Source organism: Erythrolamprus reginae, chromosome 1 (genome assembly GCF_031021105.1).
Source record: "Erythrolamprus reginae isolate rEryReg1 chromosome 1, rEryReg1.hap1, whole genome shotgun sequence".
NCBI classification, from domain to species: Eukaryota; Metazoa; Chordata; class Lepidosauria; order Squamata; family Dipsadidae; genus Erythrolamprus; species Erythrolamprus reginae.
In genome coordinates this window covers 90,402,520-90,517,804 of record NC_091950.1, presented here as the reverse complement: position 1 = coordinate 90,517,804, position 115,285 = coordinate 90,402,520, and the positions used below count along the sequence as shown (strand labels likewise).

The 115,285-nt window shown below is 39.1% G+C and overlaps 1 protein-coding gene across 3 annotated transcripts; it reads left to right on the top strand.

Moving 5' to 3' along the window:
• Positions 1–26,567: 26,567 nt before the first annotated feature.
• SMOC1 (SPARC related modular calcium binding 1) lies at positions 26,568–114,884 on the top strand. Of its 3 annotated transcripts, none has more exons than XM_070758603.1 (13): positions 26,568–26,938; positions 65,619–65,790; positions 66,667–66,779; positions 70,882–70,981; positions 73,105–73,152; positions 89,597–89,653; positions 90,315–90,395; positions 98,955–99,147; positions 102,963–103,045; positions 104,404–104,509; positions 108,132–108,379; positions 110,430–110,480; positions 113,308–114,884. In XM_070758603.1, the coding sequence occupies exons 1-13, from the start codon at positions 26,831–26,833 to the stop codon at positions 113,322–113,324; spliced, it is 1,377 nt and encodes a 458-aa protein (XP_070614704.1). In that variant the 5' UTR covers positions 26,568–26,830; the 3' UTR covers positions 113,325–114,884. The 3 variants fall into 3 exon arrangements, with proteins under 3 accessions (XP_070614704.1, XP_070614694.1, XP_070614685.1); XM_070758593.1 differs by having other exon boundaries at positions 26,584–26,938; positions 89,564–89,653; positions 110,434–110,480; XM_070758584.1 differs by having other exon boundaries at positions 26,584–26,938; positions 89,564–89,653.
• The last annotated feature ends 401 nt before the right edge of the window (positions 114,885–115,285 follow it).

Below are 115,285 nucleotides of genomic sequence, written 5' to 3'. Positions count from 1 at the left end.
CAACGCGCTGCTGTCGCTGCCGCCTGAGGCGGCGGCACTCGAATCTGGCGTGGTGGAAAATCTTTGCCTGCCTCCAGATTTTCCACCACGCCAGATTCGAGTGCCGCCGCCTCAGGCGGCAGCGACAGCAGCAACAGCAGCGCTTTTTCCTTTCGGCGCCATAGCCACCCGCAGTCCCCGGAGCCGAAAGTGAGTGCGGGTCCGCTCCCCCCCCCCAATCCCGCTCCCGGCCTCCTCCCGCCCGCGGCTGTGGAATGGGCGCAGTATCTGGCCTATAAGACGACCCCCCACTTTGGAAAAGATTTTCAGGGGTTAAAAAGTCGTCTTATACGCCGGAAAATACGGTAATTATTTACACTAAAACAGATACAGGACAAATACAATGCAGAGAAAAGAAAACAATACAACAATACACACAATTCACAAAAAAGAAAGAATTTAAAAAATAAATGAAATTAAAATAAATTAAATAAAATAAATAATTAAATTAAAAATAAATCAAACAAAACATATATATATATATATATATATATATGTATATATGTATATATGTATATATATATATATGTATTTATGCATGTATTTATGTATTTATGTATTTATGTATTAATTAATTAATTAATTAATTAATTAATTAATTAATTAATTAATTAATTAATTAGATTTGTATGCCACCCCTCTCGGTCGACATATTTGCCAGCCTGCATTGTTACTACAGTTTTCACTATTGTGTACTATATTCATATTTTTACAAGAATCTTGGTCAGGTATACAGTATTTCACTCTTGCATCCAATATTTTATGATAAAGGAATAACGAAGGGTAACAAGATTGCTAGGAAACAATATATTTGACTACATTGTAATTGTTTAAAGTTTTAACTATTTTTTTTGTTCAACCTAGTTATACCATATTTTCTACGTCTGGTAGAATTCTGTATTATTATTTTTTTCACTTCTAACTATTCATTGAAGTCTATGTCTGTCTTGCTTGGTTGCAGTGCCAAACCAGACAGTTATAGAGGTGCAGATGACAGACTCAATAATTCCTCTGTAGAATCCATAGCCACACACACACACACACACACACACACAATTTCTCTCTCTCACTCTTCCTCCCTCCCTCCCTCATTTCAAATGAGAGAAAACAGGTTCCAAATTGTTAAACAACTTGAGTTGTCAAAATAAACCAAAGCTAATGTAAACTACCCCGTGTCTCAGTTCTCAGCCCCTACAGCTGTGTTCTTATCAGAAACTTGTCCTACAGATGTGAGCAAATGCTTATTTTACTTATGTCAAAAGCTTCACATCAGGTTACTGTTAAAGCCAGCAGCAGACCCGTTTATTTTTTCCATTCCTGAAATTGGACTCAGTGCCATGCCTGACACTGTTTAGTTCTGTGTGATGTTTTCACTGATGGAATTTATCAGGCAGCCTGTGTTATAATGGCTTATATAAACTGGGAAAAAATTCTTGCTATTTGACTCCTTTCATATATACTTTATAATAGCATATAAGATTCAGAGATGGGGCAGTGAATAAGAGAAACCCAGCATCTTGGGGATAAAGACCATTTTCAGAAAGAGAAATCAGATTTGAGACTTTGGGCCTTCAGTCTTAAGAAAGATTGCTGGCAGCCTCTTTTTTGGAATTGGTTCCATCTGCATCACTTTATATTGGGTGGTATTTAAATGCCAACGCATTTGGCATACAATTGTTTTTTCAGAAATTACCAGTCTGTTCTCATAGCCACAACTTTTACATGTGCGAGGTGTTTATTTTCAACAAGATAGGTTAAAAAAAGGAGCAAAGCTTTTATCCTAGCCATTTTAAGATGATAGAGAAATTTATGATGCCTTGTGTGTGAGAGCTAAATTGTTGTATAAGGGAATAATAAGATAATAGTAAGAGCCGGGGTGGCACAGCAGGTAGAGTGCTATACTGCAGGCCACTGAAGCTGACTGTAGATCTGTAGGTCAGAGGTTCAAATCTCATCACTGGCTCAAGGTTGACTCAGCCTTCCATCCTTCCGAGGTGGGTAAAATGAGAACCTGGATTGTGGGGGCAATATGCTGGCTCTGTTAAAAAGTGCTATTGCTAACATGTTGTAAACCACCCTCAATCTAAGGAGAATGGCGGCAGAAAAAAAGATCAAATGAATGAATGAATGAACGAACAAACAAACAAACAAACAAACACATGAATGTATTCTGCCGGACTCTCTGGTAGGAGCCTCCCAAAAATTCAAAGGTACAAATTTCAGACACACACACGTTTGAAAATTCAAAACAATGTTCTTTATCACAAAATTCAAAATAAACTAAGCACTCTGTTTGTATTGCAAAGAGCACTCATCCCAAAACAACCTGGTAGTTTGTACAAGTCCCTTATCAGTTCGTAAGTACTTAGCTTGCAGCTGTGAAGAAAGTCACAGCCCTTCTTCTTCCACGAAGTGAAACACACTTTGCTCTGCTTTGGTTTCAAAGTGGTGAAAAGTCAACAAACAAAGTCCGGAGTCAGCAAGACATTCATGAAACACAATGATCAGATAATTCTCCACAGCGGCCAAACCCACACGCTGCTATTTATAGCAGCAGCACTAATTACAGCAGCCCCACCCAACCACAGGTGGCCTCATTTTCTCTTGTAATAATCCTTTAGTTGTTGCTTCCTATGCATCACTCTACGCATGCGTGGATGTGTCATTAATTCTTGTTCAGAATCCAGAGATGATACAGATGATTGATCTCCTCCTGGGCTGTCTGCCAAACTCTCCTCCTCCCTGTCACTCAGGCCTCCTTGGTCAGAGGAGACTTCGTCGGCAGATTCCACTGGGAGCAAAACAGGCCTGCAGCATGTGGATGTCTCCCCCACATCCACCTGCACATTCCTTGGGGAAGGAGCTGGGCCAGAACTAACCACAACATGAATGAATGAATGAATAAAGTTGTACATTAGTTTGGTGGGAGATTGCATGTTGGAGACAGCTGCCCTCAGGAGTCACTAAAGAAAAGATGACAAGGAAAAGAGAAAAAACAAAATAATAATAATAATAATAATAATAATAATAATAATAATAATAATAATGGAGCTATTGTTTCAGAGTGGGAAAATTCCCCGGGGCAAGGATTATGTTATGATCCCCAATCATGCTGTGTTATTTCCTTAACCATATTTTCCAAGTAAGTCACAAATGGCTGGGCTTTTCTTAAGCTAGACCAAGCTGTGTGATCTTTTTAAATATAGTGACTCTGGAAGGTGTACAAAAATTACTACAACAGGATATATAACCCGTGATGCCTTGGCCAAAACAATAACAACAACAATAACACACAAACACACACCAGCAGTGTTCACCTAAACTCTGAGACCAAATCCCGTGGAAATGGAGTTTTATGAAAAGATAATAAGGTTAGATTGTCCATTCAACCAGGTGTGGGTTCCTACTGAGGCGCTAAAATGCACTGTTCTGGTAGTAACCTGCTGATTGTGCAATACGCGCACGACCGCTCTGGTGCCATCTTCGACAGTCTCTTGGGCGGCACTTTTTTGCTTCCTGAGCATATGCGTGGGTGTGAGATTTCGGTGATTTTTTGCTTCTACCACACATTTGTTAATTGAATGTTAACTGTGCAAAGCCAAAATCCCTCAATTTGAGACAATATAAAAAGGTATGCTAAATTGTCCCAGTGCGTACATGTCTTCTAGGTGACAGCACCTGGATGACTTTGCCCTGAAAACTAAGGATTGACCTAACTGATCCTTCAGTGGGAAAACATCAGCAATTTTCATGGTCATTGATTAGAGTTACCATCATACCATCATACAGTAAAGTATAGCAAATCATTTCCATATTGTTGAAGAAGGTCATTTCTTTGAAGGTCCCAGGAATTAAGGTCAATCCAAAGAAGGTTGGATGCTTTAGTCCACAACAGGGGTGGGTTCCTCCTGTTTCGGACTAGATTGCCCGAACCGCTGGTGATGTAATTTTGGCGTCACTGATCTGGTTCTGTCTGTGCTGGTATATGGTCGTTGCCCTATTTTCTTTTACATTTTTGGTCCATTTTACTTAGTTTGGATGGGTTTTCCTCATTCTGTCTCTGAAAAAAATCCTGCCTGCTCGCTCCTTGTTCTGGTCTGGCTAGGCTGCTCCAAGAATACTCTCTTTACAAGCTTGTATTTTCAAAAGAACAGTTCTTTATTTACTTTCTTCCACATTGGAATTCGTCACAGTACATTTTCGGCATGCAAATTGTATTCCAAACTCACAGACTAAACTACAGAGTCATAAATTCTTTATGAATGAGCAGGCTGTCCACTTCAAATATCTCCTTATCTCTGGGTCAGGTTCACGCTACTTCCAAACAATTTTATCATGCAATATAAAAACTCATTTCTCCGGAGAAACGGCAGAAAGCATGCATCTTGACTTTTTCACTTTGCAGAAAAGCATCCATCATTTCCGGTCAACTGCGGATGTGAGGTAATTAATTAATTTACACACTCTGAATAGCATTTTCAAAACCTCTTTCTCCCAAGTTCGTCTTTCCTCTTCTCTGACCTCCTAAATTTGGCACTTAACCAAGGACTATTCTCCACAACCTTATTATCTGAAGAAGTATTACTATCCATACTAATATCCGCTGGATTTTCTATTAAATTCTCATCACCACTATCCTCCTCCACATCTCTTAAATCAGGGTAATTGATAGCTTCTACGTCATCTTCCTCTTCTGAATCTGACATTTCCAAAGGCTGACAGGGAACACTCACAACACTCATGGGTTAAATCTGACCTTTATTTCTTTGCCTGAAGCACAGCTGGTCAGTTCCTCAGCTGTGTTTTGGGCTAAATCCAAGCTCACACAGAAGTGAAATTGCATGAGAGGATGCGCACAAAATGTCATGATGCAAACCGGTGGCAAAGGTAAGTGGAACTCACCCAGGCAGAGGGTCCTACTTACCGCCACTACCAGTGCATTCCGTGTGCAATTCCGGGTGTGATGCCTGCGCACATCCGCCGGTCACCCAGAGCTGCACGTACGGCTCTATTTTCGCTACTGGAGCTATGGTGTGGCCTGTACTAGTATCACCCTGCTACTGAACCCACCCCTGGTCCACACAGATAAAATAGTCAGGACGCCTCCTTGGGGAAAACCTCAATGACTTCAGAAATACAGTGATCCCTCACCACTTCGCGGTTCACCTTTCACGGGTTCAATGCATCGTGGGTTGCTGAAAAACCCAGAAGTGAGTGCGGGTGGCGGCAGTTTTGCCTGAGTCGGACCTTCTTCCTTAACTTGAGCAGTAACAAATGGAGGGTAGGATGCTTTAAAGGCTTGCAGCTGAGTTAGCTGGTCCTGGTGGCAGCGGGGGAGGGGCTGGAGCTAAGTGGCGTGCCTGCCTTGTCCCTTGCAAAGTGATGCTTTTGCTGCTGGATGTGGAATGGAGCCTCTGGGAGCCCCTTGCGAGAATTCAGAGAGAGAGAGAGAGAGAGCATTTTAATAGATACAGAGAGAGAGAGAGAGAGAATGCTTTTTAATAGATATATAGATATATATAGATATATAGAGAATGCTTTTTAATAGATACAGAGAGAGAGAGAGAGAGAGAGAGAGAGAGAGAGAGAGAGAGAGAGAAAGGTAAAGAGGGGGAGGAAAGTGAGTGACAATGTGTGTGGGGGGAGAGAGAAAATCCTACTTCGCGGATTTTCATTTATTGTGGGTGGTCCTGGAACGGAACCTCCGTGATAAACGAGGGATCACTGTATTGGTAATGCAAATTTCAGCTGCCTACAGTTTTCTCCCAAAAAGATTAAAAAAAAAATACATGGTTGCTCTAAGTTTTTTTCGAGTGATATTTTCTCACTTATTAGAGAGAAAATATCCCCTTTAAAGAATTTCAGTGGATGACTGCACTAAATGAAATAAATTCTGATTATTTGGCGATACGTATAGTTCTTTATTCATTTCAATCCACCTGAATGCGGAAAAACCAATGTCTTGACGAACAGGGCACAGCTATCTCTTGTTGTGATAATGTTTATGTCTTCCAAGTGTGAAAAGTATCTTATCTATTTGTTTCACAAATTTGTTTTTTAGGAAAGCATCCATTGCAAACCCTGGATCAAAATGATTACCTCTGATTAGTTTTTGTCAGACTCATTTAAACCAAATGTCAATCTTCAAGGGCTGGAACTCATCAGCCAACAGATGGCAGTGCAAGACTATTTTTCCTTGGTTTTCAAGCACTCAAAGTGTAAATATTCTTGTTTGTCCTTCTGCCAACCAAATGTTTCATGGTAGCATTGACATTTGAATTATGCAGTTTCTACTTCATAACTCACCCTCTTGGATAGCACATAAGCCAGCTTGCTAACAATTTCGATCAATCCCACCCATTCATTTGCCTAGTATAATTTTGAACAATGGCAGTAATGTCACATCAAAAATTTTTCTCCAACCAAACCAGGATTGGGGCCTAACGTACCTTGTTACCGGTTCGCTTCCTCACGCGCCTCATGGGTATGTGCATAGTCAGTGCCAAAAATTCTTAGATAGATAGATAGATAGATAGATAGATAGATAGATAGATAGATAGATAGATAGATAGATACCTGGAAACAAGATGGCGACTGCATGAACAGTGCTGGAAACTCAGTTTCTGCGCATGCTCAGAAGAAAATATATATATTTTTTTTTAAAAGATGGCAGCGCCTATGGACCCCTGACCATAAAGGTCTTGCACATTTAACCCGGGTTTTTTCAAACTTGACAGCTTTAAGACTAGTGGACTTCAACTCCCAGAATTCCTCCTCCAGTCATGTTAAATGGGGTAATTAGAAGGCAAAAAACCACACCCATTTTTGCAAAGCTGAAAAGCTGGTTGAGGGCCCCTGGGAATTGAAGTCCACAGGTCTCAAATTGTCCTATGGTTGGAGACCCCTGCCCCAGAGCATCCTTCCCCACCTTTACCCCAATAGATAGAGTGAAACACAGTGCTGTGGGTTGCATCAAGTTTGTGGCACCAGGAATCTTTGTTTTTGTTCTGCTTTTATCTTTTTAAGTGCTACTTGGTTTATATAATCTTTGTGAGCAGCCCAGAGTTATGATTCTAAGATGAGAGACCACACAAGCCTACATAAATAAATAATAAAATGTAAAATGATATAAAATATAAAATGATATAAAATATAAAATGATGTAAAACAATAAAATAACATAATAAAATAAAGCAAGCAAGCAAACTCCCCTAATTTCATTCCCGGACACTTATTTAAGCCATTTAAGCAAATTTACTGAGACCTGAGTTTGAAGGTGGCTAGCATAAGGATGCTTTTGAACTGGGTTTTAGTCCTGCTGATTACTTATATATCACCATAGCAACAATATGGAAGGAATTTGCCAAAAGTGGGGATTGACTATTCTCCAAAGCCCATGAGGGCAGGACAAGAACTAACAGATGGAAACATATCAATGAGATATCCTATCTAGAATTAAAGAGAAATATCCTGTCAGTGAGAACCATCAATGGAACAGCTTGCCTCTAGAAGTTGTGGATGCTCCATTACTTGAGGTTTTAAAGATTAGGCAGCTTTTTGACTGAAATGATATAGGGTTTCCTGCTTAACCAGGGGTTTGGACTAGAACAGTGATGGTGAACCTATGGCACAGGTGCCACAGGTGGCATGCTGAGCCATATCCTCTGGCACGCGAGCCATTGGCGTAGCTCAGCTCCAGCGTGTGTATGTTTAGTGGTTAGTTGATTTTTGGCTCACACAGAGGCTCTGGGAAGGTGTTTTTGGCTTCCAGAGAGCCTCTGGGGAGATGGGGAAGGTCATTTTTACCCTCTCCTGGCTCCAGGGAAGCCTTTGGAGCCTGGGGAGGGCAAAACACGATCCTACTGGGCCCACCAGAAGTTGGGAAACAGGCCATTTCCAGATTCCAGAGGGTCTCTGGGGAGATGGGGGGAGCTGTTTTCGCCCTCCCCAGGAATTGAATTATGGATGTGGGCACTCACACATGTGCAATAGTGCGTGTGCATGCTCTTTTGGTACCCGAAGGGAAAAAGGTTTGCCATCACTGGACTAGAAGATGTCCACGATCCCTTCTGTTCTGTCGGGGTCTCTGGTAGACTCCTCCCAAAAATTCACAGGTACAAATTTATAATGAAAATTCACTTAACCTAAGCCCTTTTTTGGTATAGCAAAGAGCACTGGTCTCCAAACAAACTGATAATTTGTACAAGTCCCTTATCAGTTTTGTGATACTTAGCTTGCAGCTGTGAGGTAATTCACAGTCCTTCTTCTTTCACAAAGTGAAACACACTTTGCTCTGGTTTAGTTTCAAAGCAGGGAAAAATCAGCACACAAAAGGTCAAAGTCAGGAAAGCAGTCACGAAACACAACGATCAGATAATCCTCCACAATGGCCCCACCCAACCACAGGTGGCCTCATTTTCTTTGATAATAATCTCTCAGTTGTTGTTGCCTATGCATCGCTCTCCGCATGCGTGGCTGTATCATTAACTCTTATTCTGAATCCAAGGAGGAGCTAGATAATTGATCTCCTTCTGAGCTGTCTGCCACACTCTCCTCCTCCCTGTCACTCATGTCTTCTTGGTCAGAGGAGCCTTCATCAGCAGATTCCACCGGGGGGGGGGGCAAAACAGGCCTGCAGCATGTGGATGTCTCCCCCACATCCTTGGGGCAGGAGCTGGGCCAGAGCTAACCACAACACCTTCCATCTTTGTTATTCTGTGTTCTATTTTTTTTTCAACTTCCAAGTCTAGCATACAGCTCAAGAGTTCTTTAGCAATATCAGCCAGGCCCAACTATGGTTAGACAAGATTGGCTGAGTACTGCTTTCTGCTGAGACCTGCTAAAATGCTTACATTACATTCAAAGCAAGCTCAGAAAGCAGGGATAGTTCCACCAGTATGAAGAAAATGGTATCCACACATGCAGAAATTAGTGAATGGACCAAAACTTTAACCAATGAATTCTCTGGTGAAGAGAAGAAGTTGGTTTTCTGGTGCAGAGATTAGTTTTAATGATTACTGTTTATAGAACGAGTGCTGTTGTGACTTTTAATAAAAGCAGAACAGTGATTCCTACTGGCATGGGAACAGGGTAGAAGATAAGAGTCTCTCATCTTAAACTTTATTGTTAACAGAAAAATCCCAGATGGATCTGAAGCCAAAAGAACTTGGCTTTAAATCAGAATCTATAATTCAGTTTGTAGTAACAAAAGAGTAATTATAGCAGATGCCGGTGGCAGCTTTTTTGCAGTTTATTTTTCCATTATGCCCAAGGACACTTGCTGAAATCACACATGCCTCCAAGCCATAATGTGATTCATTTGATTTTCAATTAGTAGGTTATGTGGCTCCAATCCCTATAGTTTGTAAAATTAGAGTTTACAGCTGGCTGCTGCGCAAACTCAGCCAATTGGGGTTTATTCAGCAAGCAATTTATTAATGCAAGGTGTGGATTTAAGGAGCAAGTTCACCTTTGAGACAGAGTTTGTTGAGGTAAAACCAGTGATTAAGATTTGTTATTTATATGACTTTCATATCAACTGATAGCTGAACAGGTGAGCTTCCTGGGGCTACCTGGAAGGTGGATGGGGAACAAGTGTTTTGTAAGGGGCGTGCATAAGTGCACCAGTGTGCCTTCTGTCCCCTGTCCAATTGTCTCTCCTTATCTCATTTATCTTTTCTTCCTTTCAAATTTGTTCACCTATACTTTTATATCTTTTCTTCTATTCGTTTCTTTAGTTATATTACTACATATCTATTCTCTTCAATGTGTATTATGTATTGGACTAAATAAATAAAATAAAATAAAATAAATAAAATAAAATAAAATAATAAAATATAATAAAATAATAAAATAAAATAATAAAATAAAATAAAATGAAATAATAAATAAAATAAAATAAAATAAAATAAAATAAAATAAAATAAAATAAAATAAACCTTTTCCAAGATAGGGATTGCACTTAGTCCAGGGGAATTATGCTCCAAGAATACTGTGTGGTTAGGAGAAAAAGTAAACAGGGAATACTTTTAAATTGAATTAAAATTAAGTGCAGTCCATTTGAATATGTTCCAATCATGTGTGCACTAATTTCTATCTATTGTCACATTAAAAACAACAATTAATGGTAATTTTTAGAGAGGGCTTTCGTGAGTTACAATTGGCCTTAGGCTTCAGGTTATAAAACTTGGCAGTAAACTTAATTCAAGAGAGATCGAAAGAGAGATATGCTGCCTTGGAATAGAAACTGTACAGGAATTTGAGGAAAATTCAACCTAGGCGTTCCATTCTTCTGAGTGGCTGTCACTTGGTGGGGAGGGGGATTGACTTGTTTTAATTACACTTAAAGGCCACCATCATTAGAAACAAAAAGAGTTTATTGTTTGATACCCATCTGTTCATTCTGACAGCAAGAAGGGGTGACAAAGGAAGTCATTATTTGTTCAAAGGAGTCTTTGGGGAAATGTTATTGTAAACAGAACTAACAAGATTAGTACAAATTGGGGTAAGCATATTCTGCCCACCACAGGAATAAAAAGTCTTTTAAACAGTTAGAAATTAGAGTGGCATTATGGAGAATGTATACTTACTGTTCTGCCGGGCTCTATGATAGGAGCCTCCCGAAAATTCAAGAGTACAAATTTCAGACACACACACATTTGAAAATTCAAAACTGATTCAAAACCTTTTCTGTGGCAGCTCCGGCCTTATGGAATCAACTGCCCCCAGAAATTCACACTATCTCCTCCATACTGGTTTTCTGGAAAGACCAGGCCTTTTCTGGAAAGGCCTGGAACTAGATTGACTGTAGTGTAGAAACATACCTGAAGGCACACATTTCCAAATACATTTGATAATATCCCATATACCGTATTTTTCGGAGTATAAGACACATCGTTTTACCCTCCAAAAGAGAGTGAAAACATGGGTGGGTCTTATACTCTGAATTTAGCCTCACCCAGCCACCCCCACCCTTTGGCCTTTGCCTCCCAGCATTTTACCTCCTTGCAGCAAACAGAACAGAGCCTGTTAAGCCAAGCAATTCATTATCAGCTTCCTGACCCTCAGCTGATTTGAGGCTGTAGACAGACTGGCCAGTGCTAAACTGAAACTGAAACTAGCTGCAAGTAGGCAAATTGCTGGAAGGGAGAGGTAGATTTTTATTTTCTTCTGAATTGGATGCAAGGAGGTAAGTCAATAACTATAAATGTCTGTAGAATGTTCAAACATTAGACTTATTTTTAAAAGACTGCTTTATTGTTGTTCTAGACAACAAAATGAAGAACTTTTAAAAAAATAAATGCTTGATCTGAAGTGGTATTGTTTCTTCTTTTAAATAGAAGAGAATAATGTATACTTTCAGAAAGCCACACCAATTTTAACAGAATCTGTACAAGTGTAGTCTGAAATGTAACAGGGTCTAGTTTTAATATTAAGATAAGGCACCTGAGTTAAACCTTGATTTAGTCATGTTTGGAGTAGATCTATTTAAATCATTGGGAGGAATTAGTGTGACTACATTTAAGAAAACTTTCTGGCATTAATATACTACCATAATGTACATTTCTCCAATTCTTTGCTATTTCTATGGGTCAGGCACACATGCACAGAAATACACAGCAAACAGTGTATATCATCTGCACTGTTTGCGGTTTACTGAGAGGAAAATTACTGGGAGGCAGAATTTTTTCCCCTTGTTTTGCTCCCCCAAAACTAAGGTGCTTCTTATACTCTGGTGTGTCTTATACTCCGAAAGAATATGATATATAATATCCTGTATATTCAGGAGGGAATACAGATCAGTAATATCTGCATCACTTGTCTAAATAAAATCTCTATTAACCTTTTTTACAGGAAAGGGGCAGGTGGGAAATGAGCCTTGCATCCAGTACAGATGACTGTTAATAAAATCATAATATATTATTTATTTATTCATTCATTCATTCATTCATTCATTCATTCATTCATTTATTTATTTATTTATTTATTTATTTTGTCCAATACAGAATGAGGGTTTTAGTGGGTATATATCTGTTGTGATTCAGCCTGAGGCTCCTCAGGGACCGGCTGGAGCTCTGCCGGATCCATGCCCAGAGGAGGAGGACAGTGAACAGGAGGGGGAGGACCAGGCAGACAGGGGAGAGGAACGTCAGGAAGAGGAGGAGGGAGAGCAGCCTGAGACCCCCGGGGGGGGCCTCTCCCCAGCTAGTAGCCTGGATTCATTGGATGAAGACGCACAGGCTATAATAGACATGAGGCAGCGACGTGCAGCTCAAAGACGGGGCCAATTAGAAAGGTATTTCCATCCCTGAATTGGCAACAGCTGGGTTTGGGTGTGGTTCTCCTCAGCAGGGTTGAAAAGGCAGGCCCGCCCTTACAGTCTTGTGGAGAGTTATCAACTGGGAGTCCTGTGACCTTGCTTCGATTCTTGGTGTCTCTGATCTTGGCTTGTGGCCTAGAAGTCTGGAAGACTTGGGGAAGGCATGGGTTTTATTATCTCCAGCGTCGTTTTTGCCAGCAAGAATCCTGTTTTATTGCCTGGCCTTCGTGAAACCTCTGTGAAGCTTCATAGTGTTCCTGTCTGTAAGAACAGTTTTTGTTACCTGTGTTTGCTTTCAATTATATAAACTGCTTTTGCTTTTTACCAGTGTGTCTGGCTACTCTTTTTGGTTGGTGTTGGTGTCTGGGGGGGACCCAGACAGTACAATATCTATATACACATAGTAAAATACATGATGAAGGTTATAGAGGAGATACTCATAGTAAAATATATCTAAGAAATAATAGAAAAGAAGATAAAATAATAGAACATATCAATGAAAGAATAGAAGAAGAGATATAGGAATAGAAGAAAGGTATAGGAGATATAGGAGAGCAATAGGACAGGGGACGGAAGGCACTCTAGTTTCTATAATACTAATTTAGTGTCAGGATTGATGTGAGGTGTGTACGTAACTCACAGTGCTATGAGCAGATGTTCACATGCTTCTGAGTCTCTATAGCTCCCAGAAAATCAACAGCCAATCAGCACTTCCATTTTTTAACCAATCCCTGAGCACAAGAACGATAAGCCAATCAGTGCTTACATGATACCCAGTTACTAAGTGCCACATCTTTTTATTGTTCACCTAAAGTCACACTTCCTTTTCCCCAAAAATGAAAGAGAAAGAAAGAAAGGAGAGAGAGAGAAAGAGAAAGAGAAAGAAAGAAAAAGATGTGGAAAAACCTCTTTTGCTGTTCAAGCTGCCTTTTGTGATTCAACAGCTACTCTTTATTTGGATCCCACACCATTTATGCCACCCCAGCAGGATTACAGGAACTGGGAGCCTAGCCAAGCAAAACATGCTTTCTGGTGACAGGGCTGCCACTGATGGTACACAGGGCAGGCCCTCCTTGAAAATGAAAATAAGGCAGTGATCCCAATGCTGCTTCTCTGGTGATAGGCACTGCTTAAAAAATATTCTTCTGCTTTTAAAAATGCAAGCTCTGGGCACATAAATTATTAAGTTATCATTAGTCTTTTTTTTTTTTTTTTTGCAAAGGAACTATTCCGTTTGCCTCTAGTTATTTTAACAGAAAAAAGAAAGATGAATGCTAAACAATATCAATTTCCATGTAAAAGGTGTGTAATTCAAAAGAATACGGATGTTCAAAAACATTAAACCCTGTGCAGAAGTTAAATTAATACGTTTAATTACTTCTCGGAATATAAATTTAGGAAATTATGACATTTAAAAAAAAATAAAAAAATCCTCCTCACTCCAAAGTGAGATTGTGCCTTTCTCGATCTCAGATCCTCTACTGAACAATAGTATCTTAATTTTTGCTAGCACTGCACTCTTCTGGACAGAGAGCTTTCACGTGGATCTATGTAAGCCACTCTCCCAGTTTAGGAGTCACAGCCTTGAGTGCTCCTATCACTGGGACTGTTTTGGCCTTTACTTTTGGCAAGCTCTTTAGTTTCTCCTTCAGTTCCTGGCACTTCTCCAGTTCCTCATATTATTGCTTCTTCCTGATGATGCTGTCACTGTTAAGGAGTATGCAGAGTGATCCCTGAGTTATCAAGGATGCTCATGCGCAAAGGAAAACGTGGAATTCTAGCAATATTCAGTAGATCAGGGGTCCCCAAACTTGGCAAGTTTAAGACTTGTGGACTTCAACTCCCAGAATTCTCTAGCCAGCTATACTGGCTGGAGAATTCTGGGAGTTGAAGTCCACAAGTCTTAAAATTGCCACGTTTGAAGACCTCTGCAGTAGGTGGTCAGGAGATATGAGTCAATCATACAAACCAGATACATTAAAGCGTACAAAATAATATTTTACTTGTTGTGTGCCGCCCTGAGCCGAGTCTCAGGAGAAGGGCAGGATAGAAATCAAATATATTCATATATATATGCAATCAAATAACACATCCTAGATATGAATAAATGAACTATTCTCATTGAATACCTTGTTCTGTACAAAGTTGAATGTGCACAACAGCATGTGAAATTGATTGTAAATCAGTGTTGCTAAGTGGACAGTTTGATTTCACAGAAGTTTGATTTACTTGGAGTTATATTCTGTTATTTAAGTGTTCCTTTTGGGTTTTTTGAGCAGTGTATACACACAAACACACGCACACACACACATCAAATATCGTAGTCAAGTTAAATAGTCCAGTCATACACAGTCAAATCAGTCAATAACTCTCAATATATTAACAATACTTGTACAGCTTACAAATACATAAGCCAGCATCAAACACACAGTTCTTACAATAGCAGTCAGCAATACCTAAGAGAGAAATAACAGAGACAGAGACAGAATCATGCTTATTGTTCCTTCTTAGGGCAATCTCCAACACTAATTCTTAAAGCTATAGTGCTTCAGTACATGTAAGCATTCATTTTTATATACTGTACTGCCAAACCCAAACTGTTATGTACATAGTACTTGGCACTGCTACATCTATCACCATCCACTGTATCATGGTCCTTGTCTACTACCTCAATATCTGGCTGATTTGCCAGTACAGTGGTACCTCTACCTAAGAATGCCTCTACTTAAGAACTTTTCTAGGTAAGAACCAGGTGTTCAAGATTTTTTTTGCCTCTTCTCAAGAACCATTTTCTACTTAAGAACCTGAGCCCAGAAAAATTCCCCAGGAAATTTGAGAGTGGCATGAAGGCCTGGCCAGTTTCCTGCCATTCCCTCTTTAATCGCGGCCATCTCGGGCTTTTCTGGGCTGCCAGAGAAGCCTTTTGGTGGTGCTTAAGGAGGCTTTGGCAGTCCAGAGTGAATTAAGCATTTTCCTTTCTCTGAGCACTTGGAGAGGGAATAAACCTCTGCCAGTGCCCAGAGAAAAGAAACACTCCCTTTGCTCTGGGCAGCTCAGAGCGAACTGAGAGTTTTCCTTTCTCTGGGCCCTTGGAAAGGGAATAAACCACTTTGCGGTGGTGACTCCCTCGTGCTGCCTCCCATACACTTGGCATGAGGTTGCCTCCTGGAGCGTCTGGGTGTGAAAAGGCAAAAGGGGGCGCTTCGCCCCAGACGGATCAACTCGACTTCAGCCAAACTGGGGAGTCACCACAGTGAAGGAAAGGCGCTGGCTTCAAAGCGAGCGAGCGAGAGGAGAGGGGAGCCTTCAGCATGGGAAGGAAGAGGAAGCAGATAGCAGCAGCAGTCGCTGCCTTTCAGTCAAAGGAGCAGGAAGTTCCTCCCTCTTGCCCGCCTGGGTTTTTCTCCTTGGTGCAGTGTATGGGAGGCAGCCTCGCACCAGCTGTATGGGAGGTGCGTGCTCCTCCTCGCCACCTCAAAGTCCTTCTTTTTTCTTTTAAGCCTTAAAGTTTTGGACTTTTTTGATTCCCCTCACCTCATCTTCTTCCTTCTGCAGCGACTGTCCTCCTCCTCCTCTTCCTCCTCCTCCTCCCACCCAAATTCCGAGCTTTTATTTCTTTCCTAATGGTTTTGCATGCATTATTTGCTTTTACATTGATTCCTATGGGAAAAATTGCTTCTACTTACAAACTTTTCTACTCAAGAACCTGGTCATGGAACGAATTAAGTTCTTAAGTAGAGTTCTTAACTGTACTTGCCAATCTATCTGGCTCTAGAAGTAATAAACAAACAAACAAACAAACAAACAAACAAACAAACAAACAAACAAACAAACAAATAAATAATGTAATGTAGTATAAAGTACAATCAAATAAAAAATAATAAAAAGTATAATAAAAATAAAAATAATGTAATTATAATATAAAATAATTATAATATAATTATATTATAATGATAATATAATGTAATGTAATGTAATTTAATTTAATATTCCTTCTTTGAATTAAGTAATTAGTGATATATATAATATTGCCCAGCTCTGCTCAAGAAAAATAAAGGGAACACTTAAAAAACAGAATATAACTTCAAGTAAATGAAACTTCGGTGAAATCTAACTGTCCATTTAGTAAGCAACACTGATTGACAGTCAATTTCACATGCTGTTGTACAAATGGAATAGTTGTGCAAATGAAATATTCAATTAGAATATTTCATTCATTCAGATCTAGGATGTATTATTTGAGTGTTCCCTTCATTTTTTTTGAGCAGTATACTTTGCTGCTTAAATGCTAGAGTTCAGTATTTAAAGGTTTGCCTTTGGACTGAGAAGCGTGAAATAAAACTATCCAACATACAATTTTTAAAAAATCCCAGTCATCATAAGGAGAAAACGTCATTTATCACAACCAGCATATACACATGCCTGCTGCTCTATGCTTTAGGCATTTTTTCTTTATCAGGTCTTGTCCTGTTGCTTTCTTCTTCTGCTCTTCCAATTTAAATTAAAAGGCCAAAGTAGTTCAAGAAATATATTGCCCCTTCCTCCCCTTGTGGTCCTGGTTCACACTTCAAAATACAATCCTCACACATGTCCTGCCTATAATTACCTTTGGTCTTCAAGTGCCCATCACTTTCCAATAGGCATCCTTAGTGAAGGGTGATAGAGAAAAGGAGAAAAGGGGCTGCCACAAAACTTAATTCAATCAGGGTGACCCATGCTCAATTGAACAGCCACAACAGCTCAGAAGGGGTCTGTGTGCAAAGGGAGGGCAATCAGCCGAGTGTCCAGGGAAAGAATTAATTGTGGGTGACAATATGTAAACAGTGCCAATGAATAGGAAGTGCAGGTGTGAGCCACCAAGGCCATCCTTGAGAGTTTTTCACATGAATTTTAGTTCCTTCACCGCTGACCTGCTCCTTAAAATGTGATTAGTGTTGGCACTGGGAAACCATTCAGGAGGTCAGGAGTTTGTAGATATTAATCACTCGGAGAGAAGAAGAATGGCAAGCGTGGAAAGTGACAATGAAAAGAGAAAGTCTTTTTTTTAAATTAAAAAAGGACAGAGCATAAGAACATCAGAAGAAATCTGTTAAACTTTTAAGAGGTCCAGGGAGGTTTTGTTCAGCCTTGTGATGTAGCTACTCTGTTCAAATACAGGCTTTCCATTAAGGGACTATAGAAGACTTTGTTTTGGGTTTAAGGCTTACTTTCTTGAGATTCAGTGCCATTTTAGTAAGTGGGCTTATTTCCTAACTAATTTAATTTCATGTTTGTCCTATAAGACACTGCTTGTTTTATACCCTTTGTTAGGAAGTGCTATTTTGCTCAGAAATAATTGCAAAGCAATCCACACAATCTGGTTGCAGTTTGAGAATGACCCTTTTTGCTCTCATCAACTATTCCTGTCTGAATTCTCTATGTAAGACCGCACCTGCAAAACAGGTGGTCATCTATCTCCAATTATAAGGACAAGGATGCAACCTGTGAGCCTCTGCAGAGTGGAGTGGGGAAGTCCTTCTATTTTGTATAATCATCTTGAAATCCTTGAAAATCTACTTCTCTACATGCCATAATTAGTCTGTGATTACATTAATTGGTTACATATTCGTTGACACTGGAGTAAGCAGAAGGAAAGGTTATAGGTTCTCCACTCTTCCTCAGTGCAATTTTATTCTGCTTTCCTCATATGTCTTCTAATTTCCAAACTGCTCCCCTCCGTATTTTGGAAATAATTTTGCAAATGAAGGGTTCAAGGAAAGGAATGCAGCACATCAATTCCTTTGACAATACCTCTGTGCAAGTATTCTGTTACATGTTTTAGAATGATGTCTATCAACCAAAAGATAAAGGTTAATATATACTACAGGGTGATATTGAAGGAAGCTGATTATAAAAAATTACTTGATGAGTAGTTTTACTTGGCATTATGTTAGTGACAAGGGAAATTGATAAATAGACTGAAATATTTTAAAATTTACTCTAAAGCGAAGGTTGTCATTAGTTTTAGTGGGTTTTTTTTAAAAAAAGCTTATGTATTCATTTAAAAAGTTGTAGAGATATTCTTATGCTAAAAAGATTTTTTCATCCTTGGTTCACATTAGTATCAACTACCATATTTGATTCAAAGATCTGTTTTTATGGAAACTGGAGTAAACTTCATCCAAATTATAGTTTGTTTGCAAAATGGATTGAGTGTTATGCCATGGAATTAGTTTCAGGAATTAGCTTTTTTCTTTAAATATAAAATCTCTATTGCATTTACTGTATAGATATTCTTATCCTGCTGCCACTAGGGTATATGCGAATTAACCAGTCTTATACTTTTATTTATTTACATTGGCATTTGTTAATTTTATTTGATCATGTTTCATAAATTAATATTTCTTTTGAAGAATGAGCACATTCTGTTTTTAAATAATTAATACGTAGCAAACACTTTTCTAGAGTTTACATTCCCATAATTACTCCAACACCTATAATTACAGGATGCATCAAGGAGTCAAAACCAAGGCCGAAATAGATCTATCCTAGTCTCCCTTAATTTTTAGCAAAAACATGTGACATATATGTATGTATGTATTCAATTATAATTAGGTCACTTCAGTCCCATCTATGTCAACCAATGCAAATTCTCAAAGCAGTCATTCATTCTTTAACTAAAATATGAAAAGACAGTGCACTATTCTTAGAGGCAAGTTCTACAATTACTTGGAGTTCTCAGCATGTGACAGTATCTGGTTGATCTCCCTTGCTCAGCAGCTAAGGAGAGTTGGACTTTATCAGAACTAGGATAGGAACCCACCAAAATTCCCAAATTGTAAGCTAGACAAAAATGTTGGGAAGCATTCTAGACGACAAACCACTTGTACTTTGTTGCTAGTAAAAAAATATGGACATGTCCATGTAGTCACCAGGAGTTGAGGTTGAAGGTAGGGAATCCTATGTTTTTATGGCTACTGTTGGTACACAGAAGAAGTCAGGAAAGATCATTAAGAGGTCTTCAGTGAAGAGAGAAAAGGCAAAAGGAAAGGAAACAGAACCTTGGATAGCTCCACATAAATCTTGAGTTGAGTATCTCCATTATTAGAATCGAATGATGTCTTATAACACTGTGAGCACTTGGAGACCTACTGGATGCCTGGAATCTTCTTGGTCTTGAAGACATCCCTGGTGCTCTTGTCATTACGTACAATCCAATAGTGAAAGTGATCGCTGAGCTCATGTCAGGAACAAGAATTGTGTAATGCCTCTGCTTCAAGAGGAATTATTATTATTATTATTATTATTATTATTATTATTATTATTATTAATAATAATATTTGTATGCCACCCCTCTCTGGAATGCACATCAAGCTGTATGTTTTCCAACACTTGTAGACTAAACATGACTCCAAATCTGTGGATTTCAAAATGCAGTAAGATGAGATGCAGAGAATATCAAAATGTTGACTTGTTTTCTAATTGAGGACAGTTTTCCAGTTCAATAAAAGTTTAAGTCCTATAGTCACCCTCCTCAAGTCCTTTTGAGTTGCCTCATTGTGGTACTGTGGGTGTTTGTGAGAGGAATAAATAAAGAATGCCAAATATGGCAGAAACACATAATCCCAATAGTGTAGTCCCATTCCTATCAAAAGTATGAAGGTCATCCCAGGAATCTATATTGGAAAACAATAATATAGGAAGATTCTGGGAAGAAAATATTATTTTAGTGACAGTGGCAAAGGCATCACTTCATATTGTGCAAGAGGAGGCAGTGGTAAATTATTATTTATTTATTTATTGGATTTGTATGCCTATACTGTATTCCTATATTTTACCAAGGAATCCACATGGATAGGCAACATAAGGTGATTTATGATATACTGTTGGACAATAACCCTAGTTGGATGGCATTCAATGATGCCTATTGATGAAAAATGGAAGATCTTTTGGCGTACTAATGTTAGTCATGACTTGCCTGTATTAAAGATTGCAAGATGTCTAATGATGCTAATGTTGCCACAAGAAAAAAACCCAACAACAACTGCAAAAATAGAATTCCAGTGGGAAGATGGAACATAGCAAGCCTGGGAAAACTCAACACAAAGAGAGATGAACTGAATTGACTACACATTAACAACTTAGCCTTGGAAAATTGAGATGGACACATTCAGTCAGATAATAACAGTGTTTACTACTCAACACACACACAAACACTTGGGTGGGTTTCAAATTTTTTAGCAAGGGGTGTCTGCCTGGTTGTTGGGTGAGAGTGGGCATGGTGGGTGTGTTTTTGTCCTCCCCTGAGCCTCCAGGAGGGCAAAAGTGGCCTCCCCATGCTTTGGAAGCCATCTGGAGGCCAGAAATGGGCCCATTTCTCAAATTTCCAGTAGGCCCATTTTTTTTTGCCCTCTCCGAGCCTCCGTGCACAGCCTGCACTTACCTGCATCCAAAACTGGCCATGTGGGGACTCCAGGGAGGGGTGGTGTAGGCTGGGCCATCTAGAAGTGGGATTTGGGGGTTCTCCAAACTGCACAGAATTTTAGCTAGAGGTTCTCCCAAACCCCTGCGAACCCCCAGCAGCCCACCCCTGCATACACCCACAAAAAACAAAAAACAACCCCCCCCAAAGAAGAATAGTGTGGCTTTCATAATCAGGAAAGGTTCAGCAAGAACCCTTCAATGCAATTAGTGACTAAATAATATCAATTAGACTTCGTATTAACCTTTTAACAAGATAACTTTCAAAGTTTATGCTCTAACCCAGTGATGGTGAACCTTTTTCGACTTGGGTGCCAAAAGGGTGCACATGTGTGTGATAGCGTGTGTGTGCGTACTCACACCCATAATGCAATGCTCTGTGCGTATGCACAAACCACCCCAGGCTGCTCCCCCCCCATGCACACAGGCCTCACTGAAACCTCCAGACTTCCGGTAGGCCCATTGGGGTGTTTTTCGCTCTCCCCAGGATTCAGGAAAGCCTCCTGAAGCCTGGGGATGACAAAAAATGGCTCAATGGGCCAACTGGAAGTTCAGAAATGAAAGGAAATGGAACTGCCCTTGGAGTACTCATATCCAATGACCTAGGTCCTAGAACCCACTGCAAAACATTGCCAAAAAGGCTTTAAGAGTTGTTAACCTAATCCTTCGCAGCTTCTTCTCTGGTAATTTTGAACTGCTAACAAGAGCTTACAAAACATTTGTCAGACCAATCCTAGAATACAGCTCACCTGTATGGAACCCACATTGCACACCTGACATCAACACAATTGAGAGAGTCCAGAAATATTTCACAAGAAGAGTCCTTCACTCCTCTTCTCACAACAAAATACCTTACTCCGCCAGACTTGAAATTCTTGGTTTAGACAACTTACAACTGCGTCGTCTCCATTCCAACTTAATTATAGTTCATAAAATCATACACAAAATGTCCTACCTGTTAACGACTACTTCACCTTCAACCGCAACAACAGACGAGCACAAAATCGATTTAAACTAAATGTCAACCGCTCCAAACCTGACTGCAAAAAATACGACTTCAGCAACATAGTAATCAACGCCTGGAATGCACTACCTGATTCTGTGGCTTCTACTCCTAATCCCAAAACCTTTAACCTTAGGCTATCTACAATTGACCTCTCCCCCTTTCTAAGAGGTCTGTAAGGGGCATGCATAAGCGCACCATTGTGCCTACCGTCCCTGTCCTATAGTCTTCTTTTGTTACTTTTTATCATTACTTATCTAATGTTTTATTTGTACAAATTACCACCCTATAATTGTTTGACAAAACAAACAAACAAACAAACAAACAAACAAACAAACAAAAATATTTACCTTCAGATAATTGCAACCAGGCCTCAGGCACCTCAGCCCATTTCTTCTGCAGCCAGGAAGGCTTTACTGAAGGCCTCTCCAACCGATAACAGAGTTTTGGATCAATCTAGAGCTCAGTTATCAAATGCAGAGGTCTTCAGGAAAGCCTTCCCAATTGCAGAAGAAATAGGCCAAGGTGTATGAGGCCTCGTTGCAACTGTCCAAAGCCAAAGAAGTTCCTGAAGATCTCTGGCAGCGAAAAGGAGGCTGAGGGAGAGCATAGAAATGAACTTCCAGTTGGGCCATTGGGCTATTTTTTGCTGTGGGGAGAGCAAAACAGCCAAAAAGAAACCCAAAAATCAGCTGGCCAGCACACACGTGTGCATAAAGCTGACATCAAGCAACGCCTTGTGTGTCCTCAGATATGGCTCTTTGTGCCTCCTGTGGCATGCGTGCCATAGGTTCACCATCACTGCTCTAACCACTGATGCAGGAAAGGAGGTAGAAGAGTTTTTATGATTAATTTCAATTCGAAATGAATAGAATGTGCAAGCAAGATATGCTGCTATACTATTTCCCCCCCCCTCAAGGTTATACTTTTTTTTTTTTTTTTAGCAAAATGGTTTGCTAATTGTAGTTTTTCTTGTACATGCCAGCAGAATTGGCAGACTTTGAATGCCTTCAGCTAAGGAGTGCCATCTATCAGGGACACAGGAAGCATGCCTTTTCTGTTGTGTCTAGTGCAGTGTTTCCCAACCTTGGCAACTTGAAGATATTTGGACTTCAACTCCCAAATGCTGGCTGGGGAATTCTGGGAGTTGAAGTCCAGATATCTTCAAGTTGCCAAGGTTGGGAAACACTGGTTTAGAGGACAGTTGAGAAATGTGGCCCGCCCCTTACTCTTGGGCGGGAAAATACAGAGCCTGGATTGGCCAGATCAGCCTGGCAGCAGGGGGTATAAATAGCTGCCAGGTGCGGCCATCTTGTTGTTGTTAGCAGTTTCAGTTGCACGTTATCATTTTACGAGTTCCCTGGCCTACCGGTGTCTTTATTGGGCAGATTTTACATTTTCTATCAAAATTCATATCCTTTGAAATGAAGCTCCCCCTGAGATCTATGTGGGTCCCACCCTCTTGATGTTCCATAAGGCCTCGACTTAAGATTGATGGCAACCCAATAGTTGGAATTGAGCATCCCACCCTCTGTTGTTTGGAACTGTGATTTTATTGTTTATTATACTGTGAGCTGCCAAGAGCTGGTTTGGACTCTTGTGGCACTTACATGGGGTTAAAAAAAATAACCCAACACACACACACAATTTATTACAATTACAATTCTTTTTAAAATATTTTTTATTTTCAACACATATCCATACAAATGCCAATGCATATACCTTACATACATATTACAATTAGTACATTAGTCCATATTTTCCATTTCCATATCCTTATTTTCTCCTTTTTAAATCAATAGCTTGCATTCAAAATTCATTTCCTCACTTCACTCATGCACTCTCCATCTCTCCCACCTACCTGCAATTACAATTACAATTCTTGTCTTCTTGTCCTCTGTATAAGGGATAGAAAGGCACTCTCTTCCTATAGTTATCCTATTTTAATTCTATATGTTTCAGTTAATTCAATTAAGTCGCCCAGAATCTTTCGGGAGTTAGGCGGCATATAAGTTGAATTAATAAATAATTAATAAACATTTTCCTTTTTTATACTCATTTCCTCCTAATATACAGTCTCAACACTACTAATATGCTTATTTTCTTCTATTTTATTTATCAATTCATATCTTTTACCATTCCTTCTTATTACTTTTATCCTGGCCAGTCTGAGGTCTTTCATTTAGCCTGGTCATAGTGTTATTTATTTTACTTTACTTTACTTTACTTTACTTTACTTTACTTTACTTTACTTTACTTTACTTTACTTTACTTTACTTTACTTTACTTTACTATTTTATTTTATTTTATTTTATTTTATTTTATTTTATTTTATTTTATTTTATTATTATTTTATTTCCCCATAATGCAGGTCCTCCTTATACCCACCTCAGAAGGATGGAAGGCTGAATCAACCTTGAGCCAGTGATGAGATTTGAACCACTGACCCTCCAGATCTACAGTCAGCTTTAGTGGCCTTCAATACTGCACTGTACCTGCTATGCCATATTTCATGGCTTTGACCAACTGAAGCTATCACATAAGGAAAATAGAGAAGGTCTAGGCTTGACTATCAACCTTAGCCATACTCAGGCCAGATGCAGCTTTCCCAAAAAACAAGGGTAGTATCTATAAAGTTTGACAGTCTTTTCCCAGAATGTCACAAGAACTTCTGAAGTCTGGTTTTATTGCCAACAGACTCACCCTATTCAATGCAAGCTAGATTTTCTACTCTCTACTCACAGCTTTGGTCCCACCAACTAAGTGTGCACTGATGTACATTTAGGATGCTTTCTGTTTAGTACTGGATTACTTTTGCATGCAAAGCAGGCTGCTGAAATGTTACGTTTCCTTCGGGGGCATCTGTCAGAGGTCACCAGTCACTGATGGGGAAATGCTAAAACTAGTAATTAACAAGAACCAAGCCAGGTGAGGCAGGTCCATTCTTTGACTCTCCTCCCCCTCCCCATCTCCTTTCCTCTTTCTCTTAATATGCATCCAGAGCAGAGCAAAACAACAACAGCAGCAACAACAACAACAACAGAGTTGGAAGGCACATTGGAGGTCTTCTAGTCCAACTGCCTACTTAGGCAGGAAACCCTACACTACTTCCAACATCCTCTTAAAAACTTCCAGTGTTGAAGCATTCACAACTTCTGGGGGCAAGCTGTTCCACCGATTAATTGTTCTAACTGTCAGGAAATTTCTCCGTAGTTCTAAATTGCTTCTCTCCTTGATTAGTTTCTACCCAATGCTTCTCATCCTACCCTCAGGTGCTTTGGAGAATGGGTTGACTCTCCCTCTTCTATGTGGCAACCCCTGACATATTGGAACACTACTTTTGAAGCTCTGGCTTCATTGCGGTTTATGTATTTATTGAGAAAGTGGCTTCCACCAGTCTTTTTTTAGCCAAGGAAAATCAGCACATGTAAGATTAGTCTGCAGCTCAGCCTGTCGTGAAAAAGCAGAAAATGGAATGAGTTACTCTGGTGGTTAGGATAAAAGGGGTGGGGGGAGGTGGCGCTGCTCAGTCAGAACAAAAACTACTTTTCAATACTGTATATGTATTTTTTTATTTTTTCCACTTCATATTAAAACAATTATCAATGCATATACCTTACATACATCTCAAATATATATATACATACATATTTCTTAACTAACCTCTTTTAGTTAAGAAATATGTTAACTAACCGCAAACTTATTGATATGTTATTAGTCTGAATTTCTTGTTTCTCTTTTTCATTCTCCATCTACTCCCTCCATCTCTCCTATCTATTTCCCTTCCCCTCTTTCCATCCTACCTTCCTTCCTCTCCCTCCACCCCCTTCTACTTTCTCCAAAACTACTTCCTCTCTCTCTCCCTCTTAACCTTCTTTTGAGTGACTTCAATTTTATTAAAATTTGCATTTTAATAAAGTATTGCTAATTAAATTGTACTCTCTTGGTATCCCTTCCCTTCTTCTATAATATCTTCAACAATATTCAATGGGACCGTCTTCTGCCTCATGCACCCCAGTGACCGGTTAGGTCTCACAATGTTGACCTTCTCCAGGTCCTGTCGGCCAGACAATGTCATCTGGCAGTGCCTAGGGGAAGAGCCTTCTCTGTTGCGGCTCCAGCCCTCTGGAACGAACTCCCGCCATGGAGATACATACCGCCCCCTCCCTCCGGTCTTTCCTAAAGCTCTGAAGACCTACCTCTGCCGGCGGGCATGGGGGCTGTGAAATATGAGATTGTCTCCAGCTGATGTTGTGAATGATTGAATTGAATGAATGGGAATGACTGCATATAGGTTTTTTTAACGATTTCATTAATAATTCTTTTTTAAACAATTAGATTTCTTTCTACATATTGTTTTAATAATAATAATAATAATAATAATAATAATAATAATAATAATAATAATAATAATAATAATAATTTGTAGTTTTGTTATCTGGGTTAAATCAATTCTTTATTACTCCTAATCTTATGGTTTATAGCTATACACGTTCTTGAGGCATTCTTGGCAGGTCACCTCTTGATTAGGCGCGCACCATCCGAAGCGCGGGCAGCGCAGAGAGAGAAAAGGACTAAACCCTGCAGCCTCCGATTGTAGCGGGGGACTAAAAAGAAACAAAAACAAAACCCCGGAGAGACTGAGAAAGTTCCCTCGGTCTGTCAGTCACCCGGGCTTGGCCTAAATTGGCCCCGCCCTGCCCCGGCAGTGGGGTTTATAATGGGAACCCTGCCTCCCAATGGCTCAGGCTGAAGTGTTTTTTAACCTGTTGCGGCCGGAAAAGTAGCTCGCTCTCATCTGCGCACAGAGCGTGTGTGGCCGGGCAGGGGGATAAAATCGCCGACGCTCGGGTTTCTCCGGATACCCTTAAATATATATATATACTGTATATTATTATTATTTTAAAGGGAGGCAGAAGCCCTTGAGAATTAACGCCTCGACCCGCCGCCTTATCTGCAGCGCATTGTCCCGAGGCTGCGGATAGTCTTTCCTGCTCCCCGAAGGGACCATGCCTGCCAGATTTGGGGGCTTGGTGACTGCTCGCTTGCTTTCGTGGCCGTTGCTGCTGCTGCTGCTTCTCTCGCAGGTCCACCTCCACAGAACAACGGGGCCCCGGGTGAGTGTAACCCCGCCGCCCATCCTCTCGTCCCTCCGCTCTTTTCGGTACGGGAGGAGGGAGCTTCAAACCAACTTTTCTGATTTGACTCTCTTCGCGCTAACTCTAACCCCTTGGGTCTGGTTTTACTCCCTTCTTGACAAGCATTCTACTAATTAAATAAGGACTTGGAAACTTTAAAAACAACAACAGCTTGTTAAGAAACTTATAAAAGAACCCCCCCCCCCTTTCCCTCCGTGTAAATACATACTTGGGTCTAATGGAGAAATAATTTGCACGTTTTGTTTTCTTTCAAACTAGATGTCCTTTTTCAGAGTTGTTTCAAACATGGCTTTTTTTTTTACCCGTTATGAAAAGCGGTTCTTGTGTAGAGCAAGCTGGAGAGTTATTATAGGAAGGGAGAAAAAAATGTGGTGGCTTTGAGGGTTTTTCAGCCCTGGTTTTTAATATTGTGGTTTTAATCCCGGGGAATAAATTTGAGGGACCAAAGATCTGTTATGAAGGAACATATGGTGGGGTTAAATTTTAGCATTCTCTTGTTAAATTTACATGGGACAAAGAATTACCATGCAGTCTAAACAAATCACTAGGACTTGGCTTTATTTTCCAAATGAGGATTAAATAAATGTTAGTTTAAAAATTAACCTTTCTCCCCAATCACTCTGATGCCTTTTAGGCTTGGTGGAAAAAAGTCTGTGTTTTAATTTATGATAGAAGGAATGGCTAAATTAAATTTAAATGTTTCTCTTCCAGAAAGTTTTTTTTTAAAAAGAGCAGTGTAATCTACTTTTACAGCTAGCAGCCCTGTACTTTAAAGCAAAATTTGAACTAAATAGAATTTATTTCAAAGAAACATGGATAGAATAGCATGTAATGAAGTGAGTTTGTAGTTCACAAGACTTGTACCTTTCAATAAAAGGTGTTAGTCTGAAAAGGTGTTTTTAGACTACTTTTTTTTTTGCTGCTTCTATGATGTATAGAATTGGCCTATCTACACTGCTCAAAAAATAAAGGGAACACTTAAACAACACAATATAACTCCAAGTAAATGAAACTTCCGTGAAATCAAACTGTCCACTTAGGAAGCAACACTCATTGACAATCAATTTCACATGCTGTTGTGCACATTCAACTTTGTACAGAACAAAGTATTCAATGAGAATATTTCATTCATTCAGATCTAGGATGTGTTATTTGAGTGTACCCTTTATTTATTTTTTTAGCAGTATGTGTTAAGTTTGGGTTATTAGGTTTTTTTCCTTCCAGCTCCTTAAAAATATACTTTAGTACTAAAGCTGATAAAAGTGCCTTCTGCTTATTTAACCCTGCTGCTGGATATGCATATATGTGTTAATTCTAGTATCTAATTCAAGTTTGTAGAGTTTTTCATGAACTGAAGTTGCTGCTGAGAAGGCAGGCAGAGATTTAAAGAATTCAGTGGCCATGCATTGTGGTAAGCATCACTGAATGAAAGCTAGAAGGCCACACAAACATCTGTCATTGTAAGAATGTTTGATGTGTTCTAAGGAGGAAAGAAAAAGTATCCTGTCTAGCTATACCTTTTAGCCCCTTTTATGACCAGATGTGTAACAATAGTTAAAATGTGGTAGATTGAATCCAGTGCATGTCATAAATCCTTAGTCAAGTATTCCAAAGGCAGAAGAAATTTGGGGTTTCTATTTAAGTCTGCACAAAGGAGGTATTACCTAAAGTTTTACAGCATACCAATTTAAGCCATGTAAGATAATGGCAGCTGCCTTTCAAGAGTTGAGAGCATGTATAGAATCTGTGCTTGGACCCCCAAATGGTGGTATCTGAAGGGCTTAATTAGGAACAGTTGATCTGAGAAGTAAAACACATGGATGTTGGCCTATATAAACTGCACAAGCTTGTCTATCAAATTAAAACCAAGTAAAGTTTTTAATGTACAGTACTTGGCTTTACAAGCCTCTCTAATTGCTCCCTATGCTATATCCTTTAAAAAGTTTAAAAGCTATTTCAAGAGATTGAAGAGGTCATTGAAAGGCAGCTGCTGATTTGTCACCTCCTTTCCACATGGCTTCAACAAAAACAAACCCCTTTCAGATAGGACGTTAATATGTCTTTTCCTAGCTGGGTCACAGCTAATATTTTCCTTCCATCTTTGTTGAGGAAGATCTATGTCCTTTAAAATGCTTACTTGTTTCCTCTTCAGTGTACAACTCTGTATTTAATGATGTTTAACTCATAAATTCTGTCTTCAAATTCCATCCCAAGTGATTTGTTTGAAAAGTATGGTGGGTTTTGTTTTCTGCCCATTAGTTTGTTAGCACATTGAAAGTGAAAGGGGCTTATTCTGTCCGATACCCTTTTATCCTGCTGATTAGGTTCTGCCAATAAAGCTGTCAGTATTCTCCTGATGCAATGCTTTATGCTTCTATCTGCATAACAAAACACTATTTGAATAATTCATTGTAGTCCTTTTTATGGTGATAAAAAAGTTAAGCCACTATCTTCTTTGCTAAACTACACTTTCTTAAGAAATTGCTTCCAGGGTTTTATTTCTTATAATGGAAAGAGCAATGGAGCACAGAAAATTAGCAGAATTGCCATAATTTAGGCTTGGAAATCCAGATTAGTGCTTGCAATTGAACTAGAAATTGTGAAAGTATTCCAAAATGCCAAAAATTGTGACATTACCTGTTATTGTTTTCTATGGATATGAACTAAGAAAGGGGGAAAAAAAGATTGATTCCCCAATTAATGAATAAGCTGATGAAAAGTTGCATGTTGTATCTCCAAACACCCTACTTAATCAAAAGAGTAGTACTTTTTCTGTTTTAAATCTAATTAAAATAAAAAATATTTTGAATTATGAGATGTTAAAATCCAACTTTAGGATGAATCAGGTATTTTTGGATTTTGTTGTCCCATTAAGTATAGAAAAAAATTATGTGTGTCTGTGTGTATAAGGGGAGGGGCTTTGAGAAAATATTCTTTTAAAATATATATTCATTTACTGAATTTGAACTGTGCTGCAATCAAAAAAATATACTGTACATAGAAAAAAGTGAAAGATCCATTATAAAAGATAAAAAGAAGCAATGCCACACATTCAATTTAATGGCACAAATATACACTGCTCAAAAAAAAGGGAACACTTAAACAACAGAATATAACTCCAAGTAAGTCAAACTTCTGTGAAATCAAACTGTCCACTTAGGAAGCAACACTGATTGACAATCAATTTCACATGCTGTTGTGCAAATGGAATAGTTGTACAGAACAAAGTATTCAATGAGAATATTTCATTCATTCAGATCTAGGATGTGTTATTTGAGAGTTCCCTTTATTTTTTTGAGCAGTATATTTTTCTAGGGTTACCCAAAAAATGTTTGTTGAAAACTAAGCAGAATGGGATCAGATATAATTGAGGTGGAGAAGAAGTGGGGGAGGACTATTACAAATGTGGGGTGGGGAAGACGGGGGAGGACAGGACTATTACAAATGTAGATACACCCCACTGAGAAGGGGTATTTTTGACCTTCCATCCTACCTTTACCTTATGGGGGTTGAGAATTACAAACCCGTTCTCCTGAGATGTTTGGGGTGAGCGGTACAGAAAATGGACCTCAAGGTTTTGAGCATCAAGCCACTTTGTCACTTTCTCTATGAAAATACTCAAGCTTCCTTTTGAATTGAATTAAACCAGTACATTGAAAATCCAAGCTGCATTGGGGATTTCGATACCTCTTATATATACCTCTTATATATCCAATGAAATTAGTGTAATAATATTAAGAACCTCAGAAGCCTGTTGGTTGGTTACTGTTGGTACATCAAAGCCATATGTAAATAACCACATGTAAATAACCAAGCAGGGTAAACAGAATGTAACAAATTGGACTAAAGTAAAATTTTAATTTGCATTAAATTAAATTCAGTTGTTATTACTGCTTAAGTTTGGAGGAACACTAAACACTGAGCTTATGGCTTTGGGAGTATGCGAGTAACTTTAGGATTTCAGTTTATGAGCCATGTTGGCGCAGTGGTTAGAAAGTAGTACTGCAGGCTCCTTCTGACTGCCAGCAGACTGCAATTCAGTAGTTCGAATCTCACCAGGCTCAAGATTGACTCAGCCTACCATCCTTCCAAGGTTGGTAAAATGAGGACTCAGATTGTTGGGGACAATTTGCTGGCTCTGTAAACTGCTTAGAGAGGACTGTAAAGCACTGTGAAGCAGTATAAAAGTGTAGGTGCTATTGTTATTGTGTAAATTTCATTCTAGTTAACATTAAAGTAAATGAAGCTTCAGCTAGCTGATTCCTAGTGCTGTCACCTAAAGGACATCACACAAGTATTCTATTGTTCCCTCTTCAATGTTTTGTAAGAAGAAAACAAAGGGGAAACAGGAGGATTTCTAGTATGAGGAGAAATTATACGGAGTCCCCATAGATGCTATGAATGAAATATGGAGTTTGTCTAAAACATATCTATTCTGGGAGTCCTTTAGGTTAGACAACATCATTAATGTTGCCAGGAAAATTTTTTTTGTTTATTTTTTAGACAAGCACAGGCAGTTTACCCTAAAGCCAAATACTTTTATTATAATAATAATAATAATAATAATAATAATAATAACAACAACAACAACAACAACAACAACAACAACAACAACAACTGCAACAACTCTGGCATAAGCCAGTGAAAGTGGTCCCAGTGGTACTTGGCACGCTGGGCGCAGTACCAAAGGATCTCAGCGGACATTTGAAAACCATCGGAATTGACAAAATCTCCATCCACCGTTCCCTGAAAGCTGCATGCGTGCACGCGTGCGCCCCCCAAAATACCCCGCCTTTTTCATGGGCGCGCGCTCCCCATCCCCCTGCCAGCCCGCGGGGGGGGGGTGCGGGGAGGTGCGGCAGTAGGAGGAAAGGGAGCCGCGGCCGCCCCTGCCTCCCCACGGTGCCTCCGGCCAAACGCCCCCCTGGCTTCTCCGCCCTGCCCCCCGCCCACCCGATCCGCCTCCTCTCCTCCTCCGCCGCCTCCTGCCTTGGGGCGCGAGTTCTCTCACGGTGGTGGTGGCTGCGGGACGAAAGCGCTGCCAGCCAGGGGGCTGCGAGAGAGGGCTTTCTCCGCAGGCTTTGGGAATACCCGCCCCGCCCCTCTCGCAGCCCCTTCGCTGGGAGCGCTTTCGTCCCAGACTTCCAGCAAGGGGGCTGCAGTAGAGGCAGGCAGGCGTTCCTGAAGCGCTCGGAGAAAGCGCTCTCGGAGTCGCAGCCCCCTCGCCGTCGGTGCTTCAGTTCCGGAGCTCTGCCTCACAGCTGATCACCCTGCCGCTGCCCCACGGCTACTGCCCAATGCCGCTGCTAAGAGAGAGAGAGAAAGGGGTGGAGAGAGAGATAGCAAGAGAGAGAAGAGAAAGAAAGAAATAGAGAGAAAGAAAACAAGAGAGAAAGAGAGAGCGAGATGAAAGGGGGGGAGAGAGAGATAGCAAGAGAGAGAAGAGAAAGAAAGCAATAGAGAGAGAGAAAGAAAACAAGAGAGAACGAGAGAGAGAGATGAAAGGGGGGGAGAGAGAGCTAGCAAGAGAGAGAAGAGAAAGAAAGAAAGAGATAGAAAGAAAGAAAGAGTGAGAGAGAAAGAAAGCAATAGAGAGAGAGAAAGAGAGAGCGAGAGCAAGAGGGGGAGAGAGATAGAGAGAGAAATGACTCTTGATTTAAAGCATATGGTAAAAAGCACCCAAATAATAACAGAGAAAAAAAAACCCAGCCGTTTGTGTGTGTGTGTGTGTGTGTGTGTGTGTGTGAACTCTAGAACAATTTCCAATACCTCACCTCTAATTGGAAATGGTTCAAGAGTTCACACACACACACACACAAGGGAGGAGGAGACAGGGATGGAAAAAGAGAAGATAATAATAGTAATAGATTTTGGTTTTGTTTTATTATTAATTTCTTTTAATAAAAAAGGAATTTTTTTCTTATTTATTTATTTATTTATTTATTTATTTATTTATTTATTTATTTATTTATTTATTTATTTATTTTTCTATGCCGCCCAGTCCCAAAGGGACTGTTGCTCAGACACTATACTTTTCTGCCCACACCGAAAAAAATTAGATGGAACATTGTCTCCATCTGTCAATTGCAAAAGGCTGCTTTACTGAGATTGGCAAACATAATTCGCCGCTACATCAGAAAATAATAATAATAATATTAATATTAATAATAATAATAATAATAACAACAACAACAACAACGACTGCAACAACTCTGGAATAAGCAAATGAAAGTGGTCCCAGCAGTACTTGGCACGCTGGGCGCAGTGCCAAAGGATCTCAGCGGACATTTGAAAACCATTGGAATTGACAAAATCTCCATCTGTCAATTGCAAAAGGCTGCTTTACTGCAATCGGCACACATAATTCGCCGCTACATCACGCAGTCCTAGGTGCTTGGGATGAAATACGAAGTCCAGCATAGTGATCTCGTTTGCTGTGTTGTATTGACATAATAATAATAATAATAATAATAATAATAATAATAATAATAATAATACAACAACAGCAACAAAGTTGGAAGGGAACTTGGAGGTCTTCTAGTCCAGGGGTCCCCAACCACCGGGCCGCGGACCAGTACCGGGCCGTGGGGCATGTTGCACCGGTCCGTGGAGTCAGCAGCTACCGTCTCTCATGCCGCCACCCCCTCTCTCCAGCGCTTCGCCTCCCACCGGGCAAGAGGCCTCGGGAGGCAGGTTCTGCCGGCCACAGGACGATGGACGGGACAGAGGAGCGGGAAGGACTGAGAGGCTCAAGCCTCTTTTGGCTTCTGCCGCGGGGCGCTTTTGCGTTTTTGGCTGGGGGGAGGCAGGAGGGCCAGCCTGACCCCCTCTCTCCAGCGCTTAGCTCCCACTGGGCAAGAGGGCTTGGGAGGCAGGTTCTGCCGGCCACAGGACGATGGCGGGAAAGAGGGGCGGGAAGGACCAGCACCCCCATGCTTAATCCTGCCCCCAACCACACCCCTTTCCGCCCCCACTGGGCCATAGAAAAATTGTCTTGCTGAAACTGGTCCCTGGTGGAAAAAACGTTGGGGACCACTGTTCTAGTCCAACCCCCCCTGCTTAGGCAGGAAACCCTACACCACTTCACACAAATGGTTATCCAACATCATCTTAAAAACTTCCAGTGTTGGAGCATTCACAACTTCTGAGGGCAAGCTGTTCCACTGATTAATTGTTCTAACTCTCAGGAAATTTCTCCTTAGTTCTAAGTTACTTCTCTCCTTGTTTAGTTTTCATGTTGATTACTCTGAGTTTTAAAGAAACTATGCAGCAGCAGCATATTAAAATGGTGCAAACTGTTTGCAAGCAAACAACTTTTTTTTTTTAACGTCAAGCTGTTGAATGTGTTGAATGGATATGATAAGAATGAATGGTGACACAAGAATGGTGCCGAATTAGGCAGAGTCACCAGACAGAAGACCCAGATGTTTCACTCTCTGATAATTTTAACAGTTTCTGGAAAAGAATACAAGGAACTCCAGCTTTATGTCAATCAATAAGGAAAAATGAAAACCTGATATAATTAATCCCACTTGGATTCATTTGTCTTTCCCATTCTTTTTGTGCCTCAATTTGGCTTGCTGGATTTCTGTTTGGCTACTCTTTTTGTGCCCTCCCCATGAAATTTTAAAAGATCATTTGATCATAATTTCTAAAGAGATTAGAATGTAGGAAGGGTACATGGAAAGAAAAACACTACAGTATAGGAAAACTGCATCCAAATACTATTCATAGCAAATGGTCACAGCAAGCAATGCAACACTTACTTCACTGGAAATAGCCCTGTCACTTCTTCCATACAGATTTTGAGTATGTCATGAATGCTGTTATTAGTTAGGTTAGGTTTAGGTTTAGGTTTATTGGATTTATATGCCGCCCCTCTCCGCAAACTCGGGGCGGCTCACAACAATAATAAAAAACAGTACAGTACACAATACCAAATCCAATGCCCACCCATCCAGTTCCAATTGAAATTAATAATCTCATAAAAAACAGTATATATAAAAAACAGGCACACAGTCAATCAATCAACAAAACAACATGGGCAAGGGGGAGGTTTTTTAGTTCCCCCATGCCTGACGGCAAAGGTGGGTCTTAAGGAGTTTACGAAAGGCAGGGAGGGTGGGGGCAATCCTAATCTCAGGGGGGAGCTAGTCAGGCCACATTGTGTGATTCAAATAGCAGAAATTCTACTTTCTGAAGTTTGGGAGTGGGTTGGGGTGTCTTGTGTCATATTGAGCTCCACAAACATATAGTACATCCTGAGAGAGTAGATTGATTCATGTGCATGAGTAATTATATTATCAAGCCATGTCTGATTCTTTAAAATATTTTAAAATAGGTATTATTTGGGCATGTTCTTCACTTTGTTCTGAACTTCCTCGCTTGAATGCATTGGATGGTGGAATTGTTGTCTTCTGATTTTGCAGAAATGATGTATCTTGTTTCAGATTTCTCTGAATTTGTTTCAAGACCTCAAAACCAATGTCATATGTTTGTAACCAATTTGGTGCTCTTGCTCATCCTTGAAGATATTTTTTTATATTCTTACCATTTGGCTGTGAGTCACTGATGATTGTGTTTTCAACAACATCTAAAGGACAGAACATTCTTCACAGCAGCAAGTTTATTGCAGCCATCGGTCAATCAATAAATACAATTGAAATGCAATGCAGATAAATCCACCACATGATCTCAGTGTTAATAAACAAAATCAGGCTAACACTGTTGACGAATTTACAAAGCCAGAACTGGGCATCTCATCTTAATAGTGATATAGAAAACTTTGCAACTGCTTTAGTTACATATGGATATACCGTATTTTTCAGAGTATAAGACGCACCAAAATACAGTGGTACCTCGAGATACGAGTTTAATTCGTTCCGGACCTGGGCTCTTAAGTCGAGCAGCTCTTATCTCGAACGACTTTTCCCCATAGGAATTAATGTAAATAATTTTAATTGGTTCCAGCCCTCAAAAAACTCACAAAGTTAGTCTAAATTATGCAGAAAGACATGTTTTTAATGAAGAAATGTACATGTACATATAAATGAATAATGAAGTTTCTTTCACTTAACTTGTAAACTTTCTTAAACTTTTAAATTTACATATGTTCAACTTCTCTGCCACCCAATCCTGTAGGACAGAGGTCCCCAACCCTTTTTGCACCAGGGACCGGCTTTAAGCGATCAAGAGAGGAATGGGTGAATGAATGGACGGAGGGTGGGAAGGAAGGAAGGAAAGAGGGAAGGGACAGGAACAGAGGAAGGAAGCAAGGGAACTTATGAAAGGGGAGAGTAAGAGAGGAATGAGTGAAGGGAGGGAGGGAGGGAAGAAGGTGGGAAGGAGAAAGAAAAGAAGAAATAGAGGAAGGGAAGGTAAAAGAGAGAAAGAAAAAGAGCAAGAAAGAAAGAAAGAAAGAAAGAAAGGGGGAAGGGACAGGAACAGAGGAAGGAAGCAAGGAAACTTATGAAAGGGGAGAGTAAGAGAGGAATGAGTGAAGGGAGGGAGGGAGGGAAGAAGGTGGGAAGGAGAAAGAAAAGAAGAAATAGAAGGGAAGGTAAAAGAGAGAAAGAAAAAGAGCAAGAAAGAAAGCTGCAAGCACCCCCCCGAGCCCCCCAGGCCGGCTACAACCTTTTAAAACACGCGCGCCGCTTCGCAGCTGTCTCCTGAAGCCGAACGCGGAAGTTAGCGTTTGGCTTCAGGAGACAGCTCCTTGGCGCTTGTATCTCGAATTTGGGCTTGTAAGTAGAACAAAAATATCTCTCCCCTCCCAGCTCTTATCTCGAGTTGCTCTTAAGTAGAGCAGCTCTTATGTCGGGGTTCCACTGTATAGTGAAGAATAGGGAAAATAGTGGAGAATAGAGGAAAATAGGGAAAAGAAAAGAATATTCATCTGGCTAGTGTCCTTAGCCAGCACATTATTTTATTCCCAGGTTAGGGCTTTAAAAAAACCCTTATTTGGGGACAGTAACAATGAAAGAGCTTGCAAGCCAGTGAAAGCTGGGGACATCATTAGCACCTGGGAAGAAACATTCGGAGCAAGTAGAGCAATCGAAAAAGCCCTGCAACAACTTAGGGCTTGGAAAACATCCTTTGCAGAGAGTAACAATGAAAGAGATTGCAAGCCGGTAAGAGCTGGGAACATTGTTATCACCTAGTTAGGGCTTGAAAGAAACTTATTTGGAGCAAGTTACAGCAATGAACACCCCCCCCCCTGCAAAGTCACAAAGGCAACCATCACTCAAGAGATAGATGTTTTGATAATTTCTTCTCTGATATACAGGTAGTCCTCCACTTATGTCCACATTTCTGTTGCTAAGCAAGACCATTGTTAAGTGAGTTTCCCTCCATTTTATGAAGTTTAAGTTAAAGTTGCAGCAGTTAAGTGAACCACTGAAGTTAACAACATGGTTGTTAAGTGAATCTGGTTTCCCCACTGACATTGTTTATCAGAAGGTCACAAAAGGTGATCACAGGACCCTGCAACCCTACTAAATACATGCCAGGTGCCAAGCATCCAAATTTTGATTGCGTGACCCAGGGGTGGGTTCTAATTTACCTCGTTGCCAGTTCACTTCCTTCGTGCACATGCAAAAGAAAAAAATGATTTTAAAAAAGTAAAAAACAAGATAGCGATGCATGCGCAATGCTGGAGACTCAACTTAAAAAAAGATGGGAAACCCATGGATTGGCACTGACAGAACCAGGTCTGTGACATCACCAGCGGATCACCACCGGTTTGGGCAAACCAGTCTGAACCAGGAGGAACCCACCTCTGGCCTGACCACTGGGGTGCTGCAAAAGTTGTAAGTGTGAAAAACTGTCATGAGTCACTTTTTCCAGTGCCGTTATAACTTTGAACAGTCACTAAACCAGTGGTTCTCAACCTGGGGGTCGGGACCCTTTTTGGGGGTCGAATGACCGTTTCACAGGGGTCGCCTAAGACCATGGGAAAAGACAAATTTCCCATGGTATTATGAACTAAAGCTTCTATTCTGGCGCCTTGGAACTTATTTTTACAATCTGACCAATCAGGCATTTACAGAGGGGGTGTCCCTCTGACCTTGCTGCCAATCAGCTTAAAGCTCTGTTGGGAGAATTGGCGCTAGACTTATGGTTGCTGGTCACCACAACATGAAGAACTGTATTAAGAGGTTGTGGCATAGAAAAGTTGAGAACCACTGTACTAAAGGAATGATTGTAAGACAAGGACTATCTGTGCTTGTTTCTTATGATAATTTCATCTTTGCTTAATTATGTGCAAGTCAGAATTTTAATGCAAACCATAAATGGCCCAGGGCTATGTCTAAAACTGGTCTGTACAAGATTATACAGTGGTACCTCTACTTAAGAACGCCTCTACTTAAGAACTTTTCTAGATAAGAACCGAGTGTTCAATATTTTTTTGCCCCTTCTTAAGAACCATTTTCTACTTAAGAACCCAAGCCCAGAAAAATTTCCCAGGAAATTTGAGAGCGGCACGAAGGCCCGGCCAGTTTCCTGCCATTCCCCCTTTAATCCCGGCCACCTGAGCCTTTTCTGGGCTGCTAGAGGAGCCTTTCGGTGGTGCTTAAATAGTCTTTGGCAGTCTAGAGCGAACAAAGCATTTTCCTTTCTCTGGGCACTTGGAGAGGGAATAAACCTCTGCCAGTGCTCAGAGAAAAGAAACGCTTCCTTCTCTCTGGGCAGCCCAGAGCAAACAGAGCGTTTTCCTATATCTGGGTGCCTCAGAGTCCCTCTTTTTTTTTTAACCTTAAAGTTTTGGATTTTTTTGATTCCCTTCACCTCACCTTCTTCCTTCAGCAGCGACTGTCCTCCTCTTCCTCCTCTTCCTCTCACCCAAATTCCGAGCTTTTATTTCTTTCCTAATTAGTTTGCCTGCATTATTTGCTTTTACATTGATTCCTATGTGAAAAATTGCTTCTACGTAAGAATGTTTCTACTTAAGAACGTGGTCACAGAACGAATTAAGTTCTTAAGCAGAGGTACCACTGTATTTTGCTAGAAGTTTTATCTGTAATCATTGTCTGTTTGCTGCTTAACAGAATGGGTGGTTGTTTTGAACTGTATGTCTTGATATATCTAGAGATGTGATTTATAGCTTTTTATATCACAAATCCTTTCCAAGTATAGAGATATCGAACAAAGCAGTTCTGTGCAGTGATGGCGTGATGTGATACCATAATTTTTTTTTTTACTGCATTGTAGTGTACTCATTAGATAGGTAAGTTCTGGGAAATCTCTTTTTTGTCCTTTCCATATTTTTCACCAAGGAAACAAGGTACTTTACTGATAGAGATAGTAATAAAAATGCTAACTCCTCTAGGGTGATAAATCAAGCTTTATAGAAGTTTTAACTCCTACTGCAAGTAAAGCATAACAAAGTACAGTAATACCTCATTTTACGAACCTATTTGGTTCCAGGATGAGGTTCACAGGGTGAAAGGTTCGTAAGATGAAACAATGTTTCCCATAGGAATCAATGAAAAAGCAAATAATGCGTGCAAGCCCAAAACTCACCCTTTTTCCCATTACTGCCAGCATTTGGATCCTTGTTCTGGGGTGGGTGGTAGCGGGGGTGGTGGTGGATGTGACATTACAGATGCTGCTGCTGCTTCTGAAAGGGAAACCGCCGCCGCCGCCACTATCCTCTTGTCCTGGCAAGAGGGATGGAATCCGCCGGGACATGGCAGCCCCACCCTTTGGGTGGGGCGGGGCTGGAGCAGACGGGCGGCTGCAAAGGGGCTGGCTTGGTGAAAGCGCTCCCAGTGAAGGGGCTGTGAGAGGGTTTTCTCCAAGCGCTTTGGGAACACCTGCCCCGCCCCTCTCGCAGCCCCTTCACTGGGAGCGCTTTCATCCAGGGCTGTCAGCAAAGGGGCTGCAGGAGAGGCATGCCAGGCATTCCCAAAGTGCTCAGAGAAAGGGCTCTTGCAGCTGCTTCGTTGGGAGTGCTTTCTCCGAGTGCTTCCGGAATGCCCGCCCCACCACTCCTGCAGCCCCTTTGCTAACAGCTGTGGACGAAGCGCTCCCAGCGAAGGGGGTGTGAGAGGGGCGGGGCGGGGGTTCCGGAAGCGCTCAAAGTGCTGAATCCCGACGGGGGCTGTAATCAAATGGCAAATCCCTGCGGCAGTCAGAGAGCGCACGCACAGTACGAGAGCGCACGCGCAGTATGAGAGCGCACGCGCAGTACGAGAGCGCATGCGCAGTACGAGAGCGCATGCGCAGTAAGAGAGCCCATGCACCCAGGCTCGGGTTCGTAAAACGAAAATGGTTCTTAAGTGAAGGCAAACAAATCGTAAACCCTGGGTTCGTATCACGAAAAGTTCGTATGAAGGGGCATTCGTAAGACGAGGTATCACTGTACATGAAATAGTATAAGGGCAGACTAGATGGACCACAAGGTCTTTTTCTGCCATCAATCTTCTATGTTTCTATGATTTCTGAATAACTGCTTATTCATTTCATTTAATGTAAGATTAATTAACCTGTGAATACTAGAAAGTCCTAGCTTTAATGCAGACAATGCTTTGTTCTGTTTGGAATAACAACGAATTGGGATTTACTCTCTGCAAACAAATGTTAACTAGTGATAGGTCATTTCCTGTTGCAGTTTGGAATTCTTCTGGCTTCAATATTTGTGATAAACGCTGTCTTCTCAGGTGTATTTCAGATTCTGACTCCTCAGTAACAAACAGTACCAGCAGCAGGGCCAACATCCTTGGCATGTCACAAACAGAGCTTTACACTTTAGCACGAATTTCATACAAATAATTGAACCTTACTTGCCATTTGGTTGACCATTCATATTACAGAAATTCTTTTTGGAGTTCTTCACAGTAACAATTTTCTCTGCAGTCTGGTTTTCTCCAACAGTGGCCAGCCCTACTACTTTCTCCTAAGTTAAGAGCATTTATGAACAAGTTGAAAACCATCTTGTTAAATATGCATGAAGCATTGTAAATAGTTGAATTTGTGTTGAGCGTCTCTGATTGGTTGAGATTTGACAGTTGGGTTTCGGCGGGAAGTTAAAGAGTATAAAAGGAGCATCTGGCTCTGTGTAAAACCAGACGCGTTCCCTGCTGAAGTCACTTTCCGATAAGAGCTGAACCAAATAAAGAAACTCTTTGGAACCGACTGCCTCAGACTTTTCACTGGCGACGTCGGACGGTTGAACCTACGATCTCCCACCATGGATAACCTGCCTGTCGGAAGAGCTCCTGACTTCTTCGACCCAGAAAAGTCCACCTGGGACAACTACTTATCAAAATTCGACATCTTCCTGGAAGCTGCGGGAATGAAAAACGCTGACAGTGACAGGAAGAGAGCCATTTTCCTTAATTATTGTGGCTCTGAAATATACGATCTTGCCCAGACGCTGACAGACCCGTTGCCGGCGAACTCCGTGGCTTGGGACGCCTTGAAGTCCAAGCTCACCGCCCATTTTAAGCCCACCAAACCGGCCATCGTATTCCGGCATCAATTCTCCAGAATGAGCCAGCTCGACACCGAATCTATAAACCAATACGTCACATCTGTTTCAAAAGAGATTGTTACGGACTTCATTTTCTTCCTTCTTTCCTATGGGAACATAGTTAATTTATTTGCTTTTCCTTTTTTAATTACAGAATTGCAGGCTCTCTTATCACATGATAGTTACATTTATTAAGACTCTTTGGTTACGAACTTGTCAACGGCTTTTTGAAATGGTGACAAGACCATTTTCGTTCACAAATCCTTTGGATCCTTTGGATCATTTGTTGACACTCTCAAAGTCTAACAGATAGTGAAGCAGGATTTATTTTTCCAAGATCTATGGCAATTTTCCTTCAGCCAGGTTCATTTTTTGTAGTGCTTGGTTATTTATTATTTTGATAAATGTTAACCTATCTATCTGTAATTTTCTCAATCACCACTAAATATATTTTTTAAAAAATAGTGTCACCTTGGCAGTATTCCAGTTTTCTAAGCACTGGCTTGATCTAAAGGACAAATTTCCTGTTTAGGTGGTCAGCGATCTCTCACAGAAATACTTAAAAAAAAAAATCTTGGGTGGATGCAATCAGGACCCTTTAGCATTTTAAGTTTCCAAACCTGGCAGAGAAAAGCAGCATATCCTTTTGCTAGCACATTGTAGTGAAGTCCTTTTTAAATATATTAGTATTTTGTGTGCATTTTTTTTACAAATGACCCCATCCCACTGGGTTCACAATGGTGATCCCAGAAAAAAAAAGTGCAAGATTACTACAAATTGCTAAATTCGACATCATATTTATCTGTGAAACATGGTTAAATAAATCCCTCCCCAACTCCGTTATCACAGTAAGTGACTATCAAGTTTACCATTCTGACCGTGAATCCCGCAGAGGAGGTGGTGTTGCAATCTTCTACAAAAAAATCACTCAACCTTAAAAAAAAGTGCAAGTTAAACAAGAACTTTATCTTCCTGAAACCATCATCTGTGAACTGACTTTAGATACCACACTTCGCTTCTTTCTATGTTATAGAGCTCCAGATTATGATATTATACACACGAACAAACTAACCTCACTACTAACGTGGGCAAACTCCCACTCTCATCCTCTTATATTCCTTGGAGACTTAAACCTTCCACATATAAACTGGATCCTAAACGAATGTTACACTGAACCCATACATTCAACCCTTTACAATGCCATTACTAGCCTAAGACTAGATCAACTAGTTACTTTTCTACAGAGGAATCACCGAGTCTGTCATCTGCAGCTCTATAACTGTCTGGTTTGGTTCTGCAACCCAATAAGACAGACATGGGACTTCAGAAGATAATTAGAATTGCAGAAAAAACAGTTGCTACCAACCTGTCTTCCATTGAGTATCTGTAAACTGCAGGAGTCAGAAAGAAGGCTGTGAAAATATTTACTGACCCTTCGCATCCTGGACATAAATTGTTTCAACTCCTACCCTCAAAACAACGCTATAGAGCACTGCATACCAGAACAACTCAACAATAGTCGCCCCCCCCAACCGAATGCCAAACAAATAATTCCTTCAACACTGTCAAACTGCTCACTAAGGCTGCATTATTTTTAGTATTAATCTTCTCATCGTTCCTATCACCCATCTCCTCCCACTTATGAGTGCAGGACTTTGCTGCTTGTATCCTTATGATTTATATTGTTTCCCAGTGTGATTTGATTGCTTATTTGTACCCTATGTCTATCATTAAGTGTTGTACCTCAAACATATCTTGTCTTTTTATGTACATGGGGAGCATCATATGCACCAAAGAGAAATTCCTTGTGTGTCCAATCACACATGGCCAATACAGAATTCTATTTTCTTTCTTTTTTTTAATACAGAAACTGGCTGCTAGGAAATTTAATATCATTTGTTAAACTTATTTAATGTAACCTTTCTGGAAGGCTGCCATTTATTTGACTTTTGACTATGCTGTGTTATAACTCCTTTTGTCATTTAAAAAAATAAATATTGCTTTGAGTTGTCAAAGGTATGTGAGCAAGATGGCTATTTTTAATACAAAATGCACAGGCTTTGAGCAAATAAACAGGAACTCAGGAACAAGTTGACTGCATAGCCCTTTTGTAAGAAGTACACATGTAATCAACACAGATACTAGGGGTAGGTTTGCAAAATGTCTCATGTATCCCAGTGGCCAGTTAGGTCTTCATAGTTGGTTTTCTCCAGGTCCCATCAGCCAGACAATGTCAACTGATGGGGCCTAGGGGAAGAGCCTTCTCTGTGTTGGCCCTGGCCCTCTGGAAAAAATTCCCACTGGAGATACATACCGCCCCCTCCCTCCTGGTCTTTCGTAAAGTTTTAAAAACCTACCTCTGCCGGTGGGCATGAGGGCCATGAGTAAAGAGTAATGACTGGATGAATGCGTGTGAGTGTACATGGGGTCTTTTAAAATATTTTTTAGTAAATTTTCATAATTTTATATAGTTATTTAGATTTCTTATATATTGTTATATTTAATGTTGTATGCCGCCCTGAGTCGCTTTGAGAAGGGCGGCATAGAAATCTAATAAATAAATAAATAAATAAACAAACAAACAAACAATAAATAAATAAATAAATGGGTTGGACCTCTTATGTCACTCTCTAAAATATTCTAATCTGTAGTACTTGACCAAGAGACCAGCATATGCCCTATTTAAAATTAAGGATATCATAAGTGCATCATACATTATGCTGTCAAGATAAGAGCTTTGGATCATTTGTGGGACATGAACATGTGTGAAACCTGATTTTTTTCCACTCCCAGCCCAGGTGGTATATGTTGCCCTGAGTCGCCTCGAGAAGGGCGGCATAGAAAGCTGATTAATAATAATAATAATAATAATAATAATAATAATAATAATAATAAGCTCTTGCTGTGGCAAATGCTTGATTATGCCTGTTGTTCTCAATAAGACTGTCTGTGTTGCCAGCAATTATCATGTTTAGAAATACCATATCTATGGTCCATCCATATCTATATCCATCCTAAGATAAAATACAGAAAATAGTATAAGGGCAGACTAGATGGACCATGGGGTCTTTTTCTGCCGTCAGACTTCTATGTTTCTATGGTCAGCAAGACATCTGTGAATGATGATAACTATAGTAAGTTACACTAATTCTACTTAAGAATTTATTTATGTATCAAACAAAAGCAAAGCACATATATTCTGTCATTAGAAACATGAGCTATGCTGAAATGAGTTTTTCCTATGTATTTTTGCTCTGTGGACTTTGAGCTACTGTACATAGCATAGCAATTCTCTCATTGCTGCAATCATATTTAAAAAACAGAAAATAATTTGTATATTTGTAAAATGGCATTGGAATTGCCCTAAAAATTGGATGAGATTGTCCTAAATTTAAACTCCTTAACTAGATTCTTGTTCCCACTTGAGAGGAATGCTTTTGTCTTGGCTTGTTAAATATATATACTTTTTCCTGTTTGTGGACCAAAGCTCTAAACAAGAATAATTGAAGGATAGCCAATGAAAAGCATTTAAAGCATTCAGGAAGATTTTTTTTTCTTGAATTGGGGATGGCTCCAGCAGAAGTATTATAATGATGTAATGTTTACATTGATGTTCTCTAGGAAGAATTCCCATGCTTGTTAATTTCCCTTTACAGATTATGAAGCTTCTTATTTATAAGATGTCCTCAAAGGTTTAGATATAACTATGATTTTCTTGACCTATTTTAGCATTCTACCGACTTAGCATTTTTTGGATGCTCACACTTCTTACTAAAATTACTTTAGTAAACAAATCATGGAATATAGTTCAATATGTGAATTCAGTCTAATAGGATTAGAAATATGGCATAAAAGGAAAATATATGTAAAGTCAGGAATTAATTGACTGGTTAGCTGGTCAGCTCATAAATCTCCTGAGTTACTCAAAGCAAATACTTTTTTTCCTATTTGCAAGCATTTCTGTATCTCTTTCCAGACAGTTTGTACTTCACAGTTTGCCTCCATATTCTATTTTTGCCTTTTATTAACTCTCTCATATTTTCTCTCACGAGGAACCGTGTAATTCTATAATATTGTAAAAGAGGTGTCCTTGGTTCTAGTTTAAAATGCTTAGTGTTTAAACTTAAGTGCTGTAAACAGAAAACCAGCAAATAGCCCGAGCCTGTAAAGATGAAGTGAGGAAAGCTAAGATTCACAATGAACAAAAGTAAAAAGTATCAAAAAAGCTTCTTCCAACATATTAAAAGCAAGAAAAAAAGTCAAGGAAACAATTGGACCATTTTAGGGAGAAAGTGGCAAGAAGGTGACAAGCAACAGGGAGAAAGCAGAGCTACTTAACATGTGTTTTGCATCTGATCTTATCCAAATGGAAAAAAACAGTCCAACCTATCAAAAATAGTATCAGAAAAAACCTATTAGGAACACAAGTTAAATTAGGGAAGAAAATGGTAAGTGAACACCTGTCTACCCCCGACGAATTCAAATCACCAGGACCAGATGGATTACACTCCAAGGTTCTGAAGGAACTGGCAGATGAGATCTCAGAACCACTGAACTATATATCATTCAAAGATCCCGGAACTGCCAGAGGATTGCAAAAGAGCTGATGTAGTTAGCATCTTCAAAAAAGGGAAAAAAACAGACCCAGTACACTATAGACTTATCAGTCTGACCTCAATACCAGGGAAGATTTTGGAAAAGATAATCAAGCAACGAATCAACAAACACCTAGAAGCAAACAAAGGAATAACCAAACGCCAACATGGGTTTGTCAAAAACAAATCATGCCAGACTAATCTTATTGCATTGAAATTCAATGGTGAAAAAAGTAAGGTTCTACATTTAGGCAAGAAAAACAAAATGCACAGGTACAGTATATGTGGTACATTCAGGCGCGGGCCACCAATCCTGGCCCTACCGGAACAGACCGGGAGTGTGCCCCCTCACCCAGGTGCACGGACCTGTGCCCGCTCACACAGGATTCAGCTTCTGCACATGCGCAGAAGCCGGATCTCGCTTGAGCAAGCGAGATTTCTGGTTTTTTTCACTTCTGCGCATGTGCAGAAACAAAAAACCCCTGGAAATGGACAAAGGTAAGTGCTTGCTCACCGCTGCCTACCGCTGTTTGCCCCCCCACTAACCTCTCACTGCCATTTGCACTACGCAGTGGCTTCCCCCCCGCTCGCTGGCATTCATGCTACATGGCGACTTCCCCCCCACTGCCTGCTCGCCGCCATTTGTGCTACGCAGCGGCTTCTTCCCTACCGCCCACTCGCCGCCATTCACGCTATGCGGTGTCTTCCCCCCACTGCCTGCTCGTCACTGTTTGCACACCCCTCTCACGCCGGCTTTCCCCCCACACTCCCACCAGCCATGCTGCACTGCAAGTGGCCCGGCCAGTCCTTAATTTGCCTGCAGGGGCGCCACAGCCATGGTGCTCTCCTGTGCCACAGGCATCTCTCTCCTGCGGCGTGAGAGAACATTGCGTAGCTGGGCAGCAGCCGGAATGGGCAGGCCGCTTTTGGCAACTGCCGCTCTAGGCGCCACATGCGCAGCACCCGAAATCTCGCATGGGGACGTCTTTCTGGCAGCAAAAATTGCTGTTTTCTTTGCTTCCGCGCAAGCACAGCAGCAAAAAACCCGGGTAATTTTTTACAGGAATCACTCCGCTGCGTGCGCACGCATGTGCACGAGCAGTTGGAACTGGAATGGGCCTATGCGCTCTTCTTTCCACAGCGGAAAGACAGTTCCGGGTGTTCCAGCTGGTGCCCAAGACTGGGTACATTGCTCAACAGTAGTAATTGTGAGAGGGATCTTGGAGTCCTTGTGGACAACCATTTAAATATGAGTCAGCAGTGTGCAGCACCTGCCCCAAAAGCCCTCTGCATTAACAGGGGGATAGAATCAAGATCATGCGAAATGTTAATACCACTTTGTAATGCCTTGGTAAGGCCACGTTTGGAATACTGCGTTCAGTTTTGGTCGCCATGATGCAAAAAGTATATTGAGACTCTAGAAAAAGTGCAGAGAAGAGCAACAAAAATAATTAGGGGATTGGAGGCTAAAAAATGAAGAACGATTGCAGAAACTGGGTATGTCTAGTTTAATGAAAAGAAGGACTGGGGAGAAATGATAGCAGTATATCAGGGGTTGCCACAAAGAAGAGGGAGTCAACCTATCTCCAAAGCACCTGAGAGTATCGATGGAAGCTAAAAAATGAGAGAAACTATTTAGAACTAAGGAGAAATTTCTTGACAGTTAGAACAATTAATCAGTGGAACAGCTTGCTTCCAGAAGTTGTGAATTCTCCAACACTGGAAGTTTTTAAGAAGATGTTTGATAACCATTTGTCTGAATTAGAATAGGGTTTCCTGCCTAAGCAGGGGGTTGGATTAGAAGACCTCCAAGGTCCCTTCCAACTCTGTTATTATTATTATTAACTTATCTTTTATTTTATGTACACTAAGAACATGTACACCGAGACACAAATTCCTTGTGTGTCAAATCACACTTGGCCAATAAAAGTCTATTCTATTCAATTCTATTATGCAAAAAAAAAGAAAAGAAAATTGTATCTTGATATTCTTTTCCTAAATTAAAGTACTGTATAAATTAAAGGTACATTACCAGAGTTTCTTGATTATATAGGGACACATCACTTGACTTTTAAACTTTCAGTTATGCATTTAATCAGACTTTGCTTGTTTGTTTAGACAATATAAACCCCAGGAACTCTTTTTTAGGGTGATATTATTTTCATCAAAAAGCTGTGTTAACTTGTGAAACTAGCTGAGGAGTAGGGAAAGAAGAATGTGTAAGCTTTCAACTTTTCATTTGGAATTGTTTGAGAAAAAAGGCTGTTTCAGGTATCTAATACTTCCTTCAAATGTATTTGTTTTGTAAAAGTGTTCCCTCATTTAAAAATATAGGTTCTATTTCCTTTTTAATTCATTTTTGACTTTCAGTTCTATGAAATTATACAGGTCAGGTATCAATATTTGATGTTAACAATGATTCCTTTAAAAAAATGCATTTAATTTTGAGTTAGTCTAATTCGACAGATTTTGAGGGCTGGTTTTAACAAAGTCTGTATGGACAGTACTTATTATGCAATTCTAAAGGAAACCCAGAAGCTGCTCATGTCTGTACAGCCATTTTCCTTTTAAACTTAGTCTGTCAATAGAAGTTTATTTTGAAACACTTATATATTTGGCTTCTGTTAAACTAGGTGATATCACAAGCAGAGATATTTTCCTGAGAGCCTTCACTTGCTATGGGCAATTGTTTTGCCTCAATGAATCTGTGAGAAGTTTATCTCAGCTCAGTGGAAACAAGTTGGGCATTATGAGAAATACAGTAATACCTCGTCTTACGAACTGAATTGGTTCCCAGCCAGCCAAAACGTGGACTCCAGGAAGGACGTCTTCGTGATGTCAAAGCTCCGCCCATGGAATTCCCTATTGGGATTCCCCACCTCCTTTCTAGCCTCCCAACTGGCCTGACAGCTCCGCGGCTTTTTTGAAAAGCTAACAGCCGGGCGGCGGGGCTTCTCAGCATCCTCCTGAACCCGAATGCCGACCCCGAACTTTTGCCGAACTTCCGAGAAGACCCCCGGCTGTTTCAAAAGGCGACAGCCGGGCGGCGGGGCTTCTCGGCGGCCTCCTAAACTCCGAACCTGGAGGTTCGGCAAAAGTTCAGGTTTGGCGTTCGTGTTCGGGAGAACGCCGAGAAGCCCCCAGCTGTTTCAAAAAGCGACAGACAGGTGGCGGGGCTTCTCGGCGGCCACCCGAACCCAAACTTTTGCCGAACTTCTGGGTTCGGCGTTCGGGTGGCGGGTTCGTAAGACGGAAAAAGTTCAGAAGAAACTAATAATAACAAACCCTCTTTGGGAACCACCTGGTGACAGTTCTTTATTCCTCCTTCATCCAGAAATGATAGCATTTTATAAAAGTTCAGATTTAAGTTAATTCAGAGATAAAGACTGTGATGAAATGAGTGCAAATTGCAGATAATTGTGTCTGTTGCTTTAGGCAGTTGCTGAAATAAAGCAATGTTTATGACTGGAGAAGGTCTTTCTAGAATATATTCAATACAGTCCTGTAGCTACTCTTTGGAAAGAAAGATTACAGTTAACAGATACACTGACCTTTGGAATCCAGGTTAAATGATTGATGCCACTAAAACATTGAGAAGGTAGGGACAAGGCTCATAGAATTATGAAGCAAGGGAGCAATTTACTTTGTTTAGGGCATCAAAATGCAATATGTCTGCTAGATTGTACTAGCATTGAATTCTCTTGTGAGAGGAAGGTATTGAGAATGTGAACATTAAATTGGGGATGGTTGAGAAATCTGTGTGCTGTCTGAGAGAGAATAAACATTTTTGAATTGTGTCTGTCTTCTTGTAGTTATTCCCCTCCCACATCCTTGTAGCCATTTGCCTCTGTTTTTAAATTATAAGTTTCCAAATGAGAAGCTGGATTACTTGATATTGCATCACATCACTGTTCTTTGAGCCTTCGGATTGTTGTAAGACACAGATTTTATTATTCTTTTCTCCAGAAAGTATTCAGCTGCAGTGACCACAAGCAGTCAGATCTAATTTTTGTCTCCTCTGCAACACAATAAATATTCTGTTGGTGGTCTCCCATGCAAAATGTAAAACATGTGCAGCCCTGTTACCTTTCTGTGAGCTTAAATAGGCAGTGATTAGTGTGGGTATAGCTCAGTGAGCAAAACTATGCAGCCTTTCAAAAATATTTCCTCGAGAGGCAAAAGACATACGGCCTCCTAAATCCTACTCTAACTTGAAATAGATCTTACGCATTGTTAGCATTTAGCTCTTCATCTCCTGGTCCCCGAATTCAAGTATTTATTTATTTATTTATTGGATTTGTATGCCGCCCCTCTCCAGAGACTCGGGGCGGCTAACAACAGTAATAAAACAATGTACAATAATAATCCAATAAATACTAAAAATGATTAAAAAACCCATTAATATAAAAAACCAAACATAGATACAGACATACCATGCATAAAATTGTAAAGGCCTAGGGGGAAAGAGTATCTCAATTTCCCCATGCCTGGCGGCAGAGGTGGGTTTTAAGAAGCTTACGAAAGGCAAGGAGGGTGGGGGCAATTCTAATCTCTGGGGGGAGTTGGTTCCAGAGGGCCGGAGCCGCCACAGAGAAGGTTCTTCCCCTGGGTCCCGCCAAGCGGCATTGTTTAGTTGACGGGACCCAGAGAAGACCTACTCTGTGGGACCTAACCGGTCGCTGGGATTCGTGCAGCAGAAGGCGGTCCCTGAGATAATCTGATCTGGTGCCATGAAGGGCTTTATAGGTCATAACCAACACTTTGAATTGTGACTGGAAACTGATCGGCAACCAATGCAGACTGCGGAGTGTTGGTGTAACATGGGTATATTTGGGAAAGCCCATGATTGCTCTCGCAGCTGCATTCTGCAAGATCGGAAGTTTCCGAACACTTTTCAAAGGTAGCCCCATGTAGAGAGCGTTACAGTAGTCAAACCTCGAGGTGATGAGGGCATGAGTGACTGTGAGCAGTGACTCCCGGTCCAAATAGGGTCGCAACTGGTGCACCAGATAAATGCCATTGGCTAAGTAAATGCCATTGGCTTCCAAACTGGGCCAGTTTTCTGAACTTTGGTCCTAAAAATATAGTTTTCAGATCAAAAAATAACTGTTAACAGAGAAAATATTTTTGAATAAAGAAGGTCATCCTCTTCCACCGAGTGTGCAGTGTCGGGAGGGACGCACATGGAGCGGTGAGGGAGGAAGGGGACACCCACCTAGTCAGCCAGATCAGCCGAATCAACCCTGGCAATCAATGGGGTGACAGATGTCGCAGCCAGATCACCCTCACATCCAGGTAAAGGTTTCCCCTGTACATGTATACTAGTTGTTTCTGGCTCTAGGGTTGGTGCTCATCTCCATTTCTAAGCCAAAAAGCCAGCACTGTCCGAAAACATCTTCACGGTCATTTGGCTGGCATGATTCAATGCTGAAAAGTACACAGAGCGCCGTTACCTTCCCACCAAAGTGGTTCCTTTTTTTTTCTACTTGCATTTTTTACATGCTTTCGAACTGCTAGGTTGGCAGAATCTTGGACAAGTAACGGGAACTCACCCCATTAGGCGGCACTAGGGATTCAAACCGCTGAATGCTGACCTTCTGATAAGAAGCCAACACAGTTCTAGGCTGCATTAACAGAGGGATAGACTCAAGATCACGTGAAGGGTTAATACCACTTTATAAGGCCTTGGTAAGGCCATACTTGGAATACTGCATTCAGTTTTGGTCGCCACGATGTGAAAAAAAATATTGAGACTCTAGAAAAAGTGCAGAGAAGAGCAACAAAGATGATTAGGGAACTGGAGACTAAAACATATGAAGAACGATTGTAGGATCTGGGCACGACTAATTTAATGAAAAGAAGGACCATGATAGCAGTGTTCCAATATCTCAGGGGTTGCCACAAAGAAGGAGTCAACCTATTCTCCAAAGCACCTGAGGGTAGAACAAGAAGCAATGGGTAGAAGCTAAATAAGGAGAAAAGCAACTTAGAACTAAGGTGAAATTTCCTGACAGTTGAAACAATTAATCAATCGAACAACTTGCCTCCAGAAGTTGTGAATGCTCGAACACTGGAAGTTTTTAAGAAGATGTTGGATAACCATCTGTCTGAAATAGTGAAGGGTTTCCTGCCTAAGCAGGATGTTGGACTAGAAGACTTCCAAGGTCCCTTCCAACTCTGTTGTTGTTGTTGTTGTTGTTGTTGTTGTTGTTGTTATTATTATTATTATTATTATTATTATTATTATTATTATAATAAACTCAGTGTCTTAGCCACTGAACCACTGTGTCCCTCAGGAATATTTTTGAATGTTCTGAAACAATTTTGGGAAATTCCCTACTACAATGTTCAAAGTCTTCTGGAGACTGATAAGTATTAGAAGAAAAAGAAGACTCTCTGTAGAGACACTTCAAAAATTGACAAAGCTATTCATACAGAGTCCTATCCACAAGGCATCTTTGCTGAGCTGGCATTGGTTCTGAACTATTGCCTCTCTGTGATGTTTTGGAGCTACTGAAACTGATCCAGTCCACTTCCAGGTTTGCCCTAGCACTAGAACAAATCCACTGAGAGCAGGTGTTTAGCTTTAATATTGGAACTGAGAGACTACTATTTTCCAACCGATGAGTAGAGTCTTGCATCCTCAGTGCAAAAGTTGTTCTTCAGTGGCACCTTTGTTCCTATTCCTTGTCTAATGACAAGGCCACTTTCCCTCTTTGCTCCCAGAAACACGTCATTAGGAAGAGGTAGGCAGAAAACTAACTAGAAACCAGTTTTTGTGCTTGCTCATTGATCAGGTGTAGAGAGCAGAGGTTGACTCAATGGAGTACTGAATGTTGCAAGAATGAGAACAATGAGGCTCTCTAAGGGGCAGCATCAAAATCCTTCTAAAAGTTTGAGAGCTGGTGAGTGAGTAGAAATGTTCATAGTCCTGGCAAAAAGTTGGAAAACTCCTCCCCCAGCTAGACTGAAACCATTAATCACAGTAAAAGTTAGAACTAATAAAAATGTCTTCACCTTCACTGAAAAGATAGTATAACCAGACAAACATCCGCAGGAAGAGTGTTTCAGAGGCAGTACAGTGATACATCACAACTATGGTTTCTGTGGGTCAACATTAACAGTTCCCCTCAAGTCATGAGGGAACAGAACAGGAGTGACACCAACTGCAAATTAACAATTGGAAACGTGAAAACATAGTAAACATTTTTTTAAAAAAAGAGACAGCTTTGCAGTTGAAAAGAACGAGAGAAAATGTGGATACTGGAAAAGAAGCAATTCTTTAATCTTGTATTATCATGCGAAGAAATGTGATAATGATGTTCATATTCATGGTTTCAATAGTTTTAATCTGGCTTTTATATTTTATTATTGATATTGTTTAAATTCTTAACCGGAATCCTTCTTTCCCTGAGGTATAAAGGGGTTTATCTAAATGGTATAAATAGTTATCTTTGGTATAAGATGGGTGGTTATCTAATTGTTTTAAATAAATAGATAAAAGGTTGGGGCATTACATTGACCATGAATAGCTTCTACATGTGTTTTTCAGTGGCAGGGTACATAGAGAAGAGTTACTGCCAATATATTTACAGTGATCCCCCGGGTATTGCGATCCCGATCATTGCGAAACGGCTATATGGCGATTTTTGAACCCGGAAGTAAAAACACCATCTGCGCATGCGCGCCCTTTTTTCTATGGGCACGCATGCATAGATGGCGCCGGGCAGATCAGCTGCTGGGCGGCTTCCCTGGGTCTTCCCCCTCTTGCTGGCGGGAGGGCGAGCGGCGGGCATCAGCGAGGAGTTTCCCCACCGCCCACGCAAACTCCTCGCTGCCGCTCGCCCGCCCTTCGCCCGCCCACGCCGTTCACTCGCGCCGCTTCCCAGCTGAGTCCTGAAGCGAATTGGCTTCAGGACTCAGCTGGGAAGCCGCCTGCCCGCGCGCCCGCCGCTCGCCCGCCCTTCGCCCGCCCACGCCATTCGCTCGCGCCGCTTCCCAGCTGAGTCCTGAAGCGAATTGGCTTCAGGACTCAGCTGGGAAGCAGCGCGAGCGAACGGCGTGGGCGGGCGAAGGGCGGGCGAGCGGCAGCGAGGAGTTTGCGTGGGCGGTGGGGAAACCCCAGCGCCGCTTCCCAGCTGAGTCCCCTTCCCAGGAACCCCAATCTTCGGCTCCTCGCTAGCACTGCGGAAGTAAAAACACCATCTGCGCATGCGCAGATGGTGTTTTTACTTCCGCAGCGCTACTTCGCCGCGAAAACCCGATCATTGCTAGGGGTCCTGGAACGGAACCCTCGCAATGATCGGGGGATCACTGTATTCATTTATTCATGAGTTTATTCATTGTCCTTCATAAACTGGAATAAGTATTATTAAATACCCTTTACACAATGTAAGCACTTTTATGGCATATGCAAAAATATGCAGAATAGTAATAAAAAGACATTAGAAACTAGATCTGGTTTCATGGTCTCCAAAACATTAGTTAAAATTTAAATTCAAATTAACTTTTATTAAAAGTCATATAATCTGAGTGTGTTAATGTACTACATCAAGGATGTCAAAATGGCGGCCGATGGGCCGGATGCATTATGTACAGGCCACGCCCACTCCAGCTCCACAAAGGCAAAGAAAAATCACATGACGCAATCAAGTTTGATACCCGTAAACTGCATGCAGTGAAGGGCTACCAAAATTTTTACTACCACACTGTGGCCGTGGCTTATGCAAGATGCTCTGCATTTTCTTTCAATTTCTTTCAGTGTAAATTGCTCCATTTTCGCTACCCCACTGCATTCCACCCTGTGCGGGCAGCAGCCCACTCCTGACTACTTGTATCATCATCTTCTTCATGGGATATGGACAGAAGTACATTCCAAGAATTTGAAGGGCATTAACCTTAGCGCTCTGCAATGCTTTTCCCACAGCAGTTTTGGAGGGCTGATATTAAGAAAAACCCATATGAGCTGAGACTTAGCTCTGTGGAAAAGGGGCCATTGATACTTTAGCTCACTTCCTGCCATACTACATCTTCTGTATGGACTCATGGACTCAATTTATAACACCTTACTTAATAAGCTACTGAACTAGTGATCGTTTTTACTTGAAACTACTATTATCTGATTGGTATGAAGTACTTTCTCTGAATGTGGCCAAATTCTTTCTTTCTTTCTTTCTTTCTTTCTTTCTTTCTTTCTTTCTTTCTTTCTTTCTTTCTTTCTTTCTTTCTTTCTTTCTTTCTCTCTCTCTCTCTCTCTCTCTCTCTCTCCCTCCCTCCCTCCCTCCATTCATTCATTCATTCATTCATTCATTCATTCATTCAATTTTTATGCCGCCCTTCTCTTTAGACTTGCGGCGGCTTACAACATGTTAGCAATAGCACTTTTTAACAGAGCCAGCATATTGCCCCCACAATCCAAGTCCTCATTTTATCCATCTTGGAAGGATGGAAGGCTGAGTCAACCTTGAGCCGGTGATGAGATTTGAACCGCTGACCTACAGATCTACAGTCAGCTTTAGTGGCCTGCAGTACAGCACTCTACCTGCTGCGCCACCCCAGCTCATTAGGCAAACTTTAACTGGCCACTGTTAATCCACCAACAACCTGCCTTTAATTTATTTATTTTAATATTGTTATTATTTTAATGTATTTATTTGCTGGTCTGTGACAATAATAAATATTGATTGATTTGGACCAAAGTACAGTATAGTAATACCTCATGATACGAACTTAATTGGTGCAAGGAGGAGGTTGGTATGACAAAAAGTTCGTAAGACGAAACATTGTTTCCCATAGGAAACAATGTAAAGTCAATTAATCCGTGCAACCAAAACCCCCCTGCAAAAAATGGCTTTCGGCGACTGCTGGGAAGCTGCGCGGCTGTTTTAAAAGGTGACAGCCGGCCTGGGGGGCTTCCCAGCACCCCCCCGAACCCGGGTTCAGGGTTCAGGGGGGTGCTGGGAAGCCCCCCAGGCTGGCTGTGACCTTTTAAAACAGCCGCGCAGCTTCCCAGCTGTCTCCGAACGCCGAACGCGGAAGTTCGGCTTTGGCGTTCGGCTTACACCAGGGTTCGGGGGGTGCTGGGAAGCCCCCCAGGCCGGCTGCGACCTTTTAAAACAGCCACGTCGCTTCCCAGCTGTCTCCTGAACCCGAACGCCAAAGCCGAACTTCCGCGTTCGGCTTCGGGAGACAGCTGGGAAGCGGCGCGGCTGTTTTAAAAGGTGACAGCCGGGCTGGGGGGCTTCCCAGCAACCTCCCGAACCGAACCCGGGGTTCAGCAAAATTTTGCCTCTTCTTACGAACTTTGTTCGAGTTACGAACCGGCGTTCGGGAGGCTTCTGGGAAGCCCCGCCGCCTGGCTGTCACCTTTTAAAACAGCCGCGCGGCTTCCCAGCAGTCTCTGAACGCCGGTTCGTAACTCAAAAAAAGTCCATAAGAAGAGGCAAAATTTTTCTGAACCCCGGGTTCGTATCACGAGTTGTTCGTAAGATGAGGGGTTCGTATCACGAGTTGTTCGTAAGATGAGGGGTTCGTATCTTGAGATACCACTGTATGTTGGTTTACAAGGAAGTTTTTCTATTGGAGATCTCAGTCTGCATAAAATAGTATATGGCATATTGACTAAAATGTGCCAGATTTTAGCTGGCCTGCTCCTGACCTCCTTTCCTGCCTTTCTGGCTTCCTATGTGGTCTTGACAGAAATGAACAAAAAAAAAAGCCATCTTGAAAGCTTACTGCACAATAACATACTAATCTGATATGCAACCAAACAAAACTTGTACAGCTTTCTTCAAGAAATTTCGAAACCGAGCTCCTTCCTTGCCCTTGATGGAGGGCAAGTCTTGCTGAACAGCACAGAATCTGTTTTTCTTTGAGGCGTTTTGTTTTAGGAACTTTTTCCTGTAATTGTCAGCTATTGTTTCCTTGACATTTTCGGATTTGCTCTGAAATGGCCCAGATTACTCATAGAAATACTGTCTCTCTGGGACTGGACCAAGTCTTCTGGTCTGCTTTTTGGATTAGCTTCTTCATTTTTTTCCTTGTTGACAAATGCTCAAATCCAGGCCAGCTAAAATCTGCAGGAGATTTTACATTTTTCATGCACATGGTCAAATTCAAACCAGTTGCTTACCAGCAAGAAAATGTAACTGGTTGATCTAGGGTCTGGGAGGGCTCTGAGGACTAGAGGTGAGTGAAACTTTAAAAATGAAGGTCTATAAAAATAATTCTTATTTAAACAGTAATGTCCTATAATGGTTATATAAGAGGGTCGCGCAGAAAGCAATGCACCACATTTTTTTTCTCAGACTACAGTAATGGTACGAATGCGAAACTTTAGATAAATTTTGAGTTTCTTCAGACAGATAGCGTAGCTGTATCTGTGTTTCAAAATAGCATCTGTAAGTGATGTATGTTACAAGCAATGATGGGCTCCTATGGGTATGGTCAGGTATGCAGAATTGTAGGAAAAAATGATTTTTTTTTCTTTTTTCCCCTTCTGGGCTCTGGGTATGTTTTTCCTATAGTAGTAAATGAGGTTGAATGTATATAATTTTAGAAGAGCTGTGCATGCACGTGTTTGTGTGTGTACATATGCTTTATATAGTAGATAATGTATATTTTTGTGTTTGTGTAATATGTATGTACACATATGGCATATATACATAGAATTAAATAGTATATTTTGGATGTTCGGTAATAGTAAATAGATAGGGAAATTGTATCTCTTTGAGGCGAGGAGAGGCCAGGCACCCTAACCCAAAATCTTGACCGCAAATTCCTGAGTGAGTGATGTCAAGTTGGCCACCTTTAAGCCAGTCCATGACCTTTTAGACACCTTGGTCACATGATCATCAATTCACTCCCACCTGGTCACATGTCCAGCAAGCCACACCAACAAAATAAGCCACACCCACAGTGTGGTAGTAAATTTTTTTGCATCCCTTCACTGGTTACAAGCAGTGTGTCGTCATTGAATTTCTCACTGCGTGCAAAGAAACTTTTGGGAATATTCACAAATGTTTGTATACAGTTTATGGAGAATCTGCAGTCGACAGAAGTACGGTTAGTCGCTGGACATGGAGGGTGAGGCCATTAGAAGACGGTTCGGCAGTGCAGAAATGGCTTCGTGACCAGACCAAGGAGTGGTACCGACAGGCCATACACGCCCTTGTGTCTTGCTGGAGGGAGGCCATAGGACAGGATGGAGATTACGTGGAAAAATAAGGAGTGTAGAAGAAACATCATTCTTTCTTGTATGTAAGTTTCATTGTGTTCAATAAATAATTGTTAAAGAAAAAAATGTGGTGCATTACTTTCTGGGCGACCCTCGCACAAAGCATTCTAAAAGGGTGCTTTTACCAAGGGTCCCAAGGTGAACAAAGCACCCTTCAAAGGGTTACAGCCGTGACCTCTAGAAGACTCAGCACAGCTGTTATGAAGACTTTCTCTGTCTACCAGCCTTTGTGTATGTATATGCACAGCTGCTTTGCTTCTTCAGATATATCTGTAGGTATTCATGCATGGGTAGAGAAATAGGTTGTTTCTGCTTTTATACTTGGGCAGAAAGCTTTGTGAAATGCTCCTTTGAAGCTTTGCAGGGGCCTGTGGTTTAACACTTCCTTGTAAGGATGTGGCCAAGTAGTTAGAGAAAAAGCCTGGGGGAGGAATACTTCTCTCTGGAGCCATTCTTGCTCTGGTTCTTATAATTTTGGATATTATGGTCTTTTGTTTTATGTGCTATTCTGTTTAGTTGGCACAGTACGATGGGTGTGTGGCTTCTGCTACTTTTTCTTCTGCCTGGAGAGTATTTCAATTTTCTCTCTTTTTAAAAAAAGCAAACACCAAAAAAAAAAAAAGCCAGATAAATTGTATTTAGATGATGCTATAGTATCAAGTAGGGAAATTCTACAGATTGTAATTATGCAGGGCTTAAAAATGGACTAAATGCTATTGCCACAGACAGCATTTGCTTATTAAAATGTAAAGATGTAGTTGCTAAGCAGCAATTGAGCCATTAGGTCAGGGATATGACTGGGCTTTACCAAAGAGCTGTTCCAAAATAATGCAAAGGTTGATGCTGCATTATTGTTTCATCTTGTGAGGTTTGTATTGCTACACTGAATCTGGTCCCTTTGATTTAGCAACAATTACAGGTAGTCTTCAACTTACAACACAACATTTAGTGAAGACCTGGCTGTGCCGGCAGGCTTGGGGGCCATAAATTTACATATTTGATGGCCAATTACGTGAATGGTGTGTATGTATATGAGTGTGACTTGTCATTTTTTAATAATAACTTTTTAATGGGGTTTTAGCTTGTTAATGTTTAGCCTTAGATAATGTTCGACTTCTTTTTACTGTTTTGTATCTATTTATATTGTACTCATATTGTTGTTGCAAGCCGCCCTGAGTCCTTCAGGATTGGGCGGCATAGAAGTTGAATGAATGAATGAATGAATGAATGAATGAATGAGTGCATGGGTGAGTTCCGGTGGTGATGTCATGATGATGTCATGATGATGTCATGCTGGTCTGCGGGTGCTGCCATCTTTTTTTCAGATTTCCCCCCAAATTTTTTATTCTTTGGAAGTTTTTTCCTCTGCTGCTCAGTAGTGGATTTCTACCAGTATGATTGACCTCATTGCACCAGTAGCGAAACTTGAGCTCACTCAGCTCCGCGTCTCTGGCATGCGTGCATGCGTGTGCGAGTGAGATTTTGTTTCTGCACATGTGCAGGAAACAATCTTGCGATGCGCACGTGAAATCTTGCGATGCGCACACCAGAGCTGCGCACGCAGGGCACCGGTAGCAGTGGTAGTGGTAGCCCCTGCCTGCTGCTGCTGCTTGAAAAATATAGCAGGCAATTTCAATATGATGACTTGCTTCCATTCCTAAACTATTCAAAATCCTGGGAGAAATCTAGAAAGACCACAATGGTTTTTTTTAGAAAAAATATTTTGACTGTAATTTAATTTATGACCATTTGGAGGGAGCAATAGATAACATACCATTTCAGGATCCAGTGTAATGGTACAGGATTGTACCATCCCGCTGGCCCCTGGGTGTGTACTTACCTTTATTCCTTCACCTGAAACATTGGTGATCACTCCTCAGCTGTGTTTCGGGCTGATTATAGCTACTGAGCATGCCTGGAAACAGAATTGCACGAGGAAACATTGTGATGCAAACCGGTGGCGAAGGTAAGTGGAACCCACCCTGATTTAGTGATCGTTCGAAGTTACATCATCCCTGACAAAAGTGACTTGCCAGCATTTTTCACACTTATGGCCCCCATTGTCATGTGATCAAAATTCAGACACTTGGCAAGTAGCTCATATTTTGCAGCGTCCTGGGGTCACGTGATCACCTTCTGAGACCTTCTGAGAAGGAAAGTCAGTGGGAAAGCCAGATTCACTTAACAACAGTGAAGGGCTACCAAAACCTTTACTACCACACTGTGGGCATGGTTTATGCAGGACGCCCTGCATTTTCTTTCAACATAAATTTTGGGCTCAGTTTTGGTCATACGTTGAAGACTACCTGTACCATAAGACTAGAATGATGCAGTTGCTGGTAAACTCTCCAACGGCAAAACAGGTGAGGAATCCATTAAAATACAGGTCCAGAAATAGCCTAAAAATAAAAGTTCAATCATATCAAATATAAATATTTGATATTGCAATAACGTTTTCAAAATTGGTATAAAAATCCAATGGTTCTCATACATATTTGCATCCAAACTCCATTTAATAATAGATAGCAGGCATCTTCAAACACAACAGGCAATCATATGATGATGACTTGCTCCAATTTCTAAACTATTCAAAATCCTGGGAGAAATCTAGAAAGACCACAATGGTTTTTTTTAGAAAAAATATTTTGACTGTAATTTAATTTATGACCATTTGGAGGGAGCAATAGATAACATACCATTTCAGGGTCCAGTGTGATAGTACAGGATTGTACTTTCTACCCAACATGCAAGCTAGCCTTGTCCAGCCAGGCATCCATATTTGCTAGTGTTCTAACATCCAGCATTATCAGCGACTGTGAACAAAAACTAGGAATAGTGGAAGTTGGTCCTATTGCCATTGTATGCTATCAGCTTGGAAAGGCTGATCTAAGTTTTAATATTACGCCCTTATGCAGTTGAGAGAGCTACTGTATGTGTTAACAGCAAAGAGAAAGTTTTTTGTATAGAATAACTTCATTCATCTAGACTAGAGAACACCTAGATTGTTCTATTATTTGTACATCATGTTGCCAATAGATTTGCATTGGAAGCCATATGGAAGAGAGATGTCTAACATGTGTTTATATAAACAAGGCTAACTTGATTTATCTTGAGGCTTGTTATGGCTCAATGGAATCTATCACTCCAAAAACTTTAACAAAGCAAACGAACATTATCTTATGTTAAGGCATTTTAATTTTAAGGTATTTTCTTTAGTTAAATTTCTTGGAGTAATAGACTCCATTTATCCCAACAAATATGGCTCCTAACCAAGTATTAATAAAGCCAAGCCTGACTCCTTTCTAAAAGATTATCTGTTGGAGATTTCTTTAAAACTAAAAAGTATATACAGTAGTTTGCAGTATTATTTCGTCAAATGATGATTTGCTCAAGTTAAAGAAAAGCAAGGTTCAGATGACTTTTTAAACTGAACAATAAATAGTTGTTTTTTTTGTTTCTAAACAGTACAATAAACCCTTGAGTGATCTATCTGTATTCACCCAATGTTCCCTTTGTATTAATCATTTTACTAAAATAAAACAGAATAGCTCCAAATTAGGAAAAGATTTAGTGTTGGCAGCTGCATCAGGTCAATTCTTGGCTGGGGAATTCTGGGAGTTGAAATCTACACATCTTAAAGTTGTCAAGGTTGAGAAATACTGACCAAGAGGAACATATTTCCTTTTATTAAGGAATAGACAAACAACTCACCCATTCCTACAGGTTTATGATAGTGAAGCAGTAAGGTACACTTGCAAAGGAGATTGTGGCTATAAAAGAAGATAGTTTTGATTTGCAAGTACTTCAGTGAATCAAGCTGCAGGAAAAGCTTGTTGCAAATGTTTAGTATCTATCAGTTGTTAAAAGCTAAATATTCTGTTTTTAAATACTGAAGAGGAATACTACATATCCTCTTTTCTTTTTGTATGGTAGGGATTGATCCATCCTTGATTCTGCCATAGTGCAGAAGCTTTGGGGGCACACCTGATTATAATTTCACAAAAGCTCACATACGCACCTAGGTTATATGTTATGATGTGCATGGGCAGAACTGCTAAACATCTCTTCCTTATGGGGACAGATCCGTCCTGAGTCAAATTCTAAAAGTGGTTCCAGTTGTTGAACAGCTGCAAGCAATCTGCCCTTTCCTCATAGACATTTGAAGTTCTTTAATCAGTGTTTGTTGTTGTTGTCAGCAATGGTGCTGAGGTGTGGAAAGATAGAACAGATGGACTTGGGGGGCATATTTAACTTTAGGCTGACCTCTCTTATCTTGCATTTGCTCTCTTCCCAGGTCAAAGGAGGCTGGAATTAGTCTGGAAAGTGGCCATAAATATGCACCTGTGTAAATGCATGTTGAAAAAGCAAAGGGTTTAAGGGCAGCTGTTATCTTGGAAGGTTTCCCAAAGAGTTCCTCTCCTCTTAACTGCCACCCAAGGACTGATGCACTTTGAATAGAAAGTGAACAATTATAAAATCCGGTATTAAGGTTATTATCTAGCAGGAGATATTCAGTTACAATAACCATCTGTGAGTGTACTGGCAAGTGTGTTATTTTTCTGGTGTCAAAATATTTCTTTGCTCTGGCTTCTATTGAAAAACTAATTTGAAATGACGAGAAGGCTTCTTTTACTAAAAACAGGGTTTCCATGCAATTTATATTCCATATACTAAATTGAAGCATCTGTGAAATTTGCAGTTTTTGGACTCTTACAAAGGCTATTTTTAAACTTGTGTTAGCTACAGGACAATATAAGGCAGAATTTTTTAGAATACGTTTCCTTGTCTCATAAAATATAGAAAGGATTAAATCTACCATGTTTAAAATTTTAACATTAAAGTATGAATCTCATCTGTTCAGTTTTATCAATGGGCAGTTTCCTCCATTGTTTGGCTGTATCACCACTTTCTCCTTTCTTGTTATGATTGTCCATTCATGTGTGATGCCACTATTGAAGTATGTCAATAGGTTGTTATCTGCAACTTTTAACTTTATCTATTTACTAAAAGAAAAGAGAAAATAAAAAATTAGAGAAAGGGAACATATACAAACAGCATTGCTTAGTAGCAGTGATCCAGGCAGTCTTACGTGAAGTTATAATCTAAGGACTACCTTTAGAAATATTCTCAAAGGATCCAAGGAAGGAGAAATCCACAACAAATTAAAATGTTCAGAATTTGATACCAGAAGGCCATTATATGAGTCATATAATTCAAGATTTGAAATACCAAGGGCTACATCTTTAATTGACAATTTCATTTTTTCCAAAGTTGTATTCAGAATTGAAGAATCATGCAGAAATTTAAAAAACAGGCCTTTTTATTCCCTCGTACTTTCTCAAGAATCCTTTTGAAATAAAATCCAAAATATTGTACAGTTCTATCAGAATGCAGGACATTATTTGAACGTAGTGTAGGTGACTTGAGCCAAACCAGAGACCTAGGGTCAGATTTCCCACATGCACTTCTATCCAATCAAGGAATTAAATTTGTAGAAAAAAGTTTTCTGCTGCTATAAAACATTTAGAATTTTGCTGTGCTGTAGATGCTTGGGTCAGTAGGCCCAGTTTCTAATTTAAGGAAGTACAGTTTATTTTCTTAGTCTGGCTAAAGATAACAGTGTCACTTTTATGAAGCTGTAGAAATATCTAATCTTTTCACATGTGAAGTGTCCACGGATTTATAAGAGATTCTTTTTAAAGAAAAAGAAAGTACCCTGGCCAATATTTGTTGGCAATTTGTAAAATCTTGAGATTAGAAATAGCAAATGAACATGCAGAATAAGAATAATATGAAGTGTAAACTTTGTATGTTTTCTGTCCACTGTTGCAGGAGACTTTCTCCAAAGAAACTGATTGACATGCAGTATAGTCAATTTTTAATTCTGTCCGTCACAATGTTTCAAAAATAACTAAAGTGAAAAAAGATGTTTAGTCTAACTTGTCAAAAGTGCATATTTCAGGTAGACAAATTTCAACATCTAAAAAATCGTGCCAGTAAGCTTGGAACAGTTAAATACCATTCTAGCCACTTTATACTCGAAAAGTATGTACAGTTTTAGATAATTTAAATTTTCTCAATAATAGTGGATAGAGAAAAGATAGAGGAGAATATTTGCAGCTCAGAGTTGAAACAAGGGTCCTTGGTGCTTTCTGAGCTTGGTTGGTTTTTTACAGATATTTCATTGCTCTCATAGCAGGTAACATTAACAGTGCAACCAAGCTATTTTCGCCTTCCCCAGCCTCCAGGAAAGCCTCTGGAGGCTGGGGAGGGTGAAAACCAGGCTTCCCAGTTCCACAGGAAGTCAGGAAAATGGGCAGTTTCTGGCCTCCAGAGGGCCACCGGGGGAGTTGGGAAGCCATTTTTGTCCTCCCCAGGCTCCTAAAAAGCCTCTGAAGCCTGGGGATGGTGAATAAATGGATCCATCGTGCCAAAAGCGTGGGGAGGTTGTGCATGCATGCACACGGCTAAGGGCGCATTGAATTATAGACATGGACATGCATCCGTGCCACTCCTGCTACGCTCCCCCCCACTTTTGGCACCTGACGGCAAAAAGGTTAGCCATCACTGCTATATACTATTCATTTTATTTAGAATATTTATATAGCTGTGTGGTTCCTCACAGCAAATCTAGGTGGCGAGAGTACATGATTAAATAAGCCATTTAATGGGCTCCATCACTCTCTGGTTTCCTTAGACCTGCTGACAGAACCACGTCTTTTCAGGACTTTCCGAAAGACTGTCAAAGTGTGGGCCAGTATAATATAGCTGATAATTATAATGTAATGTACAGTGGTACCTCTACTTAAGAACTTAATTCGTTCCGTGATGAATTCTTAAGTAGTTCTTAAGTAGAAAAGTTTATAAGTAGAAGCAATTTTTCCCATAGGAATCAATGTAAAAGCAAATAATGCGTGCAAACCCATTAGGAAAGAAATAAGAGCTTGGGATTTGGGTGGGAGGTGGAGGAGGAGGAAGAAGAAGAGGAGGACAGTCGCTGCCAAAGGAAGAAGGTGAGGTGAGGGGAAAAAAAAAATCCAAAACTTTAAGGCTTTAAAAAAAATGACAGGAAACTGGTCGGGCCTTCGTGCTACTCTCAAATTTCCTGAGAAATTTTTCCAGACTTGGGTTCTTAAGTAGAAAATGGTTCCTAAGAAGAGGCAAAACAATCTTGAACACCCGGTTCTTATCTGGAAAAGTTCTTAAATAGAGGCGTTCTTAGGTAGAGGTACCACTGTATAACATACAATGCATTCAAATTCACTGTACTTTAAAAAAAAAATCTATAGATTATTTTTTAAAAATTACATTTCCCCCCTATTCTGCTGTCTTTAGTTTTTAATAAGTGACCACGACCAAGACCCTCAATGTAACCTTCAGTGCTCCAGATCTGCTTCCAAGCCTCTCTGCGCTTCCGATGGCAGGACCTATGAATCCATGTGTGATTATCAGAGAGCAAAGTGCAAGGATTCCAATCTGAATGTGGCACATAGAGGCAGATGTAAAGGTAAGGAAGTAAAAAAACAAGCATTTCTCTTCATCTGGCACGGAAGTATTGAGTGTAATTTTTCATAACTCAATTTGATGCTGTTTAAGCTAGATAGATAAATTGGAAATATGTGTTTGCCTAAAAAGAATCATTCAGTCATCTTTGGCGAATGAAAGGGCTGGGTATGTTAATAGAGAGTAAAGATTTAAAAATGATTGGCAGAAGATGAGGCTTATTTTGATGGCTGCAAATTAATTTGCCACAGAAACAGCTGTCATTTTCAAATCAAATTAATGATGTAAGATCAGAGCATCATGATGATCATAATAAACTTTGGGAATTAAGATACCATTCTTAATCTTTTAGTCTTCCAATTGGTAGAATTTGTCACATGTTATTTTCTGGAAACGTTAAGTTTGAGAGGTGAAGGACACCTGAATAGTTTAGAACTCAATTTTTTCTTCATCATGGACCACTCCTGAAATACCTTTTATGGTCATGGACCAAGATTTAACTCAACATTTAAAAAGGTGGATAGTGGTGAATGGAAGAATTTATATTCCTTGGAGACTGATGGTTGTGTGCATTCTTTTTGAGTTGCATTTTGAAAAAAGCACCTTTGGGACCTAAGTCTACTGTTATAATCTCTGATTTTTTTACATGCCGATGGGTTAATAATTAAAAATATCTGTATATAATTGTTCAGCAAAGCAGAATTGTTTAAGTTTTTCTTTTGCACTTATTTTATTTGGAATCTGTTAGAAAAATATAGGGCCTATACATAAGAACACTTCCCTAAATTGATAAACTTATGAACTTTTGTTTGAAAAAGCAGGCCTTGCTTTTGATATATTGCTTATCTTTATTTAAATTCTGGATGGATTGTTTCCATAGATGCTGGTCAGAGCAAATGCAGATTAGAAAGAGCCCAAGCACTGGATCAAGTGAAGAAGCCACAAGAAGCAGTCTTCGTTCCAGAGTGTCATGAGGATGGATCATTTACCCAAGTAAGATTTTTATTACTATTTTCAAACTTTCATACTTTCTCTTACACACTTAACAAATGTAATAAATTGTGGAAAATGTCTTAATCCATAAACAATTGTGGTTGAAGCAGTGTCTGACATTTATATTTTGTACTGTTACCTGTACATGAGCACATATTTTGTGAAGGTACCTGATAGACTATACAAATAACTAAGACGGATGGGTGGTAATTGGGCCAGAAAATTTGAGGCTCTAAAGACTCAGGAAGTGTTTGCGAGTTTTGAAAAGGAAAGTTCACAATGCCTTCTTCCCTGCCTCCCTCCCTCCTTCCTTGCCTCCCTGTATGTGCTGAGTAATTGGGAACTAGATACAAACTCTCATAATTACAGCAGGTTTGTATAACATAGCACAGATCTATGATGGTTGAGAAATTCTGGGAGTTGAAGTCCACGCCTCATAAAGTTGCCAAGGTTGGAGACCTCTGACATAGCGCATTGGGGAAGAGCTACGTGTCCCAAAGGTGCTTTTTTAAAAGGCAACTGAAGATGTTTCACTTCTTATCCAAGAAGCTTCTTCAATGCTGACTGAATAGTGGAGGATGAAAAGATATATATTCTTTGCAATCATCTGGTCATTGGCACTTTTTCTGAGACTCATTAAGGCACACAAAGATCTATCTGTCCCCCCTGAATAATGCAAATGGGTGTGGAACCTTCTTGAAACTGCTCAAGGGATTGTGTTGTAAACAGGAGATAGGTGGTATCATATCCCTCCCCTTATGTTGAGAGAGGACTATTAATCTTAATGTAGATTGCCTCTTTGGCCCCTCTTTCAAACCAGCAGTCCTCTCTGTCCAGAATGTGGACTTTGCTATTTTTAAGAATGACCTTTGTCTTTCAAAAGCAGATATACTGCTGAATCTTGTTGTGTTGGGCATGTTGTGCCATGCGTTAGTAAAGTGTTTGTTTTGTTTCTCCAATATACAATCTGTGCATATTTCACTGTATTGTACTGCTTATATCACATTCTTGGTTAGACAAGTTTCTGCCTTAGTTTATTAGGCAGAAGCTTGCTATTAACACTCAAATTACCATAACTTTTGGAGTATAAGATGCACCTTTTTACTCCCCAAAAGAGGGTGAAAACTTGGGTGCATCTTATACACTGAATGTAGCCCCACCCATCCACCCCCTGCTTTTGGCCTTTGCCTGCTAGCAATTTACCTCCTTGCAGCAAACAGCAGCAGAGCCTGCTTAGCACAAACCACTGATTATCGGCCTCCCAATACTCAGCTGATTGATTGAAGTTGCTGACAAGCCCACCTGTTAAAATGAAAAGCTGCAGGGAGGCAAATTGCTGGAGGGATCAGATTGTGCCGAAACTGACTGTTTTTTTGCTGCAAGGAGGTAAGTCTATAGTTATAAATGCCTATAGAATGTTCAAATTAGTAGTTTTATTTTTTAAAGACTGCTTTATTTTTAACTTAATAAAACGAAGAATCTTTTTAAAATAAACACTTGATCTGAAGTGGCCCAGTGCTATTGGGTCTTCTTTTAAATAGCAGAGAATACTTCCAGAAAGCCACATCAAATCTGTAAAAGTATCATTGGAAATGTAACAGTGTCCTGTTTTAGTATTAAGATAAGGCAGCTGAGTTAAACCCTCACTTAGTCATGTTTAGAATAGACTTATTTAAATAATTGGGAGGAGTTAGTGTGATTACATTTAAGAAAACTTTCTGGAATTAATATACTGCCATAATGTACATTTCTCCAATTCTTTGATTTTAAAAAATACGATTTCAACAATCGAGTTATCGAAGCTTGGAACTCACTACCGGACTCAATTGTGTCAACCCCTAACCCAGAACACTTCTCCCTTAGACTCTCCACGATTGACCTCTCCAGGTTCCTAAGAGGCCAGTAAGGGGCGTACATAAGTGCACTGGTGTGCCTTTCGTCCCCTGTCCAATTGTCGTTCCTTTCTTTCACCTATCTTATATATTCTCTTCCTTTCATATATCCTCTCCTCTAAGTTCACCTTCACCCTCTTTTATATTATCACATGTCTATTTTCTTCCTATGTATTTATGTATTGGACAAATGAATAAATGAAAATGAATAAATGAAAATGAAAAGTTTATAGCATCTGTGCTGTTTGGCAAACTGCTGGGAGGCAGAGGCCTTTTTTCCTTGTTTTCTTCCCCAAAACTAAGATGCGTCTTATACTCTGAAAAATACAGTAACAGCTAAAAGGCCACACACAACAGGCACCATATAAACACCACACACATAATAGGCCAAAGCACACACTCTGCTAGAGAGAGTTCCCTGAGGATGGGCTTCAGCATGAGTCCGAAAGCTCGAAAAATTAAATCTATTTTTACTCATTCTAAGAACTTGCTTTCATTTGCAGAAATGTAGCTAAAAGGGGATTTTCAGGACATCACCACTTATTATTTCTGCAACTTTATTATTATTAGCCGCCCCGAGTCTTCGGAGAGGGGCGGCATACAAATCTAATAAATAAATAAGTAAGTAAGTAAGTAAGTAAGTAAGTAAGTAAGTAAGTAAGTAAGTAAGTAAGTAAATAAATAAAATAAAATAAAATAAAATAAAATAAAATAAAATAAAATAAAATAAACTGGGTTCAAGCAGCACACTGAGCAAGAAAATATAACCAAGCTTATTACAACATAAAAATGCAGCAGACAAGTCTTTAGTAGGATGTTTATGCGTGTTGTGGTTATGTGGAAATGCATCCACTAAGTATTGGTGGGTAAAATTGGAAGGTAATGTCTGACAGTAATATAAAAAAGAGCAGAAATTAGGGTTTCTGGTTTCCTGTAAAATTATTAAGAGTGGTACCGTTTTCTTGAAATAATATTAATGTTTGAACTATAAATATTTCATAGAATAGACTAGAATATAATTCTTTATTGGCCAAGTTTGATTGGACACACAAGGAATTTGCCTTTGGTGCATATGCTCTCAGTGTACATAAAAGAAAAGATACATTTGCCAAGCATCATGAGGTACAACACATAATGATTGTCATAGGGTACAAATAAGCAATCAGGAAACAATCAATATTGATATAAATTGTAAGGATACATGCAACAAGTTATAGTCATACAGTCATAAGTGGGAGGAGATGGGTGATAGAATAGAATCGATAGAGTAGAATTCTTTATTGGCCAAGTGTGATTGGACACACAAGGAATTTGTCTTTGGTGCATATGCTCTCAGTGTACATAAAAGAAAAATATACATTTGTCAAGAATCATGAGGTACAACACTTAATTTGTTGTTGTGAGCAGCCCCGAGTCTTCAGAGAGGGGCGGCATACAAATCTAATAAATTGAATTGAATTGAATTGAATTAATGATTGTCATGGTGGCCAAATAAGCAATGAGGAAACAATCAATATTAATAAAAAAATCTTAAGGATACAAGCAACAAGTTACAGTCATACAGTCATAAGTTGGAGGAAATGGGTGATAGGAATGATGAGAAAAAACTAGTAGTAATAGTAGTGCAGACTTAGTAAATAGTTTGACAGTGTAGAGGGAATTATTTGTTTAGCAGAGTGATGGCATTCGGGAAAAAACTATTCTTGTGTCTAGTTGTCTGGTGTGCAGTGCTCTATAATATCGTTTTGAGGATAGGAGCTGAAACAATATATGTCCAGGATGAGTGGGGTCAGTAAATATTTTCATGGCTCTCTTTTTGACTTGTGCATTATACATATCTTCAATGGAAGGCAGATTGGCAGTACTGTTTTTTCCCTGCAATTTCTGTTTTATCCTCTGTTTTATCCTTTTCTGTTTTATCCTCTGAAGTCTGTGTCTGTCTTGTTAGGTTGCAGAAACAAACCAGACAGTTATAGAGGTGCAGATGACAGACTCAATAATTCTTCTGTAGAACTGTATCAGCAGCTCCTTGGGCAGTTTAAGCTTCCTGAGTTGGTGTTATTGCATGCTATGCAACATAACAAATGGTTAAACTAATATGCATGAAATACATTTCCTTATTTCTGAAAATGTATTTTTAAAGAGATGAAAGTTATTGCGTTAATAGTGAGCCAGAGGCATATTGCAAAACTATCTATTTTCTCAAACAGGTCCAGTGCCATACCTATACTGGATATTGCTGGTGTGTCACTCCAGATGGCAAGCCTATCAGCGGTTCTTCTGTACAGAACAAAACTCCTGTATGTTCAGGTATTAAAAGCAGAGAAAAAAGGGTTTGCATAATTTTGAAAGAAATAAGCACTTTGCATTTATAATCTTTAGAACTCAATTAACACAGCTCAACAGTTCAAACTGTACTCTGCACATTGTGGTTGTCCATCTTGTGGCTGAAACATTGCTAGTCAAGAGATATCAATTGGAAGAAAGATGTAGAAATCCCAAAAGAAGAAGAGAGAATTAAAAAAATAATTGAGTGCGCTGAGATGGATATGATGACGAGGAGGTTGAAGGGATAAGAGGAAACTGAATATTATAAAGTCTGGGATAAGGTTTGTGATTGGTTGAACAGAAGATTAAGGAATAACTAAATATATTATATAGAAGTAAATAGCTAAAAAATTGTAAAAGTATATTTCTTAGTATGATATGATTTGCAAAGGTTTTTCTGCGGAAACTTCTGATAAGAGCAGAGCAGTAATAGCTCCTATATTTTGTTGTATGTTTGTCGTTTTCTTATGTGTATGTGGGTGTCTTGTTTTGTCTTAATATTTTTTTTTAAAAAAAGAGATATCAATTGGAGCTATAGGTGATCCTTGATTTATGATCATAAATTAACCCAGACTTTTGGTTGTAAGTTTTTACAGTTTTAAGTTGAGTCACCATGTGATTGGACTTGATTTTTCAACCATTTTTATAACAGTTGTTAAAGTAGTTATCAGGGTCATTAATTAAACAAGATGGTTGTAACTTAGAATCCAGCTTGTCCGGTGGACCTTATTTGTCATTTCTTTACTGGAAAATGGTAAAAAAGTTGGAAAAGGCAAACATGTGACCATGGGATACTGCAGCCAGTGAGCTGGTTGCCAAGCAACCAAAATTTGATCATGTGACTGTATGTGTGTGTGGAGTGGCAGATATAACTTTGAGGATGGGTTGTAAGTGCAGTAAAGTCTGTTGTATCTTCAAATGGTTGTTAAGTGACTAGTCATAAGTCAAGAACTACCGTACTGCCAAACATATACTGCTCAAAAAATAAAGAGAACACATAAACAACAGAATATAAACCAAGTAAATAAAACGTCTGTGAAATCAAACCGTCCACTTAGGAAGCAACAATAATTGACAATCAATTTCATTTTGTTGTCAGCACATTCAACATTGTTGTCACCACATTGTACAGAACATTCAGTGAGAATATTTGTACAGAATATTCAATGAGAATATTTCATTCATTTAGATCTAGGCTGTGTTATTTGAGTGTTTCCTTTATTTTTTTGAGCAGTGTATATTGATAATAAAAATAGTTTCTTGGTCTGTTTGAGTAGTGTGGTTTTTTTAATAAATAAATGGTATATTGTTACTTATTGTTTAACAGAAATCCTTAAGAATGAAATAATTTAAATTCCTACCATGTCTGGGGAAAAAAGTTTCTGGTAATTTCAAAGTGACAAGTTCTATAAGTCTGTTTTAGGTTGAACTGGATAGCACAACTCTTAAATTTATGCTACGCTGTCCATTTCTGTTGCACGTGGATGGTAAAAATATCCATTGGCTCTACAGCAGAGGTGTCAAACTCAAGGCCCGTGGGCTGGATCTGGCCCACGGGGTGCTTAAGTCAGGGCCGTGGGGCTCTGGAAATAGCAAAGGACCAGCTCATGGTGCCTCTGGCAGCCAAAATTGCTTTTTGGCCAGCAGGGTGCTATAGGAAGAGTCCGTCTCATCCACCCCAGCTGGCCATGGAGTAGAATTACCGTACAATACTGATCTGGCCCTCAAATAAATCCAGTTTGACACCTCTGCTCTACAGTGTCAGTTTTAATATTAATTATGGTTCTGATCAATCATCAAATTACCATGGTTCATTGGACATGCTGTTTATCAGGTTGGTGACATCACCAATTTTCCTGATTGCCCTTTTTTTTGTCCTTGTAATTCATAAGTTTATTTCAAATTTAAACCAGCAGAAAGACAGACCTAATACAAAACTGGCAGGCAAAGCAATAAATGTAGGGATTTGATGATGGCTTGGATCCAGTTGTCTAGCCACTACTATTGGCATAGTGCTTTGAAGCTTGCCTATAGATTGGACTGTAGTTTGGATGATAGCAATGAATGTTTTGTTCATATACTAATATACTTGCTTTTCATTTAAGGCTCAGTCACCGACCGGCCTTTAGGACAGGGTAATTCTGGAAGAAAAGGTGAGTAAAGTTCTATGTTACAATGAGGTGAGGTTTTGAAGTCTTTCTCATTTATCATCTGTCCCATGTTCAAACTTTCTAGGACAGTGTCAAACTCAAGGATGGATCCAATCTATGGGGTACTTAGATCTGGACTGGGGAAAACACCCCCATGTTTTCTGCCCGGAAACAGCCTCTGCCAGCGCTTGGGCCCCCCAGGTGTCCCTGACACAAGTGACTTTGAGCTGGCCGCACCCACCCTGGCCATGGTCCCCCCGCCTCCCCAAGATCAAACACAACCCTGATGTGGCCCCCAATGCAGCATTCAATGAAAATGAGTCTGACACCCCTGTTCTAGGAGAACATAAAGTGTAATCAAAGATGCCATTGCAATAAATTTCAACTTCTGTGCTGCTTTCCTGGACATTAATGCTACATCTTAAAGTATTACTTAAAAATAAGAATTTGGGCAGAAATTTGAAGATAAGCATGCTCACCTTGAGGACATCTAATATTTTAAAATGATTGAACAACTTGAATGATTAACATAAACCTTATACAAGGCACAGTTGCTGTCCAAAGTTTAGATTTTATGACGTTTCTTTCTGAAATAGTGGCATCTTTGATTTGGAGGTGTTTTTTTTCCCATTTCAGCAGAAGAATAATCAAGTGAATCCAAATGCTGCTCTAACATGCCATTGTTCTTTCATTTCCCAAGAATAATTCTTTACAAGGCAACATAATACTTGATATAAACCATACATTCTCTATTTTATTTGAAGATAAATAGCATAAAATGTTTAGTCAAATCTTTCAAATATAGAAAATCATTTCTGCATGTAGTTTTGTATTATATTTTCCATATTTCTATTGTGGAATATTAAAACAATTCCCATTTAGTTTAGTTGTAAAGGCTAAATAAACATATTTATTTCAGCATTTTTATAAGCCTTTTAAGAGCTGACTCAGAAATCATACAAATTTTCAGCTTTTTCCAAAATGAACAATGCTAAGGAGGATATGTTTCATTAATGTAGTTATGAGATTTATAATTGATACTTATCTTCCAGAATTATGAAATGTGTTTTAGAAAAAATACACAGTTTGGAATTTTGAAATTTTCTACATAGATTGCATATTACTATGACCTATCCTTATCAAAGAATTGCAGCTATCCAGAGTTCCTGGACATAGTCAGATATACAAATTTCTTACATAATATGTAAGTAAAACTTAGCTACTCGGTTGTAATTACTGAAAATGGCTTCTGGTGGATGTCAGCTGACATTCTACATAAATATATGTTGGTTATTATATGATAATTATTATCCATAAGCAGTACTGTCATCTAGAAACACGAACTTTTAAAAGGCTGTTTGGCGGATCAGTGTTGGAAATAAAGTTTCTGATCAATTGAAACAGTGGTCTCATCCAGCAAGGCAAATTTTGTTTGTCAAAGCCATTTTCAGCCATATGTATTTGGACTACAGTTTTCAACATTCCCAGCTATCCTGAATGCTATCCAATGTTTACAATGAGAACTATTGTTTTAATGCTTTCAGACATGAGGTTTTAATGGTTTTAGCCACTACAATCCAGACAAGTAGAATGTGGCTTTTTGTACTAATCCTCCCTTAGTTTACACCACTGATTGATGAAAAATGATGTCAGCGAGATCAGCATTCAGGTAAGAGTTACCAAAAAGACTTTACGGCTATATAGCAGTCATTTGATAATCAGTATATCCTTGGGTACCATTTTGTATATAGTGGCAACCAAATGTTAGGGAATGAAAATGGGGTTTTCCCTATGCCCTGTTTATTATCACTGCACTACATTCCATGCCATTCATTATTGCTGGAAGTTTTGTCTCATAAAAACATGTTGCAAAGGGGGTTCTTATTTCATTTCAGTATAAATTGTTTTTATACTGTTTTATATGTTGTATGCTGCCCAGAGTCCGGAAGGATTGGGGCGGCCAATGAATTAATTAAATTAAATTAAAATTCCTGCCACATTTTTATCCGGAATTATGCAAAGCGAAAAATAATAATAAAATTACTTTAATCATTTTATTGAAGACGATAATAGAGAGAAATTTATTTCTTATCTTCCTTGCAAACCTTCCTTCCCTTTGTAATGATATTGTGCTGTCAAGCTGGGAGGAAAAGAGAAAGAAACACAGGGATTCTCAAATGGAATCTTCTGCCGTTTCACCATGGGAAAGGTGGAGAGGAGACTAAAAAGAAAAGAAAAGAAAAGAAATGCAATAGCTTGCTTCAGCAGCATAATTCGTTCAACTCTGGTTTTTAGTGTCTCTCACCTTGGAAGTGAGAGTAACAATTGGGGTTTATAAAGAATCTCTCGCTCATTCATCTGAAGTCTTGGATTAAACCACTTCTGACCTTTAATCCTCCCATATGTAATTGATGCAAAGCAGAACAGCTCAGCTTTTTTCTGCCATGTGCTGAACGGTGAATTGACTGAAACTTGACAGTATTTTTATGTGTGTTTTCATGAGTTGGGGTTTTTTTTTTTGGTACTGCCCTTTCACTGAACTTTCCCATTTGTTTGCCTGAAAGTAAGTTGTTAGTGTTCCCGCCCCCACTTCATCTCTACTGTTCCTTAATCTACCTTTTGTCTTTGTCTCGTTACTGAAAAGAGAGCAGCCTTCCAGCTTATTAAAACATATATTTCAATTTGAAGTTTTCTGCCTTACATGCTCTTGCTTAGTTTCTTTATCAATTTGGGACTGGTTGGATGAGACCTTTCCTCCTCCACCTCTTTAGTAAGCCTGCCACAATGGTACATGTAATATTTCCCAGATAATTTTTAACATTATCTTTAAGTTCCTAATTCTTGTTGAGAGTTAAATATGTTGAAATACAGCAATTTTCTAGTTAGCTCTAAATGTTAGTTTTCCTTCCCAGCCTGCTGACTTGCTTTGAACTTTTGAGTGTTGAGTGTTTCATTTTCATTCTTCTTTCTATATTTCACATTTGTGAAACAAATCAGCTCCCATATTTTATTTCATTTATTTCACTTTGGTAATATAGCTGCAATATTTATTTATTTATTTTTAATTCTGGAACTCATGTCAATGTTCTTAGTATTATCTTTAAGTTTTAATATAAGAACCACGCAAAGTAGGTTGGGCTGACAAAGAGTAACTGGGCCAACGTTATATGGTAAATTTTCATGGTTAAGAGTGGACAAGAGGGTGGCCTTTTCTGGTGCCAGTCCAAAGCCTTAACCATGACAGCACAGTGGGTTGCTTTTCATATTAATATATAGGAATACTGTGTTCAGTTCTGGAGAACCTCACCTACAAAAAGATATTGACAAAATTGAACGGGTCCAAAGACGGGCTACAAGAATGGTGGAAGGTCTTAAGCATAAAACGTATCAGGAAAGACTTCATGAACTCAATCTGTATAGTCTGGAGGACAGAAGGAAAAGGGGGGACATGATCGAAACATTTAAATATGTTAAAGGGTTAAATATGGTTCAGGAGGGAAGTCTTTTTAATAGGAAAGTGAACACAAGAACAAGGGGACACAATCTGAAGTTAGTTGGGGGAAAGATCAAAAGCAACGTGAGGAAATATTATTCCACTGAAAGAGTAGTAGATCCTTGGAACAAACTTCCAGCAGACATGGTTGGTAAATCCACAGTAACTGAATTTAAACATGCCTGGGATAAACATATATCCATTGTAAGATAAAATACAGGAAATAGTATAAGGGCAGACTAGATGGACCATGAGGTCTTTTTCTGCCGTCAGTCTTCTATGTTTCTATGTTTCTATAGGAGAATACAATATTCTGAGATAACTTGGTTTAAATAAATGGCTTGGTCTAGGACAGGGATGACAAACTTGCAGCCTATGGGGTGGATGTGTCACATGCTGGCCACGCCAACCCCAGTTTAGTGAAAGGAAAAAAGTTGTGAAATGTCACATAGTGCCAACATGGTACTGTGTGTTTGAAACACTGGTCCAGGATTAAGCTCACAAAACAACCCCTCCCAATATTTGCATCTTTTAAAATCTTGTGGTTTTAGGAGAGCTTGACCATCATATAAGAATTTCCAGTCTTAAGAAGTTGATGATCCCTAGCCCATGAGCCAATAAACAGAAACTAAACACTTTTGATACCGTGAGAGTTGGTTTCCTTGATTTAAAGATGTTACTACAAAAAAAAGCTTAGACATATCTGAAATTGTTTACCAATTCTTTTATATTTCCTAGGCTAAGATGCTCTTACCTCTTATTACTTTTATATTAATAATTTGAAAAAAATGGTTGCTCTAATCCCTTTGATATGCTATTATTTCAGTGACCTGGAAGCTGTATGTGCTGCTGACACTAGAACTGTTTTTCTAATGTCTTCATTGGTGCACAATTATTTTGTACATCACACCTAAGAGGAGGTGCAATAAGTAAATAATAACATTCTGACTTGACAGATCAGATATGTTCTTTCCTTAATCTAAATTTAATCCTATCTTTTACCAGTGTATTTATTATTTATATTATTTAAAAAAATGTTCTGGTGTGGTTATATTTATTGCTTAATCATGAGCAAAGGTGAAAACAATGTCTCTCCAATCTGTATCTATTGCTAGTTCCCATCTTATTTCTGTAGTCTTTGATTGAAGTGCTGTTAGTTGTTGATTTATAAACTTCAATCTTTATTAGTATACACCGTTGATTCTAAAGTATTCAAAATATAATCAGCAACTTCATGCTTTTCTGTGGGCAATCTGTAGAAGTCATTTTTCCTCTCATGCTGTCTACAGCAAGGTAGATCACATTTTGTTTTTCAGAAATTTTGTAAATATCAAAACTGGCAAAACGTTTTCAGAATTTTAAAATTTTTTGAGGGAAAACAGATGCACACTTCAGATGTTCAATCATTCTCTGTTAATTCAATGGAATGTAGCATTCCTCAATGGTTAGCAAATTCCAAAAAGTCCAGAATGACTGAATTAAGTTTGACTGCATCTGGAGAGTTGTTTCCCCCCAGATAGATTTGTTTATTAAACCTGGAATGTGATGTAATAATTCCTGCCCCTGTAGAATATCAGCGCCAATGCAAGATCGTTCTTTTTCTTCCTGTTAAATGAGTTGGAATGGGTACTGAAAGCAGAACAGAAAAATGTGTTATCTTTGTCTTGGAATTCATGTTAAATTAAATGAATAACTGCATAAACAGCTGTGACAATTGGCACAGACCTGAATGTGTTTTAATTTATGTTTAAAAAGAAATAAAATGGAAAATCTGCAGATTTGTGCTTTCTAGCTTTGAGTCTGGAAAAGAAACACACACACACACACACACACACACGGGGGGGGGATTAATATATAAATCTATCTATCTATCTATCTATCTATCTATCTATCATCTATCTATCTATCTATCTATCTATCTATCTATCTATCTATCAATCATCTATCTATCTATCTATCTATCTATCTATCTATCTATCTATCATCTATCTATCTATCTATCTATCATCTATCTATCTATCTATCTATCATCTATCTATCATCTGTCTATCTATCTATCTATCTATCTATCTATCTATCTATCTATCTATCTATCTATCTATCATCTGTCCATCTGTCTATCATCTCTCTCTCTCTCTCTATCTATCTATCCCATCTCTCTCTCTCTCTCTCCCTCCCTCCCTACCTCCCTACCTACCTACCGTGACAGTGATCCAGCAGAAAGAAATAAGTGGGTATCTGTGAGGGAGGGTAGAGGGGTGAGGAGGAAAGAATAGAGAAGCAAAAGTACACTTTGCGATGTTTCACCCTGGGTTCATTGAATACAACTGGAGATATAAAGGGGGGTATTATGGCTTCTGACCATGCAGGTGGTTGAAGGAAGGCTGATTGTGTCTGGGAGGAATTAGGCCAAAAATTTGGACTATTTATTTAATCCCCTGGAACAGCCTTTTTTCTCCTATGTTTTTCTTTTCCTGTTGAACAGACCGCTTTACAGGGGGCACGTGTGGTAATTAACACATGCAGCTGTGGGTCTTCAGACATATGGTCGAATTTCAAATGGCCATTGATCTGTAGCTCTGCCCCCATTCTGCAACCCGAGGCCTTGAAGATGTGAAGAGGTTTAATGCAGAGGCTTTAATATTGGGAGGCAGGGAGGGAGGGAGGGAGAAAGAGAGAGAGAGAGAGAGAGAGAGAGAGAAAGAGAAAGAGAGGAAGAACAAATAAATACTATATAAGATTTTTTTTAAAAACAGGAAAAGTTGTCCTGTCCTAATCAAGTTTGCTTACATAAAGCAAGGTTTATTCACGTTTACCTTTGTAAGCCATAGTTTTCACAGGAAAGAGAGAATTTGTTGCACTGGCAGCAAAACATTTAAATATTTTCCACTCACATGCAGCAGGCAGTCTTCCTCTTGCTTATATTTGATCTCTGCTTTCATATTTATTTATTCGACTTCTTTGCCGCCCAATCCCGAAGGACTCAGGACTTTCATAGACTAGTGCATCAACTAATTAAAGCTAGTTATGTTTCTGTCTCAACTGCAAATAAGAAATGGTGTGTGTGTGTGTGTGTTAGAATATGCTGGGTAGGAAAAAAAGAGCCAATTTGGTTTTTTTTTTAAAAAAAGAAGTGTTGGATACTCTCTGAAGATTAACCTAGCTTTAGAACAGGCCAAATCTGGAAGATTGGACCCTGTTTTACAGTGATTTCCTTCCTTCCTCTGTGACAGGTTCAATCTAGCTGATGTTAGTGGGATGTGAGAGGTTGAGCGGTTGAATCTTTGGCCCTTGTAGAGTGGGGTGCCTCATGGCTTAGGTCTTTCATCTCTCCTTTTTTAAACGATCCATATCATCTACATGAGAATGTTTGGAGAGGTCATCCAACAGCATGGGGTGCAGTATCATCAGCAAACAACCTGCTATGCATCTCCACTTCTTGACAACCAAGTGACACTGCCTTGGTAATAGCTCAAAGGCCTGTAAGGCGTTGATGGGGAGAAATCAGTTTCAATTCACCCCTAGCAAGATGGCGTGGCTCTTGAGTCTTGGTGAGGTATCATTTCTTACTCTTGCTGGCATGGTTAGTCCCCCAGACAGAGCTGGTAATGCAGCCTGTTGGGGTCCTCCTGGACTCTTGACCAGTGTTCCCTCTAATTTTTTGGGGGGTGGGCGGAAAAGTATAGTGTCTGAGCGGCAGTCCCTTTGGGACTGGGCGGCACAGAAATAATAATAAAATTTCCCTCTCGGCTTCTGGCAGGTTTGGAAAACTCTGAGTTGATGATGATTTTTAAGTGAGCGATTGCTCACTGCTCAGCTTAGAGGGAACTATGCTCTTGACTCCTGCTCAAGGATCAAGTGGGCACAGATTCTTCTTGTGTGACCATTCTTAAACCATTCTTGATCATAGGAGCTCATGCTCTGGTCATTTCCTGGCTGGATATTTTGTAGAAAATGGGACTGCTTTTGAAGGCCCTCTGTAAATTACAGTACATCTGATTTAAAATGCTGTGACACACAGAATTCTGGGTGCTTTAAGGTTTGCCAAAGTTATACCAATGCTCTGTGAGCTTGATTGGCTTATAGTTTCCTTCTGGGTGTGATTCAAGGCACTAAGTTAGGACTTTTAAAGCCCTATTTGCACAAAGCTAGGTTATCTAAGACTGTATTACTGTTATTCTTCTCTTCCTTATTAGTATCTATCTCTTCCCACTTATTAGTATAACCATATTGCTTGTAATCTTTCAATTTATATTGTTTTTATTTGTTTCCTAATATGATTTGATAGCTTATTAGTAACGTTGACTATCCCAAAGTTTTGTATCTTGAATGTATTTTATTCTCCTCATGTATACTGAGAGCATATACACCAAAGACAAATTCCTTGTGCATCCAATCACACTTGGCCAATAAAGAATTCTAGTCTAGTCCTTGTCTAGTCTAATCTATATTTATTTAATCATTCATTCATTCATTCATTCATTCATTCATTCATTCATTCATTCATTCAAACAGTTATAGGGTGGTAATTTGTACAAATAAAACATTAGATAAGTAATGATAAAAAATAACAAAAGAAAACAATAGGACAGGGACGGTAGGCACAGTGGTGTGCTTATGCACACCCCTTACAGACCTCTTAGAAAGGGGGAGAGGTCAATTGTAGATAATCTAAGGTTAAAGGTTTTGGGATTAGGAGTAGAAACCACAGAATCAGGTAGTGCATTCCAGGAGTTGATTACTCTGTTGCTGAAGTCGTATTTTTTGCATCTAGTCTATAGTCTAGTCTGGTCTGGTCTAGTCAAGTATAGTGTAGTCTAGTGTAATCTAGTCCAGTCCAGTCCAGACTCTGCAGGATCATTTCTCCTACCTACTCACTAGGTCTGATAGAATAGATGTGTTTCAAATCCCTTCCTTCAAATGTTGCTATTTAATGGGATCTAGTTCAGTAGTAGGTTTTGAATTGCCACCGGTTTGCATGCAATGTGTTTGCCCTAAAGCGTCCTGGTTGAGTGGGCGGAGCTTCCTGCCACTGCTACCGGTTCTAAGAACTAGTCCAAACCGGGAGCAACTCACTGCTGTTCTAGATAGTGTGTCTTCCTGGTAACTAACCCTACTCTTTGGAACACCCTCTCCACAAGATCCGACAGGGTTTCTAGCCTTTTGAAAAACCCTAAAGCCCTAGCCCCCCCCCCCCAAACATTGAGGCGATAGGAAACTGGAGCCTAGATGTTGGGAAGAACTGAGAAGAACTGGAGCCTAGATGTGGGGAATACGATAGGGGCCATAAGCATTTTCTGTGGTGTTGCTGCTTTATGGTTTTTTTTTTTTTTACAATTTTTATTGTTGTTTGTGAACTGTCCATGGTTATATTTCATATGGTGGGCATTAGTCAGATATATAAATCTGTTAAATAAAATGTAATAAATAAACTAACACACTTGGATGGAAATATCTTTAAATGAGTTCTAGCTAAATGTGAAAGTTATTCAGATCTTGGCATCTCTTGCTTCCAAGTACTGTGTCTGGGTTTGTGCATTTCATTAATTTTACAGGGTTTTTTTGTTTTTTTTTAGTGTGTCCCATTGAGTGTAATCCAAATGGTTGGTTGGGTTTTTATAGCATGGTAAACCATAAACCATGATTTATAAACTGAAGTGGCTGGGTTTATATTTCACACATTTGGCTAGGTTTTATATTTTGTGCCAGAAATTGCTTTTTATTTGCTTGGAAGGTGTGAGCTATGCATATTGTTCCATGGATTCTGAGAGCTTAACTTCGGGAAAGTTTAAATTATCTTTTGGGGGGAAAAGTGAAAATTGTAGACAGTTGTTTAGGTTATGTGAGTATATTCCAATTGTTTTTATTCTTAAGTTCAGGTATATTACAAATATTTTCCTTTAAATCAGAAAATCATTTAATCTGTTTTTTCTATTCTCTCTCTGAATGTTTTAAATCAAAGAACCCTTTGCTTATAGATCCAATATGCACTTCTCATTGTTAATAGTATATTTTTATTGAGAAAAAAAAAGGGACTGAGGACATCTGATAAAGCCATAGCATTATTTGTAGTGTGCAGGAAAATCCTGCACATCCCTAAATGAAATTGCAATATAGAGCGATATAAATAATATGCAAATTATTTATAATAAAGCAAATGTTTACTGTGTTCTGTAAAGGTAGTCCTCAACTTACAACCATTCATTTAGTGACCGTTCAAAGTTTAAAAGGCACTGAGATAAGGGGACCATTCTTCACAGTTATGAAATTTGCCTCAGCCCCATGGTCCTTTGATCAAAATTGAGATGCTTGGCAACCAGCTCATATTAATGACCAGTGTTGTGTTTCAAGGTCATATGACCACCTTTTGTGACCTTCTAACAAGCAAAATCAATGGAGAAGGCAGATACAAACAGGTTACTAACTTATCAACTGCAGTGATTCACTTAACAATCGAGGCAAGAAAGATAAAAAAATGAGGCAAAACACACTTTGTGTACTTTTTGGAATATAAGACGCACCCCCCCCCCCAAGAGAGGCTGAAGATTTGGGTGCGCCTTATACTCTGAATGTAGTTTTTACTAAGCTTTTATTCAGCCCTAATGAGGTGCTAAGAAGTGAAGCAATCTTCTCTGCTTTGCTAGCTAAGTGATCTTTCTTTTGCCTGTTTATTTCATTGCTACTTCCGCCGACAATGAGCTGGGCTTCTGGGATTTAGAAGCCTTTTTTCAGCCCTAACAAGGTGCTAACCAGTGAAGTGATCTGCTATGCTTTGCTAGTGAAGCAATCTTCCCTTTGCCTGTTTTTCTCATTGTTTCTATCTCAGAAGACAGTGATTGCATATTAGCTTTACAATCCTTGCCAGCATCCTTTAATCACTTTAATCACACAGTGCGGATATGCCATCTTGGGCAGTGGTGAAATCCAATTTTTTTTACTACTGGTTCTGTGGGTGTGGCTTGGTGGCCATGGTGTGACTTGGTCGGCATATGGCTTGGTGGGGGCGGCAGGGGAAGGATACTGCAAAATCCCCATTTCCACCCCACTCTGGGACCAGCCAGAGATGGTATTTGCCGGTTCTCCAAACTACTCAAACTTTTCGCTACCGGTTCTCTGAACTATTCAAATTTCTGCTGCCGGTTCTCTGAACTACTCCAATCTTCTGCTACTGGTTCTCCAGAACCTGTTAGAACCTGCCGGATTTCACCCTTGATCTTGGGGATTGGAGGGGGTGGAGAGGGGAAAGAGGCAAATTATGCAAAATTATGCATATTGTATTTGCATATTGTAATTATTCATATTGTATTATGCATATTGTAATTATGTATATTTAGAAATCAAGACATAGTTCTAACCACCATTATGCCTTTTTGTTCAGAAAACCAGACTGTATAGGGATTTGTTCATTTATTTTTAACATATACAAACAATCCACCTTTGCAATGCGCTTTGCAAACCTAAAAAATAAGATTATTTTCACAAGGAAATTATGTAAAAAATGCATAGATTTGTTTGCAGCTTTAGCAAAATTGCAAATAAAAATTGCATATGGTTTGAGAAAAATCCCCCAAATGCTAATCTTAAACTTTGTTTCAAATCTAAAATTGCTAAATGGGATAGGATGCCTCACAGTATAAATGAGAAAATAAAGAACAAACTTTAATAGAAGAGCATTAGCAAATGGAGAACGTAATGTAAAAAAGCCAGAGGACTATGGAATGTAACTGACAATGTATTATCTTACATATACAATCTATGCCATTCTAAGCTTTACAGTAGATTTCATACGGTATCTCCGTAACTTATAATTGGATACAAGTTGTCCTTGACTTACGACCACAACTGGTCTTAAACCCATCATACGGCTATGGTAAATACATGCAAGTTGCAGGTGCCCCAAGTTTGATCATGTGACTGTGGGGATGCTTCAACAGTCTTAAGCGTAAGAACAGGTCATAGGTCACCTTTTTTCAGTATTGTAACTTTGAATGATCATTAAATGACTGGTTGTAAATTAAGGATTACCTGTATGTAATTCCTATGTAATTTGGGAATAAATATGTAATCATTTACTTCCATGTATGATCCGCATGGCTGTCAGTTGTGATTATCATTTTTAAACACACTGTTAGCTGAATTTCTCCATAGTTCAAACTAATAAGTAAAGTTTGGCAACTGAACTTCAATGCCATGGCACTTGTACCCACGTTTTTAGGAGTCAAGATTTTCAAAGCAATGCCCAAATGATGTTTGTAAGAAGAAGATGCATCTGTAAGAAGAAAACCAGAAGCTATTGGTCCTTCTAATATATCCCTTTTAAAGAATTTGTATCTGAGAAAGAGAGTGCTTTGTCTGCAGTCAGAATAAACTCATTGTACACCCAGACAATTAACACTTCAAGTGACTTGCGAGCCTCTTTAAAAGCCACTATGCTGCTTCTCTGTTTTGAGTTCTATTCAAACACTTAAGCACACCATTTTTGTTTTGTTTATTATTCAAAAGAAGAAGAAGAAAGTCCTTCATCAGAATAGTTGGAGCGGATCAACATTATCCTTCCAATGGCATTTATCTCCAGCCAGCAGTGAATATGTCAATCAGAAATCAAAAAGCCAAACAGAAGAGGCTTTGAATTGTGTCATCAGGGGTCGAAGGGACTTCCAGCTGCCTGTGCATGAAACAGCCTTTCTTACACACCAAAGAATTGTACTGTCTGTTGCAAACACACACTCACCATGCTGAATTACTAAGCCTTTGAAGCATGAAGAATATTCCCAGTTCACTTCGTTCATATCAGTGCACCTGCAAGGGAGCTCTGAGGAGGGTGAGGGAAAGGGAGGGTGGGCTAATGTATTCTAGAAAGACTTTGTTGCTTGGCGGATGGTTCTTACACCATGTTGCCTCAGTTTTCACTGACAGTGTTTGTAAGAAGCAGATACAATTTACATTATATTTCAAAAATTGGATGTCTATCTATCTATCTATCTATCTATCTATCTATCTATCTATCTATCCTTATTATTATATTTATATCTATCTATCTATCTATCATCTATCTATCTATCTATCTATCTATCTATCTATCTATCTATCTATCTAGTCAGTCAAGTACATATTGGTAGTATACAAAGATATAACTATGTTTATATGCATGATATTGGTACTAATAATGGAATGAAGCATTAGGACAGGGAAAGTAGGCACACGGTGCACTTACGCACGCCCCTTACTGACATCTTAGGAATTAGGTGAGATGAACAGTGGATAGTCGAAGGGTAAAGTTTTGGGGGTTTGGTGATGAAACAACGGAGTCCGGTAGTGAGTTCCATGCATTAACAACTCGGTTGCTGAAGTCATATTTTCTACAGCTGAGTTTGGAGCGATTTACTTTGAGTTTGTATCTGTTATGTGCTTGTGTATTGTTGTGGGTGAAGCTGAAGTATTTGTTGACAGGGAGAACATTGTAGCAGATGATTTTATGGGCTATGCTTAGATCATGTTTAAGGCAAGGTAGTTCTAAGCTTTCTAAGCCTAGGATTTCGAATCTGGTTGCGTAGGGTATTCTGTTGTGTGTGAAGGAGTGGAGGGCTCTTCTCGTGAAGTATTTCTGGAAGTTTTCTAATGTATTTATGTCATGTTTTGATTGATAATTACACTCTCCATCTTTGGCCTCTGGGCATAATTAGAATTTTGGAAAAAAAACCTTCTGGCCATTTTCACAAAGTGACTACAATGAATGCTGTCGTTAATGTCTTCTTGCTACTTCTGTGAACATATTTTCACGCTCCATGTAGCAGGTTCTTCTCCTTTTCTAAGGTTTAAATCACAACTTCATCCAATTTCATAGCTGCAGGGGTTCCCCAATATTTATTTCAACCTATCACAGGATCTTGTGTCTGACATAAATCCTCAGCATTTAACAGTGGCTGCTTCCCTTACTCCTATTCAGGGAGAGACTGAATAGAGGGGAGGTAGGATTGGGGCAGACAACTGTGGCATCTCTATTGAAAATTACAGACCAGCATCTTGTGGTATCTCCTTATATGAAGGCATTCCTTATTCACTGGCCTTTCATGCTCTCTGTTCATCTTGCTACTTTTTTTAATAACTTCTGATTCTTCCATTGAATAGTTGCTTTTGCATACTGCTCAAAAAAATAAAGGAAACACACAAATAACACATCCTAGATCTGAATGAATGAAATGTTCTCATTGCATATTTCATTTGCACAATTATTCCATTTGCACAAAGCATGTGAAATTGACTGTCATTTTGAGTTCTACTTCTATGGTATTGCTTCCTAAGTGGACAGTTTGATTTCACAGAAGTTTGATTTATTTGAAATTATATTCTGGTTTTTAAGTGTTCCCTTTATTTTTTTGAGCAGTGTATGTTTGCTTTTGAATGCTATATCTATAGCATTTGTTCTTTCTGTTTCATAGTGTTTCTATTGTCTCGTTATGAGCTCATTGCTAATTGCCATTTTAGAGCATTGACTTTAAGGTGTAATAAAGGTGAATATTAGCTCAGGATTAAAATGAGGGGAGTTTTTGGTGTTCCTTGAGCTTCATTATTTTCTTGCAGACAGTTTATTAGCCAAACTAAGTGACATCAACATATTAGCCTAGCACTGATGATGTTACATAATTTGAGTAATGAAATGTCCACAAAAAACCAACCAAGCTCAGAGACCACTAAGGCAATGTTTCCCAACCTTGGCCACTTGAAGATATCTGGACTTCAACTCCCAGAATTCCCCAGCCAGCATTCGCACTAAGGCACCCGTAGTTCTCTACTTTTTTTGGGGGAAATCCCAATTCATGGTCCTGACTCCTAAGTATCAACAAGGAGAAAAAAAAATGTGTCATGCCTTACATGTGCACAGAGATGTGAATGTGACAACACAAATACATTGCAATACTGTAAATCTGAAAATTCAGTTTTGAAAACTCAACAAAATAAAGCAAGTTTTTTACAATATAAATCTTAACCCATCCTGATTAAATCCTGCAATACTATAACATAACCTTATACATTTTAATCACCCTTTCTGTACATTAAAAAAAATTATTATTACTGTGGTCTTTTCCCAGCTCTTGATATTTCTTTGTGGGTAATTTTGTGCACTAAACTTCTAAAATTCAAAGTTGGATACTAACAATCAAAAACAGGAAAATTCTGCATTGCATATTAAGTGTTCTGTTATGGTTTTGTATAGAGGTTTCTGTATTTCAGGATTTAATATGTATCCTGGCATTTATTTATTTGCTTGTAACAAATATCCCAAAATGCCAGTTCAGATGGATGGATGGAAGGATCTATCCATCCATTCATCTATATGAAATAAAATAGATATTTCAATGCCTGGGAAAGGGATTGTATCTCTTCCATGTTTATTAAAATACATGCAATGGATGACTACAATGACAATATTGCACTGCTGATATATCTGTAAAATGGAGACCTCACAGTCTAGACCCAGTGTTTGTAAAGTAAGACAAGAAGCTAATATGGCTTTATTTCTAGGCATCTGTGGACAGAAACTGAAGATTAATGTAAGCAATTCCTTCATTCTGTAGTCACTTTTAATATAATTTAAATGTTGTTTGAATTACAAACATTTCTTAACAAAGAAAGGGAACAACACTATTTGTTTAATGTATTTGTTTATTTTTCCTATTTCTTAATCACCTATCTCTCTCAGAGAGAGGCTCTGGGTGGTGTACAATATGTTTTAGATACTCTTCCGTTATATGTAATTATATTAGTATCAAATCATGTACATTATAAACTTTAGAAAAAACAGGGTCATTACCAAAGTTTTTCTGAAAATTTGATGCTGACAATGTTAAAAAATTAAGAACCCTTCAAACAACACTAATAAAAAATACCTGAGAGAGCTGGGATTTTGCAGTCAAATACAGTTTGTTCCAATTCACCTATCCATTATTTATCAGGATGGGAAAGCTTCCATAAATCCAGCATTTTGGTGCACTGAGTTTATGAATGGATTGTGTCCCTGCATTCCCAGAAATTTGAGGAGATTATTTGTTTTGAGGTCACTATATCCACAAAATCATGTAAAATGATTTATTAAGGTTTATAGCAGTGTTTCCCAACCTTGGCAAATTGAAGATATTTGGACTTCAACTCCCAGAATTCCCCAGCCCGCATTTGCGGGCTGGGGAATTCTGGGAGTTAAAGTCCAGATATCTTCAAGTTGCCAAGGTTGGGAAACACTGGTCTATAGGAAGAGCTAAATTATATGAAATAAACTTAATGCACCCACATCAGAGGGGGGTTCCTCCCAGTTTGCACCAGTTTGCCTGAAATGGTAGTAACCAGCTGGTGACATCACCATGACCTCATGGAACTGGATCGGTCAGTGCTGGTCCTTGGAGGCAGCCATCTTTTTTTTTTTAAATTTTTTTTTTATTTATTTTTTGAGGGAGATTTTTTTTCCAGGTTTTTTTTCCTTCTGCATATACGCAGAAGCTGAGTTTCTGGCACTGCGCATGTGTAACCATCTTTTTGGCAAATTTGAGGGATTAAAAAAAATTTTTTGCTGCTGTGCATGGGCACATACGCCCATGCAGTGCACCCACATGGCATAGGATGAAAATAAATGGCAGCGAGGTAAGTTAGAATCCACCCCTAACCTGCTTGATTTTCATACTTCAGCAATACAGAAGTCATTGATGATAAAAGTATAAGTACGAATATTAGCTACTTTAAAAAAATTAAATAAGTGTTTCGTTATTTTACTAATCTTTTAACTACTTTGCCTTTATATTCTGATTTGTACTTTTTTTCTGTCTCTGTGTATGTCTGGTTTTCTTCTGATGGACTTGGCCGGGCCATGTAAAAATCCCAAATTATTCAACAATACTGGAGAGTAGATAGTATTTACCTCAATAATGGTAGTTTCTTTTCAATTTTTTTTAACTCTCAATTCAGATGATGGTTCAAAGCCAACACCCACCATGGAAACACAACCAGTTTTGGATGGAGAAGGTAAGAGTTTCTGAAGTAGTTTTTTTTTTATTTGGGCAGTCCCCAAAATGTAATGTTCTGTAAAGAAAATGTCAAGTATGACTATGAATTAAATTTTACTTTAAGACAAATTGTGTTTTTAGATAATTGCTTTTTTATGCACACTATTTCTTTGTGGTTGGAATCATGGTGAGATGCTTTTGTGACATGATGGCAAAAGAAAATGAATATTGTACGGCATAGTTCCTGTACAATTTATGTGGTATATACTATATATTTTGGGTGGTATATCATAAGCCAGGAATAAGTAGATTTACCAGAATAATATGCTGTACCCTACTAGTATTCCTTCAAGGAGAGTTATTATGTCTGTATATAAGTAGTTACCAAAAGTTATTGCCTAATTTTTCAGAAATTCTCAAGGTTGCCTACTTCATACATGAAACAGCAGGCTTGCACTTGAAAATGGGACATTTTTGGAAAATTTGCACACAAACATTTGAAAATAAAAGGGTTTTTTACTCTCTGATTATCTACCGCGCTCCCTACCGCTTTACCTCCCTATATACCTACATAAATTGGTATTTTGTTAATATGCTTTTATTATGATTATCTTCTGGGTCTCATGGTACTTCATGATCTAATTTTTTAAACAAATTATAAGCTTATCCTTGTGTTTCAGAAATTACAGCCCCTACACTTTGGATTAAACATTTGGTCATCAAAGATTCCAAACTGAACAGCTCTAGTATGAAAAATTCAGGTAATGCTCTTTTTAAAAAAGAAATGGAAAGAATGCATATATGTAGTGGTGGACTGGAGTGTTTGGTGAGGATGATAGAATTTTCTGAGTATGTATGTATGTATGCATGTATGTACAATATGTATCTTTGTAACATATTTTGCTGATAATGAAAATGAAGGAGATTAGTATAGATCTATTTCAAGCTATTTTTCTCTCATCAGCTAGTGATACCCCTTCTGTTGTGAATGTTCCCTCTCAGCATGTGGAAATGTCATATTCAGAAGATGAAGACATAGAAGCTGTCTATTACCCTGATTTAGGAGATGTGGGAGAGGATAGTGGTGATGAGGATTTAATAGAAATTCTATTGGACTATAGTATGCATAGTGATAGTTCTTCAGATAGTATCAGGGGTATAGCAGTTAGTCCTTGGTTAAATGCCAAATTTAGACGGTCAGAGAATAGGGGGAAAGAACTTGGGGGAAAGAGGTTGTGAAATAATATTCCGAGTGTGTAATTAATTAACTACTTCACATCTGGAATTGACCAGAAAAGACGGATGCTTTCTGCAAAGTGAAATAAACAAGATGGATGCTTTTGCCATTTCTCCGGATTAGTGAGTCTTTGTATTGCATGATAAAACTGTTTTTAAGTAGCGTTAACCTGACCCAGAGATAAGGAGATGTTTGAAGTCGCCAGCCTGTTAATTTAGAAGGAATTATGACTCTGTAGTTTGCCTGAAAGTTTGGAATGCATTTTGTATGCCGGAGATATATTGACTAATTCCAATGTGGGAGAAAGTAAAATAAAGAAGTGTTATTTTGAAAATTACAAGCCTATAAAGATTGTATTCTTGGAACAGCCAGCCAGACCACAACACCTTCAACAGAAAAAAATATTCATTTGGGTACCAATGATGAACACATAATGGCTAAATAAATCCAATTTTATTGAAATTAAAGACAGAAAAGAAGTGAAAAAGTTTTAAAAAGTATAAGATGGGCTAAAAATTTTGGCAGTGAGGTTATCATATGCAAATGCAGGGAAAGATTTGGCATTACCTACAATGGAGGAGTGGTTGGTGAAGATGATGGAATTTGCTGAGAGGACTAAATGAGAGGACTAAATATGCCGCCCCGAGTCTGCGGAGAGGGGCGGCATATAAATCCAATAAATCGAATCTAATCTAAATTGACTTTTTTAAACCAGAGAAAAGACAATTATCTAAATTTATTGCTTATTAGATATCCCCTTATAGACATTTTGTGTAAGCAGGAAAAAAGATGAACATTTTTATATTACACATTAGAGGATAGATTATAGAAAGAAGAGACATATAAATATATAATTGTAGCTCTAACTGCTATAAAGAAAATTGAAAGAATTTTTATGTATTGCTTTCCTTTCCTTTTCTATTTTTATTTAACTTCTCTCCTTTTTCACATTTCTTTCTCTTTTATTTATTTTTTTCTTATTGCATATTGGCTTATATTCGTTTTTATCTTCCTTTTTAAAAATTGGATTTAAACAGTCAAACAATATACTGTATAACAAATTCTATGTGCTGGTGGTCACTGAAGTGTATCTTTTCAGTGTAGGTCTGGCACTCATGTTTACTGTGAGTCATTTTTGAACATCATGTCATCTGGATAGTCAGTATTTAGTATGAAAGGAAGCTTCTGCTACCTCTGGCGTAAGAACTTCAATTTCTTGTTGCTGGTTGGATTTTATCATGTTTTCCATCTTAAGGAATGTAGTTAGTTTATTAGTATAAGTTTTATTTTCTAAACTTTTTGCCTCTTGCTACTCTATAGCTTCAAAGATAGACTTATTTTGCTGCATCTTAATGAACTGAAATAAATTTTAGTTGTAAAATATTGTGACCTTAAAAGGATATTTCTTATAGAATGAAATATTAAATTACTTCCATTTATAAATTCCTACATCCTTGCTTGGAAGAGCATTTCAGAATCCAGCGGTGTGAATGAGTTTGCACCACAATATATAATGTTCTCATTTTTGGATATAGAACTATATTGGCTAATAATCAGTGGAATTTATATCTGTCATAGACAGAGATAGTAATTTATTGTGACTTATAGTGCAATGATAAATAATAAATACCTGATCATTTACAGATTATTATTCCTTCTCCTTCTTCTGTGAAAGCCTTGGAATTTTTTCCTTATTTTCTTTTATTGTGAAATTATTTGGGTTTGGTTAAAGACAGATTTCAACCATGTAGTCATTCTACACTCTTAACCTTTAAAGAAAACCACGGGATGATGTAATGATGAGACAAATGGAAATATAAACTGCTCTATGAAAGCCAGTAGCAGTCAGGTAAATATGTTACAGTTGCTAATGATTTGTATATTACGTTATTTGAAAGGAAGACTGAGTAATCTATTAAGGTTAGAAGCTGGATGTGGGTAAAAAAATCACCGCAGCCTTGGCATTTATTTCTAAAACTGTGTTATTTGACCATGTTCTGGTCTGGCATTCAAAAATCATTTGGATACCTTTTATAAACTAAAAACATAAATTGACAGAAATGTTTTTAACATGTGAACTAAGCATGCAAAATTTAATAATAATAATAATAATAATAATAATAATAATAATAATAATAATAATAATACTGAAATCAAAAGGTTAGAAATGAATACATTATTTGACCAAAGTCCAAACTCAAGACAATTAATACCTGGGTAATTGTAATAACTAGATACACAGACTAGTGGACTAGATTCAAATAGAACTAAAAGCCCTGAAAAGGAAGACCTGAAAAATGATGACAGTGAATCATGGTTTCTTACCAAGGGAAATATGGGTGTGGAATGTTGCAAATACACCAGATATTGGTGCCAGACAGTTGAAGAAGAAAAAGGATATTGAAAGAATATCTAAAGGACATTGAAGTGAAGAAGATGTACTGAAGTTAGTATACTAGGAAGACTTACTGAGTACCGGAGAGATAAAATTGACCTTCAAGAATTCCAAATGAAGAATAGAAAATAGACACTGGAAGGCAAAACATAATATATTTTAAAAAAGGCTAAGCAGATATAACAAGATCTGTCAATGGCTAAAAAAATGAAAATTGAAAAAAAGAAACAAAGGAGCATATTTTAGTTGCACAAGATCAAGCCTTAAGAACAAATCCAGAATTGAGAAGATAGCTACAGAAAGCAAATACTTCCTCTGCAAAGAAGCTGAAAAATCAGTGGACCACCTTATCAGCTGTTGCAGGAGGATCGCACAGACCGACTACAAACAATGAATGTCATGACAAAGTAGCAACAATGGTCTACTGGAAGATTCAGCAAGAAATATCATTGGTTTGCAAGCAAGAACTGGTGGGACAATAAAATAAAGTCATAGAAAATGCAGAAACTAAAATCCTCTTGAGATTATAGGACTCTAATTGAATTACATTTGAACGAAAGATTTTGTATTTCTGGTATAAAAATAATAATTATATGTATTTTACGGAAATATTTGCAGTATACACTAATTTTGGAGCAAATACTGGCATTTATATGGGCAGTGATAGAAAAACAATTTATCACTCACCCTTTGTTCTGTCGAGCTCTCTGGTAGAATCCTCCCGAAAATTCACAGATACGAATTTCAGACACACACATGTTTGAAAATTCAAAACAATGTTCTTTATAACGAAAATTCAAATAAACTAAGCACTCTTTGTATAGCAAAGAGCACTCGTCTCCAAACAAACTGGTAATTTGTACAAGTCCCTTATCAGTTCTGAGATACTTAGCTTGCAGTTGTGAGGCAATTCACAGTCCTTCTTCTTTCACAAAGTGAAACACACTTTGCTCTGGTTTAGTTTCAAAGTGGGGAAAAAGTAGCACACAAAGGTCGAAGTCATCAAGGCAGGCACGAAACACAACAATCAGATAATCCTCCACAATGGCCAAACCCACAGGCTGCTATTTATAGCAGCCTCTGCCCCCCCTTCGTGAGTCGGACCCTGTACTACTTGGGTCAGGTCCATGGCTGCCATGGTGGCCATGAACTCCTGTGCCAGTCCAGAGGTTTTGCCGAGCGACGGCAGGTTGAGGTCCCCCAAGACAATAAGTCTGGGGAACTCCATCACCAGCCTGGCTACCTCCTCGAGTAACAATTCACAGTCCGTCTTCTTTCACAAAGTGAAACACACTTTGCTCTGGTTTAGTTTCAAAGCGGAGAAAAATAAGTACACAAAGGTCGAAGTCAGTAAGGCAGGCACGAAACACAACGATCAGATAATCCTCCACAATGGCCAAACCCACAGGCTGCTATTTATAGCAGCCTCACTAATTACCACAGCCCCACCCAACCACAGGTGGCCTCATTTTCTTTGATAATAATCTCTCAGTTGTTGCTGCCTATGCATCGCTCTCCGCATGCGTGGCTGTATCATTAACTCTTGTTCCAAATCCAAGCTAGATAATTGATCTCCTTCTGAACTGTCTGCCACACTCTCTTCCTCCCTGTCACTCATATCTTCTTGGTCAGAGGAGCCTTCATCAGCAGATTCCACCGGGAGCAAAACAGGCCTGCAGCATGTGGATGTCTCCCCCACATCCACAGTCCTTGGGGCAGAAGCTGGGCCAGAGCTAACCACAACATCCTTCAACAATGTTAGGCTTACAGATGCAACTTAAAATGCTATGGCTATTCCAGAAGACTTTTTATGGCTTGGTACTAAGATGCCTACAGGATTACATTCTTCCATGGGAATTTGCCTGGGAAATTTGATTTAGGAAAGAAGAGGAATGGATTTCTGAGGCTTTACTACTCGGGGATAATCCTGATGTGGGAATGGCCTCCTTGTAGGTATGGGTTGGCTTCTACTTTGCACTCTAGAAGTAACTCACAACAAAACTCTTTTGGGCTGTGAGGTCAACTTGGTTAGGTTTATGGATTTTGGTGACTTATTTTATTGTTTACAAAGTTTTGTATTTTATGTTGCATTCTTACTGGGATTGTGTACTTTTATTATGCACCTAAGAGCCTGTTATGATTGGACTGGGATTTGAATAAAATGAACACATGCATACACATAACCGGAGCAAATTTTATGCACCATTGCATGGTTATATGTTGAGATGATTAGTAATTTACTTCAAATATGATTTCAAAACATTTTGCTGAGAAACCCTTTAATTTTGAATGCAGCTTAAATTTTTAAATATCAAAGGCTTTACTTTTTATTCCTTATCTATATGAGAAGTTTGTCTTACCAAGCATACTATATACAGTAATCCCTTGTTTTTCACAGGGGATGCATTCCAAGACCACCTGTGAAAAACGAATTTCCGTGAAGTAGAGGAAAGATGGTTTTTTATGTATTTAATGAGTATTTGGACTTTTAAAACCCACCCTTTGCATTAAACAGTCATTCTATAATGTTTCTCAGCTGGAACTACATGTGATATCCTACCAGTTTCTTTAATAGAGTACAGTAGTACTGTAGAAGAATTTTATGAATTTTTAATGGATTTAAAATTTTCAATGGATTTAATGGATTTAAGCCCCCTTTGAAAACCCATGAAGTAGCGAATCCGCAAAAGATGAACCACGAAGTAGCAAGGGATTACTGTACTATATTAGAATTACCCGTTACAGTATCTAGGCCTACAGTATCTCTAAGAGAATTGAATGCATATAGTCTGAAGATCTACTCTTTCCTGGAGGAAAGTGATTTATCTATGCATGATAATCATTTTAAGTTACTACCAAGCAATTTTTAGCTGTTTTTTGACTGTTTTTAGATGTTAAACAGGGTTACCCTGACTTATGTAGGTATCCCTCAACTTACAATAGTTCACTTAGTTAATTAAATTGCTGGAAGTGTAGAATCTAAATTGTAGTGTAGACATCTAAATAAATAAATGTCATTTATTTGTCCCTATAAACATGTTATAGCTACGCTGAGAGTTGTAAATCATCCCAAAGTTGCCACTTCTCAAAAGGTCCAATAACAACTTGGAAATGTTTTACTGGGAACACTGAAGTTGCAGTGACAATGGAAAAGAAAAGAAAGATTATTTTCTCCTCTGCCTTCATCATTGCTATAAAATAGACTTTACCGTGAATGCTTACCAGCAGAGTTCAATCGGATTTTATCAGTGTTTGATCATATTCAAAGTTACAATGGCACTAAAAAAATGACTTACGATCATTTTCAAACTTATATCCCTTACAACACCCCCTTGATCACATGATCAAAATTCAGATGCTTGGTTCATATTTATCATGGTTACAGTGGCCCAAAGTCATGTGATCTGCTTTTGCAACCTTCTGATAACCAAAGTTAATGGGAAGCCGGATTCACTTAGCCATGTTACTAACTTAACATCTTCAATGAATCACTTGGCACAAAAGGTCGTAAAATGCTGTGAAATTCATTTAACAACTGTCTCATTTAGCAACAATAAATTTTGGGCTCAAATTCCAAGTTAGTGAACATATTTGGAAGTGCAACATTTCCAAAAACTGCATGGATATACTCATCAAGAATTAGACTTAAGCCAAGGAGCTTTATCCCTTGAAAATGTGTGGAAATTTCAAAGAGTTTGAAAAGCTGCTAAAAGTGCTGAATGCTGAGGTTTATTTAAAATGTATAATGCTGAAATAATAATGCTTTTATTGCTTTCCAACTAGTTTCCAAGTCCAATTTAAGGTCTGTTGCAACTATTCAAAGCACTAACACTGTGGAGATTGAGAAACTTATTCAAAATAGAATTTGCAGTGTAACTGAAGCAGCTTTTATTCTACAAACAAAATATAAGACAAATCCTGACATCAGTGCTTTTATTTGAGTTGCTGTGACCTGTGTCCTTCCCATCTGTTTCTGCCAGACAGAACAAGTTTTTTTCTAATAGCCGAACATCTGCATTTGCTTCCTCCTTTTCTGTGTCCATCATTCAGTTATCCATAGAATAACATGTCATTTATTTCTCAAGAAGAAAAACACAAGTTAGAAATATCAGGATTTGATTTTTGCTTGACCCCAGCACTCAAATTCCTCCAAAGAAATCTGACCACCTAGGGCTAGGCACTCCAGTAGATTAAATTGCTGGAAGTGTAGAATCTAAATCAAGATAAATGTCATTTATTTGTCCCTATAAACGTGTTATAGCTAACTGAGAGTTGTAAATCATCCCAAAGTGGCCAATTCTCAAAAGTCCCAAGAACAAATTGGAAGTGTTTTACTGGGAACACTGAAGTTGCAGTGACAATGGAAAAGAAAAGAAAGATTATTTTTTCCTCTGCCTTCATCATTGCTATAAAATAGACTTTACTGTTAATGCTTACAAGCAGAGTTCAATTTTGTCAATTTTTCTTCCATCTGCATTTTATTCCCCCCCCAACATTCTTCATTACTTTATTCTATAAAAATATAAAATTCATTTCAACTTTATATCTGCCTATATCTAAATGATGGTCTTGTATTTACACATGTTCACACTTCCTTTTCACAAACAATGCATTCAGGATTTATATATCTAGAATTTTTTTGTTCCAATAGAGATGTTTTCATTTTCTTTTGCTCCATTTCTTATTATCAAAGCAAAGGAATAGAAACCCAAGCAAAGTGACTAAGCGAATAGTCAATAGTTATTTTAATCAATCAATCAATCAATCAATCAATCAATCAATCAAATAATTAATTTGACTTCTATGCCACTCAATCCCAAAGGACTCAGGGCAGCTTACAATAAACAATATAATACAAGAACAATAAAAAAGAAGTCAAATATAAAATCTAAACAATAAAACCCACCTTAAAACCCATTATAGAACAATCACAATCATGCATACATATCATTCATACAATTTGGCCATTGTGGTTGTTAGTTTATGGCCCCCAGGCCTGCTGGCAAAGCCAGGTCTTCATGGCTTTATGGTAGGCCACTAGGGTGGGAGCATTACGGACATCAGGGGAGAGTTAATTCTATAGAGCCAGGGCAGCAATAGAGAAGGCCCTTCCCCATGGTCCCGCCAACCTGCATTGTTTAGTCGACGGGACCTTAATGAGGCCAACTTTGTGTGCTCTTATTGGTCTCTGGGAGGTATGCAGCAAGAGGTGGTCCCGTAAATAGTCTGGCCCTGAGCCATATAGGGCTATATAGGCTTCCTTTGAGAGGAAAGATGCAAGTTGCGATCAAGAAAGTAGCTATTGAACAGGCTATAAGCTTGGTTTGTTAAGTATAAACAAGTCTAACTCAGTGATGAAATCTACTTACCTTCCCTACCAGTTTGGAAGCTTTAAGCATCTGCAGAGGGTTAAAAACAAGAAAATGTTTGTGGGTGGGTGGAACCTTGTGCTACCGCTGCTACCAGTTCTCCAAACCATCGGTGACCGCTGCTACCAGTACACCCAGACCAGGCTGAATCGGTAGCATTTCATCCCCGGTCTAACTGCATCACAATTTATTATAATGTGATATATGAACTAGGTGGGGCTTTGTTCTGTTTTGCTTTGTTTTTGAGGCGGGAGGCTACTAAGATGGAAGCTCCTTTAAAACTTCTTCAATAGTGATTAATTCATGATTTCTTTTTCAGAGAAAATTAATTCATGTGACCAAGAAAGGCAGAGTGCACTTGAGGAAGCCAAGCAGAATCCACATGAAGGAATTGTTATCCCTGAATGTGCTCCTGGAGGACTGTACAAACCTGTGCAGTGTCATCAGTCCACGGGCTACTGCTGGTGTGTTCTGGTAGACACTGGTCGCCCCCTACCTGGCACTTCTACCAGGTAAGCCCAATTTGCTTCCAATTTCACCTTTATACATTAAATCAATTGTAGCATGGAGGTGGAATGGGGCTGGAGGAAGCAGGATTTAGATAAAGAGGATTTAGATCAGGGATGGATAACCTTTTTCAACCTACAGTACAATGAAAGGTACTGCTCTTCTATAAGCATGACAAAGGTAAAATATTCACCATTTAAGTTATTTGTGTCTGAAACGCGGGAAGCAATTTTTAAAGTCATTCATGATTAAATTGGAGAAAAATTGCTAGCTTAAAAATTATAATTACTTTGTTTAATTCCAGGCAGGTGTCAATCTACAACATAAAATTTGTCAATGATTGTTTATATTTTAATAAACTTATGACTTTCTTCAAATTTCCTATTAATTGGGAAGCAAACATTAGATTGCAGCCCTATATAATTCTTTTGAGTTTAGATGATCCATACATGCAAATAACTGATTCATGGAGTTGGAGTTTTATTTTCCTGGGGGGTCTTCGGTTGGAATATTCTGGCCCATGTTTACTGTGTCCTAGTAAAAGAATCTTTTTACAATAGAATAACTGAGTTGGAAGAAACATTGGAGGTCATCTAGTCCAGTGTTTCCTAATCTTGGCAACTTGACGATATCTGGACTTCAACTCCCAGAATTCCCCAGCCAGCATTTGCTGGCTGGGGAATTCTGGGAGTTGAAGTCCAAATATCGTCAAGTTGCCAAGGTTGGGAAACACTGATGTAGTCTAACCTTCTGCTCAAAAAGGACACCCTACACCAGTGATGGCGAACCATTTTGTCCTCAGGTGCCAAAAGAGTGTGCACGTGCGCTATTCCACATGCACAAATGCCTCCCTAAACAGCTCCTCCTCCCCCCTGGAGGCCTTTTGTAGGCTGGAAATGGCCTGTTTCCCAATTTCTGGCGGGCCTAGTAGGCTCGTGTTTCATCCTCCTCAGGCTCCATAGGCTTCCCTGGAGCCGGGGGAGGGTAACAATGTCCTCCCCCATCCCCCCTAGAGGCCCTCTGGAAACCAAAAACGCCCTCCCAGAGCCTCTATGTGAGCCAAATATAAACTGGCTGGCACACACATGCACGTTGGAGCAAAGCTAGGGCAATGGCTCACCTGCCAACAGATATGGCCCGTGTGCTGTTCGGTATTTTGATTTTTATTAATATTATTTGTATTAGCAGTGTTCAGCTGGCTTAATTTGCAATGGAGTTAGCATGGCCAGAAGTTAAACACGTTGTTCAGAATTCCATTTGTTAGCCATGAATGATCACTCCTTCATAAAGATGAAAAATACAATCTTTAGTTAAAATTCTGTTGATTCATGCAATTACAGATTGCAGGCAAATAAGCTTATATTCCAGTCCATATTAATAACTTCTGGATGGTCCCATGTATGAGGATGGCTTTGGATTTCATCTCACACATGTGTCTTCAGCCGAGGACAATGGAGGAGGTAGAAAGAGGTGAAAAGGAAAGGTCATCAAGGCCAAAAGAGGATCAGAAGGGGGGGGAGCATCTACTCTGCAGAGGTTTATAGTCTGCAGAGTACTTGCCCCTTTTGGTCATCAAAAGGTGACACACTGGTCAGTTAATTGCGACCTGACCATAGAGATATGTTTACAAGACAGTTCAAGCATGTAGTAGAGTGGTTAAACCTAACATGTGCCACCTGTGGCACCTGTGGCATAGGTTCACCATCACTGCCCTGCACCATTTCAGAGAAGTGACTGTCCAGTTGGCACTAGTTGTAATTGTACATTCTCCTCATCACTCCAACCATCAGTAAAGACAGTGACAGATGTGTTCAAAAAGTATCCCAAACTGTGAAGTCCTTTTCCTGGGGCAGTGTGTTCTTATCCCAAACAGGCTTCCCTTCAATTTTCAGATGTACAGTGTTCCCTCGCTTTTCACGGGGGATGCGTTCCGAGACCACCCGTGAAAGTCGAATTTCCACGAAGTACAGATGCGGAAGTAAATACACTATTTTTGGCTATGAACAGTATCACAAACCTTCCCTTAACACTTTAAACCCCTAAATTGCAATTTTCCATTCCCTTAGCAATCATTTAGATTATTATTCACCATGTTTATTTATTAAAGTTTATTAAAAAAATATTTATTAAAAGCAGATGAAAGTTTGGTGATGACATATAATGTCATAGGGTGGGAAAAACCGTGGTATAGGGAAAAAACCCGTGAAGTATTTTTTAATTAATATTTTTGAAAAACCGTGGTATAGACTTTTTGCGAAGTTCGAACCCCCGAAAATCGAGGGAACACTGTACTTATTAATAGGACCTCTATCATATCCGAATTACATTTGAACTTGTTCTCCCTCATCTGGGCCCATTTAGGAAATATCCAAATTCATGGGGCATTTGGAGCATGCCACTTTATCTGATGCTTTATGTCTTTTTGAGGTCTACATCGACCAACAGTCTAACACTGATCAGAAAATGATCTCCATATGACAACAGAAAGATTAATCCTTTTGTTTCACAGGCTCCACCTGAATGCCAAGTCCTTTGGGTGCTCTACTGCCTGTGTGAGGCAAGATATCAGTTGGAACAAGTCTTTTTGGCATAAAATCCTGAGCCACTTCTGTCATGGGCAACCTCAGCATGAAAAATAAATTTCCCTAAAGACATAATATCTTGGATAGTTCTCTGCTGTAACGATCCCAAGATTGTCCCAATTAGTTCAGGAAGAAAATCTTTCTTTAATAGGGTGGACAGTACAGTAATGTTATTTCCCATTATGATGATCATCCCAATGCAGTAACCTACAATCAAAATATCAGCTTGGCAGCTTCTGGTCAATGAGAAGAAATTCTTCATAAAAGTGCCAGAGGGAACAGTTGGATTTCAGAGAGACTACTTACATTTAGTCTCCCTCAAATCCAACTCCTATTCTAAAAGAACCCTTTTACATTTTCAAAATCCCAACCTGCATTTCCAAATGCCCATGGAATAAAATCGTGTGATATTAGTATTGTTTTGAAAGGAATAATATAGATTTTTTTTTAAAAAAAGTTGAACTCTCTGGTCTGGTGTACCTTGTATTTATTTATTTATTTACTTATTTATTTACTTATTTATTTACTTATTTATTTACTTATTTACTTACTTACTGACTGACTGACTGACTGATTGATTGGATTTGTATGCCGCCCCTCTCCGGAGACTTGGGGCGGCTAACAGCAACAATAAAGCAGTGTACAATAGTAGTCTGATGTTAGAAATAATTAAAAGCCCATTAATATAAAAAACCCAAACATACATACAAATATACCCTGTTTCCCCGATAGTAAGACACCCCCGATTGTAAGACGTATCGGGGGTTTCAGGGGGGTCGGCTAATATAAGCCGTACCCCGAAAGTAAGACATATGTCTTACTTTCGGGGAAACACGGGGGTATTGCCGCCTCCCTCTCATCTAGCTGCGCGCCGCCTCCTGCCCACGTCCGCACCATCCCCCTCTCCATACGTCGCCGCGTCTGCCACCTCCCTCTGATCTTAATGAGCGCCGCCTCCTGCCCACTTCCGCGCCGCCCCCCCTCCATACGTCACTGCGTCTAAATGTTAATTTTATGGTTAAAACAAAAAATTCGACAATTTTTTTTCCAATATAAGACATACCCCGAAAGTAAGACATAGTGGGGCTTTTGGGGATAAAAAGAAAGTAAGACACTGTCTTACTTTCGGGGAAACATGGTACCATGCATACCATTTCCACAGGGTTGGAGAATATGAAACCTATTGACACACATGCCTTAAGAATGTGCTGGTTTTAAAAAATATTTCCATTCTTTAGATATGAGACCCCCGTGTGTGAAAGTGATGCTCGATCCAGAAGTCCAGAAATTGATGATCCTTTCAAAAACCGAGAACTTCCAGGTAAAAATGAAGGAATAATAAGAGTGATAAGGATGGGTAGGGTCCCACCCATTGGTCGGATATAATTAGCCAGTGCATTATAGAGTTTTGTTTTGATGTTAAATCTTGTATTCATATAGCCACTTCACATCATATAATATCAATAATGGCGACGACTATTCCATAAAATGTATGGGAAAAGGTAATTCCCTTCTCCACTAAAATTAATTTGGGCTTGAACAGTTTCTTTGGCTGTCCTAGTTCTAGTTCTTTCCTATCGATTTGGTTTGACTCATATTCAAGAAATCTTTGTACAAATGTTGAATTAAAAATGTAGAAGGTATTCATGATGGTTGAATAACCATAACGTACAATTGCTAATTTACATTACTTCGTTATTGGATTATGATCATGGTGGAACTAAAACATCCTGTTTTTTCCGTAGTATTTGCAAAGTATAATTTAATAATATGCTAATGACACTTCATTTGAACCTGTAGACATTTCCAATTCAGCTACATGTTCCTGCTTCATAGTGTGGACCCTATGATTACATTTTAATGAAAAATAAGGAGATATTTGCACTATGATTTAAAACAGCTTTCCTCAACCAGTCAGCCTACAATTCTGTTGGGATTGTTACCATCCATGTTGTTTGAGACTTCTTGGCTGTTCCAAGACGTTAGCAAAAGTTAATTTAAAATATCCCTAAAGATTGAAATTTAATTTAAAATATCCGTAAGGACTGAAACCTGTAATCTCCAATGACTGTGTGTGATTGACTTTCAGTGTCCATGAAACTGACTGCTGTTTTCTTTTGCTATTATTTCTTTTTATTCTTATTGACAGGTTTAATGTATATTAACATGAAATATGCACAGTATGCATTTGTGCAATTATAATTCCACTGAACAATCACGAGCATTTTTCTTAGAGAAATCCATCTTTGCCTCCTTATTGGGTATAGCTCCATGATATGTACCATGTTTCCCTGAAAATAAGACCCTGTCTTATATTTTTTGAAGCCCAAAATAAGCGTTTGACTTTATTTTCGGGGAGGTCTTATTATTTTGGGGTGCATGGAGCAAGACGGGACTCCTCTTGCTGTCTTACCTGATTTCCAGCTCTTTCTCCCTAACCTTAACCAGAGGAAACAACCAGGGGAGGGCTTATTTTCAGGGAAGGCTTATTTAACATGGTACATTTACTGTGGAAGAAGAAAATGCCTGCTGCTATTGAAGAACCAGCTGAGATTTCAACCTACTGAAAGCATCTCAGCAGAACTGCCTGAAACATAACATGGCAACAGTATAGATATGGGAAAAAGAAACCTGTTTTGTCTTCTGTTTTTTAAAAAACTGAGTTGCTCTCCTTTCCAGGTTGCCCCGAAGGGAAAAAAGTAGAATTTATTACCAGTTTACTGGATGCTCTTACCACAGATATGGTACAGGCTATTAACTCAGCAGCACCTGCTGGAGGTGGAAGGTGAGTTTGGAAGCATTCGGGTGAAATAGAAATGAGACACCTAAAAACCTGTTTCCAGTTGGGCCAATAATACAATTTGCAGGAGGATGATACAAAGTAGAAATCTATGCGGTATATACTGTCATGAAAATTGAAGAAGCTTCCTGATATACAGATAAGCCTTGATTTATGATCACAGTTAGGATTGACATTTCCACTGTAAATTGTGGTCAGAAATTGAATCATCACCTGATGTGTCAAGGTTCCAGGTAACATCCAAATTTAAATCAGTCCAAGTCAAGGTATTCCTCAAAGTTCCAATTTATTTCCAGAGCCATCCTGATACCTACACTGGGGAACCCGAATCCGAGCTTCCCACCCAGTTGAAAATCCACATGCCTTGCTCCCCACCCATAAACGTGTCACATTGCCCATTTAAGTTGTGCCAGTGTGGCAACTCCTCCTTCCACTTCCGCCCAGGTGGTGGACATAGGATGGCCTTGAACTTCTCGAAATAATGCTTTGTGGCTGCATCTGCTCACTCGTGAAATAACCTCTCCCAAGTTCCCATAAATATCAGGCTTTCTACAGGTAGTGTGGCAAGCTTTTGATTTATCACCAACTTCTTTACCAGCTTGACAACTGGATCTTTTTATGATTGAATCACCATGTTTGTAACTTGAGTCACACACACGGAAACCAATTAAAAAAACGTCACCAATTGCGATCACCTGACTACGGGATGCTGTTTGTAAATGCGAGCTGCTTGCCAGGTGTCCAAATTGTGATCACATAAGCAATAGTCATAAATTTGAATTTAGGTCATAATTGGCTTTTGAGGAGATGGTGGTTTATTTGAATCACTATTGAATAAATGATTGTAAGTTGAGGACTCCCTGTATGTTTCCAAGTATCACTCCCTATTTTCATTATGAAAGAGATAAGCTCTTGCTTTTTGTGCTTGGGACACAAATAATTATGATTTGCACATAATTCATATATAAAATGGGTCTCTTCTCTAAAAAGAACAACAAGTGACCCTTCTTCAATTTTACCTCACAGTTCATGTTTGTTACTGATACCAAGCAAAAATAATGCAGTATGAAAAGTTCAGGAAAAGGAAGATTTCCTTCTCCCCTCCCCTCAGTTTTTGGTGGATTTATGCTCTTTATTCTTCAAACCTTTAGTCTGAATCTCTGATAAGTCATTTAAAATATGGATGTACATGACTTATCTTTTGGGATTTTGGTTCTTCAGTAAAAAGTCCTTTCTGTTCTCAGTTGGCTAGTCAATATAAGCTGGTTTACGCTTGCATAGATAATATGCCATCCAGTTGCTTCCACATGCTTGAATTAACACTAAGATACCTTCACAGGTTTTTCACATTTGTATACATTTTTATTTCCACTCACTGACTTTATCACTCTTCGTTTGGTATTCACGATTCTAAATATTCATGTATAAGTTACGCTTTTCCTACATTTTTCATTTATGTCTATTATTATAGCACTAAAAGAGAAAGAGCTAGAAATGTGAGAAAACAGAATTGGCACCAACAGTACCCATTTCTTCTTCTCTTTTATTTTATTACTGTTGGAGGATACCTATTGAAAAGAAGCAGGAAGATGACTCTTTAGTCATCTTTAGACAACTAGACAACATTTAGACAACTAGACACAAGAACAGTTTTCCCCCGAGCGCCATCACTCTACTAAACAAATAATTCCCTCAACACTGTCAGACTTTCTACTAAATCTGCACTTCTATTCTACTAGTTTTTCTCATCATTCCTATCACCCGTTTCCTCCCATGTTGACTGTATGACTGTAACTTGTTGCTTATATCCTAAGATTTTTATTAATATTGCTTCTTCATTGCTTATTTGACCCCTATGACAATCATTAAGTGTTGTACCACATGATTCTTGACAAATGTATATTTTATTTTATGTACGCTGAGAGCACATGCACCAAGACAAATTCCTTGTGTGTCCAATCACACTTGGCCAATAAAAATTCTATTCTATTCTATTCTAGTCCATCCCAGTGGTAAAATTTTCCCCCATGGATCTAGACCAATTTCTCCTAACCCCCTTGGATACTGGGGGACTCTCAGGGGAAAAGTACCTCTCTGAAGCTCTAGATAGCACTAAAAGTGTGTGTTTGTGTAATCTCACTTACCTTTGCTACAGTTTGGAGATGTGTGCGCGCTGCTTCTGCATGCACAGATCGCCCATGATGACATCCAGGTAGGCGGAGCTTCCCACCGCTGCTACCGGTTCGCTCAAACCAGGGCAAACCAGTAGCAACCCATCACTGCTGTGTAGGGAGTCTCCAAGAGACAAGGATTTACAGTTATTTAACGGATTTTGTAAATCTGGGAAGAGTGAGTGAGGCTGACTATGTGCATTTCTCTCTCACTTTATTTTTTTTTAATGTTTCATTTTTGTTTTTATTACATATAGAAATACATCTATTTACAGATCATTGCCCATTTTTAGTATACATTCGTAATAACTTTTAATTTTATAGCACATGGGTAGAAAAAATAATAAGAAAACATTTCTCCCTCACTTTAATCCAATTCATGTGAAAGTGCCCCCCAATTCCCAACTGTTAGATGTCAAGGTTCTCTTTGAACTCAATGGAGGGACATCATCATGCACACATAATACTTTAAATCTACCCATGGCACTGATTATGTTTTATCTTAATGTTTGTGAACAATAATTACTAGAACAGAGAAATGCTGTTTAGGTTCATGCATCTATTCTATTTGGACCTGAATTTTACAGGCTGTAAGTGAAACAACTCTGGTGTGCTAATTTTTCTATCTTTCTACATATTGAACTACAATTTTAACCAATTAATTTGGCAGAAGATAAGATCACAAATGATGCGGATTAACACAAACTTTGCATGTTTCTTATGTGTGCAAATCTATTTATGTTCCACTACTTTCCTGCATGGCCTTTATTGCTTACCACTCACAAAACACCTGTTTTTTACAGAGGTCATTCAGCAACTTGCTGCTTTTTGAAATTCCCGTCGGATAGTTTAAGTTCAGTGTTTACACCAAAGATATTTTAAATGATTGAAGTGGAAGCATTTTCATAGATAACTGAAAAATGATACACAGCATTTTCTTTCATTTCAGAACATTTAAAACACTTTAATGTACATTATCTCAGAAGTGTGTTTGTGTGTGTGTGTGTTTGATTGAATTAAGAACTGCAATTTTTCGCTAAACACTTTTCCCCTACACACCCTTGGAAAAAGAGGTCCAGTTCCACGTCCAGCAGACATCCAAAAAAGGCTAGGAGTGTGTTAAGGGTCTGTTTGTGTTTTTATTTTATATGTGCAGACATCCAAAAAAGGCTAGGAGTGTGTTAAGATTCTGTTTGTGTTTTTATTTTATATGTGTCTCTGAGTATGAGAGAAAAACATCTCGCCTGACACTATTATACGTCTTCCAAGGTTCTCTGAGGAGTGTGTTAAGGGTCTGTTTGTGTTTTTATTTTATATATGCAGACATCCAAAAAAGGCTAGGAGTGTGTTAAGATTCTGTTTGTGTTTTTATTTTATATGTGTCTCTGAGTATGAGAGAAAAACATCTCGCCTGACACTATTATACGTCTTCCAAGGTTCTCTGAGCCCGATCCCAGCCATACCCTGGAAGAGCGGGTGGTGCATTGGTACTTCAGTCAGCTGGACAACAATAACAGCAGCGACATCAACAAAAGGGAGATGAAACCCTTCAAGCGCTACGTGAAGAAGAAAGCCAAGCCCAAGAAATGTACACGACGCTTCACTGACTACTGTGATCTCAACAAAGACAAGTCCATCTCACTTCAGGAATTGAAAGGCTGTTTGGGGGTTAGAAAGGAAGAAGGTTGGTGGGTCTTTCATTGATTAGGCTGAACTAACAACTAGCTTTACAATTCAGCCCGTATGGCTTTATGGTTCAAGTTGTTTTGTTTCGGTGGGATAGTGGCTTTTTTGGGGGGGGGGAAGGGGAAAGGGAGGATGCATAAGGTACAGTTGTTTCAAGAGAAGAAGAGTGCCAAGAAACACTCTTGGTAATATCGGGTAATTTGGAGACAAGTTCTACATCTTTGGCTAAGTGCATACTTTCCTTGAAATAGTTCAATTTTAAAATGTTATTATACTTCATTGTTTGTTTGTTTGACTTCTGTGCCGCACTTCTCCTCGGACACAGGGCAGTTTACAACCAGAAAAAATACATCTAGAAATCTAACTCTAAAAACATCCTAAAATCCCAATTTCTTAAAAGCAGTCACTCGCATTCAAACAGTCATACCTATAAATTCATTCATTGGCCAGGGCTAGATATTAAACTTAGTGGCCCCAAGCCTATCAGCAGAGGCTGGGTCTTTAAAGTATTGCGGAAGGCGGGGAGAGTGGGAGCAATACAAATCTCTGGAGGGAGTTGATTCCATAGGGCCGGGGCCACCACAGAGAAGGCTGATGGGGCATTGTCTAGCTGATGGGGCCTGGAGAAGGCCGACACTGTGGGATCTAACCGGTCGCTGGGATTCATATGGCAGAAGGTGGTCTGCAAGAAATCTGGCCTGTGCTACGTAGGGTTTATAGGTCATAACCAACACTTTGAATTGTGTCTGGAGACCAATTGGCAGCCAATGCAGAGTGCTGGAGAAACATGGGTGTATCTTGGAAGGCCCATGACTGCTCACACGGCTGTATTTTGCACCACCTGAAGTCTCCGAACGCTCTTCAAAGGTAGCTCCCATGTAGGTGCCTTTCAAGAGAGGCGTTTAGTAGGTGCCTTTCAAGAGAGGCAGTTTGGTGTAGCGATTAAAGCCTCATGCTAGAAACCAGGAGAATGTACATCTTAGACCCACCTGTGGTACAAGGCCAGATGGGTAACTTTGGGCCAGTCACTCTGAGTCTTAGGGAGAATGCAAAGCCAAACCACTTCTAAAAAAGGTTGCTGGGAAGAATTAATGTACCTGTGTAGCCGTAATGGGCTTCACTTACCTTTGCTACAGTTTGGAGATGTGTGCGCGCTGCTTCTGCATGCACAGATCGCCCATGATGACATCCAGGTAGGCGGAGCTTCCCACCGCTGCTACCGGTTCGCTCAAACCAGGGCAAACCAGTAGCAACCCATCACTGCTGTGTAGGGAGTCTCCAAGAGACAAGGATTTACAGTTATTTAACTGTTTACATTTATTTTTTTGATTTCTCCTTGGATTGAAACCTTGAAGTGTTAGGGTGAAGTTTAAGCAAGCCCCACCCTGAAGCACCCTGCTAAATACAGATTTGCGGGATCTAATAATTCACTTGTACAATTGTAGATTTCTTGATGGTGTTTATTGTATCCTTCTGCCTTCTAGGATATAATTGTAGACCAGTCTTTATATATACTGGGTCCTGTGAAATTATTACTTGCAGTTTAGCTCATCTGTGTGGCAGTTTTTTTGCTCTCCCTGTCTCTATCTACCCTGTCTCAATCTACCCCTACTCTGGAAACATGCCGTCTTGAAAAGAAATGAAACAAAATCCTTTATTAATGCAAAAGGATGCCCAGCTGTTTCTATTTTATTTTTCTGCAGATATTAATGAGTATATTGCACAAAAGAAGCCACCTAGCTCCTATTTTGAAAAAAATTAATAATATTCATTGCTGTTTCTTTGATCTCAGTATAATAAATGCTTAATATAAAATTGAGCTTGTTACGTTCTTTGAGTAAATTGATCATTATATGGATTTACATTTACTAGTTTTCTAAAACTTAAATATGACAGGCAAGAAATTTGTTTAATGCGCTTTCTAATTCTAGTTTGAAGTATTTGAGTTATCATCATCAGATTATATTTTGTATCTTCTTAAAATTTAAAGCATTCACAGGATCAATATCTAAAGTTAATAGACAAAAGAATATTCTTTCTATTTGCAGGCAGCATTGGCAGCTACCCACATGGAAAAAGGCAAGGCATGAATCCTTTCAGTAAGTATGCTTCTCAGAGTAGCAAACTTAACACACCAGCTTGTGTTGAATTATTTAGGTCAAGGAAACCAGAGAAGGAGACTCCATTTTCATCTTTCTTCAAATGATTTTGATTTGAAAGGGCCTTATTGAATGTTTTTTTTTTTTTAAAAAACGATTTACCTTAAAACTTGGTATACTTGAATTATGTATGTATTGTATGTATTTATTAGATTTGTATGCCGCCCCTCTCCGAAGACTCGGGGTGGCTAACAACAATAAAAAGACAATGTGAACAAATCTAATATTAAAAATAATCTTAAAAATCCCAATTTAAAGAACCAATCATACATACAAGCATACCATGTATAAATTCTATAAGCCTAGGGGGAAGGGAAAATTTCAATTCCCCCATGCCTGACGACAGAGGTGGGTTTTAAGGAGCTTGCGAAAGGCAAGGAGGGTGGGGGCAACTCTGATATCTGGGGGGAGCTGGTTCCAGAGGGTCGGGGCCGCCAAAGAGAAGGCTTTTCCCTTGGGTCCCGCCAAACGACATTGTTTAGTCGACGGGACCCGGAAAAGGCCAACTCTGTGGAACCTAACCGGTCGCTGGGATTCGTGCGGCAGAAGGCGGTCCCGGAAAATTACATAAATTGTCTCAATAATATCCAAATAATATTTTTTGCTTGTTTTTCAATTGAGCAATGAAGTGCAAAGGAAATAATTATTAAGAATAAGTTAGAAGACGTTTGCAATTACCTACACAAAATTATGCCTGGCTGAAGGCAAATATACATGTCCCAGGATAATATTGCAGGATTCAATCTGGGTCAGTCACTGGGACCAGAAGATAGTTTTTGAGCTTTTGGATCCATTGGACTCCGTGGTGAAATCCAATTTTTTTTTTACTACCAGTTCTGTGGGCATGGTTTGGCTTGGTGAACGTGGCAGCGGAAGGATCCTGCAAAAGCCCCATTCTCTCCACACTTCTAGGAGGAGGATATTGCAAAATCTCTGTTCCCACCACACTCTGGGGCCAGCCAGATGTGGTATTTGCTGGTTCTCCGGACTACTCAAAATTTCCGCTACTGGTTATCCAGGACCTGTCGGAACCTGCTGGATTTCACCCCTGATTGGGCTCCAGCATAAGTCCAAAAGCTCAGAAGACTAAACCTCTAGTCCCAATGGCCAACCCAGATTGGATTCTGTAAAGTTATGTTTATTCACTTTTTAATCAATGAGCAAAGTTGTAAAAATCAGCATTTTATTTTTAAAACCACAACTAGCAAATAGTTGGATTCTCTGCATGATTATATGTTTACCTTAATTTTAAATTTATGCTGCTTTTTACAGTTTCATTGTATCCCGCTTTTCTCAACCCAAAATGGTGTGGGCAGGAATTAAGATTTTTTAAAGTGCAAATTATTATAATTATTTTAAATTAATATAATCATAAACACATTTTTTTTGGTGAGTTATGTGCCTGAAAAAGAGCACATATATGTGAGAAAGCTATACTGTATTTCAAACAAGAACTTCCCTTGGTATAAGTTATGAATGAAAGAATAGCATTAAGGAATTATATAACTATTGAAAGCTTTGCACATGAGACAATGGAAATAGGTACAGAACTCTTTAAATATACCTTCTTTAAAAAGCATTGGAAAACCTGCCAGACCAAAATTCTGCTTGGCCCATTCAGGTAGATGACTAGATTTATTCTGTGTATGTTTGACTGACCTGATATTTATCCATGGCACTTTAATATTTGTGCAAATTGAATAAAAAAGCTTTTGTTGAAGCAGAAAATCCCTCCCTGAAAATCAGGAACACTTTTTAAATGAGTACAGCTGGTAAAAGGAGCTGATTTCCAGAAAAAATTAAAACAGCCTAATTTAGCTATGCTGAGTGCTTCTCTTGCAGTGAATCCTCTGCTGGTCTTTATATTTAAAATCAAAGGTTTTAAATATATTTAAAATTGGAGGCCCTCTCTAAGGAAGGTTATGTAACTCTTAGAATATCCTTTAGAAATAAAGCATCATTCCAAAGCTTGTGTGTTTAGTGGTATTTTCTTCTTAATTAAATGTAAAACATAATCTCTATGTTCTAAAGAAAGTCTTTAGAGGTTTGCTCTGTATATGTATATGATCTATATGCAATGTTTATTATTCAAGGTATCAGGTCAAATACCCTAATTGTTTTGGCAGTCTTACTCTTTCTAATGAAAGCATCACCACATTAATTATTCAGTGAGAGAAGTCTCATAAACTTTACTAAAAAAAATATATTCATTTCTTCTAGTCAGGGATGAAAGCTCCCGGTTTTCTCGTGCCTGTCAATCGGCGGAGAGCCAGTCGCGAAGGGCGTGTGAGGCTCCGCCCACCATCTAGGATGCATCCATTTGGGTTCTTTTACCCTCTGCGCATGCACAGAATGCTTTGCGCATGTACAGAGGGAAAAAGAACCCAAATGGCAGCATCTGGGCAGGTGGGTGGAGCCTTTGTGATTGGCTCTCCGACGATTGAGAGGCACGAATGAATCAGGAGCATTTCATCTTTGCTTCAAGTCAATCCTAACTCCTAGTGACTGCCTGAACCCATCCCTTAATTTTTCTGGACAACATTTTCTGGAAGTGGTTTTCCATTATCTGCTTCCTAGGACTGAAAGACAGTGATTGAGCTAGTTGGCTTTGTGCCTAGGCAGGACTACAACTCACAGTCTCCTGGTTTCTAGTCTGCTGCTTTAACCACTATACCAAACTGGCTCTCTTAATCAATTGATTACTTCTAATGGGATTTAATTGGATTTGATTTTTACCTTTTGTTTTCTTCTCTGTCTACCACACCAGTAGGACGTCTTGTTTAAGAAGATATGTCATGGATGGATGGATGGAAGGAAATAGGATGCATGGCCATCTGAAAACATGTAGGACTGGCAACACCCAGGATAGCAGAAGTGGCAGTCACAACATTTGCACTTTGTTAAAAAAAGAAAGAAAGAAAGAAAGAAGAGAAAATTTGTCTACATATAATACAGGGGTTTTTTTTTTAACGTAATCTGAAGAAAAGACCTTTGAAATTTGGAAAGAAAACTTAACGTCTACTTGTGATTTAAATCTAAAGGATTGCCTGGACTTGAAAAAAATGTTTAATATATTGTACATAAAATGTAAATTACACCGTGATTTTCTGTTAGTTGTGGGATGACTATTTGATTCCTGCCCAGTTTTTGTTTCCTTTTTTAAGAAGTGCAGCAAATTCAGGAATATCTTCCTGGACAAGAGTGACTTCTGATGCCATCCAATCTTTGTTAAGTGATATAAGCTCTGCCTTCATTACATTCATTACAGAGGTTATTGGATAGTTGTTTATAAAGTGTTGTAAATCACCGATGATGAAATGATCTAAATATGTAATCTAGTGGTCCCCAATTTTAGTCCATTGACCACTAGCAGTCTGCAGCCTGTTGGTAACTGGCCCGTATATGTGGCTGGTCAATACGCCAAACTCCATTTGCACATGTCCTCTAACCGTTGTTACCACTGCTACCAGTCTGCAGAGCCACAAAGGTTGGGAAACATTCAAGAAATGTAAATGTGAGCATTATAAAATTATAAATGAGGGTGGGGACTTCATGGCGCTCCAGACACTGCTGGACTTTAATGTACACATGTTTAGCCAGCATAGCCAGTGTTCACAGGCAAGCAAAAATGAGACAAAACTTCTGCCCAGTTTAGGAATCCAAAACAAGAAGTCTCACATAATAGCTGCCATAACCTTGGCTTGAGTACCTCCTATGCACAGAGCCCAGCCTGGATACTTGGTTCCTTGAGCGAACCTTTCCTATTGATAGGATTCCCCCCATACCCCAATTCAGAAGGAATCTTCCTTCAGTTCATTATTCAGGAACAAGAGAGGACTTTGGAATTTATTTTGTGTGAAATATTCCACATTGTGGTGCCCACCAATTGACCATTGTGAGGACTATATGATCAGAGTCCAGTCCAGCTGCAATCCCACCGGCTATATTCTTAATTTCATGGTCCTGGCTGCTTTAGTGTTTAAGGAAAGCAAGAGTGAGTTGCAACAATGCCCTTTTTGGATTGTGAATCTTGAAAGTTTACTCTACATAGGTGGACATTTGAATCTGGGCAAAAACATTATTTTCTTTTTAAAATCTGGGTTGAATCATTTCACAGGTTTGCTGTAAAATGAATTTTTGTCTCATGGTTCACCATCGCCCCCTGCTGGCTTCTCTGATGTATCACATACAACAAATATGTCTTCAAACTGTTCTTTGTGTACTGTTTTATTTTCCCTTTTCTTTTGTTCGCAACACTTATTCTGTATGCATTCAAATTACTTTGTTTGAATATGCAGTGTAAAAAGTCTACTTTGTCCATATGAATGAAGATCAATTTGTAAAGAATGTTGTTAAAAGAGTTTTTGTTCACTCAAGTCTTCCTCTCAGCCCTATTATTATTAATAATGCCAGAGAATCAGAGGTCGCGGCAAGTTCTTCTGTTGCTTTGTCTTACTATTTTGTGAAAATGAATTTTGTTTAGTTCTGTCAAGGGGCATCTGATCAGTGCCTCCTTTAGTTTGGTAGTTTTTCTCCCAAGGAACTTCTTTCAGAACCTGTTGGGTTAGAGCAGCATATAGCTCCCACTAAATTAATTTATTTTATTTTTATTTTATTTATTCTTTGTCCAATATACAATACATATGGAAGAGAATAGACATTAAGTAATATATATAAAGATAGAAAGTAAAAAAAAGAGAATATATATGATATAAGAGATATGGAGAGAATATATATGAACTGGG

Coding starts and splice junctions, on each gene's coding strand:
- SMOC1 (XM_070758584.1), top strand. CDS start 26,831: ATGCCTGCCAGATTTGGGGGCTTGGTGACTGCTCGCTTGCTTTCGTGG. Junction 90,396..98,954: donor CTCTAGTATGAAAAATTCAG/GTAATGCTCTTT, acceptor TTTCTTTTTCAG/AGAAAATTAATTCATGTGAC. Junction 108,380..110,429: donor GGGGGTTAGAAAGGAAGAAG/GTTGGTGGGTCT, acceptor TTCTATTTGCAG/GCAGCATTGGCAGCTACCCA.